The sequence below is a fragment of the Saccopteryx leptura genome, chromosome 9 (assembly GCF_036850995.1).
Source record: "Saccopteryx leptura isolate mSacLep1 chromosome 9, mSacLep1_pri_phased_curated, whole genome shotgun sequence".
In the NCBI taxonomy this organism is placed as follows: Eukaryota; Metazoa; Chordata; class Mammalia; order Chiroptera; family Emballonuridae; genus Saccopteryx; species Saccopteryx leptura.
In genome coordinates, this window is record NC_089511.1 from 86,030,455 (window position 1) to 86,165,090 (window position 134,636).

The 134,636-nt window shown below is 49.4% G+C and overlaps 5 protein-coding genes across 10 annotated transcripts; 3 read left to right on the forward strand and 2 right to left on the reverse strand.

Moving 5' to 3' along the window:
* Positions 1 to 5,142: 5,142 nt before the first annotated feature.
* On the forward strand, positions 5,143 to 12,863 carry GPR15LG (G protein-coupled receptor 15 ligand). Its single transcript, XM_066349018.1, has 3 exons — positions 5,143 to 5,435; positions 7,146 to 7,235; positions 12,530 to 12,863. Exons 1-3 carry the CDS (start codon positions 5,366 to 5,368, stop codon positions 12,607 to 12,609), a joined length of 240 nt encoding a protein of 79 aa, XP_066205115.1. The 5' UTR covers positions 5,143 to 5,365; the 3' UTR covers positions 12,610 to 12,863.
* Positions 12,864 to 21,847: 8,984 nt separating this feature from the next.
* Positions 21,848 to 46,397, forward strand: CDHR1 (cadherin related family member 1). Its single transcript, XM_066350275.1, has 17 exons — positions 21,848 to 22,007; positions 23,127 to 23,222; positions 24,385 to 24,530; positions 25,765 to 25,815; positions 27,245 to 27,334; positions 29,195 to 29,281; positions 30,463 to 30,579; positions 31,630 to 31,773; positions 33,508 to 33,586; positions 34,902 to 35,002; positions 37,685 to 37,888; positions 38,332 to 38,484; positions 40,795 to 40,959; positions 41,446 to 41,513; positions 42,060 to 42,288; positions 43,342 to 43,599; positions 44,252 to 46,397. The coding sequence occupies exons 1-17, from the start codon at positions 21,953 to 21,955 to the stop codon at positions 44,789 to 44,791; spliced, it is 2,583 nt and encodes an 860-aa protein (XP_066206372.1). The 5' UTR covers positions 21,848 to 21,952; the 3' UTR covers positions 44,792 to 46,397.
* RGR (retinal G protein coupled receptor) lies at positions 28,371 to 88,087 on the forward strand. Of its 4 annotated transcripts, XM_066350279.1 has the most exons (8): positions 28,371 to 28,381; positions 77,155 to 77,241; positions 79,416 to 79,572; positions 80,614 to 80,735; positions 83,381 to 83,534; positions 85,060 to 85,177; positions 86,914 to 87,027; positions 87,465 to 88,087. In XM_066350279.1, the coding sequence occupies exons 2-8, from the start codon at positions 77,163 to 77,165 to the stop codon at positions 87,594 to 87,596; spliced, it is 876 nt and encodes a 291-aa protein (XP_066206376.1). In that variant the 5' UTR covers positions 28,371 to 28,381; positions 77,155 to 77,162; the 3' UTR covers positions 87,597 to 88,087. The 4 variants fall into 4 exon arrangements, with proteins under 4 accessions (XP_066206376.1, XP_066206377.1, XP_066206378.1 ...); XM_066350280.1 differs by lacking the exon at positions 86,914 to 87,027; XM_066350281.1 differs by lacking the exon at positions 79,416 to 79,572 and having other exon boundaries at positions 83,341 to 83,534.
* LRIT2 (leucine rich repeat, Ig-like and transmembrane domains 2) lies at positions 48,478 to 59,033 on the reverse strand. 3 transcript variants are annotated; one of them, XM_066350277.1, is made up of 4 exons: positions 58,987 to 59,033; positions 58,041 to 58,152; positions 55,123 to 55,904; positions 48,478 to 51,934 (listed from the first exon to the last, which is right to left on the reverse strand). In XM_066350277.1, exons 2-4 carry the CDS (start codon positions 58,100 to 58,102, stop codon positions 51,177 to 51,179), a joined length of 1,602 nt encoding a protein of 533 aa, XP_066206374.1. In that variant the 5' UTR covers positions 58,103 to 58,152; positions 58,987 to 59,033; the 3' UTR covers positions 48,478 to 51,176. The 3 variants fall into 3 exon arrangements, with proteins under 3 accessions (XP_066206374.1, XP_066206375.1, XP_066206373.1); XM_066350278.1 differs by lacking the exons at positions 58,041 to 58,152; positions 58,987 to 59,033 and adding an exon at positions 56,203 to 56,338 and having other exon boundaries at positions 48,478 to 51,745; XM_066350276.1 differs by lacking the exons at positions 58,041 to 58,152; positions 58,987 to 59,033 and adding an exon at positions 56,203 to 56,338.
* LRIT1 (leucine rich repeat, Ig-like and transmembrane domains 1) lies at positions 63,124 to 73,651 on the reverse strand. Its single transcript, XM_066349356.1, is given in 5 exon segments — positions 63,124 to 64,681; positions 65,888 to 66,193; positions 69,220 to 69,686; positions 73,417 to 73,499; positions 73,501 to 73,651. Coding segments are annotated over 5 exon segments (1,869 nt in total). The 5' UTR covers positions 73,540 to 73,651; the 3' UTR covers positions 63,124 to 63,707.
* Positions 88,088 to 134,636: the final 46,549 nt, after the last annotated feature.

A 134,636-nucleotide genomic window follows, 5' to 3' on the forward strand; every position in this document is an offset into this window, starting at 1 on the left:
ACCTACTTTGGAGAAGGTGCAGCTTTCTCTACCTGCAAGCAAAGATTGTGACTGTGTTCCCAAATGATGTCACCCTCCCCATGCTGGGTACCTCAGAAAAGATGAGCATACGATTACCTGCCTCATTTAAGTAGAAGAGTCATTTAAAAAGAAGTTTGAGAGATTATGATAAGATCTTCACTGTTGTTGATTCTGAGTAGCAGGAAAAAATGGACATTTGGTAGGAAAATTAGGCATTTGATATCGTTTTCAATATTTTATAGCAGTCTAATTTTTTACAAAGGATAGTACATGTGGAAAGAAAGTACATTGAAACTCACATCAGATTATAGGAGCTAAGTAGAAGCACACAGGAAAGCAGAACCCCTCCCCACCCTGTGGCCTTTGGCATGTCTCCTCTGAGTGGAACTGGACCCAGAGCCTTCAGTGTCCTTGTAGCCCGGATCTGTTTCTGCTCTGACGCCAGTGTTGGAGTTTCCCCCAGGACGGCAGGCGCTGACTGCACCTCACACATCCACCCTGTCCTGGTGGTGCTAGGTGTGAGGGTGAGGAGAAGGAAAGGTGATACCTCTTTTCTGGGAAGCCTGCTGTCACACCTGCAAGGCATAGATAGCACAGACGCTGACAAACAGGATTCATCCAGTCCTCCCTATGGTCCTCCAGCTCTAACGGCTGGCGAAAGCCGGACACCTGGCTTTCCTTCGGCACTGCCAAGTCACTCCTACCTGCTCTCCTGGTCTTCCCACCCTTCTTCAAACCCCGGGTTTATGAATAGGTCTAGTGTCAGTCATTCAGACCTGAATTTTAGTGTGGTTTTGTTTTGTTTCTGCCCTGAATTGTGGCAAGAACATATATTGTTCCACATCAAAACACCATACATCCTTGAACACCTGTGGAAATAGCTATTTTTTGGAGAAAGGTTGCTGTTGAAAAGATGGAAAGCTATGCACCCACCTTCCAACAAATGGCCCCTAATATAACAAATGATCTTCAGCTAGCAGAACGCTTTAGCATGACACTCATCAAAGGATCTGTTCCTCTCCAACTTCAGCTACTGTTTTAATAAGAAACAGAGAAGCTGAGCAACTTTCCCAGGTCACACAGCTAAAACATGGCAGAGCTCTGGTTAGAGCCTGGGTCATGTGGCTCTAGAACATGTGATTTTTAGAACTGTAGGGGAAATAGGGAGACAAACCAAAGACCAGGGTCCTGAGCCCCCTACTCTAGGCTAAAGTGAGGGATGGGTGCAAAGGTGTGCAGGTGAAAGGCCAGAAGCCCCACAGAGAGAAAGCTGAAAGCCAAGGGACTCGGTGGTGGCTTTACAGATGCTCCAGTACCAACCTCGCACAGGCTAGAAAAGATAGCACCTTTTTGTCTCCCCTGGGCGCCTTTGTGTCATGGAAAAGAAGGTGATATTCTAGCATGAGCCCCAGGAGGAGCCCACAGTTCTGGCAGTCACCATGATGAGGCTGGTGGCCCACAGTCAGGACTGTGTATGGGCCGCCCCCGCCAGAGGTAGAGAGACATGAGTAACAGTGGGAGGGAGCACAGCCCCAGTGAGAGCAAGGGGGCCAGCAAGGGCATGCGTGGAGGGAACCGACCTGGGATTTACCAACCGTGACCCCAGCAGCAGGACATCCAGCAGAGGCAGGTTAGACACTTATGAGGAAGTTCAGTTTAGTTGTAAAAAATAAAGAAAGCTATCTGTTCTTTGTACAATTCGGTGGTAGCAAGTAAACTAAACATCAACGTTGTAGGTTATTTTCAATCTCATGAGCTCCCATGGAACCAGTGTCAGGAAACAACCTCAGCTTTGGAGCCAGGCAGACTTGGTTCTAAGGAACAGTTGCCACAACAGGTTTTGTGAGGTGAAGAAAGTTCACTCTCCCTTGTTACAAGATGAAGATTAAGTGCCTGTGTCTCTGAGGTTGAAGAAGAGTCCACTGAGAAAAGAATTGGAAGAATCTCTGGAGTGATCAGCAGGGTCTGACTCCTCCTCCTATACATTGACCTGCAGTTTGCTAAGCAAATAAAAATAAAGGAGGCAGAGTCATTTCTGATCAATTAACAGGTCCGTGAAATACTCTCAGAAGAAGAGTGTGGTGGCCAAGAGTCAAGGGAGGGACGCAGCCCTATAAAAATACTCTGATTTTAAAGTGTGGGAATGCTTTAGGCGTTCTCCTAATTGACCTTAGAAGTCACAAATTTGACTTGAAAATTTTTTCTTCCGTTGTGTGCTAGGTGGGAGGATTGCCAAAAGTCAAAATCATCTTATTTTTGTACCCAAACTGATTAGGCTTAAAACTAATGGGTGTTCATGTCTTTTTTAAAAAAAAAAAAAAAAAAAAAAAAAAAAAAAAAAGAGCCTGACCTGTGGTGGCGCAGTGGATAAAGCGTGGACCTGGGATGCTGAGGTCGCTGGTTCAAAACCCTGGGCTTGCCTGGTCAAGGCACATATGAGAGTTGATGCGTCCTGCTCCTCCCCCCTTTCTCTCTCTCCCTCTCTCTCTCTCTCTCTCTCTCTCTCTCCTCTAAAATAAAAAAAAGAAGAAGAAAAGCTGCTCATTTTCACCTCTCTCAGCTCAACATGAGATTTCTAATATTTTGAAGAGCCAGAGGTGTTTCTTCCTTCCTTAAAGTAAGATGTTGACAACTATCTCTCTTTGAAATGTTTAAAAAAAAATTTTTTTTTAAAGCAGGTGAGGCCCTGGCCGGCTGTCTCACTGGTAGAGAGCATCAGCCTGGCGTGTGGAAGTCCTGGGTTCAATTCCCGGCCAGGGCACACAGGAGAAGCGCCCATCTGCTTCTCCACCCCTCCCCCCTCTTCTTTCTCTCTGTCTCTCACTTCCCCTCCCACAGCCAAGGCTCTATTGGAGCAAAGTTGGCCCCGGCACTAAGGACGGCTCCCTGGCCTCCGCCTCAGGCGCTAGAATGGCTCTGGCTGCAACGGAACAATGTCCCAGATGGGCAGAGCATCGCCCCCTGGTGGGCATGCCGGGTGGATCCCGGTCGCGCGCATGCAGAAGTCTGTCTGCCTCCCCACTTCTAACTTCGGAAAATACAAAAATACAAAAAAAAAAAATAGGTGAAAATCTGAACAGAAAAGTTTGGGGAGTAGGGTTTTGGGGAGAACTTGCGCTTTACACTTAGTACTGTTAAATTAATACAGGCAGAAATTACTTCAATAATTTTTTATAAGCATTTAAAAAGCAGGTGGAGTTCTGACACCGGAATCTATCCTTCCCGTCAAACATATGGTCCCAGGAACATCTGCGTATCTGTGAATGGTCCATGTGATTATGTAAGGAAGAGAGGCGCTGAGATAGCCAGGTCTTCCTGCCCTTAGCTGTTCAGTGCCCTCATGGCTCTATTCTGTGGAGACGGAAAAGCTATGGTAAAACCTGACAGCTATTTCTGACTCCATGGCTGAGTGGCTGAGGGGGGCCCTGCAAAATGACCCAGGTCCTCGCTTAGTCGAACAGTGGATGCAGGACTATTTCTCCTCACTCGCCAGAGACCCTCTCCTAATTTCTATACCATTGCAAAGCAATTAGATTTCAACTTTAAGATTTGACCTAATTCCTGCCCCCTCTGATGATGATTTCCCCAAAGCAAAAGGGACTATGCCAATGCAAAGAGTACCTGTTAAAACAAGTAATAGGTGAGCGGCAGCCAAAGGTATGCTCTCCCCTGAGAACTCTGGTGGCATGCCAAACTACCCCAGGTAAAAATGAGCGAAATAGAAGTAATAGTTCTTGACATGAGCCATAGGTAAAATTCTAACCCTCGGAAGCACCATTAGGAAACTTAGCTGAATGTATGGGCCTATGACCTGCAATTTAAGAATTGCCTACTGACAGATGTACCCTCTTCCTGAAGTCTTCAACAGTGGCACCCCCAAGTCTCTCCTGGGCACCAACTCTGGCGTTGCGCCTGTGAGACTACCCCCACCCCCTGCATCCTCCTGACCACACCCTCTGCTGTGACCTTGCCCACTCGCACAGCCGAGATTGAGAACACAGCTTGGAAAGGGACACAGACTGGGTCTGGGTGGATGACTAACAGCGTGAAGTTCTCTCCTTAAGCCCAGCAGCTCCAACCAGTTTCTCCATGCAAATTGGTTTTAAAAGTTTTACAAACACACAAAAGCATACAGGCCAATACCCCTGGCCCCCCATGTGTACACCGAGCTGCCTAAGAATGTCTAAATTGTTTCTCTAACATCCAGCAGCAGAAGAGGCCCAGTGAAGGGCACCACTGGCCAGTCTTGGGCAGCAGGGGATTTCTGAACTGGCTGCCAGGAACCATGGAGAGCCTGGAGAATTGAACCAGCTACGGCCATCTTCCCACATGCCCTTGGAGGCTTGGGACAGAGCCTGTTCTTTGTTAGAAGGGCACTCTTACCAGGGTAAAGGAGAGAAGGACATGATATCACAAGGGAAAATGCAAATTATGTATATCTGCATGGCTGCCTCCACTAACAAAAGCCCCCTGAGGCCAGGCACAGTGTCTTCGGTGTCGCTGGAGCCAAACACACAGCCTAGTCCATGGTCAGTGTCCAGTGAATAGGTGACAACTGAGCCTCCTGCATCCATCACCAGACTCTGCCCCATGCTTGCCCTTGGAGGACGTTCTCTTCCTCCCTGCCTTTGCTAGGGCTTACCCTCTACCTGAAGTCCCTTTCACTTTATCTTAAATATCCACCAAGTCCAGCTGCAGCCATGTGAGAGGCTGCTTTGTTGCAGATAGCTTCTCACTCAGACTTCTGAGAGAGGCAGCACTGTACCCATTTCACAGATGGGAAGCAGACTCAGACATTCAATGGGAAGTTCGAGGTCATACTGCTAAGTGGCCGAGCAAGGACTCAAACCCCGGTCATCTGATTCCTGGCCCTTGGCTCCCTGTATGTATTTCACTCGTTGCTCAAGATCCTTCTCCGAGGCTTTGCAAAGGGTTTTATGGCCCTCCTCCTGCCACATCTAAGGAATGAGCAGGAAGATCTGTATTTGATGGAATTATTACTGACACTAAAAGTTAACATTCAACCCTGGGAAGTGGTTCTTCCCTGGCAAGCGTTTCCTGCTCTAACCACTGAGGCCGGCACTGGTTGCTGGGTTGTTTGCTGGGCTGGGGCCTTTACAGCTCTATTTACAGTTCACTAAATGATCTCAACTTCTCGAAAAGCTGGTTTTTTCTTCTTGGGAGGGGCTGACACTACCCTATATGAGAATTCCAAGGTTGCTACTGCCCTGCCTATCTGGAAACACTTCTCCCCTGTCCGTCACTATATAAAGGTCTGGATGTCTTCAGTGAAGGGCTTTGTGGCACAGCTGCCTCCCCAGGACGTGTGATTCGAACCCCTACCATGAGGTTTCTCGTCCTCTCCAGCCTGCTCTGCATCCTGCTTCTCTGCTTCACCATCTTCTCCACGGAAGGTACCTCTATCCCTGGGGTGCTTGGCCCCGAGCGAGAATTTCAGTGTCTGGGAAGGTTGGAGTCAGGAAATGTTGGAGGGCTGGCCCCTGGCAGGCAGTCCTGGGATCTTACTCCTGAACCGATTTCCACCTCTACCCCCAGTGGTAGCACCAAGGGTGGTTTGGGAGCTTTAGACCCACAATCTCCATCCAAAGCTCCAGCTCCCCCAGACGCACAGACAAGCTATGTAAGAACAGTGTGCTTGCCATGAAACACGTAGCCTCCCAGCTGGATGGCTTTATGCACCAAGTCTTCCTTAGCTAGAAATTCTAGAGCCACTTTGATGTGTTGTATGATCCTTGGAGCACAGTAAATTTGTGTTGCATGAATGAATTAATTCATCAGTAAGCTCTCTGCGTCTGAACACCCCAAAACTCATGCACAATAGACACCTGTGGTAGGTTGGATGTGGGGCATGTCTGTGTGTGTTTAGAAGTGGGGGAGATAATCCACGAGCCTCTGTGGATACAAATATTTATTTATCTCTCCTTCCCTTTTTGATCATATAGCTGAGTATTTCTCTTGCCCAACCCTCTAGAAACTGCCTGCTTTTATTCTTGTTTTAACAGTTATGGTTATTTTAACATTTACTGGAGTTGGGGGATAAGAAAATAAAGGGGTGTAAACACCCATCATTTCACGACGTAAGAACAGCCATGGCTGACATTTTCCAGTATTGCACAAAAGCATTTTTTGTAATTGATAAATCTCTGCGCATTCGATGTCATATCTCTCTTATTTATCACCGTTTTATTGTATAATCACCAGAAATAACTTACGACTTATGATTGGAGTTCTTGTGGAAGCATTTATACCAGAATGTCAACAGCAGTTATCTCAGAACAAAAGATTATAGGAAGTGTTCATTTTCTAAAGTTTCTGCAATGAATATTGCTGCTTATATAATATGGAAAACAGTGGTTAGAGTTCCTTATAAACATAGTCCATAGCAATGCATATCAGACTGCTATTTCAGACTTGTTAGAGGTGAGCAGCATTCCTTTAATGACAACTCAGTGAAAGGGAATATAGAGTTTCCTGTCCATTTAGGAGTATCTCCGGCAGGTTTTCCCAGGTGGTGCTATTTAATATTTTTTAGGTATAACTTGCCATCAAGTGAATGTGCCATGGTGAATTTATATGCTTAGACCTTCAGCTGGTTCATAACCTAGACTAGATTGCTAAAGGGAGATTCAGTGTGTCAAAAGGCAGAGATGCTTTTTAAAAATATATATGTAGTGGTTGATTTGAGAGAGATTTGTTCCACTTGTTTATGCATTCATTAGTTAATTTTTGTATGTGTCCTGACTGGGGATCGAACCCGCATCTTTGGTGTATCAGGATGATGCTCTAACCCATTGAGCTACTCTGCCAGGGCTCAGAGACACTTTTGAATGAACTGTTTCTCAGACAAGAGCATGAAGAAGGCATATTCTGGGGACGGAGTATCTCTTCACACTGACTGTTATTTCTGAAAACCAAATCCCCAGATCTGTCCTTTTCCTGGGCCCTCCTGTAGCCTGGCCTATGCTCGGTTTTCTGGAATTAATATTTCTGAGCCCTGAGCCCTGACCCGTGACAACTGAAGCTTACGTCAGCCACTCCTGCCCAAATCCCATGTGCCCCCAAACATGCTGAGAAAGGGTCTCTGCCTCTCTGTGCCCCTACAGGAAAAAGGCGTCCTCGGCAGCCTGCTAAGGCCTGGAAAGGCAAGCCCTGCTGTCCCCAAATCCCTAATCCTGTCCTGGGGACCCGGAAAGGTAAGCGCCTCACCCTATGCAAATGAAGGGAGGTTCCCAGGAGGCCCTGCGTCAGCCTCCCCACCCCCATGCCTGGCGGCATCAGGCACTGGTCTGGAGGGACCATAGCAGACACGGCCTCGGTCTCCCGGAGCTTCCAGTCCAGTGAGGCAAATTGACCACCCCCAAAGTCAACAGATAATCATTTTGAATTGAGTATATTCTGTCAAAAGAAAGGACAGGATGCAATTAGGAAATGGGAAGCAAAGAGGGCAGAGGGGTAGGGTTCAGGCAGGGGAAGGTGCAGAAATGGGGCCTGAGAGGGGCCAGAGGAAGCTGCAGAAGATGAAGGGTGGGGTGTCTGAGGTGCTCATGGAAGCTAGGAGCCAAGGCAGGGCGGTCTTGTGAACTGGCACGAGGTACGGTAGACAAGGCATGCAGTCTGGAGAGTCCCAGCGTACAGGCAGGCAGCAGAGCCGAGCTCCGTTCCTGGGTGAGGTTCAGCAGAGCAGGGCTGCCTCTCTCACAAGGCCTGGGGGCCACTGGGTGGTGATGAGGCCAGGCCCATTAAGAGGCTGCAGGCACCAAGCTTCCAGCACTGGGGCTCCAGGCCAGGGGGTTGACTGATACCTGGCTGGACCAGGGTGTGAGGGCAGTAGTGCTGGACTTCAGCTGGCCTTGGGTAGGAGGGTCCTAGACCTGGGACAAGCACAGTCCTTAGTTAGGGAAAGCTGCAGTGCCTGGAGCCAGCAGGGCTGGACACAAAGCCGGGGCTCCTGCCCCCACTCGCTGCAGCATAGGACCGACTAGGATCTGAGAAAGCCCCCAGGGGACGTGGTCATGCTCCTCGGGGGTGTGGCCTTGACCAAAACTGGAGTTTCTGACCCCTCCCAGCCACCTAGAGTCCTGTGCACCAAGGGGAAGCTCGGGTGTCAAGGAGAGAATGGGAAGGAGGCTGCATGGCTGCCTCAGGCCACTTCTCTGGAGAAGGTGACAACCTGCCATCACATCCAGCAGGAACTGGGTAAAAATAACCGGATCTCACACGCAGAGGGACAGTGTGAGGCACCTGCACTCCCGGGCTGGGCGGAGGGCGAGCGCGCTGATGGCTGCCTGCCCTACAGCTCTGCTCCTGCTGGAGGCCCCAGCCTAGCGGAGGAGGAGGCGCGTTGTGAAATAATAAGGCAAATGTCTAGGGAAGAGGGGAGCAGAGTCCATCCCCAGAAGGAGAACAGGGGTGCTCCAACCCTCCCCTCCCCAGACCACTCCCCAGGGTGAACTTGCTCAGAGCAGGAAGGAAAAGAGACGGTCAGGACCTGCGCCCAGGCGCGTGCGCACATGCAGGCCACAGGAAAAAGGCAGGTTAGCTCCCGTGCGCCGTGTTCTGTTCAAGGGCAGGGTTCTGTAGTTTCAACACTTTAAAATAATCCAGATCCATGGCTCGCAGGTTGGATTTGGATTTCTTTTAGTGTATATACTATTTTAAATTCCACTGCAGAAATTTGCAAACAACTTAGAACAAGAAGAGCAAGACGAACCTTTTTATTGGGACTTTATCGTGCAATCTCAGTTAAGTCCTTGGAACCACCCTATGGAAGCATTGTCAGCATTCTAAAGATTGGGAAACTGAAGCTCAGAGAGAATCTGAGGCAGAGCCAGAAACCTGCTGTATCCACCTCTTCCCACTATGAGGAATGACCTCCTCCTGACCAGGGCAGGCTCCAGCCACACAGTCACCACGGCGTGTGGGCATGCACATGCTCCCCGGACGGGGACTTCCAGGGAAGAAAGCACCCTCTTGGTTGGAATATCTGCTCCACCCCGTGCTGAGCCTCAGTCTCCTCGCCTGGGAGAGGGTGTGATAATAGACTCTACCTCACTGGGCTATGGAGGGGAGTCTGTGGGGCCACATCCACGAAGCCTGGCACCAGCCTGGCCCCTGGTGACCTGGAACACGCCCTGCTGTTTTGGAAGGAGGAAGTGTGAACTGGGCCAGGACGGCTGAGTCAGGAGAGCAGCGGATCCCCACACTGAAAACTGAAGCCTGTGTGTTCTTGTCCAGGATTGCTGGCCCCACTGGCCATCGTCCTTGGCGGAGCCGACACTGGGGCTCCCTCAGCGCCGTGTAACCAACAGTGGGGGTGCTGGGGTTCCAGGTTCTGAAATCCAGCCTCGGGCCTTCAGGTCACTGACATACGAGAGTCTTTGGAAAGAGAAAATAACCCAGGGTTGGTTGCTGGGAAGATGTCCCTGGGCTGACACCAGCAGCGACACATACATGGTGGGGATCAAGCTCAGGTGTCTTTCCTGAGCATTGCTTGTATGTAAGCACTGTGCTAGGCCCATGGGTGTGACAGGAAGTGCAGGCATAGGGTGCTGGGCCAGTTCAAGAAAACCATCTTCAAAAATCAGTGTGCTGAGTGGCCAATGGCTGAATTTATATATATTTACCAAATTACCAGGGGGAAAAAAGCCTTTTCTCTTTGAAAAGTTTATAGAAATCTGTGTAACAGCATTGTCACGGAGGCAATTTTTCTTCAAAGAAATGTTCCATCTGTGAATTCTGTTAGCACTTGGGCATCAGGCTTAGGCTGGGTCAGACTGACAGCTATGTAGGCCCCACTGGCCAGACGGTCTGTCAGGCCCCCACGTCCAGGTGCCCAGAGCCTGTCTGGTAGGCCGCCCCACCCCCGTCCAGATGCCCAGAGCCTGTCGGGTAGCCCCCCCACCCTGCGTCCAGGTGCCCAGAGCCTATCGGGTAGCCCCCCCCCACCCTGCGTCCAGGTGCCCAGAGCCTATCGGGTAGGCCGCCCCACCCCCGTCCAGGTGCCCAGAGCCTGTCGGGTAGCCCCCCCACCCTGCGTCCAGGTGCCCAGAGCCTATCGGGTAGGCCGCCCCACCCCCGTCCAGGTGCCCAGAGCCTGTCGGGTAGGCCGCCCCATCCCCGTCCAGGTGCCCAGAGCCTGTCGAGGAGGGCCCCCCTCCAGGTGTCTCAAGGCTATCAGGGAGGAAGCTCCTGCAGAAAGCTGGTGAGGTCTTGTGAGGAGGCCCCTAGAGCCCCAGGGGGTGCCTGACTGCCCCACAGACTGCCACCCTCCCTGCTTTAAAGCCCAGCAAATTGACTTGACCCTCGGTGGGAGACAGGAAGTAGAGGAGCACAGGGAGATTCTTCCCCACCATGGGAGTGTCCCTGCTTTCAGGAAGGGGCCAAGACTGCAAACAAAAAGTCTACCCATTGAGGACCACAAGTGTGTCAACTTGCAGATTTTGGCAACTTTGGGTGGTAACAGGGTGAACACAAAGGCTCAGTACAATGATCCAGGAAGGGAGGAGTTGGGAAAGATGGCCAGCCCATGCTGCCTAATGGACCAATCAGAGGGGCTCAGATCAGTGGTCTTCTTCCTTGCAATTGTATCCATTAGCCATAACAGCATAACAAAACCCTCCCAACTTTTGTGGTTCCAAACAGTAAGCATTTATTATTTTCCATGAGTCTGCAGGTTAACTAGGCTGTAGGCTAGGCTCTCTCATTCTTCCAAGGGTTGGATGGCCGTTCTGCTGACCTAGGCTGGGCTGTCGCACACTTGGGTCTGTCATTCGAGGATGGTCTCAGTTGGGCAACTGGGTCTCTTCCACATGGTCTCCCATCTTCCAGGAGCCTGGCCCAGACTTGTTCACATGGGGCTGTGGAGTCCCACCTCTGTGAGTGGTAAAACCTATGGCCTCTTGAGGCCTCACAACTGGCCCAGATCCATCTCCACTGCATTCTGTTGGCCAAAGCAAGTCACCAGGCAACCCCAACTTCAAGAAGCAGGGAAACAGTCCCCACACCTTAACAGGAGAAGCTGTGAAGTCACATTGCAAAGGAAGGGTGGAGAACTGTGATTCTATTTGCAGTCAGTCCACCACAGTATTTGTTGAAGGAGATGAAGAAGAGAGCGTAGGGTCTGAGGGTGTAGACAGGAAGTAGAGAAGGAGCAGTCAGTAAACATGGTCCATCGGAAATGCTGGTGCAAAATTCTCATAATGTGACATTAGCATAAAAGAGTAGTTTGTACTGTGTATTACTGTGATTATCACACTGGGAAGGCAAAAGCTCTTTCAAAGAGGGAAAAAATATAGAAGGGAAACGATATCGATATTAGCACTTATTTATGATTAAGATACAAGACTGTGAATGAATTATGACAACTAAATGCATTTTTAATATATTCAATAGTTAGTGGTAATATAGCAATTACTGCATAGCACTTACATCTGCTAACTCATTTAGTCCTCATAATGATCCTATGAATTAGGTACTGTTACTGTGCCTGTTCTTACAGATGAGAATGCCAATGTACAGAGAGGTTAAGTAACTTGTTGAAGGTCACACAGCTAGTAAGTGGTAAAGCAGCTCTACCACATGATATGACTCTAGATTCTATGTTCTAAACTATCATACTGCCTTGTATACAGTAATAATCTGGGAACAGGAGGAGAAAAAAAGAATAACATCATTACCATAACTTAATAACCCTCTCCTTCGTGTTTCCTTTGTTGTTTCTTATGCAAAATATTTGTCTAGTTTTATTTTTATTGTACTTCATTTTTTTAATTTTTAAAATTAATATTTCAGCATCATTTTTCTTCATGTTGCTGTATAGTCTTCATAATCTCAGTGTTTTGTCACTATTGAATATTTCCATCATCAAGTTCCTTTACTAATTAACAAATTTTCTACTGTAGGGTATTCAGATTGTTTCCCAAAATTCTTTCTGCTATTAAAAGCAAAATGATGAAGAATAACATAATGCATGCAACTTTTTTGTTTCTTGTGGATCATCCCTCCCATAAATGGGACTGGTTTGTCAAAATACAGATGGGGCTTTGACACACACATTGCCTGAGAGTGCCATCTGGAAGAGGATAGCTTGAGGGGTCTGTGGGTCTACAAATGCAGGTGAGCAGACCCTTCCACCTCGGCCATCAGAAACAGGCCTCCCAGACCCCTCCACTTTACCAGACCCATCCACTTTAATGGACTCTGCTCATGACAGAGCCCACTGAGAAGGTAAGCCACCTTCTCTCCATCTTCCACTAGTAAGCCAGATTTTTCACTGAAGGAACTGAACTAGCCTCAGCTGGTCATGCTTGCCGTGAAAGGACCACCCTGAGCCCTCAGGAAGTAGTGTAAAATATGATTGTGCTTTGATATGTTTAAACATCTTTGTGTCTAGAATTGAATCTTAATTGTGTTTTCCCCTCTCTCCATCCCTGGCTCTGCCTCGCTCTCTGCCTCTTGCCTTGCCTTGTGGCCTATTGCTCCTTCCCAGGACACCGCAGGAGGAACTGCAAATCATGCACGGTGAAGCGCCTGTCCTGGGTGGTGCCAGGGGCACTCCCACAGGTGTAGTGTTTCCAGAACAAGGCTCAGCTCCGGAGTCACCCAGAAGCTTCGGTTTTCAACAGGATTCTCCCCTGGAAGTGAGACTGATGGCAAAGATTCCATCTTCCCATGGAAGCCTCTGCCCACACACCATGGGTTTCCTCTCTTAAAGAGATAGTATTTCTCACATATCATGTTGAATTGTTATTATGCTGCCTTTTAGGAGAGCCTGAACCAGAATTTAAAAACTAAATAAAATAAAAACCAGAGCTTGGAATGACTGTCTTCTTGTGTGTCCTTGAACAAGTAACTTAGCACTCTGGGCTCATGGGGGCTTCAGAGGTAAAAATTTGGTGAGCAAAAAATGTCCAGGGGAGACAGACCCCTTTCGTCACTCTCACCAACAGCCTTCATTCACCTTTCAACCTTCGTGGCAGTGAGCTGGGATGTTGGAAGGCTTCAATCTCTATCAGCAGGGGCCCTAGAAAAGTTCCAGAACTCCACATCTGGGTCCCAATTGTGCCACCAGCCATCAAATTACTGGGAACCAAGCTCAACCCCCACCTGGTTTTAGTCTCCACCTGGCCCCTCCAGTGCTAAGAGTCAAAATTATACCATTCCGCCTGACCTGTGGTGGCGCAGTGGATAAAGCGTCGACCTGGAAATGCTGAGGTCGCCGGTTCGAAACCCTGGGCTTGCCTGGTCAAGGCACATATGGGAGTTGATGCTTCCAGCTCCTCCCCCCTTCTCTCTCTCTGTCTCTCTCTCCTCTGTCTCTCTCTCTCCCTCTCTCTCTCCTTTATAAAAATGAATAAATAAAATTTAAAAAAAATTATACCATTCTACCACGACACGTAGCAGCTATACATTCAGAGACTTCTGAGCCTGCTGTGGTGCAAGGTAACAGGCACCCAGAGCCGCTGACCAGGACTGCAGAGGCCGGTCATCTAGCTACACCTAGTCCCTAAGCATTTGCATCTGATGCCCCGAAGGAATCCCTTTCTAAGAACATTCAGATAAATAAGTAAGCAAACGCAATGCACTGCACATTCTAGTTAGAAAGTCCATGATAAGACCCAAGTCAGAACTTCCTGCTGGAGGAAGCCTGCCCAGAAGCTTCTCCTGCAGGCAACCCCTTCACCACAGCACATCCAACTATGAGAAGGGAGAATGAGAAATCATGACAATAGCAAGGATTCAAATCCCAGTCCTGCCCAGGATTTCCCTGCTCTGTGAAATGAAGAGCACAGGACTTAGAGGGTTGACATGAGGCTCCAGATCATAAATAGATCTAAAGTGTCCAAAAAGGGCCGGCTCACAGAGGGGCTGGATTCAGGAAGGTCCTTGCCTCCCTGCCCCACCTGGGGGGGGATGTTTATGCCCACAGAGAATGCAGAGCTGCAGAGCTGTGGCCAGAGGGGACAGATGGCCCAGGTCTAAGAGGCTTATCTCTCCATGAAGCTCCCTGCTAATCTGATTTTCCCAGCAAGGTGAGAACCATCCCCCCACACCACCCCCACAGCCAGGACTGAGAATGCCAGGCCCCCAGGTGCAGAGGCCTCTGGGGACATGATCCAGGGCAGCTTGCTGTCCTTACCTTGTCACAGGCCAGACTATTTCCTTTCTAAAGCTTCATTCATGGACTCACCCACGTACTCGGCCCTTCCCAGGGTGGGGGGTGGGTCAGTTTATGGCAGGTTCTGAGGCTCAGAGATGAACAAGTATGGTTTTTGAGGCTGAGAAGCAGCCATGGCTCCACAAAGTTGTTACACTGAGGTCAGAGGGCCAGGCATAAAAGAGGGAGGGAGATGGTGAGGAGCTGGCACTTCAACTAAGAAGGGGGGGGGGGTGCGCCCGTGTGAATGTGAGTGTGTGTAAGGGTGTGTGTGTGTGTGTGTGTGTGTGTGTGTGTGTGTGTCAGGGTGTGTGTGTGTGTGTGTGTGTGTGTGTGTGTTTGGGGGGCGAAGTCAGGGTGCAGCAAGGGCCAGGCAGAAAAACTCGAGTATTTGGGGGAAATATAGCAAACTGGGGAGACAAGGGGAAGTGGAGGAGTGAGTCCAAGGTGGCAGGAGCACCGAGATGCCATAGTTAGTGTCCACCCTGAGGCTGTTGAAGAGCCAGAGATGTTTGTGAGCAGGAGAGAGTGCAGGTAGGCAGGACCAGCAGGAGGAGATGGAATGTACTGGGACTGAGGCAGGGCAGTGGGCAAGGTAGAGAGGGTACTGGGACTGAGGCAGGGCAGTGGGCAAGGTAGAGAGGGTACTGGGACTGAGGCAGGGCAGTGGGCAAGGTAGAGAGGGTACTGGGACTGAGGCAGGGCAGTGGGCAAGGTAGAGAGGGTACTGGGACTGAGGCAGGGCAGTGGGCAAGGTAGAGAGGGTACTGGGACTGAGGCAGGGCAGTGGGCAAGGTAGAGAGGGTACTGGGACTGAGGCAGAGCAGTGGGCAAGGTAGAGAGGGTAGGATTAGAGGGGTTTCTGGAAACCTTGTCAACTTGGCAGCTGTGTGGGCTGTGGGACAAGTCCGCAGTGACTGTTCCTGTGCTGAGTAGGACTCCCACCAAGAATTCCCTTGGCAAGGTGACCCCCTCGCCTTCTAGCAATGGGAATGAGCTGGCCCTTCCAAATTCTGTCCCTCATCTGTCTCCTCTACTCTCCACCTGCTCCCCACCCTTCAAAAAGAGGTAAAGAAAAAAATCTCACACAAAAACTAAACTCCTGTACTCAAGCTTCAACCAGGAAGAACAATGCAAAGGCCATGTGCCCGGCCATGGCATCGAGTCCCCCTGTACAGTCAGGAAGCACCAGCCCCAGAAGCCTCAGTCTCTTTAAGGGGTGCAGCAGGGAGGTCAGACAGACATGTGAGGCACACAAACAGAAGGGGGACACAGCCTGGCTGGTGAGGACGGGAGGAGGGGCAGGAACGCAGTGCTCACAGTTCTGAGCCACTGTTTTGGGGAGATGGTGCCCCGAAAAGACTGGCCCTGGGTAGGATGGGCAGTGAGCTGGAGGGGCCTTCCCGGGACACAAGCTGCTCAGAGCAGCCCAGGCCGAAGGTCCCAGAAGGATGCTGAGGACCCTTCCCCTGCCTGCCTGACCTGCCCCATGTGTCCTTCCTCCCCTCTGAGGGGTGAGAGAAAGCTTGAGGCTGATTCCCCAGCAAAGAGAGGTGCCCCTGTGGAACTGGAAGCCAAATACCAGGAACATTCCTTCCCTCTTACCTCTGGGATGCACCTCTCGAACTTGCCATATGGGTTTTTAATCTCGGGGGGAGAAGGTCGCCCTAGAGGTAGATTGAGGCTATAGGGGCAATCTTGTGCATAAGGCTGTTCAAGGCTACTGGGGACCCTAGGAGATTACAAGGAAACCCCAAACATCTGGAACTGACTTGAAGTTAGAAAACCGGGATTCTTATGTTGCCCTAATTGACTCCTTGAAGAATCTAGACATGTTCACAGATTACAGTAGTGTCATTAGAGAAAGTGCACCATCTTCATGGCAACTAAAGGGAGCCCATGACACCCTGACTGTGTGGGACACCTGTGTTGTTGACAGCTGCAAGCTTCACAGACAGAATTGGGTGAAGTGAGGGCTCTGACCTGTGCCCATTGTGTGATGTCAGGGAGGTCAGGTGACCTCTCAGAGCCTCAGGGTCTTCATCTGTAAAAGGAGACTAGCTTCAGAAAAATGAGGAAAAAAAAAAAAAAAAAAAAAGGAGACTAGACTGCCTATCCCAGAGGGCTGTCAGGAGAGGAAATGAGGAAAGGAGAAATCTTCCGCTCAGACCCAAAAACCAAATCGCCATCACAGATCTGCTTCCACCAACTAAAGGGATCAAGGCTTCGCCCCTTCCCCACCCCCATTCAGGATGATCCTGCACCCTTTCATACTGAGCTATTACAGAGCCTCCCACTGGGCACCATGTGCACTTTACAGCCCTCTGTGCCCACCCACTACGCTGATTCCTCTCCGAGCTGACATCTGGGCAAACTGTTTAGAGTAGACCTTTCTGGAGCCCTTCAGTGGCCATATCCTGGCTGGTTAATGTTCATAAAGGACCCTGCACGTGACTCTCCTGATTGGCTATGCAGCCATTTTCCCCTACCTTGGAAACATCAAAAATCTTCTGGGATCCCGGTGTGTTTGGCAGTGGCTGGTCTTTGGCTGCTTAGTGGCAGCCTGGTATCACGTGGACAGCTCCAAGGCAACAGCGGACTTGCTATCAACAGCTCCATCCCTGGAAAAGATCTGGGCTGTCGAATTGCACTGCCTTTCCAGGGACTCACGAAGTGTGAGCCAGAGGGTGGGATGTGTCAAGTTATAAGATGTCAGAACCGAAAAGGTCCTTTTCAACATCGAAATGCAACCGTTTTGCATGTTGGATCCGAACACTGGCCGGGTGCCGCCGTCTCCAGTACTCACCATCGACTTTCACCGAGCCGTTTCCATTTCTGGGCATTTTAGTTCATGCCATTGGCCTGGCTACTTCAGCCTTTCAATGGACAAAAGAATGAATGTGGGAGGAGCCTGTCAAAGGCTGCCAAAAGCCAGTTATTGACTAGGCCCTGGTACCAAGACTAAGCATCAGGTGCCTTTGATTCATTCATTTATTCAGCCATTCATTCAGCCAGTCGACAGCTAGCCAGGGACGCCCTGCTCTGGGACAGGCCCTGCACTGATACTGACACAGCCCATGCATGAAACATGGTCTTTTTCCTAAATGGTTCACAGCACCCTGGGGAGACACCAAAACAGGCAGATTATAGCACTAAAGTCTCTCCAGAGCCCTGTGAAGGTCCTAAGTAGGGACTGGTTCTGCTTGGTGTGGCTCCTACCCAGGTTCAGCCATGTGGCAGACTGAGATGGCACAGGAGACTACTGTAGGGTAAAAACAGGCAATGTCGGGGCTCAAGCTTCTGCCTACCTGTGTGAATGCCAAAGTGACCAAGAGACAGTAGTACAAGCAGGAGACTGAGCGAGCAGGAGACTGAGCGAGCAGGTGTCTGAGCGAGCAGGAGTCTGAGCGAGCAGGTATATGAGCGAGCAGGTGTCTGAGTGAGCAGGAGTCTGAGCGAGCAGGAGACTGAGCGAGCAGGAGACTGAGCGAGCAGGCGTCTGAGCGAGCAGGAGTCTGAGCGAGCAGGTGTCTGAGCGAGCAGGTGTCTGAGCGAGCAGGAGTCTGAGCGAGCAGGAGACTGAGCGAGCAGGAGTCTGAGCGAGCAGGTGTCTGAGCGAGCAGGCGTCTGAGCGAGCAGGAGACTGAGCGAGCAGGTGTCTGAGCGAGCAGGAGACTGAGCGAGCAGGCGTCTGAGCGAGCAGGAGACTGAGCGAGCAGGAGTCTGAGCGAGCAGGTGTCTGAGCGAGCAGGTATATGAGCGAGCAGGAGTCTGAGCGAGCAGGAGTCTGAGCGAGCAGGCGTCTGAGCGAGCAGGAGTCTGAGCGAGCAGGAGTCTGAGCGAGCAGGTGTCTGAGCGAGCAGGTATATGAGCGAGCAGGAGTCTGAGCGAGCAGGAGTCTGAGCGAGCAGGTATATGAGCGAGCAGGAGACTGAGCGAGCAGGAGACTGAGCGAGCAGGAGACTGAGCAAGCAGGAGACTGAGCGAGCAGGAGTCTGAGCGAGGAGACTGAGCAAGCAGGAGACTGAGTGAGCAGGAGTCTGAGCGAGCAGGAGTCTGAGCGAGGAGACTGAGCAAGCAGGAGACTGAGCGAGCAGGAGACTGAGCGAGCAGGAGTCTGAGCGAGGAGACTGAGCAAGCAGGAGACTGAGCGAGCAGGAGACTGAGTGAGCAGGAGACTGAGCGAGCAGGAGTCTGAGCGAGGAGACTGAGCAAGCAGGAGACTGAGCGAGCAGGAGACTGAGCGAGCAGGAGACTGAGCGAGCAGGAGTCTGAGCGAGGAGACTGAGCAAGCAGGAGACTGAGCGAGCAGGCGTCTGAGCGAGCAGGAGACTGAGCGAGCAGGAGTCTGAGCGAGCAGACTGAGCGAGCAGGCGTCTGAGCGAGCAGGAGACTGAGCGAGCAGGTACTAGCACCAGCTATGAGGGGACAGGGAAACAGGTGGCACCCCAGACTCCTGCAGAGTCCCTCAGTTAGGGAAACAGGCAGAGCCTTAGACAGATAGGGGAGGGAATCCCATCCCCATGTCAGAGGAAACTGAGGCAGCCGGCTCACACCTGGCCTGGACACAGCAAGGGCAAGGGGAGACCACATTGCAGGGTAGCTGAGCAACATAACCCCAGAGCCCACCGCTGTGAGGAAGTTCTCCGGGCTTCCAGCCAGGTGGGTATACCCTGGCCCAGGCCTGTAGAGGACAGTCCTCAGGACCTCACCTGAGCTGGGACGGAGGAAGCCTCCCAGTCATGTTCAGAGAGGGTTCGTCCAGGCCCACCGGGATGCCCTGACTTAACCCTTCATGCTCAGTACCAAATCCCACTCTGGACCAGGGCTTCCTTATCATAAGCAGTAATTTTTTTGGAACTCAGCAACCAGACAAAACAGCTCAGGATGCCAAGTACTGGAGCACAGGTCAACCTGCTGGATGGTCTCATCCCAGAGAGCTGGGGCAGAGCAGCATGCTAGAGACCTGCCCTTCTGCCCCTATGTCAGGGTCAATAGGAAGATGAGCCTGAATAGCAGGCACTGGCTACTCCCCATGTCCTGAGCACAAGAAGGAGCCTGGAGAACACCTGGCCCACACTCTCTTGGTGCAGGTACATGCATGTGCTGGGCACGTATGTTACATGAGGGGATGTGAGCAGACTCACGTGCACGTGGGTACACAGTTATGTGTGTGTTCAAATGGATCTACAAATGGAACTGGAGCTTGTGTATGTTAGCGGGCAGCTGTGTAAATATGTGTGTGTGAATATAAGCAAGGCACTGTGGGTTAGCACACTCAGGTAGATCAAATATGGGCAAAGAGGTCACAAGCGGTCACATTGGCAGATGGAGCTAGATCACACATGCATGCCCAGCCCAGCAGCTGGACCAGCTGTTGTAAATCTACCTGAGGAAGAGCTGTCAGACCTGACCTAGAGATGACCTGAATTGGTGTTTATCCACAGGTGCCAGGGTGAGGAGACCCTAGAAGAGAGGGGTATGTTGCTCTGCAGAGGTGATGGGCAGGGGTGAGTCAAGGTGACAGGTGTGCCTGAGGCTCTGCAGTGTCTGTGAGGGAGGGCTAAGCCACCCAGTCCCTCCATACTGCGAGATCAAGATCAGGGTCCATGGTGGATTACCATGAAGACCTGCTGTTTTCCCAGGTTCTCAGGTGTTTTGAAGACAGGGGCCTGTCTAGGATGACCAGCTCCTCCCAATTTACCCCAGACCCTCCTGTTTTTAGCATTGAAAGTCCCACATCACAGGACACACTCTCAGTCCCAGGCAAACCAAGATGGCTAATCTGTGTAGCAGTTGTGATCCTGTACAATAGAAGGGAAACAATCTCTTTAAGAAAAAAATAACAAATACAGAATTAGTGCTGTGGATGAGACGTGCATGTGAACAAGGGGCTCAGAGCTGAAAATTCAGTAGCTTTGGTCTTCTTCTACCACGAAAAGAGTTCCAGCCTTCTTTAGCATCCAGCCCAAACTGAATGGGAATCCAGGCTCTGTTCCTCCCTGACTGTGTGAGTTTAGGCAAGTGACTTACCCTTTATGTGCTTATGTGCTTTAACTTCTTTCTAAAGCAGGGACAATCATCCCAGGAGAGGCTGTGTGGTGACATGAGATAGCAGGAATGACAGTGCACATACTACGTGCACACATGCATGCTGTGTGGGGCACCCATTCTCCATCCCTCTCCAGTGCAAGGCTATTGACTGAGTACACTGAGGACAGAGAAATCAAAGACCTCAGAACCAACCGATGAGATGGGCAGACTGGCTCTTCTCAGCACACTGACATTTGTCTCGGAGATGCTGGCTCTGCTTCCAGGACCCTGGATGACCCGTGGAAGGCCTCAGAGTCCTCATCTCTATATAGGACTTGTGGAATACTTGTCTTGGCTTGGTCCCAGAATTTTGTGACACAAAGATGCAGATATGTTTGTGCAATTTAACATGCTCTTTCCAGCCAAAGGGCCAAGCCAGAGAGGTTCAACAAGAGCAGTTTTGATTGTGTGAAAATTGTCAAACACTCCGGGACCACAGATTCATCTTTTCCTTGTCCCTAATCTTAACTCTTGCTAATACAAGGCTTAGTCCTGGGGCTGCTGCACCTCTGCCTGGGTGAGTGCCCACTGGGCCCCGCGGCAAGGGTGGGCGCCAGCGCTGCCCTGAGGACACAGAGGAATAGGTCTGGCCCTTTCACTTGGAGAGTGGCAGTCGGGCTGGGGGCTAGGGACATTGTGGAAGGAAGGGAGAAGGGACCCAGGAAGCTTGGGTAGAGAGCTCCTGAGGCACTTGACCAGAGGCCCAGAGGTAGCTGCTTCTCTATGGTCACTGACTGGGCCCTGGGAGTCGAGAGGGAGGCCAGCCTGCTGCCTGGCAGTTTCTGCTTCCCACCTTTGTGGAGACTGGAAGGCTCTCCCTGCTGTCCACCACATGTGTGGACCCCGTACTGGTGACTCCACCAGAGACGGAACCCTAGGAGACCTGGCCTGGACTGGGGGCAGGGCAGCGGGCTGAGATCCTAGAGAGGAGGTCCTGACCACCGTCTGTTCTTCTCTGACCACAACCCTCCTCTTTGTCCTTTGATCTCACCTCCACAGCCTTCAAGGACACTGTCCCTGGAATCTATTTGCCCTGGAGAAGCCCATCCACTCCCTTTTTCTCCCCGGCTCCCCTCCCGCTCTCATTTCTCATTCAGGGAGGGACCCCTCCAATGTGAGGCTGGGCTACAGTCTGGAAGGTTCAGGCTCATGAAGAGCAGCCAACACCTTGAAAGTCACCGAGGAAGTTCCTTAAAAAAAAAGGGAAAACTGCAGCGCAGCTCAGCCCACAGGGACTCGGGAACTCAGAGAAGCCCCAATTTCCCAGCGCCTTGCTCGGGGCACCCTCGGGGAAGTCATCTGGCCCCCTCACGGCGCCTCTGCCTGGTACCCAGGGCCCCTTGGCGCCTGCTCCAGGCCTGAGCAATGAGGGCGCGCCGGGGAAGAGGGGTGCCCTTGCCCCCCGACCCGCCCCCAGCCCTCCGCCGGCGGTGGAGCAGCCACTCGGCTCCCCGCGCACTGATTGGTCCCACTGGGCGGCCCCGAGCGCCCCCCGCGCAGACACGAGCCGCGTTAGCGGCTTAGCGCCCTTGCACCACCCAGCGCCCACGCCCGCTCTGCCACCCGCACTGTCACCTCTGCTCCTCGGGGGCCGGGCATGCTCGCGGCTCCTGCGCCCGGCCTCGTTGGCGGCGGCGAGCCGCGCTCTCCGCCCGCGGGGACATGAGGCGTGGCCCGCAGGCCGCCCTGGTCCTGGGGCTGCTGCACCTCTGCCTGGGTGAGTGCCCACTGGGCCCCGCGGCAAGGGTGGGTGCCAGCGCTGCCCCGGGGACACAGGCATAGGTCTGGCCCTTTCACTTCGAGAGTGGCACTCGGGCTAGGGGCTGAAGCCTGGGAACAGGGCGGGAGGAAGAGAGAAGGGGCCGCGGAAGCTCAGCGGGTAGAGAGCTTCCGCCGCACTTGCCCAGAGGCCAGTGTGCTGGAAACCCTGGATTTGGGGCCAGGACCTCCACTGCCCTCGCTTCTTCAGAAGCGGAATGAGCGGTCGAGCGGCTGCTCTGCCCGCTGCATGGGGCAGAGGAGGGCGCCCTGTTGTAGACTGCAAATGGCAAAAATCCTCTGTAGATTCCAGGCTTAGCAAAAGGCTAAGTTCTCCCCCACCACGTCCATATTGGCTATGATGCTGAGTATTTGCACCCACTTCACTTGCTTAAGTTGCTGGAAGCAATTTACATGCCCTTCCTCTCACTCTTTGTTTGTTCAGATGCAGGTTGATTTCACTTTATGCATGGTGGGGGATTCCTGTTTATGCCTTGGGAGAGTTCTTGTGTTTTAGCCTCAGATGTGTAACTTTGTTTCAAGGACTTCCTTGATTTACATATGGCTATATAATAAAGCAAACTGGGGGCTCTGGGGCACTCGGATATTGCCATCAGCATTGAAGAGGCCTCCCACCCCATCCTTTTTTCTTAATGGGTCTGTTTTCTTAATTCCACACCGTTCTCCCTCAAGACCCAGAATTATGAGCCGCGCTGCTCCGAGGCAGGCCCGCACCTGGTGTGACCTTGGCCAGAGCACTTACCCTTCCTGGTGTGACCTTGGCCAGAGCACTTACCCTTCCTGGCTCGGGTTCCCCATTTGCCCATTGATGGGTTTCCTTTGGCTGCCACCTGGATTCTAATCGCCTCAGGTTGTCCATGTGCCCTGACAAACACAAGCCCACGGAAGGTGGCTGCGAAGGGACCCTTGGCAAAGGCGCCCCAACCAAGTCCGGAGATGTGCTAGGGCTGGAGAGGGGAGTGCCAGCCTGCCCAGGACTGGGGCCTGACTCAGGACCACGCCAGTGGAAGTTTTCCCTTGTGTTCCTGGGTATCCATCTGTTCTGTTTTCTTCCTAGCCCAGGCCAACTTCGCCCCCCACTTCTTCGACAACGGGGTCGGCAGCACTAATGGAAACATGGCCTTATTCAGCCTCCCAGAGGACACCCCAGTTGGTGAGGAGCCCTGGCACCACCCCCCATAGGTCTCCTTCCCCCTGGACATGGCACCGAACCATGAATCAGTCCTCTGAGCCTATGGCCACGCGGAGGGCCAGGCCTGGTGCCTTCTTGAAACACCCCATCATGCTCTAAATACCCTAGGGCTGTTCCTGGGTAGGCCAAGGTTGCATGGAAACAACTGGCCCAGTTGAGGCAGATTTAAGGGTGAGCGCACCGGGTGCCTGCCCTGGGCCCCGACTTCTGAAGAGCTCCGCAAAACCTCAACTTTATGCTTTTTTCTAATGACACCAAGTTTGCTTTTACATGTGCAATTTTAACATTAACAGTACATAATATTTTTTATTTATTTAAAAATATGGTTAACATGTATTTTTATTTTCCCTGTCTCTCTCTTTTTTTAAAGGGGCTCAATATTTTCTGCGCCCGGGGCCTCAACCGACCTTAATTCGCCTCTGCAACTGGGCCAGTCCAGAGACTGGAGCCTGGGCTGGGGGCACAGACAGAACTGGCTCTAGGCAGCAGGCAGAACTCTGCAGCATGATGGTTACTGCTGCTCAGCACCCCGTGTTGTGACTTTAAGCAAATGTGCTAACTACCAGAGTCCCAGATCTTTTCTGCTTTAAAACAGCCCAAGAACACCCAACCCAGGATACAGAGAGAGATAAAGAAGGAGAAAGAGGAGAGATTATATTTCCTCTCCCTCACCCTGTCTGGGTAGGGAAAGTGTAAAAGAAACACCTGCTCAGAAGTCCCCAAGGAACTAATCTGGGCATGGAGACAGTGCTGCCCCAATGGCCACTCCTCCAGCTTTAATGATCGTCCCTTTTCTCTACCCCCATCCTCAGGGAGCCCACTCCTGGCTCCTGGAAAAGGAGGCATTACCCGACTGAGGCCCCAGTCAGGCACAGCAGACCTATTAGAAATGAGGATCTGTGAAGTGACTGACACTAACCCTCATTGACAGCTGAGAAGAATAGAGGGGTGGAGGGAAGCCCGCAGGGGTGAGGCCCGCAGCAGTGCCCGCTCAGGGCTGTACTTTTGGCACTGACTTGCATAGTCACTGTATGAACAGCTGACTCCTTGGTTCTGAGCGGTAGCCATTTTCAGGAGAAGCAGGGTCCCCGAGTCTCAGTCTCCCCTCTGTGTCTCCTTCCAGGCTCTCATGTGTACACCCTGAATGGAACAGACCCGGAGGGAGACCCTGTCTCCTACCACATCAGCTTTGACCCCAGCACTAGAAGCATCTTTTCCGTTGACCCCAATTTTGGAAACATCACCCTGGTTGAAGAGCTGGACAGAGAGGTAGGGGGAGGTGTGACATGGGGAGGGGGTCAGCCTGCTGCCATGAAGCCAACATCTGTGGGTGAAAGGTCCCTTCAAGGTTGTCCTTGGAGAGGTCCCGTGAGCCACAGAAAACTCACAAGGCAGATCAGGGCTGGAAAGTATGGCTTAGAGTGGATCCGAGTTTGATAAAACTTGACCCTTCTGGGCCCTGGCCGGTTGGCTCAGCAGTAGAGCGTCAGCCTGGCGTGCGGGGGACCCGGGTTCGATTCCCAGCCAGGGCACATAGGAGAAGCGCCCATTTGCTTCTCCACCCCCCCCTCCTTCCTCTCTGTCTCTCTCTTCCCCTCCCGCAGCCAAGGCTCCATTGGAGCAAAGATGGCCCGGGCGCTGGGGATGGCTCCTTGGCCTCTGCCCCAGGCGCTAGAGAGGCTCTGGTTGCGGCAGAGCGACGCCCTGGAGGGGCAGAGCATTGCCCCCTGGTGGGCAGAGCGTGGCCCCTGGTGGGCGTGCCGGGTGGATCCCGGTCGGGCGCATGCGGGAGTCTGTCTGACTGTCTCTCCCCGTTTCCAGCTTCAGAAAAATACAAAAAAAAACCTTGACCCTTCTGCACCCTTGAAACTACAGGTGGCAGGTCACAGGCTATATGTTTCCCTTTAAGCCCCACACCAGCCGGTGGGCCTCACTGTCCATAAAACTGGACCTCACTGCAGGCAGCTGCCAGCTCTGGTCCGAGAGCAGACTCACGGGCCACAGGCCAGGGCACAGGAAGGAGAGGGTAGGCCTCAGAGTTCGCAGGGGAAGTCTGACTGTGCTGTCCCTCCCTACCTGGGGACCTGGGGACCTTGACACCCATCCTCATCAAGGCACCGCTGTGTCCTGGCGAGTGACTGAGACACCACAGACCTGGACCTCTGCAGAATTCTAGAATATGGAGAGGAATGGGAGAGAGAAAGGGGAGAAAAAAAGAAAAGGAATAAAAGGAAGTAAAACCCTTTTTCTAGCTCCTCAGCACACTAGCGCCTGTCCTTGTACAAGCCAGGGGCATTTTCCATTGGCTCCTGAACAAACCCTCTGTGTGTGAGAACCCCTGATGTGCAGAGCCCTGAAAAAAAGCATGGCGAGCGGCAGCTTCTGGCCACCACCCTACTCCAGCCTCCTCTCCTGGGCCAGTGGAGCAGGGAGAGCTCCCCTAGCCTCGGGGGTCTTTGGGGCATGTCACTCCTGACACTCACTCAGTCCCTGTGCTTCACAGAGGGAGGATGAGATTGAAGCCATCATCAGCATTTCTGATGGCCTGAATCTGGTGAGTGCACCCCACCCCCACCCCCAGCCTGTCCCCTGGTGGCACACAGCTCCCTGGCCTCAGCACAGTTCCCTCCAAGGAGCTCCTGGGGGGGGGGGGCTCACCGTCAAACCCAAGCTCAGGCCCAGCAACACCTGTCCCAGTGTGCCAGGGGATTGCCCATGGGAGTGAGCACAGGAGAGGGCTGCAGGCCTGGAGGCCAGTGGGGGAGGGAGCAGGGAGCTGGAGGCTCTCCTGCAGAGCTCGCCCACATTCCACAGCATCTCCTCACAGCTGCTCTCCCTCCTGCCTCCTCCACCTGACTCTGCCTTCTCAGTCACCAGAGCTGGACACTGGGCACCCAGACCCCAGCTTCTTCCTGTCCTCCTCACCCACAGCCCCCACTTCTCCCGTCCTCACCAGCGCTTCGCTGAGCCTCACGGGGGCTCTGGGGGTTCCTCGCCTGTGGGCTCCTCGACCCAGTCCACCTCCTAATTGGGGTGGATCCGTCACTGTGAAGCACAGGCCTGGCCACATCTGGCTCAGAGAACACTAACAGTTGGCCCCCGCTACCCTCAAGAACCCGAGCTTTTGTCAGGAGTTTGAGGTCTCCCCATTGGGCACCACAGCCTCGCCTACCTTTTCTCCCACATTCAGCCGCAGACCATCTAGCCATAAATCTACCCTGTTCTCTGAACTCACTCTGTGTCGCACTCCTCTGCTTTGCACATGCTGCCCCTCACCTCTCTCCCTCGCACCTTACCGCTACTGCTACTGACCTTCATTCTCACACCTCTGCGAAGCCTCCCTGCTGTCCACCCCTGTGGCTGCTCAGATGCCTCTGCTGGGGCCTCTGCATGCAGCCTTCTGCACTGTGCACCCACAGCCCCAGGGCAGGCATTGATCTAGGCCATGGTGTGCATGGTGTGCATGGTGCTAGGCAGTGCAGGGGCCTGCCTGCAGTGCCCAGCATGCCACTGTCACCCGCTGGGTGGGACCACTGCCCTTCTTTCACATGCTGGTCTTCGCCTTGCCATCTTATCCTGCACGGTACGCACATCAGACCATGTCTTCTCTCTCTGGGGCGGAACACAGTGCTTAGCACCAAGTAGTCACTTAATATTTGTTGCATGAATGAATAAAAGAAGGAAGGAAGGAAGGAAGGAAGGAAGGAAGGAAGGAAGGAAGGAAGGAAGGAAGGAAGGAAGGAGGGAGGGAGGGAGGGAGGGAGGGAGGGAGGGAGGGAGGGAGGGAGGGAGGGAGGGAGGGAGGGAGGGAGGGAGGGAGAATAAAGGGAGGAAAAGAAAGAGAGAAAAAGGGAGAAAGGGAAGGATGGAGATAAAGAAAGAGAATGGGTGCAGACATATACCTGGGATATTAGGGGCCACTGTCCTTTTATCACCCAGAAGGTCTCACTGCCCCAACTCCTGTCTCCTTTGCCCCTTCTCAGGTGGCAGAAAAAGTTGTGGTCCTGGTGACGGATGCCAATGATGAGGCGCCCAAGTTCATCCAGGAGCCTTACGTTGTCCTGGTTCCAGAGGTGAGTGAGGGGCCAGTGGGCAAAGCCCATGCATTCCCACCCTAGACCCATGGCCTGCCCTCTGGGGCTGCCCTGTGTCCTGGCCAAGGGGGCTGGGCATCAGAGTACAGAGCCCCCGTCCACCTCACTGCCCTCCAGAGAGCCCCCCTCGTGTCCTCCCCTCCTTTACCATCCATCCCCTTACGCTGTCATTTTTCTTCCAAAGAAGTGTTCAATTACCATTTTCCAAATCATAATGTGTGCTTATTTTGGAGCTGTGAAATATATAGAAAAGTCGGGGGGAAAAAGAGTTTAAGACCATCCAAAATGGCCTGACTGGGCGGTGGTGCAGTGGATAGAGCGTTGGACTGGGATGCGGAGGAACCAGGTTGGAGACCCTGAGGTCGCCAGCTTGAGCACGGGCTCATCTGGTTTGAGCAAAGCTCACCAGCTTGGACCCAAGGTCGCTGGCTCCAGCAAGAGGTTACTCAGTCTGCTGAAGGCCCACAGTCAAGGCACATATGAGAAAGCAATCAATGAAACAACTAAGGTGTCACAATGAAAAACCAATGATTGATGCTTCTCATCTCTCTCTGTTCCTGTCTGCCTGTCCCTATCTACCCCTTTCTCTGACTCTCTCTGTCTCTGTAAAAAACAAACAAAGAAAAGACCATCCAAAATGCCTCCAGGTTGAGACAGCACTGTTAAATGTTGGTGTATTTCTTTCTAGTCATCACTGTGATGATTGGATTTATTTTGTTTGTTTTACGTAGTTGAGACTATAAACTTGCTTCTGTATACCTTTTTCACTTAATTTATAATATCAGCATTTCCCCCATTAACTTTAAAATTTGCATAATTATCTTTTTAATAGTTTCCGTTAAATAAATATTCTATCATGGAAGTGTTCCCTTATGTTTGGATATTTAAGATACTTTAAAATTTTTGCTGTCATAGGGAACATCAAATTCTGAACATAAAAGTTTCTTTTCTCTAATTGGAATTATTTTCTTAAGATACTGTACAAGCTTGAAATTACTAGGTCAAGAGTATGAATGTCTGGGAGGTGTTACTGCTTTTCCAGAATAACATGGATTTGTTCTTTCTCCCAGGATGGAGGGATGGTTGGTCTCCCTCTTTCCCTGCCAACATGGGGGGTGGGGTTCGGATATTTGAGTGTTTGTTAACTCAGTAGGAGAAAGACATTTCATTCTAGTTCTAAATTGTCTGTATTTGATTCCTGGTGATGTTGAACATGTCTGTGTTGGTTAGCCCTTGTCTTAGTTCATATTTAAACAATTTATCCTTGGAGTCTTAGTCTTTCTCTCCTTGTGAGACCATCTTCTGGTGAGGGGGTCTGTTCCTCCCTTTCTCTTCCTTCTTTCCCACACCCACTCTGATAGGTCTCCTCGGTTGCCGCTCCTCCTTCTGTTGGGCAGTGGTCCCCAACCCCCTGGCCACGGTCTGGTACCGGTCCGTGGGCCATTTGGTACCGGTCCACAGAGAAAGAATAAATAACTTACATTATTTCTGTTTTATTTATATTTAAGTCTGAATGATGTTTTATTTTTTAAAAATGACCAGATTCCCTCTGTTACATCCGTCTAAGACTCACTCTTGACGCTTGTCTCGATCACGTGATACATTTATCCGTCCCAGCCTAAAGGCCAGTCCGTGAAAATATTTTCTAACATTAGACCAGTCCATGGCCCAAAAAAGGTTGGGGACCACTGCTATTGGGGGTTCCCTGTGTTAATCACCTTTTTACTTCTTTTTAACCCTTCACTCTCCTGACCCCCATTTTCCATGGCCCTCCATAACCCTAACTTCCTGAGCATTCCTCACTGCCCCAGGACTGACCCTGTGGCTATAACCCCTCAGGACACACCTGCTGGGAGCAGTGTCTTTAAGGTTCATGCCGTGGACAAGGACACAGGTTCTGGAGGGAGTGTCACCTACTTCCTACAGGTAAGGCAGTGCACATGAGACATAACCAGACGTGTGGGCTAGAAGGGTCGCCTCGTTGACCCCTACCTCCATCATCAAGACCCTTAGGTCAGTGCCTCTGTTATTCCCAAAGATTGTCCGAGAAGGTAGGACAGACAGGTGAGGATAGGAGAGGAGCCTGGGTGGAGGCTGTCTTCCCACGACTGGCCCGCCCTGGCTCCCTCTGAGTTGGTCTGCCTCCCTCCCGCCAGATCTCTGGGATTCTCAGCCTCCACCTCCAAACCTTCTCTGGGAGAGGCCTGAACACTTGGTATCCACCCAGGCCAGAAGAAAGTTGTCTGCACCTAGAAAGGTCAATAGGAAAAAGGACAGAAAGGGCAGCTCTCAGGGACAGAGCTGTGATGCCTCTACCCCACTGTCCATCCATCGGCCCCATCAAGGGTGATGCCCTCCTTGAACTTCCTGCCTCTCCCTGGGCTCCTCGAAAACCAGCCGCCCTCCTGCCCACAGCTGCTGCTTCTAGAACATTTCTTCTTCTCTTCACACCCACTTGCTCTCACAGTTTTCAAGGCAGGACCACTTGGAGGTTAAAAACACAGATTGCAGAGAAATCTCCTGGGGTCCCCAGCTTCTGAGAAATCTGATCACTCTCACCTGTGGGGCCTTCAAATGTCATCTACCATTCCCAGCTCAGTTCCCTCGTGCGTAAAATGGGACACATAAAGCTCCTCCTCGCTGGGTTGCTGTGATAGTTGTCTCCATATAAATCTCCAGTGACAGCTGCTGACCCATGGGACCTCTTTCTTGCAGATCATCTCCTGTTCCCCCCATCCCACCCCAGCTGCTGCCTAGGAATGGTCTGAAGTCACTTTCTTGGTGGGGTTTGAAGATTCCACCCCTTCTAGGTTAGAGCACTGTGCTGACACCTCTACCTGCTGGAACCTGCAGGCCAGAGCTTAGTCCAAAGCTGAACCCAACTGCTTCCTTGATGAGCAAAGAGGAGAGCTAAGGACCTCTGGAAGGGAGTAGGAGGAGCACCCTGTAGGCCAGAAAGGCAGAGTGCCCTGAAATTTGAACTTCAGTGCCAAGGCCAGAGTTCCTGTGGCCGAAGAGAGTGAAGGTCCCTTTCAGTAAACTGAGCAGGCATTCTGGGGTTGGCCAGGGTCCCTCCCCAAGGCCAAGCTTGTCCCTCATTCTTACAGAACATGCAGTCCAGCAAATTTGCTGTAGACCACCACAGTGGTGTGCTGCGCCTCCGGCCCGGGACCACCCTGGACTACGAGAAGGCCCGGTCTCATTTTGTCACCGTGGTTGCCAAGGTAACGGAGAAGAATGGAGAGCATCCCGTCTCTCTTCAGCCTTTGTCAGGGGATCCTGGCCTTGGATGGGAACAAAGTTAGGTTCCGCAGTGGATCGGGGGCAGTTTGGAGAGCAGGTGATCAGAATGGGGGAGTATGGAGAGGGATGCAGCTGCAATGTCTGTTGGGTGGACCCTGCCTACACATGGACATATTCTCCAGGATGGCTGGCGTCTGTGGGCTGCTAAAGCCATGTTCCCTCCTGGGGACTGACAGGCCAGGTCCCCCTCTATAGGACCAGGTGGCCATAGCTTAGAGACTCATGTCCCATTTCATCCTCCACAACCTGGTCTCTGCATACCTCCCCATCTTGCTCTCCCACCTTTTCCTCACTGTGTGACCAGGTTACCCTCCCTGAGCCTCAGTTTCTTCAGCAGCCCACCCCTGAGGCTTCACTAAGTTCCTCCATCCCTAAAATGTATGGTGTGGGACCTGCCACTGAGCAAGGTCTAAGCCAAGCGGCTGCTCTTCCCCCAAGGGAAGGGAGTCCACGATATCCAGGCCTCGTGTTTAATTTTTCAGGAAGGCTCTTACTGGTCCCATGTTGGCTATTGGACATCCTGATCCAGCCTGTGCCCGGACACTTGAGCTGGCCCCTCCCGTGGTTACTCTCAGGCTGGGCTTGGCACACAGCTCCGGTCTACACTCGGACATGGCCCAGTCACATTACAGGAGGTCCTCGAGAGGTGGAGGTTTTGTTTCTGGCCAGGAGGGGAATAGGCTTGGACCCCCACCTCTGCCTTTCGTCCGACATGATTTCCCTGGAGAGAGAACTAGCTGTTTTCCAAAAATCATTTTCAAGTGTCTACTGCACACCAGACACTGGCCAAAGGCCTCATGCCTCATCTGTTTCATGTTCCCAGCACTCCTGTGAAGGGAGAACTAGCTCAGTTGACATGGAAGCAAAGAGAACTCGGGGCAGCCCCTCATAGAAGTGTCAGGAGCCAGATTCCACCCAAGTCTGTGCAACGCCAGAGCCCAACCTCTCTTTCCGGCCCAATTCTTCCCCAGGATGGTGGAGGGAGGCTGCAAGGAGCTGACGTGGTGTTCTCGACCACCACCACGGTCACAGTCAATGTGGAGGACGTGCAGGACACGGCCCCCATCTTCGTGGGCACACCCTACTATGGCTATGTGTATGAGGACACCATTCCGGTGGGTGACTGCCCCTCTCCGCCCAGTGTCCCCTCCTCGTGCTTCCTGCCCGGTCGTTCAAGCTGCCCGGGTTACCCCTGCTGGAGATGGCTGAGCTCAGCCCTGGGTCACCCTCCTCACACGGAAGCTTGCTCGGGACTCGCTCAGGCTCAGTCAAGAGGTCTTTTGCCTCTGGAAGCATAAAGGAAAGGCAGCCTTCTGGGTGCCCAGGCTGTGCCAGGCATTTCTCCCCTCACTCAAACCCAACCCAGACCGACTGCAAAGGGCAGCTCTTCAGAAGGGCTGAGCAGAGAGGCTGGAGGTCATTGACAGCCTTGGGCTGGGTGAGGGCCTTTCCTACACCGGGATAGGTGTAGGCCTCTGTGCCTCCCCACCCTACGGCTCAATCTGGGGCCCCTCAGGCCGCAGGGTCTCCCACAATTGCTGCCAAACCACCAGGACCCTTGTTGGACATCACCCACGGGCCCCAGCTCAAAGGCAGACCTCAGTGGTCTCCCTTCCAATGCAGCCTCTGCCCCCACTGCTTGGGCAATTGCACTTGATTTTTGGCCTCTCAGGGAAGGTCCCACTCCTCAGCCTGGCATCCAAGGGCCAGCTGCCCCTCCACCCATGAGCCCGCACAGTCCTCTACCCACCCCAGCCCACGTCAGCACTCCACCCTTAGCCCTCTGCCTGCAACGTGCCCACGGGCCCGATGCCCCTTGCCCTTCTCAATTCAGCCCTGGCACCACTTCCCCTGATACCTGGTTGAGATGGGAGCTCCCCCTCTCTGATTGCACACTACATACACCCCCATGAGCACGTCCCTTGGTATCACCCGTAGAGTTCCAGCCAGACTGTGAGCTCCTTGCAGGGAGAGATGTGGTCAGAGCCAGACTTCACTCGGCCATGGCTCAGGAACACTCAGGGATTGAATTGCGTGCTCAATTTTCACTTCCCCAGTTTCTGATTATTTCTAACTTTGTAAAAGATGGAAAACACTTTCTGAGGCCCATTCGTATGCTGGACTCAAACTAGAATACCACTTTCCCAGAAGCTGGCAGCTGATGGTGGAGTGGGCACAGAGCGAGGGACAGAGACACTGGCTACCCTGGGCGGGGGCGGGCTGCAAGGCTGGACTGGGGGAGCCCACTGTCCTGCTGCGGAGCCGAGGGAGGAGAGAGTGCTGAGGGGAGAGGCCGTCAGTCCAGAGGCAGCCTGAAGTACAGACAGGCCAGGGAGTAGGGCCTGAGCAGGCAGCTTAGAAGGGGGTGGCGGGCCAGGGTCGAGCAGGACTTGTCTAGTTGTGGCACCCCTGCCAAACCCTTCAAATGGCACTCTGTGGCCAGAGGGTACAATCCTCATGCCTGGACTTTGCATTAGATCCGCTCCGTGCTGGCCCCCCTTCCACCAGCCCCTCGCCCCTCTCCCTCTGCGCAGTGATGAAGCTGGAAGGCAGGGCCAGCAGAGGGGGGCTAATCGTGGTGTGTGGGAAAGGAGGCAAAGGAAGCATCCCTGGGCGACCCAGTGTGTCCCTATGTGCATGAGAAAGCCGGCGGGCGCAGGCTGACCCTCCATCCCTGGGAAGCCAGGGGGCTCTGGGGCTCCCTGAAGAGGGTGGTGGGGCCACACGGAGGCCTGCCTCTTTTCCTGGGTGGGAGCAGCACCTCCCCTCAGTGACAGGGTGATATCTGGGGAGGGAAGAGCCCTAGCATCACCCATGAGCCTCAGGCAGCTGCTCCTGTTCCCCTTAAGGGCTCGGACGTGCTGACAGTGGTCGCCATGGACGGAGATCGGGGCAAACCCAACCGCATTCTCTATAGTCTGATGAACGGTGAGTCGGGGCAGGTTTGGGGACAGGCTCTCAGTGGGCAGTAGCTCTGTCTCCCTGGGCGACCAGCGCAAGGTTCCCTAGACTCTTTGAGTCCCAGTCCCTCACCTGTAGGGTCAGAAATGCAATGTATGAAGGGAAGAGCCGGGTCCCCCCGGCAGGCAGCAAGTCTCCACGGGCATGTCCTCTCACTTGTCATTAGGTCCACTCATCGGGAGAGAAGCACTGGGTAGGGGCACTGAGAACAAAATAGGTGGGTAGATTCATGTTCCCTTTATCTTGGGCATACGCTCATTGACAGAACATTTCTTATGCTCTTTAAATTGCAATGTTTTTTTCTAGTTCTTCTAAAATGTTTGGCCTAGACCATATATTTGGATTAATAAATGAAGTGCAATGATGATATGGTATTTCCCTAGTACTAGCTCTGTATATGGATGAGAAGACTGAGGCTCAGCAAAGCTAAGTAGGCATCCCAAGTTCCCACTGGGTTTCAACTTAAGTCTGGTGGCTCTGAGTCTGTGCTCTTTTTACAACTGGGCAGCAATGGAGCAGGTGGGACCAGCCCTGGGGTGGGCTCTGCAGCCCTCGGAGGAGCCCCTACAGGGACAGGCCCCTCAGGAGAGCCATCACACCCAATGCCTGGCATCCATATGTCTACATGCTCTCAGATACCATCTCCTCCTTCAGCCCTGTCTCCCAGCATCACAAACATGCTCCTTCCCCAAGCACGAGGCCCCTCTGCTGCCTTCTCGCCCCACCTCCACTTCAAATCTTTACAAATCGCCAAGCACCACCCCCTCCACATCCTTCCCTCTTCTCTCTTCTTGACTCTTCCTCTCCCTCTAATCCTCCTCTCTCTTACAGTCTCTTTTCTTTCACTCTCCTTTTTTTCTGTTTGCCCTTCGTTCCTTTTTCTCCTCTTTCTCCCTTTTTGTATCTTCCTTCCTCTGTGTCTCTTCCTTCCTATCGTCTCTCCACCACACACACACACACACGCACGCACACACGCACACACGCACACACACACACACGCACACACACACACACACACCCCATACATAAGAGAAGCACAGTACTGTGGAAACTGGGAGCCAGATGGAAGTGAGTTCAAGTCCCAGCTCTTCGTGGGCAGAGTTACATAGCCCTTTCTGAGACTTAGTTTCCTCATCGGCAAGACACAGATGATAGAGTTTCATTCTATAGAGGAGACGTCAAAGAAATAATGCATGAGGACCATCTGATACCTCACCTCGCATGATTCCCCTGAGCCCCTCTGTGTCACTGGTCAGAACTACAGGGCTCATCTCTCTGACAGGGAGCGATGGAGCCTTTGAAATCAATGAGACTTCTGGAGCCATCTTGGTCACACAGAGCTCTGCCCAGCTTCAGAGAGAAGTGTATGAGCTGCATGTGCAGGTAACACCCCTCTAGGTGGCCTTCCCTGCCCTCTGTCCCTGGGAGGCGCCAGAGGTAATGAGACCAGCCTGGGATTTGAGAACACTCATTCTGACTTGGGTTTGGAGGGAAATGGATGAGAAACGGAGCCATCAGCCAAGGGGGTAAATGAAGAGGGCCCCAGGGTATGAGGGAGGATAAATGGCAGAAATGGACAAGCTGCAAAATATGAAGGAGGCAGACTTCACAGAACATGGCAGCTGACGGGCCATGAGAGGAGAGGGATGAGTGAGCACAGGTGGTACCACGCCATCGGAAACAGAGGTGAGGAGGCAAGTTGAATAGGACAGGCATGATGAATTTTGTGGCTTCCGGGACACTTAAGTTGAAACATTCAAACCTGGATATGCAGACTTGACTGGTGGTGGCGCAGTGGATAGAGCGTTGACCTGAGACACTGAGGTCCCAGGTTCGAAACTTCAAGGTTGTCAGCTTGAGCATGGGCTTAGTTGGCTTGAGCACGGGCTCACCAGCTTGAGTGCAGGATCACCAGCTGGAGCATAGGATCATTGACACGGTCCCAAGGTCGCTGGTTTGAGCCCAAAGGTCACTAGCTTGAGCAAGGGGTCACTGGTTCATCTGGAGTCCCCCCGCCCCTGGTCAAGGCACATATGAGAAAGCAATCAGTGAACAACTCAGGCACCACAACTATGAATTGATGCTTTTCATCTCTCTCCCTTCCTATCTATCTATCTATCTATCTATCTATCTATCTATCTATCTATCTATCATCTATCTATCTCTCTACCCCCCCCCAAAAAAAAACCCAAAACACCTGGGTATGTAGGTTGAGAATTTAAGGGAGAGATGCAAACATGAGGTAGCTGTAATGGGATAAGAGGGAGTGAGATCAACCAGAGGATGGCTGTGGAAGGAGGAGCCATGGGCAAAGGAAACAGCTGTGGGAGCTTCCAAAGCTGAGTGGGGTGCAGGGGGAGCAAGCACAGGAGTCACCAGAGAGGTCGAGGAAACTGCAGAGAGCAGTCCCATTAGCTGAGGGCATAAAGCATGTGGAAGAGGAGAGTAGCAGTGTGAAGTGTCTGAGCTGGGGACAGGCCAAGCTGGAAGCAGGAAATGGAGAAGTGCAGGCTTCTGAGAAGGAGAGCTGGCAGTGGCGTAGTAGCAAACATAACTGGTGCCCCTCCCCCCTAACCACTTCTACTAGCTTTTCTTATTTGTCTTGGAGACCATTTGGCGCCCCTCTGTGAGTGGCGCCCAGGGCATGATAGACCCCTTACCCCCCCCCCGCCTTGCTACGCCACTGAGAGCTGGGGAGCAGCTATGGGTGGCAGAGTAGGGTCCAGGGAGGGACATTTTTAAGATAGGCAAGACCATAGTCTATTAGACCTTGCTAATAGGACAAGGGAAAAAGGAGGTCCTTGAAGGGTCTCAGATGGTGTTTGCCACATGGTTCATGAGGAGCCTGTGGACTCTTAGCCCTGGCTCTGCAGCCTGAAGTAGGTATCTATTGCTGCGTCTCCACACCTCCCCTTCCTCAGCCTCCCCCTGGCGAAGAGATACACGGACAGAATGTGGTAGAGCTGAGGTTTGAGCCCTTGTCTGGTTGCAAAGAGGGAGTAATACAGTGAGGTAGAGAGAATACCAACTAAGGAACAACACACCTGCTACTCACTAGCTGTGACTCCAGGTGATTACCTCGCCCCTCTGAGCCTCATCCAGTAAGTGGGGTTAGTAAAGCACTCAGTTTCCTATGGCTGTTGTAATGCGCTATATTATCACAAACTTAGTGGCTTTAAAAACACACCCCCAGTTTCTGTGGGTCAGGAGTCCAGGCTCAGCTTGACTGGGGCCTCAGTTTCAAAGTCTCTCATGTGGCTGCCATTTCTTCGTCAGCTTGGGCTGCATTCTCACTGAAGGCTCAACTGAGAAAGGTCACCTTCTGAGCTCACATGGCTATTGGCAGGATTTCATCCCTTGTAGGCTGATGGACTCAGAGCCTCAGTTCCTTGCTGTTGACGGTGGTCACCATTAGTTCCTTGAAACATAGCTGCTTGCTTCATTGAAGCTAGCAAGACAGTCTGCTGGAAGATGGTAGTTGTAATCTCTTGTCATCGAATCAGTTAGAAGCATGTCACTAGGCTAGGCCACACAAGAGGAGAGGGGATTACTCAAGATTGAATTCCAGGCCCTGGCCAGTTGGCTCAGTGGTAGAGCGTCAGCCTGGCGTGCAAGAGTCCTGGGTTTGATTCCCGGCCAGGGCACACAGGAGAAGCGCCCATCTGCTTTTCCACCCCTCCCCCTCTCCTTTCTCTCTGTCTCTCTCTTCCTCTCCTGCAGCCAAGGCTCCATTGGAGCAAAACTTGGCCCGGGTGCTGAGGATGGTTCTATGGCCTCTGCCTCAGGCGCTAGAATGGCTCTGGTTGCAACAGAGCAACGCCCCAGATGGGCAGAGCATCGCCCCCTGGTGGGCGTGCCGGGTGGATCCTGGCTGGGTGCATGCGGGAGTCTGTCTGATTGCCTCCCTGTTTCCAACTTCAGAAAAATACAAAAACTAAATAAATAAGTAATAAATAAATAAATAAATAAAATAAAAAAAAGATTGAATTCCAGGGGGTGGGGATCATTGGAGCTATCTTGGAGTCAGTCTGTCATTCAACCACAGCCACTTATCCCCATCCTAAGGTGACTGAGGTCAGCTCTGCAGGGAGCCCAGCTGCCCAGGCCATGGTCCCTGTCACCATCAGGATTGTGGACCTCAACAACCATCCACCTACATTCTATGGAGAGAGTGGACCCCAGAACAGGTTCGAGCTGTCCATGTATGAGCACCCGCCCCAGGGGGAAATCCTGCGGGGCCTCAAGATCACCGTCAATGACTCAGACCAGGTATGTGGCTCTGCCCCCCACCCTGTCTTCCTGAAAACCATGTGGGGCCAAGGTCCCAAAGCTGAGTGTTCACCAGCTTTCACTGCCTCTGTGACAGGGGCCTGGTGGGTCATCCAAAAAATGAAATAAGAGATTGTAATTGAGAGAGAGATGGGAGAGAAGCTAATCCAAGATTGCTTGGCCTAAAACCAATCAAACAAAAGCATCTCTGCATCTGACCCACCAGACAGACATGTGGGAGTGTGTCCTGTTGCCTTCTATTCTCTTGTGTTGTCCTCCTAGTCTGTTCAAACTTTCTGATAGTCAATGGCCTCACCTACAGAAAGAGGCAAATACTTAACCCTCCAAGGTTAAGAGCATATGAAGGCTCCTTGCTTAACACTACTATATGAGTTTCTATTCTTATTCATCTTTCTTGTTTACTCTCTTCAAACATTGCTCAGGGAGCCAATGCCAAATTCAACCTGCGGCTGGTGGGACCCGGGGGCATCTTCCGAGTGGTCCCACAAACGGTCCTGAATGAAGCCCAGGTCACTATTATTGTGGAGAATTCAGCTGCCATTGATTTTGAAAAGTTCAAAGTGTTAACCTTCAAGGTATGTGATGCTTTGCACTGCCCTGAAGTGTATGTGTGTTTTGGGGGGAGGGCATCCAGGCACTCAGACCAGCACCTGAATTCATTCCTGAGGGGCCACTTATGACCCCTCCCCCTCATAGCCCCACTCTCCTTCTCTCAGTCCCTCCGCCCCTGCTGCTGTTTTGGGGAGAAAAAGAGTGATATAAGACTTCTCCTATTGCTCACACAGCCTCTCTGAGCTCTAGCATCTAAGCCACAAGCTATCCCCAGGATCAAAAGGAGGACTCAGAGGGAAACTACCAATATAATAATGTGCCATGTTAATAGGCAGAGAAAGAAAAACTATTTGATTATCAAGACAAATGTTTTTGTCATCTGTCATCTATTCTGATAAAAAAATCAGCAGAACATAAAAATAGTATTCCTTTGTATTTGTAATTACAGTGGTACCTTGAGATACGAATTTAATTTGTTCTGTAACCGAGCTTGTAAGTCAGTCAACTTGTATATCAAACTGCCGATACTGGACCTGTGCGCCAATGTGTCAACTAGCTGCAGCTTCCCGAATCACGACTCGTATCTCGGAATTTCGCTCGGATTTCAAACAAAAATACAGACCGAGTCACAGCTCGTATCTTTAAAAAAAAAATCGTATGTTGGTCTGTTTGTATCTCAAGGTATTTAAAATTAAAAACACAAACAATGCCTACTATACATAAACATAAATAATGTATATTAATAAAAAGGAAAGTACATTGTTGATAGTATTTAAATTGTTATAATTATGAGTGCATACACACATAGCCAGCGTCATTCTTAAAAGTGAAATTCTAAAAGCATTTTATTTTTTTATTTTTATTTTTTTAAAGGAACATTTTTTTGTTTCAGAGACAGAGAGAGTCAGAGAGAGGGATAGACAGGGACAGACAGACAGGAACGGTGAGATGAGAAGCATCAATCATTAGTTTTTCGTTGCGCATTGCAACACCTTAGTTCATTGATTGCTCTAAAAGCATTTTATGATGTCAGAAACAGCATGTACACCTGCTATGACCACTATTACTTAACACTATTCCTGGAATAATATTATTCCTGGATAAAGGAAATAAGAGATATAAACATTAGAAAGGAAAAGTCGAATTTATCATTACTTTTAGATGATGTGATTGTTTGCTTAGAAAAACCAAAGAGGAATCAAAAAACTGTTGGAAACACAGAAAAGTTGTTCAAATGATTGATTACAAAGTTAATACACAAAATTCAATAGTTTTCCTGCATACAAAAAAATAGCAATGAGAAGAGCAGAATAAAATATTTTCTCTTACAATAACAACTAACAGATAAAATTTCTAAGAATTACTATAACAAAAAATAGGCAACATCTAAATGACAAAGAAAAAAGCAAAAATTTAACAGAGATATAAAAAAAGAACCCCTGTTAAAAGTTCAAATTCTCATTTACAAAAAATCTAGTGTTGGCCCTGGCCGGTTGGCTCAGTGGTAGAGCGTCGGCCTGGCTTGCGGGGGACCCGGGTTCGATTCCCGGCCAGGGCACACAGGAGAAGCGCCCATTTGCTTCTCCACCCCTCCCCCTCTCCTTCCTCCCTGTCTCTCTCTTCCCCTCCCGCAGCCAAGGCTTCATTGGAGCAAAGATGGCCCAGGCACTGGGGATGGCTCCTTGGCCTCTGCCTCAGGCGCTAGAGTGGCTCTGGTCGCGGCAGAGCGATGCCCCGGAGGGGCAGAGCATCGCCCCCTGGTGGGCAGAGCGTGGCCCCTGGTGGGCGTGCCCGGTGGATCCCGGTCGGGCGCATGCGGGAGTCTGTCTGACTGTCTCTCCCCGTTTCCAGCTTCAGAAAAATACAAAAAAAAAAAAAAAATCCAGTGCCCCCTCAGTTAAGTCTTACCTAGAATTTCCTTCAGAGAGGTGGTGAGTGAGGGAACTTGACATAATTATACACTGGATTTTATCTGGGGAAATAAGTCTACGAATAGTCAGGAAATTTCAGGAAAAAAAAAAAAGAGTGAGGCAGTAACTTGCTCTAATAAATATTAAATTACATCATAAAGCATAATAAGTTTCTAAATTGGACCTAAAAAGGAATATAAGATCAGTGGAACATAAGAAATGGCCAAAGTGCAGGTGGGAACTGTAAGAAAGGGCAGCGGTGTGTGTGTGGAGGCGGGTGATGCGCGCCTTACAGGTGCCCCTGCAGGCAGTGTCAGGAATAGCAGCTGGGAGTAAGAACAGAAAGGCAGGTGGTCCCCCGCCAGGGCCGAGACAGGAAGTGACTGCCACCCAGACAAGCGCTTGCTTTCCTTCCTTCCTCAGCTCCTGGCCATTGAAGTGCACACCCCGGAGAAGTTCAGCTCCACGGCAGATGTAGTGATCCAGCTCTTGGACACCAATGACAACGTCCCCAAGTTCACTTCTCACTACTATATTGCCAGGATCCCTGAGAATGCTCCGGGGGGCTCCAATGTGGTGGCTGTCACAGTGGGTTGGGGACTGGCCCAGGGACTGAGGGTCAGGTTGGGAGTCCTACCAAAGGGGACCTATGAAGTCAGACAAAGCTGGGTTCTAGTCTGAATTGCCCATACTCATTAGCTTGTACTTGGACAAGCTACCTGCCCTCGGGAGCCTCCGTTTATTCTTCTTTACACTGGGGACAACACCTCCCAGGACTGTAAGGAGGCCAGAAGTGTTCATCCAAGCTCAGGGCACAGGACTACCAACTTTTGCTTTCTCATTTACAGAGGAGGAATAGAAGGCATGCCTTCTATACTTTTTGGTACCTCTAATGTTTGAGACCTCCTGGGCAGAAAACTAAGGCTCTAGGGCAGGCCTCCAGATCAGTTTCTACCAGAATTGGGCAAACCCCCAAATCCCTTGTTTTGCCATTGAAAGCAATCCTCAGACACATGAGCTGCCAATGTGCCTAAACAAAGGAGCGGATGCCACCAGGAACTTTCTCTCTTCCAGGCTGTGGATCCAGATACAGGTCCCTGGGGTGAAGTCAAATACACCATCTATGGGTCTGGGGCAGACCTGTAAGTAGATCCAATTCCAGACAGGGCTTTGGGCAAGGAACTTAGGAGGCTGAGAGTGGGTGGGGTGTCTGCCAAAAGCAGAAGGAACCCAGAAAGGACAAGACCTAAGTCATAAAGGTAAGCATGGGGCAAGAAGTGGAGGGAATCAGTGGAGAGCTTGAGGCAGAGTGGGGACACACCTGGTGAGGTACTGGGAATCTGAGACAGGAAGGGTCATCATGATGGCCTGGAGCTAGGGCTCAGGACTCCAGGAGCCAGGCAAGCAGTGCTGGGCTAGGAGGACCATGGTAAGAGACGGAAGGTCTGTGACTCAAGCCATCAAGTTCAGTGTTGATGGATGGGTGAGTAGTTGGGTGGACCTGCCTTCCTCAGTCAGACTGCCAGGATGGAGAAAGGGACATGTGGGATATCTTAGAGGAGCTGCATAATGTGTGACTGCCACTTCCGAGAGGTAGCTTATTACTGCCAGTGCGTGTGTGTCCATGTGTATGCGCACACGTGCATGTCCTTGTGCACAACCCTGCCTATGCTTTCTGTGCCTGGTAGCTTCCTGATCCACCCATCCACTGGGGCCATCTACACCCAGCCCTGGGCCAGCCTGGACGCTGAGGCCACTGCCAGGTACAACTTCTATGTGAAGGCAGAGGACATGGAAGGCAGGTACAGCTTGGCAGAGGTGTTTGTCACTCTACTGGATGTCAATGACCACTACCCCCAGTTTGGAAAGAGCAACCAGGAGACGACAATGGTGCTGGGGACCCCAGTGAAAATTCAGGTGAGCTTCAAAGACAGCTGAGCTCCCCCAAAAACCTTTTTCTAGCAGGTGCAAGAGACACATGGCAAAAGAGCTTACAGTTGTCCCTTGCCATATGGTGGCTCACTTTTCGCGGTCTCACTGTATCACAGATTTTAAAAATGTATATATCTAATTTTGTATCGCGGCTTTTTTGCTATATTGCTGGATTTTGCAGTATATAGGTATTTTTATATATTTATTATTTTAATTATTTTTGTGGTAAAATAAGCATTTTCTAGCCTAAAAATTGAAAACAATATAAAAATATATAAAAATATTAATTAAAACATATTAAAAGAATATTAAATCAAAATAAAATACTTAGAACGTGTTTAAGAGCATAGGAAGTGTTTATAACAGTGTGGGAAAGGTTTATAAGAGTGTGAGGAGGGTTTATAAAGCCTTAAAATAGATATAAATAATAAAATAAATACAAGGCTGCTATTTTGTGGATTTTCACTTATTTCAGGGGATTCTAGAACCTAACCCCTCTGATAGATGAGGGACCACTGTGTTTTAAAATAAAATGTATTGGATTCTCACTCGGGAGGAGGGTATTTAAAATACTTTATATCCCCATTCTCGACTCAACCCAGAACTAATCTCTGAAAAGAAGACATTATTGCCATTTTACACAATAAAGAGTTCAATCTTACTTTACAAAACACAGGGTCCAGTCTTAGCTTGGCTACATGTTGATTTAAACTGGTTCACATAGCTGATCATCCTGCATTTAAAGCATTGCTTTTCCCAGGCGCTGCACTGGCTTCCCAGTGTGGGAAATCATGGACTCTGAAACCCAGCAGACTTGACTTTTAGCTCCCCTCCTTCCATGTCTCTAGGACAACTCACTGGTATCCAGGCTTTTGTTTCTCAACAATACTACTGCCCAGATTGCTCTGAGAACACAATGGCAAAGCACACAGAGGGCCGGGCATGGACCCTGGCTCATAGCAGGGCACACATTCAATTTCTCCTCCAGCACCTCTGCTCAGTAGGATCAGGACCATGTCTGTCCCTCCTTGTGCACAGGCCACAGACCACGATGCAGAAGAGCCCAACAACCTGGTGGACTATTCCATCACCCGCGCAGAGCCAGTCAATGTGTTTGACATCGATGCACACACAGGGGAGATCCGGCTGAAGAACTCCATCCGCTCCCTGGATGCCCTGCATAATATCACACCCAACGGGGACTACACGTGGTCCCTGGAGGTGCAGGCTAAGGACCGTGGCTCCCCATCCTTCAGCTCCACGGCCTTCCTCAAAATTGACATCACAGACACTGAGGTAGGTATGAAGCTCGAGTGGGGAAGAGGGCCAGAGGGCCAGCTCAGGCCTTGCTGCAACGTGGCCAGAGGGAGAGAGACCAGCCTTCCAAAAGACGTGTGATGCTGACAAAGGCTCCTGCGCCATCAAACCCACAGGCTTTGGCATCAGGTTGAAATCCTAGTTTCAATACTCATTAGTGGTGTGACTTCGGCCCTTGCCAAGCCTCCACTTCCTTTTCTGTAAAATTGGAATAATAGTGTTGATAGGCAGAAGTGAAATTATGTGTAGTTTTCAGATCGGTGTCAGGAAGAAAGTCATCATTTTAGGAGTTTTTGTTATATTTGAGCAGATGTGGCCCCCCATTATCAAAGGTAAACTATATCCTACCCTCTGGAAAACAAAGTTCAGCTCATAGGAAGTCTTAATCTGAAAAAGGGCATTTGCATGATGCTTTCTCTGTGTGCACTTTTTCTAGTGAGTTGCATGCATTGTATATTTTTCTCTTTGTGCATTTTTCTGGGATGAAGCCCATAGTGCTCATCAGATTCTCAAGGGATACCTGATGCCAGGAAGTTTAAAAACCACCAGGCTTAAGGAAGCTCATGTCCCCTGCTCTGGCCGCCAGGGACCAGGCAGGAGCCACTGAATTCAGGGTGGCTTTCTCTTCCAGATGCTGTCCCGAAGCCCCGTGGATGCCTTCCTGATGCAAGCCAAACACAACCCCATGAAGGCTGCGGGTGTGCTGGCCGGCATCGTGGCCATCACTGTGGCCAGCACCGTTCTCATTTCCACCGCCACCTTCTGGCGCAACAAGAGGTCCAACAAGGTCCTGCCCGTGCGACGCGTGCTCCGCAAGCGACCCATCCCTTCACCCCGCACTGTCTACATTGAGTGGCTCAAGTTCAACAGGACCAAGGCTGCCACCAAGTTTGTGCTCAGAGAGGATCCTCCCAATGAGAACTGCAACAACAACAGCCTAGGAAGTCCCCCGCCCCCGAGCGCCCCAGCTCCCCCCCCTCCACCCAGAATGGCGCCTAGCACAGCTGCAGCCCCCTGGACTGTGCCTACAGTCTCTGGCTCTCTCACCCCTCCGCAACCTCGACGGCCACCCAAACCCAAAGCCTTGGGAAGCCCCACCCAATCGGCTCTGGTCTCTGAGCTCAGGCAAAAATTTGAGAAGAAGATTGTAGCTAACAAGTCTTACTTCTAAAGTGTGGCATGTGACCTGTCTTCCGAACCCCATTCTCCCCCTCTCTGCTCCTGTTTTGTACAATGATGTAATCCCCATATTCAGGACTCCAGACAACACCTCGGGCAAAGGATTTCTCTGGTTCTAGACACAGCTGGCAAATATGTACTTCCCCATCAGCGAGATCCTTGGCACAGCTATGATGCTCTCCATTCTGCAGAGCTTGGGCATCAACAAGGAGCCCTCTGTGTCTTCCATTCACCAACCCCAGACCTCCCAGTCCCTTGGGTTCTCCTGGGGCCTCAGAATCATTTGCTGAGGAGCAGGGAGGGCCCTGGATACAGGTGACGAGGCCGTCTAGAACCTGGACCCGGAAGCCTCCGGCTAAGAGCAGGAGCAGACAGAGGAGGTTCAGCGCTGACTTGGGCTACAGGTCTGCAAACCTTGCAGGTTGAGGGAGAGCAGAAGTCCATGAAAAACAGTGCAGGCGGCAGATGGCCGTCAGGACTGAGCTCTGCGAAGATCTCCGTTTTCATCCGGCTCTTCGGCTCACGTGCTGTAACCTTGCAAAAACTGTTTAAATCCCTGAGTGTCCCCTTCTTCATTTGTGAAATGGAGAAAGTCAGTCTCATCTGCCTGTCTCACAGGTCTGGGGTGAAGACTGAGGAAACAGTCATGGCAGGGCTTTAACCAAGTGCAAATAGACACCCATGCATTTCCCGCAGGCCGGTTCTCTGGGCTTTGGCTCTTCCAGAGCACAGCAGGAAGCCCTCAGCCACTGTGCCTCAGTGCACACTGGCACCCAGGTGGTGCCGCGCTGGGTTTGTGTGCTGCCACTGACCCACAGCCATCAGAGCTGGACAGTGGCATTGCCCTTGATTCACGCACCAGCCCTCACATACCCGCCCCCGCCCGCCATCCCCACCACCACCACCACATTCCCCGTGTGCCACCAGCCACCATCAGAGAGCCCCACAGCTGGGCAGCACATCCGATCTGAGCCTCCCTTTGCCGAGATGACATAAATGAATTCTTATGAGAGGAGTGATTACCAGAGGCCACACTGAGGTTGTTAGCAAAGACTCAGTCTGAGGGCTCTGGGCTCTTCAGTGTTGCTCTCTAGCCAGGGCCAGTCCAGCAACTTTGTGACCCTTCCACCAGGACAGAAGACATGCCAGTCTTCTGGTTAACACGAAGAGGCTCTGTCTGACTTGAAGGAAGCCTGCGGTAAGGCAGTCTAACCGTGTACACAGAGAAATGTCACAGCTCTTCACGTTTTGCTCCAGTCATGACTAACCCTCTAGACTCCATCAAGGTTACTGAAAAAGATGATATGTACATATGGTTTCCTGGATTGCTGAGTCTGTGTTTTGAAGTGTTGCTTAGATGTGCCAGTGTGCAGACTCTTTGTGGGGGCTTCTGCAGTCCCTGACCAAGAAAGCATCAAGAAGGGGGTCTGAGAAGCTGGGAGCCCAGCCTGCACAAACAGGTCCTCTGCGGTTCATGCTGCAGGAAAAGACTATATTGGATCAAGTGTGTCCTCCACAGGGAATACAGTATCCTTTCAATTTGCATGCAATCAACCTCTTTTGTAAATAGTAAATAAAATCTGTGAACCAACAGCCAAGGTGGCCTCCCGCTCCCTGCTGATGATTCCTGTTAGCTGACTCATAGAGACCAGTCCTCCCGACACGTATAAACTCATCTGGCCTCCTGGCTCCTTTGGTGGGTCAAGTCATCTGTTGGCTTTCAGATCTGCTTCTGGGTGGCTTCAGAATTTTGTCCAAATTACCATGCAGACACCTCTAACAGCAGCTCATTTGCAGGGCTTGTCTTCCTGCACGTGGGCCTGGACAGGTCTTTCTTCACGAGCAGGACTGCTTGGGGATGAATGAAATCTGGAGCTAGAACTAATCACCCCCAACCCAGCCCGGCCAGGGCAGGAACTGGGAGACCTGGTGTAGGTACGAACATCTGAGGAGCAGTGTTAGCTTTGGGACAGTGGTCTGAAGGCCTCTAGGCTGGGAACTCCAGGCCCTGGGAGAGGACAAGCCCAAGAACATGAACCAAGGCAGAGCCAACCTTGGAAACTGGGCATGCAGGCAACTCGTACACTGGAAAGTATGGGGAGAGTGCCTAGTTGATATCACCGAGCAGAGGGGTCCAGCACATGGGTTTGGCATTGGAGGAGACTCCCAGCCTGTGTGAGGCCAGGCTGATTTCACCACTATAAGGAATGGTGGAGGCCAAGGGGCTGCTTGCTCAGTCCCACTGAGAAGGGCCTAGACTACAAACTGGCACAATGTTAGGCCTCAAGGAAAGGAGCTGAGAGGCAGGGGTGACAGACTAGGCAGGCTCACTACTTCCTGGACCCTAAAGATGGAGCTTTAGGCCCATGGACAGTCAGCAGGTATGACTCAGATCGGCAGAACTATGCATGTGGCAGAGCTCAGACTTTCTCACTATATGAAATAATACGGTGCTGTATAGTCCAACAGCCCTGGGTCTGAATCCTGGTTCTGCCACTGCAGTGTGACTTTGGGCCTCACTTGACTCATCAATACCTGGTACAAAGAATCCTTGCAAGGAGGATGACAAGCTAATCTATGGAAGGCAGCTGCCACCAGCTTTGTATCTGCCCACGCAAGCTCAGGACATATTTGCTATTCTTAGTTGTACAAGAGGGCAGTTGAGGATGACTGGCGGCCCACATACTAGAGCACCACATCCTGGAGGAGAGGACCCCTCCCTCCACACATCCTCACCTCCAGGATGTTCCCATCTGCTGCTAGGCCTGAAACCCACCCTTTGTCCCTGGGGGAGAGAGGAGAGAGGCCTAGGAGCGTCGGCCCACCTAATGTGGATGTTGGCATCTGTTGGCAGACAGTGAGGCTTCCCTGAGAGTCCTCAAGGGCCCTGGCCATGGGAGGGCGATCAAGGAGAGTAGGGAAGAGGCATGTGAAGACGAAAGCTGCCAGACTGGCATGTGGACACATGTAGGGCCCCTTAGGAGATTCACAAAAATAACTTGGAGAGAGGTGGTGCTTTGAAGGAACTAGTTTCCAGAATGAGGTGGTGATGGCTTAAGTGATTATAATTTGTAATCTATAATGAAAGTGACATTATTTTGTAGCAACAGGCTGGTGATGTAGGGAACATTTGCATGACACTATGAAATACTGCCAATGCATCTCTCTGGCTGAATAAGGTCCTCCCAATAATTTGGTCAACTATTCCTTTAACAGCACAGAGTCTGTGTATATCATCTCTGCCAAGCCTTCTTCTGGGTGTTAGGGATACAGGCTCTAATAAACCAGGAAAAGAAAAGAGAAAAAAGACAAAATTATTCCCTCAGATTGCTAATAGCAGGAGCCTGGGACTAGCAGGCATCATTCTAAAAGCGAGTCACCCTGCTTACAAATATCTCCTGATTCAAAGACACTTGCCTTAAAATTGCATGGTCAAAATTCTGAATAGATAAGCTTGCCAAGAACATGACAACTGAATCTAAAGCTATAGCATCTTTACACATTAATTAGATAGAACATGTGAAGAACATTAACATAAATATCATGTCATTGCATATATATTTATGAGTGGACACACATATGTGATGCTAATAAGATTTAATGTTCCAAATGGCCCAGTTTTATATGCTGAGTCACATTCAAAACACACAGACACACACACAAACTGACACAGACACCGTAAGTAGTGACATTTATTGTGATGACATTTACTGAGGGCTTATTATGTGACAGGCATTGTTCTGAGCGCTTTACATGTAAAAACACATAATCATCCAGACAACCCTATGAGGTACCATTATTATCTGTATTTTAAAGATGAGGGAATTAAGGCACAAAACACTATAGTAACTTGTCTGGTGTTTCTAAGCACATAAGAAGCAAAGCCAACATTTAAGCCCAAGAAACTGGGTTCCAGAGTCTATGCTCTTATTCCTACTGTCATATTGCCTAATCAATCTGAATTATGTACATCTTTAGGATTTTTTAGGGGGAAGTCTAAGGGTCTGAAAGAGCCAGACTCCCAGAAATCCTCTGTAAACCTGTTCCTTCCCTAAATTTCCATGTTGACAGTAGCAGCTGAACACGCCTCAGCTCATCCACATGCTTCTGATTCTCAGAGGCCAATAGAAGTACAAGTTCTTGCCTTGCTCTGACCACTTTTCTTCAAAATTTATCCTGGGAAATTTTGCAGGAACAAATTCTGTATTACATACATTTATGGATGTGTTGTTTGTACATATATAACTATATGTAGGTACATATACTTTAACATATATGTTCTTAGGTGTGATAATGGCATTGTTTTTTAAAATTTTTATCTGTTATACATAAAACTAAAAAGCAGGTATCTGTGAAGCTTCATATGTCTTTAAATACTACAGTTTTTTTATTTTAAGTTGAGGGCAAGGACTAGAAATAAGACTGAAAAATGTTAAAAAGTTATTGAAGCTGACTGAAGGGGAGAAATGAGTCTCTCTTTTTGGTAGGACTGAAACAGTTCCATTAAAAATATTTTTTTTAAGTGAGAGAAGGGGAGATAGTGAGACAGACTCCCACATGTGCCCCAACTGGTATTCACCTGGCAACCCCATCTGGGGCTGATGCTTGAATCAACCAAGCTATCCTCAGTGCCTGGGGCCCCACTCGGACAAACTGAGCCACTGGCTGCAAGAGGGGAAGAGGGAGAGAAGGGGGAGAGGGATGGGGAGAGAAGCAGATGGTCACTTCTCCTGTGTGCCCTGACCAGGGATCAAACCTGGAATGTCCACACGCTGGCCAGCATTCTATCTGCTGAGCCAGCTAGTCAAGGCTGAAACCTATGTATTCTTATTGATCAATGTCACCCCATTAAATTAAACTTCTAAAATAAATAAATAAAAGGTGGTTTTTTTCTTCTAATGCTCAGAAGAAAATAAATGAGGAGAACTTAAAGAAATGAGGGGAAAATTAGTCTGAATATGACAGCAATCTTCAATTTTTTAAAATTTGTTTCAACTGACATTGATTTTCAACACAGTCCAGGTGGTGGATGAGCCCAGTAGCTACAGCAAGAAAGGTGGCCTTCTGCCCCAGAGGGCTCGCAACCAATGAAACACTGCACATCCTGCTCGATTCAAGATTTCATTTTATTGGACGTGTGAAATCAAGGAAGGCTAAGTGGGGGGTGTGATGCTTGAGGAAGGGCTAGAGGGGTGAGAAGGGGTTGCTAAGGAAGGTGAGAAAGAGGGAGAAAATATTTGTGGAATGTCCCAGGAGATTTCCCTGTGGGCAGGGGAGAAGCCATGGGGAGACAGATGTGGGTTTAAATCCTAGCCTTCAGAAACCAGGATTCCCAGAGGGAAGGAGAGCTGTCTCCGTAGTTTGTGGGGCCCCCTCCATGGCACATGACTCCAGATAAGTGGAAATGGGCATCTCTCTGGGATTTCGTAGGAAACATTCACTAGAGGAAGTGATTCTATCATTGTTTGTATAACAGAAATGTGTCATGCTCAGCACTGAGATGTCAGTTAGGGACACAGGGCTGAAAAAAGAAACCTAAAGCTTGCAATTTCATGGAACAAGGTGAGAATCCAGACTGTGTAGCTTACTCTTTGCAAAAAGAAAGAAAGAGTCATGTGACTTTTATAGATTCTTTTCTTCTGGGTATGGTTCTTGCAACTGCTTTCCAACACTCACTGGAGCCTGGGCCCGGGGTTGAAGCCAGAACTGTTACTCAGTGCTGGTGGCACCAGGCTATCAGGAGCACTAAGGACTGCTCATGGGGACACAGACAGCCACAATCAGAGATGCACTTCACCCACCAGGCTCTTTCCACTCTAAGGACAGCTTTTTGAAACATCAGACTTACACGGTCTCACTGGGAGTTTGCCATTAAGAAGGAGAATAACACTTTCTGAACAATAGGAGACACAAGAGTACTGCAAAGCAGACATTTAGAGGAACCAGTAGAATTAGACCTCTTTTGAGTGCTGCCTTTATCACCTGCTGAAGGGGTGATGTTGAGCAAGTCATTGTAATTCTCTGGGCTTCAGTTTCTTCACCTATGGAAAGGGGTAGAAGTCTATCTTTCTCTAAGAGGATAGCACATGTGAAATGTTACATGTGAATGTTACATGTAAACATGTCAATGTTATAGGGCTATGTACATGGAAAGAGTAACATTTATTAATTTCCAGACATTGAATACAATAAAATGATTAGTTGGACAGGACAAAGCTCCTTTGGCATCAGCTTCATAAAAATGTGTCAAGTTCAGCGCCAGGAACATAGTAGGTGCTTGATAAATACTTGAATAAGTGGATGAGGCCAAGCTGAGCTGCCAGGGAGGCTCGGCGTAAGGGCTGGAGGCACACCCTCCACGCCCCCGCCCAGGCCTGTCAGCCACTACCGCCCTGTCCTTTCTCCTCGGGCTCCTCAGTGGCTCTGTGTCCCAGGCTATCCTCACAAACAGCTACATGGTCTCTGTAGGGGTCGTCCTGGTGCTGTGGGGCTGCATGGGGACACCTGGGGCCTTTTCCATGACAAGGACAGCAGAGCAGGCCCCACTCCCTGCAGCGGCAGGGGGCCTGGACTGCCCAGACATAGGCGCCCACAGGCACTGCGAGCAGCACCACGCACAGGACCACCGTGATGTGCAGGAGGTGCGCCCGCTCATCTAGCCCACCGTGGTCTCTGCCCGTCACAAAGACCACACACTGGCCCTGGTGTGGCGGCTGGCCCCCCAGGCTGAGACATGCCTTGTATTTGGTGCCCGGTAGGAGGTCATCTACAGTGTATGTGTTGATTCCGGGGCCAATGTGGACCACCTCCCTCCTGAGGGCTACATCTGACGCAACATAGAGGGTGAACCACTTCTCCTCAGAGACGTCGGCCACCGACATCCACTCCAGCAGGATCCCACGCACTGTCTGCCTGACGACTCGCAGGTCAAAATAGGCATTGCCCCCTGAGTGGAAGGACAGAGAATGGGATGCAGGCAGGACCGGGACAGACTGGATGTGGAGGGCGATGACAATGGTGCTCCTGCCAATGGAGTTGGAAGCCACACAGGTGTAGTTGCCCCTGTCTATTAAGTGGGCAGCAGGTATGACCAGCTCCGACAGAGCAGCCTCTTCTGTGGTGGATGAGGTCAACACTGGGTGGAGAGAGAGCAAGACAGCTGTGCATTTCTCTCAGAGAAATAGACACCTGGAGTGTCCAGCAGTGCCACTTTTTGTTGTTAAGAGGTGGCAGTTACCATTATTAAGCAGGTGTTTGCCTCTAAACAATCCTGTAAGGTAAGCGCCCAATTTTTACACATGGGAAGTTGAGGGTTGGAGTAAGTGATTAAGTGATTTGCCCATAATGAGTATGGTTCAGAGGCAGCAATTGATATAAAACTTTGTTCTTCTGTCTGTGAAATTTTTCAACTGCACTGGCCACTCCCACAAAATACCTGAGCCTTGCGAAGCTAACACCATGGTTTCCAGGTGATCTGTCACAACTGTGTGACGGTGCAATGTTGTGAGCCTCAGAAAGTGCCGTCTTACCCCCAAGATGTCGAGTGATTTAGACCCTGAAACCAAATGTTTGGGTTATAACCCTTACTAGGTATATGGTTTTGAACAAATCGTTTGGATTCTCTTGGCCTCAATTTTCTCATTAAAAAAAAAAAAAAAAAAAAAAAAAAAAAAAGGCGCCCTGGCCGGTTGGTTCAGTGGTAGAGCGTCGGCCTGGCGTGCGGGGGACCCGGGTTCGATTCCCGGCCAGGGCACACAGGAGAAGCGCCCATTTGCTTCTCCACCCCCCTCTCCTTCCTCTCTGTCTCTCTCTTCCCCTCCCGCAGCCAAGGCTCCATTGGAGCAAAGATGGCCCGGGCGCTGGGGATGGCTTCTTGGCCTCTGCCCCAGGTGCTAGAGTGGCTCTGGTCACGACAGAGCGACGCCCCGAAGGGGCAGAGCATCGCCCCCTGGTGGGCAGAGCGTGGCCCCTGGTGGGCCTGCTGGGTGGATCCCGGTCGGGCGCATGCGGGAGTCTGTCTGACTGTCTCTCCCCGTTTCCAGCTTCAGAAAAATACAAAAAAAAAAAGAAAAAAATGGCCTGACCAGGCGGTGGTGCAGTGGATAGAGCATCGGACTGGGATGCAGAGGACCCAGGTTTGAGACCCCGAGGTCGCCAGCTTGAGGGCGGGCTTATCTGGTTTGAGCAAAAGCTCACCAGCTTTGACCCAAGACTGCTGGCTTGAGCAAGGGGTTTCTCAGTCTGCTGTAGCCCCACGGTCAAGGCACATATGAGAAAGCAATCAATGAACAACTAACGAAAAACTGATGATTGATGCTTCTCATCTCTCTCCATTCCTGTCTGTCCCTATCTATCCCTCTCTCTGACTCTTTCTGTCTCTGTAAAAAAAAAAAAAAAAAAGAATGATAATAGAACTCACCCATAAAGTTGATAGTAAGTGCTCTGTAAGTGTTAGCTGTTATTATTACTGAGAGAATAGATAGAACATGGTACCAAGAGGATGATTACAGAGCACCACAAAAGGTAACATCTGGATGCATTTCACTGTTCTCAAAGAGGCTACCATAATAAATCTTACATTTTTTCTTTTGTTGGTGTTTAACCTCAGGCCAGTAAAATATGATCAAAATAATAGAAAAATGTCAAAATTTTAGTTAATTTGGTACTTTTAAATATTTAGAGGTTTGTCAGCATGTATACAAATATCTGGGTGACTTGATTGTGTTTTTCAAGCTTTGCTCTGATGTTTCTATCAATAGTTGTCTTCTAAACAACTTCAAGATACTCCTTGGGAGGCCATCCTGACTTCCTGATGTGCCTCCACCCCCAGGGGGTCATTAAAGGTGATTCTAGCTGAAGTATAGAAGCAGAGCAAGCAGAGTCCCAGGAAATGAGAGGCAGGTTGGAACCCCAGTTGTGGGGCCCATGGACTCACCTCTGCCTGAGCCCTAGTATTACCACTTCAAATCGCTAAGTCTGGTCAACAAAGTGGTGGGAAGTATAAAATTCAGTCAGTATCTAGGACTTCTCAGATTTGCCTGATATTAAGAATTAGCTGGAAAGTGGGGGGAGGATAAGAGGTGGGGGAGGGGGGAAGACTTATTAAAATACATATTCTCAGGCCTTCCCCTGGACTTAATTCAAATCTCCAGGCCAGGGTTCTGGAAATCTTTTTTTTTTTTTTGGTATTTTTTCGAAGCTGGAAACAGGGAGGCAGTCAGACAGACTCCTGCATGCGGCCGACCAGGATCCACCCGGCATGCCCACCAGGAGGTGATGCTCTGCCCATCTTGGGGTGTCGCTCTGCCGCAATCAGAGCCATTCTAGCACCTGAGGCAGAGGCCACAGAGCCATCCTCAGCGCCCGGGCAAACTTTGCTCCAGTGGAGCCTTGGCTGCGGGAGGGGAAGAGAGAGACAGAGAGGAAGGAGAGGGGGAGGGGTGGAGAAGCAGATGGGTGCTTCTCCTGTGTGCCCTGGCTGGGAATCGAACCTGGGACTCCTGCACGCCAGGCCGACGCTCTACCACTGAGCCAACTGGCCAGGGCTAGTAGTGGAAATCTTATTTCTTTTTTTTTTGAAGCTGGAAGTGGGGAGGCAGTCAGACAGACTCCCGCATGTGCCCTACCAGGATCCACCCAGCACGCCCACCAGGGGGCGATGCTCTGCCCATCGGGGCGTCGCTCTGTTGCCACCAGAGCCACTCTAGCACCTGGGGTAGAGGCCATGGAGCCATCCCCAGCGCCCGGGCCATCTTTTGCTCCAATGGAGCCTCGGCTGCAGGAGGGGAAGAGAGAGACAGAGAGGAAGGAGAGGGGGAGGGGTGGAAAAACAGATGGGTGCCTCTCTTGTGTGCCCTGGCCGGAATCGAACCTGGGACTTCCGCCGCCAGGCCAACGCTCTACTACTGAGCCAACCGGCCAGGGCCTGGAAATCTTATTTCAAACAAGCATCCCAGGTGAGTCTGCTCAGGCAAGTTTAAGAAATAAGTAATGGGTAATCTCTCTAGCACTGGTCCTAGTCAGAAATTTCTATGATTTAAAAATACACAGCATAGTGTTTTATATATTTGTTCATATAATTCTCTAATATTTATACAATATGTTAAGTCAACTCCAATATATATATTTACGTATATATAAAATAGAGATCTGTATGCAACCATTTAAAAAGATGCAGATAGTGGAGCACTACCTTGTTGTGGTGTGTATCGTCAGGCCTATCCCAGTCTCACCTACACCCAGTTTAGGACCTCTCTGTTGACATTAGAGTTGCTATAGACTTCCTGTTGTCCAGGACACATTAAGAAGGTGCGTATGGCTTACCATTGAATTCCCTCCACATGCTCAGGGCATATGTCCATGTAATGGTTGGTGCAGGGCTACCCTGTGCCAGGCATCGCAGGGTTACGTTCTGTCCCACCTTGATAGTGACATTGGCATTGGGGGTTGAGATCTGAGGCCTCACGCAAGCACTGAGTTCAGTCTCATGAAAAAACTGCCCCGCCTTGGAGAGAGGGCCTCGGCACACCAGGTAGGGGTTCACCAGGATAACTGGGAGGCCGATGGACTTTACAAACTGGACCAGTCCCCGCAGGCGGCAGTCACACAGCCAGGGGTTGCTGTGCAGTGACAGCACTAGGCTAGAGAGCATCCTGGGCCCAGGGCCAGGCTGCTGGCGTTTCTGGTAGGCCGGCCAGTTCAAAAAGACAATCTTGGATACAACTGTAAGCCTATTGAAAGATAGGTCAAGGTAGGTCAGATTAACCAAGAACTGAAGAGCCAGCTCAGGGAGTACATCGATCTTGTTGTGTTTGAGATCCAAGACCCTCAGGAGAGGGGTGGCGCGGAACGCCATCCATGGCACTGAATGGAGCTTGTTCCCCTCCAGCCTCAGCTCCTTCAGTTCCGACAGGGGCACCAGGGCTCCTGGGTGGATCACAGTGACATTGTCAAAATTGAGCCATAGGTATTCTAAGGTGCTCATGTTGACGAAAGACTCTCGGGGAAGTTCAGATAAGGAGGAATGTTCAATTCTCACTTGCTTGAACTCTTCAGGAAGGTTCCCTGAGAGCTTTCCCAAAGAGACAGACATGCACTGCAGAGTCCTGTGGAGGAAACCAGAAAGACTTTACAATGCATACCAGGAAACTGGGAAGTGGGGTGGCATCAGGCTTATACTGGCATTAGACTTATGAATTAGAAGAAAAATATTATTCCCTTGAAATAAAAGAGTTAGACTTGTTTTGGTAAAAGTTTACAGTTCACCAAAGTTTAGTACCAGCTAGAATGAGTCTCATAGAGAGATTTCTGATTCCCTGCACATTCTAGGCCTACTCCCTCCAAATCATCCCCAAAGAAAGCCCAACCCCTACATCCCTCTGGCACCTTGCCAGTACAGCGCACCTGCCAAAACTCTCCTCTGAGCAAGTGCATCCTGGCAGGCAGGATGGATGAGCTGCAGGTGAAGCCAGAAAGACCAGAAATAGCAGGAAATAGTGAGAAACTGAAGCCATAGTCCTCTGTGAGAAACTCCTTTGGGAATTTTGAATAGGATAGTCCCAGCTTCTGAGTGACAAATCTTATTATTGGTAATCCACGGTGATGTTAAGTCAGCGCAGCAGCGGAAAAGGCCCTGGACACTCTGCGGCTGTTGTGGCCCAGATCACAAGCTCAGTAAGAGCCCATGGTGAGGGAGCCATGTCTCTCAACTAAGGTCAGAAAAGTCACCCTCTTTCTCGTTCTGGAGTTCAGAAAGCAAACGCTAAGCCTGGTGTCTAATTCGGTTCTGATACTGTCTTCCCTCCATTTCTTGCTAAAAGGTCTGAGACACCAGCAGTAATGCTATTCTGGGTGATGTGGTTCAGGTGACTTGGTTGAAACTCATCTAATACTTCATCAACCACAACTGGCTCCTGAAACCTAGAATTTCCCACCATGCTCTAAGAGCGAGTGCAGATGATGAGTGATGATTCATCCTGTGACCACGCCTCTCTGAATGGTTCTCTCCCCAACCCCTCATGTGGCACAGTCATGCCTCTACTGCATGAAGACAGCTGCCTCTGCCACTTAGACGATTGGGGTCAGAGAATCATTACGGTGCGGAAGGTAAACCACGAGACTGTGTTTTCTGATTAAGCAAGCACTTTTTTATTCTTGGATTTCATAGCTTTTCCTGAATGCTGTTTATTTCCCATGATAAAAAAAGAAAGGCCTAACTTGTATTATGAATTTACCTTTGCCACCCAGCTTAGTGTATCCCAAGGTTCTCTTTACCATGCCACAGTCACAGAGCTCCAGGGAAAAGCAACCTGGTCTCAACTCTCCAGGCAGAGGAGAACAGAAGCTCCATATCCACGCATGCTGCAAATGGCTTTTTCCAGTCTACCTGAATCATTACCAGCTAGAAGCAGCGGTCATTGGGACTTGGACATGAGCTGCAAAGTATAGAATGGTGACAACAATTCCAGTGCCATGTGGACTTTTCCTGTGTGGAACTTTCCTGGACTCCTGCTCCCTGTGACAGCTCCTAACAGACTGAACTGTGGTTGGGTTGCATTTTTCAGGGATTTGGCATGGTGATGGGGCCAACTTGGACTTGGTGAACATGTTAAGGACACTACTCTTTTATGGATTCTTGCTGTATTGGCCAAGAGTTTGCTTAAAGGCTTTTAATCACTGTAAAAAAAAATAGAGGACTGGATGAAGAAGATGGGGCACATATACATCATGGTATACTATTCATCCAGGAGAAATGATGACATCGGATCACTTACAGCAGAATGGTGGAGTCTTGGTAGCATTGTGCGGGGTGAAATAAGCGAATCAGAAAAAAACAGGAACTGCAGGATTCCATACATTGGTGGGACATAAAAACGAGACTAAGAGGCATGGACAGGAGTGTGGTGGTTACGGGGGGTGGGGGGAAGGAAGGAGGGAAAGGGGGAGGGGGAGGGGGTACAGAGAGAACTGGATGGAGGGTGGTGAAGGACGATCTCTCTTCGGGTGATGGGTATGCAACAGAACTAAATGACAAGATAACCTGGAAATGTTTTCTTTGAATGTATGTACCCTGATTTATTGATGTCACCCCATTAAAATAAAAATTTATTTATAAAAAAAAAAAAGAAAAGAAAGGCCTACTTTTTAAAGTGACATGGATGTGATTTTTGGATACTTGCTCTGCTACTCATCATTCAGTCAACAAATTGTTATTGGTCATCTGCTCAAAGTTACGCACTTACCAGGAGCAAAACTGTTTTAAACCCTGTTCCATGAGTCTTCTCTCTCGTTTGTGCTCCCTCATCTTGACATCTTTAGAACGTCATTTCTCTTCTATGAGCATCAAACTCTCCTCTGCAAAGTGAGGACATTAATACAGACTTCATCGTGCTTTTAGGTAATTTTGAGATTATGTAAAACAAAATACCTAACCTACAGTAAGTGTTCAATAAATTTTAATTCACTTCCTACACCAACAGACTCTTGAAGAGCAACAAAGTCTACTTCCTTATTATTTGGGGTACTTCCTGATGAATATTGAAATTCCATGGGTTTGCCTGAGACTCATGACACACATTATTCCCTGCAAAAGGCCTCAGGGAAGAAAAGCCTCTTAGTAGCTACCCAGTGAGAGGAGAAGTGGGTCACATCTAAGCTGATTAAACTTCAGGCTTTCCAGACAAGCCAGATATATTTGTTGGAGTTTTCAGACAGTCTAACTCCACAATCTGCCTAGATCTCTGCAGTTCTTTTCAAGATAAAAATCAAAACAAGGAGAGTGCTAGGGGCACACAGCTTGTGGTAGACATGGAGATCTTCTCCCTAGACCCCTGTCAAGGAACCAGTCGATGCTGACCTGTAAGGACTGTCTGCAATAGGCCATCCCCTTCCTAATGCAGCCCACACGCAGGGACTGAGGTGGTGAGGGCACAAAGGCTCAGCCAGTTCGGCCTGATGGGAGCAACGCTGATGGGTGATTCTTATTCTGGAGTCCCCTGCCCAGTTGGCCAAGATTTTTCCAGGTTTGCTTTATGGAAAAAATGGGTTCTAATCCATGGGTATCACAAACCATTAGTGAATTCTGTTCACACCCCAAATTATAAGGACCTAAAAGACACTCCACCCCGCACAATATCTTCTCCATACAGCCCATATTAGCTTTTTCAAATGAATCTAGCCCAACCCAACCTGCCAGTGTCTGATGAAAGCTTGGGAACGCCCGCCAGCGGGTCGTCCTGGAAACACACAGCACCCCCACTCTGCTCCTTCTCCTCTCCGGACCCTCTCATCCTCTGGGTTCTGTGTGTGGCATGTGGGCACGGAGAGCAGCTGTGCTGTCAGTTAAGGCAGGAGACTAGGACAATTAAAATTGCTTGGGTTATATCATTTTTCTTAAAGAACTAGTGGTTAAGCGGTGTCCCTCAACTCAAGAGATTTAACAACAAAGGGAAGGGGTCTGAGTATATTCCACCCCATCTCTCTTCCTGCAGGACACTTTTAGGAATTGGGCTCTTGGAGTGGCAGAGACAGTCATAGGAGAGAACTTACTCTGTGTTTATGAAGTAATTAGGTATAAATAGCTTCTGGGTGGCAGCTCTCTGGCTTGTCTTTTTGTTTGTTTGTTTTTCTATTTAGTTCATGAGATTCCATATATAAGTGAAATCATACAGTACTTGTCTTTCTCTGACTGATTTATTTCACTTAGCACAATAATCTCCAGGTCCATCCATGCTGTTGCAAAAGGTAAGATTTCCTTTATTTTTTTACAGCTGAGTAGTGTTTCACTGTGTAAATGTACCACAGCTTTTTTATCTATTCATCTACTAATGGCACTTGGGTTGCTTCCAGATCTTGGCTATTGTAAATAACACTGCAATGAATATAGGGATGCATATATATTCTTTCAAATTAGTGTTTTGGTTTTCTTTGGGTATATTCACAGAAGAACTGCTAGGTCATAAGGAAAATCCATACTGTTTTCCACTGTAGCTGTACCAATTTGCTTTCCCACCGACAGTGCACGAGGGTTCCTTTTGGAGGGAAGACTCCCAAGCTCACTTTAGGGGCCAGCATTATCCTAATTCCAAAACCAGATAAAAGCACTACAAAGAAAGAAAATTATAGGCCAATATCCCTGATGAACATAGATGCTAAAATCCTCAGCAAAATACTAACAAACCGAATCCAGCAGTATATTAAAAAGGTCATATGCCATGATCAACTGGCTTGTCTTAATAGTATAGTAATCAGAGTTTCTTATCTAATCCATTGGCAGAGCTTTGGGATGGCTCCGATAGGGAACTAGGCAACCTGTCGAAAAGCAGACACGCTGCCCTTCCTCTTTCTCAAGCTGGTGCTCTTCTCTCACTCTTCCATCTGCTGCCAGTCATGTCTGAGATGTTCCCTTAGTTTCCCAACTGGAGGAAATAATGTTTCATAAACCCTACATGGTTCTTCAGCTTCTCTTTTTTCTTGTTGCAGCAACTGTTGACATTCCATGTGGTGGCATCTTCCTCAGCCTGGGTCCCTGAGTGAATAAGTAAAGCAGAGCCCCCCCTTCATCCACATTTCCCATTGACTCATGTAGACTCTGTGAGATCAAAAATAAATTTTGCCAGACTTGTGGTGGCACAGTGGATAAAGCGTTGACCTGAAATGCTGAGGTCACCAGTTTGAAACCCTGGGCTTGCCCGGCCGGTCAAGGCACATATGACAAGCAATTGATGAACAACTAAAGTGAAGCAATTCTAAGTTGATACTTCTTCTCACTCCACCCCCGCCCCATCCTCTCTCTAAAAACAATAAGTAAAATCTTAAAAATAAATTTTTCTATGTTAAGCCACTGCAATTTGGGAATTGTTAGCACAACATAAGTGAAACCTTTCCTGACTAAAAATTCCCTTGTAATCAAATAAAATACACTCAAGTACTTGTAAATTGATTTTTGTCTCTGCTAGCTTATATGACAGTTAAAATAAAAATTTCCAGCTCTAGTACTTGAAACACACTTTTCTCTGACTTCCTTAATTGATAGTCTAGTTTTCATAGCCTGCATCTACTTCCTACGATATAATGTCTGTTACCTGCCATTTTTATACTCAGTAACTAGATATGCAATTACAGATAAGTAGTAGCTCTGTGTAATGAGGAATACAACCATGTAGCAGTCAGGAAGGACATGATGGCGAGGCCACGATACCAGCCACCTTCCAAATAAGACTTCCAAAGGCAGCATGTCATCAGGTCACCAAGTGTAAGCAGGTCTTCAGCATTGGGCGACCAGAAATTCTTTGCCCCATACTCTAAGGTAACATTAGGCTTTCAGGGACTGACTCATACTAACCAGACTCATATGCTGAAAGACTAATATATAAACAAGACATCATTTTATTTTACAACAGGAATTTGTTTCTTCCAATGATCTTGAATTTTTATGAGCATAATCCAGCTCCATTTTTCTCTATACAAGCAAACTAAAGACAGAATACACAAAGGAAAAATGATGGCATGGGTATTAGGAGGCCAACCATCTGGGGGTTATATTATCCAGCCCACCAAGGTAGGTCTCAATGAATCATTGGAAAGTTTGCATCCTCTCTCTCTCTCTCTCTCTCTCTCTCTCTCTCTCTCTCTCTCTCTCTCACACACACACACACACACACACACACACAAATAGTGGATAAATATTAACATACTAACAAGTTATTGCTTTCAAATTCCAGGCGATAGGCAAACAGTATCCACGTATGGAAACTCTGTGCTCACGTGCAGTGCTGCTCTCGTGGTTCTGATCCCAGGTTTCAGTGACACAAAATCCATTTCTGCAGTGAACCTGCTGTGTATCTCATTGCAGCAATAAACCCTGAATATGGACCCTTAGCCCAGCCAGAAGACTGTCACAGACTTGGATCTTCCAAGAAAATCTATCACTATAACCTTCTATAAATTGTTCCTCTCTCTACGCTTCAGCTTTTAGTTTGTAAAATCAAGTAACCCAGCCTCTATACTGGGTTATTGTGAAGGTCAAATGAGAGAAAACAGGACAATATATTTCAAGGTCATATGTTATAAGGTCTTTTGAAAATGCAAGAGGGAACACAGTCACTTTAGAAATCATTGCATCACGCTGGCTTATATCTAGCAAGTGTTCAACACGATATGGAGTCTCTTAGGTGACACTAGCCAAATAGTTTCCTTGGATCATTTGCTGTCCCAAAATATTTCAGTTGTTACCTAAAGGTTTTGGCACCAAATACCCTGGATGCTTCTCCATAGAGCTCAGTCCTGCAGACAAGATAGCACATGGGCCCTTCTGCAAGAACATGTTGCCACTCTACACTCAGAGACATCCCAGGGGGTTCCTGGCTCTAAGCAAACTGAATGGAATCCTCCTTGTACATGGCTCATTGAGTAACTGGGAAGACTTTGAGACACCCTCAGGAACAGAGGCAAGGTTCAATAAGAATCACAAAGACTGCTCCCTGGGGATAGACCTGAGCTGTGTGCTAGACAGCACTGGGCATACTTTGCCATGCACCACAGAGGGTCTCTCTGGTCCCTTGGAGTAAATGAGAAGCAGTCTCTTGGGCATCATCCAAACCTCTAGAATTTATTGAAAATCAAATTATTATCTCTGGGAAGAATGGCACCCTGTGGGGGGAAAATACTGTAATCAGTGAGTGTGCATAGTGAGGGCGTGCTGTGTCTGTGTGTGTCTGTGTGCGACTGTACAGAAGTGGCCGTTGCACAAAGAGGCCGTGTATGTGGCTATGAGTGAGCATACATGTGATCAAGCCACAGTGTACGAGTGTGGTAAGGGCTCTCAACCGGGAACTGATCACCTGGTCCAACTTCCAGAGCTGCCACTTCCTGGCTGTGTAGTTGTGGGCAATATAGTAGATTAGATCACTGCTCAGTGAAACAGTTCCTGCCCACCATCACCTGCAGGGGAGAACCGTCCTTCTAAGCCCTTTTAACCTTGGGTTTGGCCATGGTGTTGCCGGAAATAGCAGAGCGCCAGTTCTAAGTCAGGTGTTTGAGAGGCATCACATATTTTTGCTAGTTCCTCTGACCTCTCCATGAAAATAGCTTACTTTGGTAGGCACTGACTCTCATCCTGGGCCCCAAATAAGACACACAGAGCTGAGCCACCTCAGCCAACACATGGACCTGTTGGTTGTGTAAAAATAAATGCTTGTTGCTCTATACCAGTGGTAGTCAACCTGGTTGTTCCCTACCGCCCACTAGTGGGCGTTCCAGCTTTCATGGTGGGCGGTAGTGGAGCAACCAAAGTATAAATAAAAAGATAGATTTAACTATAGTAAGTTGTTTTATAAAGATTTATTCTGCCAAACTTAGTGAAAATCTGACAAAATACTTGGTAAGCAATTATTATATGCTTTAACTTGCTGTAACTCTGCTTTATAAATTTTATAAAGTAAAGTTACTTCCCTACTTTATAAATCACCATTACTGTGGAACTGGTGGGCAGTTAGAAAATTTTACTACTAACAGAGATACAAAAGTGGGCAGTAGGTATAAAATGGTTGACTACCCCTGCTCTATACCATAGAGATTTTGTTATGCAGCACAAACTGACGGATACAGGCAAGTTACTTAACACCCCTGTTTCTTCTCCAGGAAAATGGGGAGAAGTATGTGGTGTGCTGCAAAAGATTATTAAAAGAATTAAATGAGTTAATACACATAACACATGTAGAACACTTCCTGGCCCATAGTAAGTGTTTAATAAGTGTTAGCTGTTGTCACTGTGGTAAGAACATGGATGAGCAAGCAGGTACCCCAGTGGGTAAGTGTGGGTGAGCATGACTTGGGTGTCAGACTCAGCGTGTGGGAGCAGGAGGTGGAGCAGGTGCACGGGCATCTGTGTGCCTGGGGATTGCAGGTCCTCAGCATAAGTACTCATTGACCCGTCTGCCTGCCCTGGCCCCCAAGAGCTGGGAGTCCAGGCTGGAACGGGCTGAGAGGAGCCTGTCGGCTTCGCTGAGGCTGTTCCGGGACAGCTCCTCCGAGCCATCCTCACTGTGGCCCAGCCTTTCTAGGTTGACATAAGCACCCGTGGCCTCAGCAGAGCCCCCGGAGCGGCACTTGCGGCAGCGCCTGTGGAGGGCCCCGCAGCAAACCAGCAGCGTGAGGGGCAGGGCAATGACGGCAGCCACACTGATCACCACAACGTTGATGAGCCGCTGAGTGGCTTCGGCGTCCACCACCTCATTGGTGGAGAAGATGACACACTGTTCTTTCCGGGGCACCTGGCCCTGCACACAGACACATGCCACATACTTGGTCTTGGGCACCAGCCCGTGGATGGTGACCCTCGTCTTCCTGGGCTGCACCAACACCCGCCGCATGTCTCGCTGCCCAAAGACCGTGTAGAGGACACTGAAGGCGGTTGTGTTCCCAGCCTGGGAAGTCTTCCAAACCAAGGTCACACTCTGGTAAGTGTCCCCCACCACCTTGAGAGACCTCACCATTCGGGCTTCCTGGGCTCCCACCCACCCGTCCGAGCGTTCTCCTGGGACACCCATCTGGGGGTGCTGCAGCATCAGCCCCTCCTGCATGTTGGGCACCGGGGGGCCCGTGGCCAGGACAGCAGGATCAGGGATGTGGGGGACATGCCTGGCCACCAGCTTGTTGTATGCAGCAGCTTTTGCCCCCGCGTTTGTCCTTGCCCACGGTGCCTCGGATCTCCCATTGTGTTCTGTGGAAGTCTGGGGCTCAGTGACAACAAGGGACATAAGAGTCTCTGAGGCTCCCAGGAAGTTCTTGGCCTGGCAGATATAGTCCCCAGAGTCAAGATGGGACACAGCAGGCAGGCCCAGTAGAGTCCAGCTGGTGCCATCACTGGAAACTTCCTGGTGCACTGTGGGAAAAAGGTGTGTGTGAGAATGAATAGACCATCAACCCCACACTTCCTTCCGGGGCTAAATTCACCGCCCCTAGACTGTGCACATTCTACTAAGGACCCTGTCATTCCAAGAAAACACTGGGACTCATTCAACTTTTCTTAGTCTAGCCTACGAGATTAAGATCATAAGGCTTAAGTTTGGGGAGACCCAGGCTGTCAGAGCCTAAGAATGATCTGCCTTCTGAATCTGAGATGTTCTGTGTTTTTCAGGGCCCTGGAGTTATGCAGAGCTGACCCCTCAGGGGCGGCAGTAAGGGGCTTTGGGGGTAAGGTGGGTTGGGGTCAGCACGAGGCAGAGACCCATCTGGAAGTGCCCTGTCCAGCCTCATGGTCAATTCAATCAGAGCATCTTCATCTTTCTGTTTGATGTAGGGAAATCCTTGTATACTTTTGTTTATAAATTGACTTCAAAACTATAGTTCTAGAGCAATGCTTGCCAACCTAGTTGAAGGAGACAAAAAGGCTGGGAAGAACGCGAGTTTTTCTGGTCAGGTGCTAAGAAACTACTCCTCCTCAGCCCTATTTCTGCACGCAGTTGAGCTCTGGCTCCCGCAAGCCCACTCCCATCCCCCACCTAGTGCCAGAGTGGAACCACCTCTGTCTACATGGCAAGGAAAACACACATTGTGCAGTGGACTAGACTGCATAGACTCCCAGGTCCTCCTGTAGGAACTGGGTCACATAGGCCAAGCATTTAGTCTCTCAAAACCTCAGTTTACTTATATATAAATATAAGAAGGATATTGAGGTTGGTCTTTAAAGTTCAATGACATTATATACATATGTCATTAACAAATGAAGAGCTCCATAAATGGTAGCTCGTTAGTTCCTCCTAGTGATACTGGCTTAATATTTACAACTGGGGACTTACTATAAATGCTACATACATTAGAAGAGTACCTTCTACCAAAAGTCAGCACTTTGTTCCCCTCAGGGTGGGCCCTGAGTCCCTGGTAGAGTGGCTGGTAGAATATGATAGGACAGGCTGAGAGCCCTCAGTGAAGCCACTGTGCCCATGCCCTAACTCTGGCTGGAGCTTGCCTAGCCCCACTCAGACAGAATGGTAATCAACAGCCCTGCTTAGCCCGCCTCCCACTCCTTGGCAAACCGGACTCTGCCCACTCTGGGATCTCAACAGGGCAATCACCGCAGCTCACCCACCTGTGCCATTGAGTGGGTACCCACTGGCCCTCCTCCAGCTCATCTCGGGCCCAGGGACCCCAGTGGCCCCACAACGTAGCAGTACTGCACTGCCCAGAGGAGACCTGATGCTGGTCACCCCTGGACGGAGCTCCGGACTCTGGCACTTCCTCAGTTCCAGCTGGCTGAAGGCCACTCCGGCCAGGCTGCGTGGGCTGGCGCACCTCAGCCTGGCCTCTATGAAGGCCAGGTTTGGGGCCCAGCCTTCCAGGAAATGGACCAGGTCATAGAGTTGGCAGTCACACACCCAGGGGTTGTCCTGCAGCCCTACAGGGAGGAGAAACCACAGTCACCTAGCTATTCAGATTCCCAGGCCCCTTCCCCTTCCCCCTCAGGGAGGACAAGGCAGGTCCAGAGCTCAGAGTCAGCATTACTGGCCTCCAAGTTCAGCTCCTTGCCTCCCTAGCTATGCAACCTTAAGCCTGGTTCTTCACCTCGAATGATCACACCACTTCCCTCTCAAGGTTGCCATAGCATAAACAAAGAAAAATCATATTAAGCCCTAGATAGGCCATACCACATACCAACAAAATTAACCTCATTTTTAGACTGACCCTTTATGGCTACTGGCCAGTGAGTATTTCTGCAATAATTTCAATATGCCAAAACCCATTTTTAAAACTGCTTACAAACGCCACTTGACACTTATACTCCTGATATAAGTGACACTTTCAGCATATACCCCAGCAACGAGGGTGGCTGTTCTGAGCCATGGTGCCTTTGACACAGGCTCAAAAGGAGAGGAGAGAGGATACCAGGAAACCAAACCACATGTCATCTCCTTGTGCTCTTTACTTTAAAATTGACCATCTTTATGGAGCTAAAATCAGGTCACTGCACCCACCCTGCCAAAAAGCCTTTAACAGACAGAGGGGTATCATGCATTCCCAATCCTTCTTATATGTTTGCACCTCTGAGATACAAAAAAAATGCATTTAGTGTGATGTCCTTTTCATCCCCCCAAACTGTCATTAAATTTAATATAGTGTATCTAATACTCAGTGGCATCTTGTGCACTGACATACATATCTTTGGCTTATTTGAAAGGTGGAATATGAGAGTTGAAAAGGCTGCATTCAGGTCTGCTGTATATTCATGACTCTCAGGTACTTTTGAGCAGAAGCAGGAGGGTGTCAGCTCCTTCTACCACCCCATTCCTCATCCAACTGGTGGCTACGTACCATGTCACTGGTTAAATGCAGTAATGATACACCTGAATCCCAAGATTTATCACTGCCTGGCTCAGGTGGTGAGCTACCTAGCTTTCACCTGTCACCACAGAGTCCCCAATGAATGCAAAAGGCAAAGCTAAAGAACCATGAAACATTCGCCTGTCAGACTGCTGAAATTTAAACATTGTGACTCTTTTAATTGTTAGCTTCATGAGCAAATAGGTTTTCCTTAATTCTGCTCATTACTGTATCCCCAGCCCCAGCACAGTATCCACACATCCATAGGCACTCACATAAACTTGTAGCATAGACACACACGTGGGTGATCTCACACACAACTTGTGGGGGACAAGAATTGGCCCAGCCACTTTAGAGACTATCAGATTGATATTAAAATATGTAACGTGCACATCTGTGAGTCAGCCATTCCAGCTCCCAGTTCCTATCCTAGAGAAGCATTTGTCTGCACATACTAGGCTGCAGTGTGCAGAACATTCTCTGTGGCATCACAAGTGTTAACAAAGTAATGAAAACAACCTAAAGGTTCACTAAAGAGGAAACAGCTAAATAAACCATAGTGTACCTATACTATGAAATATTATGCACTAGTTTAAAAACATGAAGTTGATCCACTTGTAGTAACTAACAACAATCTCAAGATGCACAACTGGGTGAAAAAACTGGGGCTGGTTGATATATGCAATATGATAAATTTGTATGCAAAATACGTAGATAAAATTTCTCTGAGCACATTTATATGTATACCTATGTGTATAAGAGGCACTGTAGAGGATAGGAAACATGCAAATAAACATAATAGTGGGTGGGTACATTTTAGGATGGGAAAAGAAACTGGAATTGGAAGAGGGGACATAAGGGTCTTTAGCCTTCTCTGAAACATTTTAAATGTTTACATATATTCTTGTATGAATTGTGTCATTAAAATTAAAATTAATTTTCCAGAATGAGTTGTGTCCCCACCTGTCACCCTCTGAGCCAGGCAGGTGCTATGGCCAAAAAAGAGTATCTGGTCCACCTGTTAAGCCACTGATTTGTTCGGAACAGGACAGAATCAGAGCAAGAGAGGAGTCAGCTGGTGTAGCCCATTCAATTCTGCTTTGGGAAACTGAATCTTGGGGGGCTGTCTCTTGCCTGCATGACTTAGGTCCTTTGTCCCTAGTTATCACTAGGTTGACACTCCTTACCCTGGCTACCTGACATGGTTGTTGGAACAGAGTTCCTTTATATATATAAAGGACACTCAGTTAAACTTGATTTTCGGATAAACAACAGTGGTTTTCCATATTAAGTACTTCCCTCAACCATGAACTTTATCAGGTGAGTTCTGTAGGGAGGAGTGAGCTGGAGTGGGGCTCACTGTTCTCTGACCCGCTTCCAGATGGTGAGGCTCCCAAGAGTCCCTCCTTGAGAGACTTTCAGGCTTCAGGGCAGAAGCTGCCCTGAACCATTCTAAGATTCCCCAGGCCCCAGTGCTGGGCCCCATCTGAGCCAGGAGCCTCTCCTCTATATTTGTTTTATTTTATTTTATATTATATTTTATTTTATTTTGAGAGAGAGAGAGGAAGGGAGAGAGATGAGAAGCATCAACTTGTCGTTGTGGCATTTTAGTTGTCCATTGATTACTTCTCATACGTGCCTTGACCTGGGGGCTCCAGCTGAGCCAGTGACCTCTTGCTCAAGCCAGCAACGTTGGGCTCAAGCCAGTGACCATGGGATCATGTTGATGATCCCGTGCACAAGCCGGTGACCTCGAAGTTTGGAAGCTGGGACCTCAGTGTCCCAGGTCAACCTTCTTCCCACTGTGTCACCAGCAGTCAGGCAAGGTTAACCTTTTTGAGATAGCTCTTTTTATCATTCTCTTTTCTCAAAAGGGAACCAAGGCTCAGAGGGCACACCGCTGGGAGGGGACAGAGCTGGACTAGGACCTCAACAGGCTCAGCACTTGAGCTCCTCACCTTGCCACAGCGCTTCTCGCTCCATCTTCACTCTAACCCAGCACAGGTGAGTTCTACTTCCCAGGGAAAGAATCGAAACTCAGAGAGGTTTGCTATCCTGCACAAGACCCCCAGGTGGTTCCAAGAAAAGGATGCCATCTCTTACCTAGGACCAGCCTGGCGTGGTGGTCCAGAAAGACGGGCCTGGCCCGCAGGTGAGCCCAGGTGGCCAGGAGTTCCTGCGGGAGCTTCATCAGCTGGTTGCTGGAGAGATCGAGGAAGGTGAGGTTGCCCAGGAAGCGCGCGGCCTCCGGCGGCACGGCGGAAAGGCGGTTGGCCTGCAGGTCCAGCAGCCGCAGCTTGGGGGTGTCCCTGAGCGCCGGCCAGGGGAAGGCGGCCAGGCGGTTCCCGGGCAGGCGCAGCTCGCGGAGCCGGCGCAGGCCTCGCAGCATCAGGGCGCTGAGCTCGCTGAGGGCGTTGTAGGGCAGCCACAGCTGCTCCAGGCGGCCCAGCGGCCGGAAGGCTTCCCCGGGCACCCTGCGAATGGCTGTCCGCTCTAGGCGCAGTCTGGAGGTGTCTGCTGGGACAGACGCTGGGGGCAGGGTCATGTCGGGGTCATTGCACACCACCGTCCTGGTCACAGAAATGGGGCATATTTGAGCAAGGGTCCAGTCGGGTCGGAGGTCCGACCTTCCTGCAGAAGGTCTGCTGGCAACACCCCGGGCTCCAGGCTGTGGGAGGCACTCGAGGTGGACAGGAGCAAGCAACATCCTATTTTCTCTTGGGGGTGGGGCAGGGTGGCTTGCTTTCAGAGCCTGTCACTGGGTCCCAGAAGGCCCCCTTGGTCTCTGTCACTGCCTGAAGGACCTCAAGCTTAAACTGTGATGTCGCATTACAGCCCCTACCAGTTGCAGTGTGCTAGGAATGAACAATATTCATAAACCCTCAGATCATTGTAAGTGTTATCCCAATGCAAATGAGTTAAAAGTGTTCAATTGTGTATATTATACCTCAAGTTTTGTGATCATTTTAACTTTTCTTCACTTAAATTATATACAGTGTGTCTGTAAAGTCATGGTGCACTTTTGACCGGTCACAGGAAAGCAACAAAAGATGATAGAAATGTGAAATCTGCACCAAATAAAAGGAAAACTCTCCCAGTTTCATACCTATTCAGTGCAGTTCGATATGGGCTCATGCACAGATTTTTTAGGGCTCCTTAGGTAGCTATCCCGTATAGCCTCTACAGACTGATGGCCTACCAGAACGGGGTTTCTCCACCAAACTGCCGGTTTCCTTCAACTGCTTATCCCACTGAGTAATGTTATTCCTATGTGGTGGCGCTTCGTTATAGACGAAGGAGGAGGAGGAGAAGGAGGAGGAAGAGGAGGAGGAGGAGGAAGAGGAGGAGGAGGAGGGAGAGGAGGAGGAAGAGGAGGAGGAGGAGGAAGAAGAAGAGGAGGAGGAAGAGGAGGAGGAGGAGGGACAGGAGGAGGAGGAGGGAGAGGAGGAAGAAGAGGAAGAGGAGGAGGAAGAAGAAGAGGAGGAGGAGGAGGAGGAGGAGGAGGAGGAGGAGGAGCCATGTCTTGCTTTGTCAAGGGAGGTTGTTCTCACATACTCCAAATCGGCTGGGCTTGATTTGTTTTGTTTTGCCAACAGTGTCCACAAAAGGCACAGTTACTTTCCACCAACTCATATTCTTGAAATATACATGGAACCCCTCCTGAGTGGCAGGTGCTGTGAAGATTCAGAAGAATATCAGCCTCGCAGCCCCTGTCCCCATGCAGTACAACATAGCTAAGGAAGAAGGAGCATTGGAGGCAATGATACCTTCAAGGATGGCAGAGGTTTGGGTGTTACAAGGAGAAAGGTCTGGGTGTAGATGGGAAGAAAGGAGTTGATGGGAAAACCGGTCTTGGAAGTGGGAGAAAACGGTCAAAGGAGGGATCCAAGTAACCAAGAGAAGAGTCCCACACAGGCCGACAGCCCAAGTCCTGCTGGTGCACACTGAGCATAAAGAACAGTGACACAGGTATGCAGGTGCCCAGACTGCCCCCCTGGGAACCCCAGTACCCACAGGAACACAGCTCTGCCCTGGTTACAGGAGTGTGGAGTGTGGGCAGGTCACCCAGGCTGCTCAGACGTACGGGCTGGGGCCTCTGAGAGATCCTGGGTAGAGATGAGACTAAGGAAGGCATCTGATTACACAATATATACTTGTGGCCACTCGGGACCTCAGGCCCTCTACAGATTTTCATGGCCTCTTTCCCCTCAGAGGACCCTCTACGCACATAGGCAGGTGGACATCAGCTACAGGAACATTAGGCAGGTTGACTGATGAGAAGAGCTGTAGCTTCAGAGGAAGGAAGGCCACTGTCTGACAGTAGGGGCCCTGAGGACTGCCCTTGGGACTTCATTTTCAACCCTTTACCAGAAGTCCTCCCCCAGTCCCTGCCCATGACAGCATCACTGGTGAGAGTAATTCTGGAAGTGGAACAGGAGCCCTGGTTCAAGTACCAGGTCGCCACTGCTGTGCATGACTCAGCCCTGTGCTCTCTGTGGGTGTCGGGGAGGCTCTTCCTCACCTGGTCATACTGTCCTTGGCCACGGGCTATGTCCTGGCCTGCTCAGAGCACAGCCCGGCTTCCCTTGGGAGAGGATCCTTACCTCTGATGATCCAAATGAGTTGGAGCATCAGAGATTTGGGCCAAAAATGGAGCTCTGCCTGTTCTTCAGACCACATGGGGTACCCTTTCTCAGGGTTTCTCTCTCTTCTCGCCTCCACTCATACCCAGTCAGCTCAGCACCCATCACCAGGATCACTGACACAGTCAACACTGATAGCATTGCTGCCCTGATCATAAACTCTCAGTGGCTCCCCATTGCCCAGCTAAGACAAGGGAGAAAGGGAGGATGACATTCCAGAAGGTTGGAAAGATGGTAGGAAAGGCCCTGAGCCAGGGCTGAAATCCTTGAACAAGATGGGTAATGCGACGGTCCTTAAAGGATACACTGAAGGCATAGGAGGAAAGATGGTTTAAAGCAGGGGTCTCAAACTCAACTCAGCATGTGGGCCGCAGAGCAAGATCACAGCCCTTCGGCCGCACTAGGTCTACAAAAGGCAACTGTTATGCAACACTTTTCTCACTGCAGTTGAAAACAAAAAAAAATCAGTACAATAAGCACAATCGTACATGCAGTTTACTCAGTGTCACAAAACGACCAGAAACTGTAGTTCGCATCACAACTGCTGTTAACTAAGCTAATATCTAGCTAGGATGCTAGAGAAATGAAAAATACAAGTAGGCCCCTAGGCTTACTTAATTTTATCCAAAATATTTTGAACTTCGTGGATTAGTCTGCGGGCCGCACAAAATTGTTCGGCGGGCTGCATGCGGCCTGTGGGCCGCGAGTTTGAGACCCCTGGTTTAAAGGCACCTGAAGAGGAAGAGAATGAGCCGTGGGGGGAGGGGCAAGGGTCCAGAAGCCTCAGCGGCCTGGGAGCACCCGTGTAGGAGGAGGAGAAGGTGGAGGTGCTCTGAGAGCTCAGAGCAGATAAAGAAAGTCAAGGAGAGGCTGAGGAGGGAGGGGTGCTTGTCTGCTAAGGAGCAGGCAGTCCTGGCCTTCCAGAGAGCCCCGGGAACAGGGCCAAGGCTGAGGCTCCTGCGGGCTTTGCCAGAGGAGACCCCAAGGGGGAGAGAATGAGAAGCAGGTCGTCCATCCTGGGTGGGATGGTAAGGAATACCTGGGATGTGAATGAGTACTGCTGGGAGGTGAGGCAAGAGCAGGGGAGAGACCTGGGGAAGAAGAGGCTGGGGGATAGAGGGAGAAGGATGGCAAGAAAAGAAGGGAGGAGGGAGGGAGGGAGGGAGAGAGGGAGAGAGAGAGGGAGGGAGAGAGGGAGGGAGGGAGGAAGAAAGGAAGGAAGGGAGGGAGGGAGGGAGGGAGGGAGGGAGGGAGGGAGGGAGGGAGGGAGGGAGGAAGGGAGGGAGGAAGGAAAGAAGGAAGGGAGGAAAGAAAGGAAAAGAGCTAAGGGGGAGACTTCCTGGGCTCGTAAGGAGGTTCCTGTCCACCAGGATCCTCCAGGAGGATTCAGGAAGCATTTCCTGGGGTGGGCACACCTGTGCTGCACCCCCACCCCCAAGTGTGACGGTACCTGGTACCTCCTGGGCAGAGCCATGCCCTGCTGACTAGGCAGTAATTCAGTGCAGACCAGCCCCATAAGAGCCTAGGGCCTCGAGGGCCAAGGACACGGAGGCCTTACCTGGTCACACTCTAGGAGCCTTGCACCCTGTCTTCCCAACCCAGCCTAGCTGGTAGAGCAGTGAGGCTGGGCTACTCACCCACACACTTGGTGCCATACCTGGCCTTGCTGCCATCGCCCAGGAGGTAGAGGCTGCAGCTGCACTGAGAGGGGCAAGAGCTGCGGGCCTGGGGGGGCCCCCCCGAGGGCCAGGAGCCAGAGCATGCCCAATGCCACCCTCATGGCTCCTGGCTCCTCTGTAGCCTAGGCAGGGGCTTGTCCCTGGAATCCTCTGTCCTGCCTGCCCAGCAAGCCCAGCAGCTGCCCACTGGCTCCTCAGCCCTCACACCCCCACCCAGAGCCATCAGATAAACATGGACAGGCTGGGGATTAGGGAAGGGAGCTTGGTCAGAGCACTCAGAGGCTTATTGCTTCCTGGAATCACCCAGTCCTGAGAGTGGGGGTAGGGGACACCCTTCTGCAGCAAAGCCGCAGGCCCAGAGAGGCCAGGGTTTGGCAAGGTGGGGCCGGTGGGCAGCCACCCAGGAGGAAGCAGCTGCTGGACCGTCTGGCTGAGCTGCTCACGTGCAAAGCCACTCTGGGCCAGCCTGACTGTGGACAGTATGGACCCAGCGGGGTACCTGGGCTTAGAAGAGATAAAGACAGACCCTGGCCTCTGGTAAGGGCCATTGGAAATTCTTTTTTGTGATACTGTTTTATAGTGAAAAGGTAGTGAAGGCATTAGAAAGAGCCCAAGCCCCAGGGCAACGCTGCCTATGTTCTAATCCAGCTCTTTCATTTACAGGCTGTGACCTTTGATAAATCACAGATTCCTCTTGACCTCTGTGTCTTCATCTGTCAAAGGGAGCTAACGTTACTTTACTCAGGGTGTGTGTAAAAATTAACAACCCATGTTTTCCGGACCTCGACAGCCTGTGAAAATGGAAGCTCTCAGTAGTAAGTTTTGTTGGCACTTACAGTACCTGTTCATAGAGGAGTTGGGGATATTCAGATACTTTGGAGAACTCAGAAGGGTCTGCCATGGTCTCGTGGACCCTCCCAGCCTACCCAAACACCCCGTGGACAACCAGACTCAGAACACCGCCATCCGGGCTAAGCCTTCCGGCCATTACCACCGATGCCAAAGGCGGAGGTCTCCGTGGGAGAGCAGCGATGATGCCCCCTCCTAAAGTCATCACACTGGGAAGGGTCCCACAGCAGGATCTCAGTGTTTTTGGAAAAGGCACTTTCAGTTTTTATGGATTGTCCCCTAGCCCCAACCTCATCTTATCTTTTAGACACCAGCTTTCACTCATTCATTCTTCACATTTGGCCTCCGGGCTTTGCCCCCTGGACCAGCATTCCCTACCTAATTCCTTTGGCTTTTCCACAAGGTTCCTCAGTCTCTCATGCTCAGGGGCCTAGGCAGGCCTAGACCAGTGAGATGTGAGCAAGGCAAGAACATTGGGGCCCAGTGCACCCCTGAAGTGCCTGGCTCTGAGCCAGGCCTGTTTTGACAACATTGGCTTCCAGGAAGTGTTAGTTCCCATCCCTTCTTCTCTCCCAGTGCAGCCGATAAGATTTTCTCAGTGCTTCCCACCTCTATCTCATCCTCCAAACCAAAGCCCAGCCCGGCCCATTTCCACATCTCTGCCTTCCTCTCCTCCTGCTAGGGGTGCCTTGCATTCTGTCTTACCGGGCCAAACTCCACCGTTGATTCCCAGCCCCTGCTGCATTCTCTTCTCCCTGGTAGCCTTCTGCAATCTTGCAGGCGTGAGAAACCAACCTGGTATTAACCAGTAATGCGAGATAGAAATTGGAGAAGGGCAGAGAAGACTCTGTGGTAACTGGTTTATCAAGGAAGGCTTCTAGGAATGTGGATGTCAGCTCAGCCCTGAGGGGTGCTTAGGCTTGGATGTAAGTGTGGACCACAAGAAGGAAGGCATGGGAGCCTGACCAGGTGGTGGCGCAGTGGAGAGAGCGTCGGACTGGGATGCAGAGGACCCAGGTTCGAGACCCTGAGGTCACCAACTTAAGCGCGGGCTCATCTGGTTTGAGCAAAAGCCCACCAGCTTGAACCCAAGGTCGCTGGCTCGAGCAAGGGGTTACTCGGTCTGCTGAAGGCCCGCAGTCAAGGCACGTTTGAGAAGGCAATCAGTGAACAACTAAGGTGTTGCAACGCGCAATAAAAAGTTAATGATTGATGCTTCTCATCTCTCTCCGTTCCTGTCTATCCCTGTCTATTCCTCTCTCTGACTCACTCTCTGTCTCTGTAAAAATAAATAAATAAATAAAAATTTTTAAAAAAAAGAAGAAGAAAGGCATGGGAAAAGAACATTTATCAAATAAAATTAGCTGGTTGACCAGGAGCCCTGGGAATCAGGAGCTGGGGCTTTTGTGAATTAGGGCATAGCCTCAGGCTGATTTTTTTTTTTTCCTGAAGTTGGAAACAGGGAGGCAGTCAGACAGACTCCCGCATGTGCCAGACCAGGATCCACCTGGCACGCCCACCAGGGGACAATGCTCTGCCCATCTTGGGGCATCGCTCTGCCGCAATCAGAGCCATTCTAGCACCTGAGGCAGAGGCCACAGAGCCATCCTCAGCGCTCGGGCAAACTTTGCTCCAATGGAGCCTTGGCTGTGGGAGGGGAAGAGAGAGACAGAGAGGAAGGAGAGGGGGAGGGGTGGAGAAGCAGATGGGCACTTCTTCTGTGTGCCCTGGGCGGGAATCGAACCCGGGACTCCTGCACGCCAGGCCGACGCTCTACCACTGAGCCAACCGGCCAGGGCTCTCAGGCTGATTCTTCACTGCTTTGAGCTCAGTTCGCTCCTGAGAAATGGAAAAGGACAGTGTCTAGTCCAGGGGTTGTTGCAGGAATCCTCACAAGGTCACTTAGCACAGGGCCAGGCCCTAAGAGGGCCCTCCATAAACATTAGCTCTGTTGCACTCTGGTCCTTGGTGTCTTTATCTGAAAATGAGTTCAGCTGCTCTAGATTAGTGTTTCCTGATGCAAACTTCCCCATGAGCCAATGCATGACTTATACCAGGACCTCACTTGTAGAAGCCAAAGCTCTTTGTGGGTTGTGGACCACTTACAAGGGGACACAGGCCCTCTGTCCCAAGCCAGTGCCTCAGGAGTGTTTGTTCTTGTGTAGCTGAAGCGCTCTCTGGGAGTCAGGAAGTGCAGCCCAGGAGGGTATATCCATGATGTATTCTTCAACCACCACGTACACAGGCCTTGCAAAAAGATGCTTACATTGCAAAGGAGGAAACAGAGACCCAGAGGGTCCTACCCCAGGGCACATAGCTGTTAATGGCACATTCGGAACAAGAACCCGAGTTCTAGTCCAAGCTGGGGTTCTTTCTGTGACAACAGATGACTTTACAGCCATCATCCTTTCCCCTTCGCTTGTGAGTACACACATGCACACAGATACTCAGCTCGCTGGCACCTAGACAGGTCAGGGCCTGGCTCCCAGCCCACTCTCGGGACTGGCTGCATGCCAAGCCCCTCCTTCTGCTCTCCTTTCCTCCCTGGGTTATGCAACTCTTTTCTAATTCCGCTCTCAGCCATAGGCCCTTGGATTTCAGGCTCTTAATCCTGCCTCATGGGGCTGAAACGTAGGAGACGTGGCTCCAGCCTCCTTCACAAAGGTGGCCCTGTTCAGCTGGTGAATAGGCTCCTTCTGCTTGGGCCAGGTGATTTAGAAGGAGAGGCAGCAAGAAGGAGCCCAAGGTCCAGCATAATCCCCTGCATGTGCAAGCATGTGAGATGGCCCTTTAAAAGTGAGGGGCCTGGCTTTGGGGAGCCAGAGGAGAGGAGAGCGGGACGTCTGGGAGGAAGGCGAGGATGGCAGAGTCCAGGATGGCAGAGTCCAGGCCCCCGCCCAGAGGATTTGGGGAGCTGGAGGTGCTGGCTGTGGGGACAGTGCTGCTGGTGGAAGGTGAGCCAGGCAGGACCTGGGGTGGAGTGAGGACCCAGTGGGCCTTCAGAATCTGGAGAGGCTGCAGCTAGGAAGCTGGCGAGGAGAAGTCCCCAAACCCTGCTCCTCTGTGCCTGGATTGGTGCGGGCTTTTGATGGCTACACCTGTGAAATGCAACCTGCAAGCTGGGACCCAAGGAAGAAGAGCCAGACGGCTCGGGAGTGGGGGCACTTGGAGAGGGGGACATCTACCCAGGGCACGACCAAAACCAGAAATGTCCTAGCTTTTCCAGTGTTCCTCCAACAAGGAGAGAGTTTAATCCACTCCCTGGATATTCTGCTAAAGAGCCTGTGTAAGATCAGGCAACTGATAGGTTCTACAGACAGACAGTTCTGCCACCTGTGTGACTGTAACCAAGTCACTCGAGCTCTCCAGACCTCAGTGCCCTGACATCCCAAGTGGGTTGTGATGAAATTAGATTGGGTCATGTGTAGAAAATGCTAGCTGAAAAAATAATACTAAATAAAGTGCTAGCTGAGATAGATCCTCAGAGCTTTAGGTGCATTCACTCCTAGCCCCTCTAGCACCCTTACGCAGCCCTAAGCTTTTCTACTCTAGGGGCACCTAAGGGGTCCACGAGGTGCCTGCCTCAACCCAGATCCCTAAGAAGCTCACTGAGGCTGGAGCTGGGACTGTAGACCCAGGAACTGGACCAGCCAAAGACTATGTTGATGGGGACGCAGCCCTTGTTCACAGCAGACCCAGAGAAATAACCCACACATTCTCTCACCCAACGAGAACCGACCGTGGAGAGGAAGCGGCAGCCACAGGCTGGTCATGGTGGCCCGCCTCATTGCCTCTCTTCTGGGAACCCTACAATCTAACACCCCTCTGTTCCCAGGCATGCCTTGAAATTTTACTGCTGTATGTCTCTGCACATGCCATTTCTCTTTCTAGAATGCTCTCTCTGCACTCTGTCCTCCTAGTGAACGCTCACAGTTTGGAAGACAGGATGTTTCCCCCTCCTCACTGCAGACGGGGGAAGCCAAGACTCAGTGAGCGTGAGGCGTGACCAAGCCAAAATTCAAGGTCAGGCCGGTCTGCCCCCTGAGACCACCCTCTGCAAAGCTCACCTGCCTGCCTGGTGTTCTGGACCCCTCCCCACTCTTAGGAAGCCTCCTTCTCTTCAAGGCCCCCCCCCCCCGTCGTGGCTCCCCAGCACTCAGAGAAGGCATTCTAGAATTTGAAAGACTTGAGCTCAACCCCTAGCCCCACCACTTACTAGCTGCTGCTTAAGGCAAATTAGCTAGTGTCTCTGAGCCTCAGTTTCCCAGCCATAAACTGGGAGGGCAGTATCCAAGTGCAGACTGAGGGAGAGGATCTGTGTGCAGTGCAGAGCACCACACCTCATGCGCTGAGTGCTTAGGGGCTGTCATGCTGACCGGTGCCCTGGCGCGGCCGTGCTGACCGGTGCCCTGGCGGCCGTGCTGACCGGTGCCCTGGCGGCCGTGCTGACCGGTGCCCTGGCGGCCATGCTGACCGGTGCCCTGGCGGTCGTGCTGACGGGCGCCCTGGTGGCCGTGCTGACGGGTGCCCTGGTGAGGTCGTGCTGACCGGGCGCCCTGGCGCGGCCATGCTGACCGGTGCCCTGGCAAGGACGTGCTGACCGGTGCCCTGGCGGTCGTGCTGACCGGTGCCCTGGCGGACGTGCTGACCGGTGCCCTGGCACGGCCGTGCTGACCGGTGCCCTGGCGCGGCCGTGCTGACCGGGTGCCCTGGCGCGGCCGTGCTGACCGGTGCCCTGGCGGTCGTGCTGACCGGTGCCCTGGCGCGGCCGTGCTGACCGGTGCCCTGGCGGACGTGCTGACCGGGTGCCCTGGCGGTCGTGCTGACCGGTGCCCTGGCGGTCGTGCTGACAGGTGTTATAGTGTGCACTGCCCTGCTTGTCTGGTGTTCCTCCTTGTCTGTCTTCTCTTTGGACTGCAAGCACTGGAAAGCAGTGTGTCCCATGGCTTTCTGTCTCCGAGGGCCAGCCCTAGCCCTTCTTGTAGGTGTTTGATGAGTTGTACCGAGAGGCTTGCGGAGTGGGAAGGGGCAAGGGTACGGGTTTGTTCAGGCTCCGCCCACCCCACACTCCTGGTTCTGACCCCCAGTGGGCCTCACAAGCCCCTATGCCAGTCCCTCTTCCTTTCAGCTCTCGCCGGTCTCAGCCTCAATAGCCTGACCATCCTCTCTTTCTGCAAAAGCCCGGAGCTTCGGACCCCCAGCCACCTGCTGGTGCTGAGTTTGGCGCTGGCGGACAGTGGTGTCAGTCTGAACGCCCTCATCGCAGCCACATCCAGCCTCCTCCGGTACCGGCCCTTCCCAGTCCCCAGGCTAAGGGTCCTGCTAGGGCCTGACCTCTGGGCACCAAGAGCCAGGTCAGAGCTACTCTTCCTACCAACAGCAAGCCGACCCTAGAAGGGAGGGCAGGCAGGCTGAACCAGGCTAAATCCAAATCCCAGACTCCCCAAAGAAGCATAGCCGACTTCTGGACCACGGGAGCTGCTCAGGCCTGATGGACGGAGCTGACTGACTGATGGACCAGGTGCATTAAGAGCACAGGCCCAGCAACCAGGTCGCCTGCCTGTGACACTTGGCTCCTTTCTTTCTCCCTCTTGGCTTCTTCTCTAAATTAGGATATTATTTCCTAACTTATATGGTGGTTGGAAGTATTGACTTGTTATTATTTGCAAATAACTTAAAACAAGAATTGGTACCTGGGAAGTCCTGAATGAGTGTTCAGGAAAACAAAAAGGACTAACTGAGGCAAGGCAAGTGTCCAGGACCTCCTCACGTGCAGGCCAGGGTTTTCCGTGCGGCCCCACAGCTGTGCACGGGCCTGTTTCCCTAAGCACATGGAACACTGGCACTGCTGACAGAGGCTGGAGCCCACCTGGGTGGGAAGGGCCTGGGAGGACTCTCCTCTTGACTCTGCCCAGGGTGGGGAAGGGGCTACTGAAGCCATTACCCTTGGTTGGCCCATGACTTTGCCTCCATCTGCTCTGTGACCTTGACTGGGTACCTTGTCTTCTCTAAGCCTCAGTTTCCCCACCTATGGAATAAAGGCACGAGCTATCTTGTGTTCCATTTACTGTAAGGGAAGTACCTGGCCACACAGAGACCTTTGCTCCAGCCATGGTGCTGAGCTCAGAGTGTGCCCGGGACTCCACACCTGTGCCCCACTGACTCGAGCTCTAAGGCCCAGTTTCCACATAGGAAACACAGATAATAAAGCCCTCCTCTGAGGAGCGGAGCAAATGTTCAGGAAGGTGCCTCTATGCTACTACTAGGTGGGTGTGGGAGGGGCAGGGACTGCAGGGAGGCCTCACTGTACCCACCGTCCCCCACAGGCGCTGGCCCTACGGTTCGGACGGCTGCCAGGTCCACGGCTTCCAGGGCTTCGCAGCAGCGCTGGCCAGCATCTGCAGCAGCGCGGCCATCGCCTGGGGGCGCTATCACCACTACTGCACCCGTACGTCTGGGGGCTCCCAGGGTGGGGGGGTGAGGGTGATGAGGATGGAGATCGGCACAGGGTTTCCCAGTTCAAGGGAGTGTGGTAAGGGCAAGTATGCACCAGGGTGGGGTGTGGGCACTCGGAAGGAGCAAGGCTGGAGACTGCAAGACCAGTGTTGAAGCACATGCTGCCTGTGCCCTCACTGTAGCCTCAGACAAGTCAGGGGTCCCCTCTGAGCCTCGGTCTCCTTTGCAAGATGATTTTTGTAACCAACCTCAGTTTTATTCTGAAAATCAAAAGAGATCATTGATACAGAAAATGCCTTTGAAGACAGGCACTGTTGGGGGGGCAGAGAGGTGATGTGTATGTGTGTAAGCACGTATGTGTGTCTGTGTGTGCACTTGCACATCTCACACTTCCCTCTGCTATGCCAGAGCTTCGTGAAACTAGGCTAGCTCTAGATTCCCCATGTTGTCAAACACCAGCTGCATAATTGGCCGTATCAGTGTTCTACCTGCTCTGTTATTTACTTGATATTTCTTTCTTAGAAGTGACTCACTTTAAAAACTTTAAACACCCACTTTATTCTTGTTCTAAACAATATCTGTGACATCACAGCTTCACTATTCTTATAACTTTAATACACATTAGTATAAAACACATGTTCACCCATAGGCTTTTTAGAATCCCCCTCACCACCAGGGGGTACAAGCCTACTTTGGGGAGCTATGGCCCAGCTAACCCTCACAGCAAACCCCTAGCTTGCAGACTGGGAAGCAGAGGCTCAGAGAAGTTCAACAGCTTGTCTAAGGTCACACAGCTAACAGGGATAGAACTGGGATTGGGCATGGCCTAGGTGCCTCCAGAGCAGTCTCTCTTTTTGTCTCCTGGCTCCAAGTTTGGAGCTATGGATGTGCCTGGCTTAGAGGTTAATGTGGGGTTCGTAGTCAGCATGGCCTGAAACCCTGAGCATGGCCCCTTTGGAATCTCAGATCTGTCTTTGCCACAGACACACACACACACACACACACACACACACACACACACACACACACACACACACAGAGCTGCTGGCCCTTGGCAAAGCCACCTGCTTCTCTCCAGACCCAGAAGTGCCTGTTCTGGCAGGTTAGCCCCTCCTGTCCCGGATGACTTTGGAGCTCTTCTCCCACCACTCCCCCAGCCCTGCCCCAAACTCCCTCCGACCATCTCACGGACTCTCACATGTGCGCCCTCACACACACATCTTCTCAGACAGCAAGAGGCCCCCTCCGCCTCAACACAGAGAAGTTGCTCCCTGTCCCAGGGCCCCTGGACCAAAGCCCTTCCCGTTCTGGAGGGCATGGAGCAGGGCCAAAGCGGGAATGGGGAAGAAGGGAGCCTGAGCGCATCTACACCATTACTGGGTGGCCTTAGGTGTGTCACCTTGGTCATCTGTTTCCAAAGCCAAAAAGGTTAATGCAACACAAGTGTCAAAGTGTATATTAATTATTGTGCCCACAGCAATTAATATGGGTCTTATTCAGCTAGGGAAACACAATAAACTGGGCAGCTTAAACAACAGAAATTTGTCTTTCACAGTTCTGGAAGGTGGAAGTTCAAGATCAGGGTGTGGCAGTGGCGTTCTGATGAGGGCTCCCTGCCTGGTGTGCAGAAGGCCGTCTCCCTCTGTGTCCTCACATGGAGGAGAAAGAGCTCGTCTCTCATGTCTCTTTTATCTGGGCATTTATCCCATTGTGGAGGCTTCACTCCCATGACCTAAGCACTTCCTGAAGTCCTTCATCCCCAAATGCCATCACATGGTGATCAGGGGCATATGCATTTTGGGTCAGGGCCATAAGCATTCAGTCCACAGATGGGAGAGCCGTCCAAGCAAACTCCATCTGGGGCTGTGTCGATGGAATCCAAGTGTTGGGGTGAGGAGGTCTGTAGACCTGCTATTCCCTGCTGATCAAGCCCCACCTGGATTCCTCCTATCCCTTACCTGGAGTCTTGTCTACAAAGGAACACAGCATAAGCCACAGACAGAGCAGGCACCTGGGAAAGGCAGCCCAAAGCGAGGTCCAGGAGGAACCACTGTGTGGGAAGGGCTGGGTGAGGCTGGAAGTGGGATGGGTGGACGGATGTGAAGGAGGTCAGGTCAGGTCAAGGGGACTGGTCACACCAGAATATGCTGTCAGGACCTAGCCTCGGCCAGTGGCACTGAGATAGAGCCCCAAATCCTAAGTCAAGGGTTCTCAGCAAGTATACTGAGCTTCTGAGAAAGAGTGAGAATGGTGATGAGTCCAGACCCCACTTTGGTCTGCCGATGACCCTCACCTGACCCACTGTCCATGTTTCTAACCTAACTTAGCACAGCTGTCTCTTCACCACCTCTCCTTTCTCTGCCCTCTAAAGAAGATGGCATACGGTGTCTACTAGTAGGAGCTCTTCCCATCTGTTATCTCTTTTATTCTTCATAACAGTTCTTTAATGCAGGACCTATCACTCCCATTTTGTATAGAGAAAACTAAGGTTCAGAGATACTCTTAACTTGCCAGAGGCACTAAGCTATAAAACATCAGAGCCAGCGTTTCAGGCCATTTGGCATGACCACAAAGTCCATTCTTTTTTACTCTGATAGCTACTGCCGCCTCTCAACCATCTCCTCCCCGTCCACACAGGCTGCGGATTGGCATGGAACACAGCCGTTTCCTTGGTGATCTTCGTGTGGCTGTCTTCTGCCTTCTGGGCCACACTGCCCCTCCTGGGCTGGGGCCATTACGACTATGAGCCCCTGGGGACATGCTGCACCCTGGACTACTCCGGGGGGGACAGGTGAGGTGGAAGGCTCCCTCCCATGGGAATCTTGGCTCGAGCCCTCCTCAGCAACATCACAGCTGAAAATCTAACTGGGGGAATGTCAACATTTGCCAGACAATCTCAACTCCTTACGTATGATACCCACTCGCAGGTTGGCATTGGGACTGGGAAAGGCCCATTCAGAACACTGGCCAAGTGGTGGAAATATTGTACAAATTGAGGTGCAGAGCTGAGCCCCAGAAGAGGCATTGTCTAGTGAGCCATTGGCCTGTGTTCGTTATGACAGTTGCTGAGCCCCATGACCCCTTGACCATCTTCAGCACAGTCAGCTGTCTGAGCTCTGACTTTATTAATTTCTAGAGGGAGTCATGTCTTTGGGTTTGACAGATTCAAAGAATGTTAAGTGTTTGCATTGGGAGGGGCCTCCTTGACTTAGTGTTCAGGTCTCCGAATTCCCTGAGCATCTGCTGTGAGCCAGTCCCTGGACCAGACCCTGGAGAGACAGGAGCAATGATATCATGGAACACGTATCTAATCTATGGGGCTCTGGGAAGACCAGGCCGCAGGGAGACGGTTAGGAGAGGGGTCCCATTGCCTCCGGCTCCCCTCTCACTTCCACAGAGCCATGCTGCAGTCATCTGCTTCACATGTTTACTAACATTTACTCAGGAAGCGTCTGCCCCAAAGAATGGGTCTCCCAGGTGACACCCACGGGAGAACCCTGGGTCTGGCCCAATCGCCCCCCACCCCCCCAGAGCACTCCTTGCAGGTTTTCCCCAGACACTGTCCAGGCCTTCTGGCCTCCCTTCCTCCTACCCGGACAGCACTAAAGTTGCATGTTATCCCCTTCCCAAAGGGTCAGCCCTTCCACTTCCCATGACAACAACAATTTCTGCAGTGACACGGTACCCAGTCTCTCTCTCTTTCTCTCTCTCTCTCTCTCTCTCTCTTTAAATTTTTATTTATTGATTTTAGTGAGAGAAGAAGGGAGAGAAACAGCCAGACAGAGAGGAACATCGACCTATTCCTGTACGTGCCCTGACCAGGGATCAAACTGACAACCTCTGCACTTCAGAACGATGCTCTAACCAACTGAGCTATCCAGCCAGGGCAGTTCCCAGTCTCTTTGTCACTAGCAGGCCCTTTTCAAATCCCTGTGCCGGTAATACTCCTCGAATGCACCTTCCTCTTGGACCACTGATGTCTCCATCTGGAACACACGTTTCCCACATGAAAGTGTCCCATTCTCTGTGCTTGGGGCACATATAGTGCTGAACACTTGAACTGCCCAACAGCGCACTAAAGGAGGACCCTCCCTCATCTCAGCTTTCTGGTTCCTTAAGGCAACTTCTAGGAGGACCCAGGGGCCCCCCAACTCTGAGGGAAGCTCAGATTGGACCCAGGAGTGCCCACACTCTGAGCACCAGTCGGATGGGAGCAGCTCCTTGCATGAGACTGTGCAGAGCAAAGGGGAGCAGGCTTTTGAGGGTGGCGACCACCCATGAGAGAGAACCCTTACTCCTTCCGCCTCTGCCTGCAGGAACTTCATCAGCTTCCTCTTCACCATGGCCTTTTTCAACTTCCTCCTGCCTGTCTTCATCACACTTACATCCTATAGGCTCATGGAGCAGAAAGTGGGGAAGACGGGCCATCTCCAGGTACGGTCTAACTCCTAGAGCAGAAAAAATCTCTGTCCAGCTCAGGGACACCAGGGAACATGAATGACATGACAGAGAGCAATTAGGGGTTTTCTGTGTTTTAAACAATTAAAAGAAAATCCAGCTTTTATAGAGCGGGGAGTCAGGGCAAGAACATACCTCCCTAAGGTTGCTGGGGACCACCAAGACCCAGAGGAAGGGTCAGGACTGCTCAGACTTACTGGACAGACACTCAACCCAAGGGCCAGGTTACCCTGCCAGATACCATCCACGCTGTTATATTTTTTTCTTCCCAAGCATATGAGGGTTGGCACAAAATGACATACTTTTTAAATGCTGCTCTGAATCACTCTGAGATGTTTAGTTTAATCACAGGCACAGGCTGTTACCCACAACATAAAAATCACACCTGCAAGCACATTTGTCCAAGAAATGGAATACTTCAAAGTAAGCCCCTCTGGCCATCTCTGAATTTCGACATTATTATTCCCTAGCCACAATTTTCTTTTAACTTTGTCACCTGGATAATCTATAGCAGATGAGTCATAGCGAGTGCCAAAGATGTTTAAACCCAGATGCTAATAGTACTTTGTGAGAATTATGTCATTTCATTTTTGCAGCCGCTCTTGGAGGAGGGGGGGTTTATTATCCCGATGTCACGGACTGCAAACGGGGGCTGAAAGGGGCTAGCTAAGCCTTCGTCAAAAGCCACAACTAGGAACAGCAGAGTTGGATCAAACCAGTTCTGGGGCTCCACCACCCACGTGGTCACTCATGGTGCATAAAAGAAATAATCTTGTTGAGACACTTGCTCAGCCACATTATTACTTTTCCCCTGTGTATCGGAAAAGGGCTATACAAATCTACTTTAGCTGAAGACCAGGTTCCCCTGAGGTCACAGAATCAGAATCACATCCTAAGCTCCCCACTCGGTGGTCACTTGCTCATCGCTGCCTCCAAGCCCCGCCTGGGCGCTCAAAGCCACCACATCTATTGGAGGTTCAATCAGCCAGGGGACAAGGCTGTCACATGAATTTTCTCATTTTTCTCAGCTGACTTTAAACCATCTGTTCTGATGGCATCAGCAGAAATCGCCAAGCACAGGCCTAGGGACCTTGGCTGCAAGCTTAGGTCACCTTCTCTGTTAAAGAAAGACATAGTCAAGAAGAAATAGACACCTATGTTTAGCGTCAGAATTTGTCATCATCTGAGTGTATGTGAATATGGCAACTTCCACCCTAAAATTAGATTGCAAGTCGAGCGCCCCCATGTGGTCCCAGGGGGTACCACATGGCTTGCTCCCTAGTTGTGTCTCTCTCAGTGGAAAGCAGTCCCTTTGAACCCGGGACAGGTTGACCAGCCAGGTAACTTGTGGTTTCTGGGACTGAGATGTGAGGGCAGGTCAGCCTGGGGACCCTCAGGCACACAGCCACACTCAGAGAGCCCAGGCTTCGACCAGGAAGGAAGTTCATCATCTGCCCCAGATCATGCCTCTATCTGGTCATTTTACAGACCAGGAAACTGAGGTTGAGTAAGCTGAAATGACAGGCTTAAGGTCATGCATTTTAAATGGCAGAAAGGCCCATGTGGTTCCAAATTCCCCTGCAGGCTCAGCACCTTCCCACAGCCTGGTCACGCTGCACTGCCCCGCTGTGCCTGCATGGTCCCTGGGCTGCACGGGGCTGCCAGCCATTGGAGCAAGTCAGTGCCTCCGTCCTGTGACAATTTCTCCCCAGGTGAACACCACTCTGCCAGCCAGGACGCTGCTGCTCGGATGGGGCCCCTATGCCCTCCTGTATCTGTACGCAGCCATCGTGGATGTGGCCTCCATCTCCCCCAAGCTGCAGATGGTACAGCATCTCCAGTTCTCGAGCTAGCGCTCTCCGTTCTGTGTCTCTCTGTTTCACCCAGCCTTTCTTCCTTGCTTCACTGCCTCCATGATAGTCTCTTTTTCTCTCTTCTTTTGAATGCTCATAATTTACTGGGAATTTACCTGTCACCCAGCCACATGGGGTTGCTGCTTGACATTGCCTAAGCCTCCTGTGAGATGACAGGGACAGCCAGCCAGATGGTGAGCACGCATTCTGGGACCAGGGGCTGAGACAGCGCCTAGGGAGGCACGTGCTCCCATCCCTCATCTGACAGCTGGTCAGGAGAGACTCAGAGGCAGCAGGGCAGATGGCTGGCGACTCTGGGGGTGATGCAGGTAGGCTGGAGTCACTAGGTAAGATCAGAGAGAGAAGCAGAGGCTTTGAAACTTCTTTGCTCTGATGTTTTGCCACAACAGGTGCCCGCTCTCATTGCCAAAATGGTGCCTGCAATCAATGCTGTGAACTATGCCCTCGGCAGCGAGATGGTCCGCAGAGGAATCTGGCAGTGCCTCTCACAGCCGAGAAACGACTGGGACCGAGCACAGTGACACCTCCACGGGGCTGCTCAGACCCTAGCCTAGCCTGCCACTCGGCTGAGTCCCACACTGGGACGCTGCCCAGCAGCCTGAGAAGCCAAGCTACAGACATGCATCCTCCATTCCGAATGGCTCTGGGAGCCTAGCCGAAGGCTGGACACAGGAGACTCAGAGAGGAACCAGGCTTTATGAAAGGAGGGGCTGGGCCTTGGGAGCCAGAGAGACCCGAAGGTTAGTCAGAGCCTTCACCCAGAGGCTAGAGACCTTGGAAACGCCTTTGTTCCTGGCTGCTAACATAGGATATTAACCTGGACTTCTTCGGGGCTATTGTGAGGCTTGAACATGTACTCACCACACCCATAGAGGCTGCTTAGTACAACAGAATTGTTAGGACTCGAGTCTTAGGTAGAAAAAGATAAAAGTCTCGTGGTTGCTTGGGGGAGCTCAACCCAGGCTGTCAGCATCCAGGTGCCACTTATTAAACTGTTATCTGGTGCCAGGGACTTACTCTGCCTGTGCGTCTGCTTCCCAGCTTGTGAGATATGATGACAGTATGGTGGGTGACCTGACCGTGCAGAAAGCACCAGCACTTTACCAGGCATGTCGGCTGCACACTGAGAGTTACCCACCCCACTCACCAGTCCAAACAGCTAGCTGCACGTTGCTTAGTTGCCCACACTGAAAAACAATCTATTTAAAACTCCAGATATCTGGCGTGACCAGGTGGTGGCGCAGTGGATAGAACGTCAGACTGGGACACAGAGGACCCAGGTTCAAAACTCCAAGGTCAAAATAGAACTACCTTATGACCCAGCAATCCCTCTACTTGGTATATACCCCCAAAAACTCAGAAACATTGATACGTAAAGACACATGCAGCCCCATGTTCATTGCAGCATTGTTCACAGTGGACAGGACATGGAAACAACCAAAAAGCCATCAATAGATGACTGGATAAAGAAGATGTGGCACATATACACTATGGAATACTACTCAGCCATAAGAAATGATGACATCGGATCATTTACAGCAAAATGGTGGGATCTTGATAATATGATACGAAGTGAAATAAGTAAATCAGAAAAAACCAGGAACTGCATTATTCCATACGTAGATGGGACATAAAAGTGAGACCAAGAGACATTAATAAGAGTGTGGTGGTTACGGGGGGAGGGAGGAGAGGGAGAAGGAAGGGGGGTGGGGGAGGGGCACAAAGAGAACTAGATAGAAGGTGACAGAGGACAATCTGACTTTGGGTGATGGGTATGCAACATATTTGAACGACAAGATAAATTGGACATGTTATCTTTGAATATATGTATCCTGATTTACTGATGTCACCCCATTAAAAAAAAAACCAAAAATTAAAAAAAAAAAAAACCCTCCAAGGTCGCCGCTTGAGCGCAGGCTCATCTGGTTTGAGCAAGGCTCAGCAGCTTGAGCCCAAGGTCGCTGGCTTGAGCAAGAGGTCACTCGGTCAGCTGTAGCCCCCGGTAGAGGCACATATGAGAAAGCAATCAGTGAACAACTAAGGTGCCACAACGAAGAATTGATGCTTTTCATCTCTCTCCCTTCCTGTCTGTCTGTCCCTATCTATACACAGCTTGTCTCTGTCTCTCTGTCTCTCTGTCTCTGTCACAAAAACAAAACAAAATAAACTCCAGATAACTGAAGAGGAGATTCCACCAGCCCCTGCCATGGTGTCAGCTTGCAAGGCTCAGGACACCTCTGCCTTTTACCCAGGCACGCCCTCGGCAATAACGGCAGCTGTGCCTTCCCACAGAGCCCATGGCATCTCGTGTGTGACACTAACACTGGAGTCCCCATCCCATCCCTGATGTGCCTCTGTTCCTCCCAGAGTCAGCACTTCAGGGACAAGGTGCACAGATCTGGGTAGGACCCGTTGCCTTACAGGAAGATAGAGATGGTTGGCAGGGGACCAAGGGCTCTTCGGAAGGTCTAATCGTGGGGGGGGGGGGCAGCTGCCCCAGGTACTGCAAGGCAGGGAGGATAGAGCTGAAGTGGGAAGAGACAAGCTTCTGGGGCTGGGGTAGGGGTTGGTCATGAGGACAGCCTCTGGGGACTCTGGGCACCAGGACCCGACTCTCAGTTTTGCAGAAAATCCAGCCGCATAAACAGAACTCACAGGCATTCCTCACAAAGCAGAATGTGGTTCAGTCACTTTGTGAGACCAGAGGGTGAAAGGGGGCGGCTCTCCCACAGCGCTCTTTCTAAACCTCTGGAACGTGCCCTGGCCAGGTGCTGGGGCCACGAGATGCCCTGGCCAGGTGCTGGGGCCACGAGATGCCCTGGCCAGGTGCTGGGGCCACGAGATGCCCTGGCCAGGTGCTGGGGCCACGAGATGCCCTGGCCTCACCCCAGCACAGGCTTCTCACTGTGGGCCCTGAAGTGTGGACAGAGCTGTGCTCACTCACAGGCTGTGTGGGTGGCCAAGAAGGAGGTGGGTTGGGGGCCAGAGACCCTACCCCTGACCCCACAGCCCATGGACCCTTAAATTGTCTTTTGGGGGGAGTTTACCTTCGCTCCACCATTTGCCATAACCCACTAAGGAGGGGGTAGGAAACACAGTGAGAAGAGAAGGGAGATGAACCCAGGCTCAGAGAAAGGAGAGGCTGAAAATACCCAGGGAGAGTGGCCAGTGTCCCCAAACAGGTGATGTCCCCACCTGTGCTCAGAGGAGAGGTGGGGAGGGAGGCAGGATGGCTGGGTCTAGTCAAGGACACTTTCAACCCAAGCCCAAGTCTGTGTGGAGCTGGGAATGGTGGGCACAGAGTACCCCTGGGCTGGACTGGGCCGGCAGGAGAGGAGAAGGGCACAGAGCACCCCTGGGCTGGACTGGGCCGGCAGGAGAGGAGAAGGGCATAGAGCACCCCTGGGCTGGACTGGGCCGGCAGGAGAGGAGGGCACAGAGTACCCCTGGGCTGGACTGGGCCGGCAGGAGAGGAGAAGGGCACAGAGCACCCCTGGGCTGGACTGGGCCGGCAGGAGAGGAGAAGGGCACAGAGCACCCCTGGGCTGGACTGGGCCGGCAGGAGAGGAGGACACAGAGTACCCCTGGGCTGGACTGGGCCGGCAGGAGAGGAGAAGGGCACAGAGTATCCTGGGCTGGACTGGGCCGGCAGGAGAGGAGAAGGGCACAGAGCACCCCTGGGCTGGACTGGGCCGGCAGGAGAGGAGGAGGGCACAGAGCACCCCTGGGCTGGACTGGGCCGGCAGGAGAGGAGAAGGGCACAGAGCACCCCTGGGCTGGACTGGGCCGGCAGGAGAGGAGAAGGGCACAGAGCACCCCTGGGCTGGACTGGGCCGGCAGGAGAGGAGAAGGGCACAGAGCACCCCTGGGCTGGACTGGGCCGGCAGGAGAGAAGGGCACAGAGTATCCCGGGCTGGACTGGGCCGGCAGGAGAGGAGAAGGGCACAGAGTACCCCTGGGCTGGACTGGGCCGGCAGGAGAGGAGAAGGGCACAGAGTATCCCGGGCTGGACTGGGCCGGCAGGAGAGGAGAAGGGCACAGAGCACCCCTGGGCTGGACTGGGCCGGCAGGAGAGGAGAAGGGCACAGAGCACCCCTGGGCTGGACTGGGCCGGCAGGAGAGAAGGGCACAGAGTATCCCGGGCTGGACTGGGCCGGCAGGAGAGGAGAAGGGCACAGAGCACCCCTGGGCTGGACTGGGCCGGCAGGAGAGGAGAAGGGCACAGAGTATCCCGGGCTGGACTGGGCCGGCAGGAGAGGAGAAGGGCACAGAGTATCCCGGGCTGGACTGGGCCGGCAGGAGAGGAGAAGGGCACAGAGCACCCCTGGGCTGGACTGGGCCGGCAGGAGAGGAGAAGGGCACAGAGTATCCCGGGCTGGACTGGGCCGGCAGGAGAGGAGAAGGGCACAGAGTATCCCGGGCTGGACTGGGCCGGCAGGAGAGGAGAAGGGCACAGAGCACCCCTGGGCTGGACTGGGCCGGCAGGAGAGGAGAAGGGCACAGAGTATCCCGGGCTGGACTGGGCCGGCAGGAGAGGAGAAGGGCACAGAGCACCCCTGGGCTGGACTGGGCCGGCAGGAGAGGAGGAGGACACAGAGTATCCCGGGCTGGACTGGGCCGGCAGGAGAGAAGGGCACAGAGCACCCCTGGGCTGGACTGGGCCGGCAGGAGAGGAGAAGGACACAGAGTATCCTGGGCTGGACTGGGCCAGCAGGAGAGGAGAAGGGCACAGAGTATCCCGGGCTGGACTGGGCCAGCAGGAGAGGAGAAGGGCACAGAGTATCCCGGGCTGGACTGGGCCGGCAGGAGAGGAGAAGGACACAGAGTACCCCTGGGCTGGACTGGGCCGGCAGGAGAGGAGGAGGGCACAGAGCACCCCTGGGCTGGACTGGGCCGGCAGGAGAGGAGAAGGGCACAGAGCACCCCTGGGCTGGACTGGGCCGGCAGGAGAGGAGGAGGACACAGAGTATCCCGGGCTGGACTGGGCCGGCAGGAGAGAAGGGCACAGAGCACCCCTGGGCTGGACTGGGCCGGCAGGAGAGGAGAAGGCTGAAGCGATGCCCTGAGGCATCTGCCCCGGAAGTTCCGAGCCTGCCCACCCCTCCCCTCCCACTCACAGAGGGGACTCAGGGAGCCTGAGCACCTCTGGGTGTTCCAAAGTACTCTCAGGGTTTTGAGTCCCCTGTGGATGCCGTGTGCAGGAACTCGCCCTTGCCCTCCTGCCCTCCGGCGCCCCTGCCTCACCCTTCCATGAGGCAGCTCAGCAATTCCTGGACCAGAGGGACAAGGAGGTGGCTGAGTCCCATGTGAGGCCCATCCCTCTGGGAGCCCTTGGCACACACACTGGGTTGGGAGAGGAATCAGCCGCCAGACCCTGGGTCTGGGCCAGCCGCTGACACAGTGAGAGCGCAGTTCCCAAGGCTCCCTTTGCTCTGTGCAGCTGCCCGGGGCCACACCACAGCGCTCGGACTCTCTGCTGACTTTCTGCAGTGAACACATAGCACCGCTACAGTCAGAAAAACGCGTGTGAGGGAGTGATTACTTCTGCCTCCTCGGAGCTTTTGTTTCCCAGACACTTCTCTTGGTTTGATTTTGGCGACCCTCACTCCCCACCTCCCTCACTCTCCTGCCCACCCTCAGACTCCTGTTGAGCAAGCTCTCCTATTTCCTGGGCATTCAGGTCTCTCTCTTCCATTCATTCATGGGGCCCCTAATGCCACCAAGTAGGGATAGTGCCCTGTTCCCCCACAGATGCAATGAGCTTAGAGAGGTGCACATCAGCATGGTCCCCTGCCCATACTACCTATCACTGGGACCATGCTCTCCCCAAGTTCCCTGAATGTCAGGAGAACTGAGGCCACATGATGGGCAGGGGAACAAAACCCCGAGAAACCAGGAAAGATGGGTGAAAGCTACAGAGACCCTGGGGCCTGGCCCACAGACCCGAGAGCTCGGGGCGTCCTCACTGGGGCCTGGCCCACAGACCCGAGAGCTCGGGGCGTCCTCACTGGGGCCTGGCCCACAGACCCGAGAGCTCGGAGCGTCTTCACTGGGGCCTGGCCCACAGACCCGAGAGCTCGGGGCGTCTTCACTGGGGCCTGGCCCACAGACCCGAGAGCTCGGGGCGTCTTCACTGGGGCCTGGCCCACAGACCCGAGAGCTCGGGGCGTCTTCACTGGGGCCTGGCCCACAGACCTGAGAGCTCGGGGCGTCCTCACTGGGGCCTGGCCCACAGACCTGAGAGCTCAGAGCGTCTTCACTGGGGCCTGGCCCACAGACCCGAGAGCTCGGGCCGTCCTCACTGGGGCCTGGCCCACAGACCCGAGAGCTCGGGGCGTCCTCACTGGGGCCTGGCCCACAGACCCAAGAGCTCGGGGCGTCTTCACTGGGGCCTGGCCCACAGACCCGAGAGCTCGGGGCGTCTTCACTGGGGCCTGGCCCACAGACCCGAGAGCTCGGGGCGTCTTCACTGGGGCCTGGCCCACAGGCCCGAGAGCTCGGGGCATCTTCACTGGGGCCTGGCCCACAGACCCGAGAGCTCGGGGCGTCTTCACTGGGGCCTGGCCCACAGACCCGAGAGCTCGGGGCGTCCTCACTGGGGCCTGGCCCACAGACCCGAGAGCTCGGGGCGTCCTCACTGGGGCCTGGCTCACAGACCTGAGAGCTCGGGGTGTCTTCACTGGGGCCTGGCTCACAGACCTGAGAGCTCGGGGTGTCTTCACTGGGGCCTGGGAACCAGCCTTACCTTTGCTTGAGGCTCACCAGCGTCACAGGCCCGTGGACCCTGGCCCATGTGCCACTGAAAAACTGGGGGCAGATTAGGAAGAGGCCACCAGAAGGTAGGTGACAACCAGAGGTAGGTGCCAGAGAACAGCCCAGCCATCACTGAAGCCGTCACTCTCTCATCTTTAGGTCTGTGCACATTTGACCCCTAACCCTGCCTGGGTCACTAGGCTCACTCAGTGTGTATTTACCGAGCCACGGCTGTGTGTCGGATGCTGTGATGGTGGATGATACAGGGCGAACCTTAGAAGGCCAAAGCCTCTTCATCACCTCACGGCATTTGTGACCAAAAAACAGGTGCTACCATGGCTACAAAGTAAAAAGCAGAGATTAAGGTAGAGCTGTATCCATGTAGTGTGATCAAGATTACTCAAAAGTTTCCTTCAGAATCTCTGCAAGTTTTTACCTCCAAACTAACTCTTCCCCGTCATTCTAGACAAACCACACATGACCTCTGAGTGTCACTGAGCACTTGGTTTAATCATGTATTTCTGAAGAATTGTTTTCACTGACCTTCAATGCACATGTGTTTCAGCCCCATTCCAGGTTGTTTTTTAAGTTTCTGTGGTTTGGCGAGATACTATAAATGCCATCGTTATTTTTTAAGTTAACAGAGGAAGGCCCCACACATGCGCTCACTGTCCTGACCAGGCTGCAGCCTGCCATCGCTCCCAGTGTCCCTCAGTGAGTCAGAGCCCTTGGTGACCCAGGCTATGCCTCTCCTCCACTGGAGTGGGCTCTGACAGGTCAGAAGGTTTTCAAACTCGATCAAACGTCTCTCTCTTACCTGGCCTGTGGTGGTGCAGCAGATAAAGCGTCAACCTGGAATGCTGAAGTCATGGATTCAAAACCCTGAGCTTGCCCAGTCAAGTCACATACAAGAAGCAACTACTACTAGTTGATGCTTCCTGCTCCTTCCCTACCCGTTTCTCTCTCTCCTCTCTCTCTCTAAAATCTTTTTTTAAAAAGAAAGGATAAATAAAAGTCTAACTCTTTTTAAAACATGATGTTTCCTATGGATTGGATGTTCGAGTCCTTCCAAAGTTCCTAAGTTGAAGCCCTACCCCCCAATGTGACTGCATTTCATGATAAGGCCTTTACAGAAATGATTTCAAATAAATGAGGTCATAAGATTGGAGCCCTGATCTGATAGGATTGGTGCCCTTATAAGAAAAGACACTAGAGCGTTCTCTGTCCACTCATATACACTGAGGAGAGGCCATGTGAGGACACAGTGAGAAGGGGCCATCTGCAAGCCAGGGGAGGACCCTCTGAGGAGAGGCCCTGTGAGGACACAGTGAGAAGGCGGCCATCTGCAGGCCAGGGGAGGACCCTCTGAGGAGAGGCCCTGTGAGGACACAGTGAGAAGGCCATCTGCAAGCCAGGGGAGGACCCTCTGAGGAGAGGCCCTGTGAGGACACAGTGAGAAGGGGCCATCTGCAAGCCAGGGGAGGACCCTCTGAGGAGAGGCCCTGTGAGGACACAGTGAGAAGGCGGCCATCTGCAAGCCAGGGGAGGACCCTCTGAGGAGAGGCCCTGTGAGGACACAGTGAGAAGGCCATCTGCAGGCCAGGGGAGGACCCTCTGAGGAGAGGCCATGTGAGGGCACAGTGAGAAGGCGGCCATCTGCAGGCCAGGGGAGGACCCTCTGAGGAGAGGCCCTGTGAGGACACAGTGAGAAGGCGGCCATCTGCAAGCCAGGGGAGGACCCTCTGAGGAGAGGCCCTGTGAGGACACAGTGAGAAGGCCATCTGCAGGCCAGGGGAGGACCCTCTGAGGAGAGGCCCTGTGAGGACACAGTGAGAAGGGGCCATCTGCAGGCCAGGGGAGGACCCTCTGAGGAGAGGCCCTGTGAGGACACAGTGAGAAGGCGGCCATCTGCAGGCCAGGGGAGGACCCTCTGAGGAGAGGCCATGTGAGGACACAGTGAGAAGGCGGCCATCTGCAGGCCAGGGGAGGACCCTCTGAGGAGAGGCCCTGTGAGGACACAGTGAGAAGGCGGCCATCTGCAAGCCAGGGGAGGACCCTCTGAGGAGAGGCCCTGTGAGGACACAGTGAGAAGGCGGCCATCTGCAAGCCAGGGGAGGACCCTCTGAGGAGAGGCCCTGTGAGGACACAGTGAGAAGGCGGCCATCTGCAGGCCAGGGGAGGACCCTCTGAGGAGAGGCCCTGTGAGGACACAGTGAGAAGGCGGCCATCTGCAAGCCAGGGGAGGACCCTCTGAGGAGAGGCCCTGTGAGGACACAGTGAGAAGGCCATCTGCAGGCCAGGGGAGGACCCTCTGAGGAGAGGCCCTGTGAGGACACAGTGAGAAGGCCATCTGCAAGCCAGGAGGACCCTCTGAGGAGAGGCCATGTGAGGACACAGTGAGAAGGCCACCTGCAGGCCAGGGGAGGACCCTCTGAGGAGAGGCCATGTGAGGACACAGTGAGAAGGCCATCTGCAGGCCAGGGGAGGACCCTCTGAGGAGAGGCCATGTGAGGGCACAGTGAGAAGGCCATCTGCAGGCCAGGGGAGGACCCTCTGAGGAGAGGCCATGTGAGGACACAGTGAGAAGGCGGCCATCTGCAGGCCAGGGGAGGACCCTCTGAGGAGAGGCCCTGTGAGGACACAGTGAGAAGGCGGCCATCTGCAGGCCAGGGGAGGACCCTCTGAGGAGAGGCCCTGTGAGGACACAGTGAGAAGGCGGCCATCTGCAGGCCAGGGGAGGACCCTCTGAGGAGAGGCCCTGTGAGGACACAGTGAGAAGGCGGCCATCTGCAAGCCAGGAGGACCCTCTGAGGAGAGGCCATGTGAGGACACAGTGAGAAGGCCACCTGCAGGCCAGGGGAGGACCCTCTGAGGAGAGGCCCTGTGAGGACACAGTGAGAAGGCCATCTGCAGGCCAGGGGAGGACCCTCTGAGGAGAGGCCATGTGAGGGCACAGTGAGAAGGCCATCTGCAGGCCAGGGGAGGACCCTCTGAGGAGAGGCCATGTGAGGACACAGTGAGAAGGCCATCTGCAGGCCAGGGGAGGACCCTCTGAGGAGAGGCCATGTGAGGACACAGTGAGAAGGCCATCTGCAGGCCAGGGGAGGACCCTCTGAGGAGAGGCCATGTGAGGACACAGTGAGAAGGCCATCTGCAAGCCAGGGGAGGACCCTCTGAGGAGAGGCCCTGTGAGGACACAGTGAGAAGGCCATCTGCAGGCCAGGGGAGGACCCTCTGAGGAGAGGCCCTGTGAGGACACAGTGAGAAGGCCATCTGCAGGCCAGGGGAGGACCCTCTGAGGAGAGGCCCTGTGAGGACACAGTGAGAAGGCCATCTGCAGGCCAGGGGAGGACCCTCTGCAGACACCAGCCAGCCCTGCTGACACTTTGATCTTGGACTCTGACCTACAGGCAATACATTTCTGTTGTTTAAGGACCAAGCCTGTGGTATTTTGTTATAAGAGCCCTCAGAGACCAGTCCGATGTCACACCGAAGCTCGTGGTTTATACTAGATGACAGTGGAGGGGATAGAGAGACCAGCTGGTGCCAGTGTCCCCTTACCTCCACGGAGTACTCAGTGTCACTTTGCAGAACCCCAATATTGTGTGAAACCCAATTTAAAAGGCACAAAATTTATTTTCCACGATTGCCTTCCATTCTGATCATTGATTTCAGAGTTTATTTAAGATCTTTAGCAAAGCCTGACCAGGCAGTGGCTCAGTGGATAGAGCATTGAACTGGAATGCAAAGGACTCAGGTTCAAAACCCTGAGGTCACTGGCTTGAGCACACGCTCACCAGCTTGAGTGAGGGGTTGCTGGCTTGAGTCCAAGGTCGCTGGCTTGAGCAAGGGGTCATTTGCTCTGCTGTAGCCCCCCGATCAAGGCACATATGAGAAAGCAATCAATGAACAACTAAAGTGCCGCAACAAAGAATTGATGCTTCTCATCTCTCTCCCTTCCTGTCTGTCTGTCCCTATCTGACCTTCTCACTGTCTCTCTCTCTTTCTCTGTCAAAAAGGAAGAAAGAAAGAAAGAAAGAAAGAAAGAAAGAAAGAAAGAAAGAAAGAAAGAAAGAAAGAAAGAAAGAAAGAAAGAAAGAAAATATCTTTAGCAAAGGAATATAAGTGCAATAGAATAATACCCCACCCCACCACAATTTTTTGCTGGGAAGGATGACCCTTCCTACTGACAAATGGACTTGAATTAAAGTCACAGATAAAGTAGCACATTGTTTCTGAGGTAAAGGAGTAGATAATCCCTGTCCTCCCCCCCACCCCCCACCAGATCTCCACTGCGACAATTTTCCCAGAAAAGAGGCTAGTTTTGTGCCTGACTGATGAGCAAAAAAGAAAATATAAATTACTTATTACCTGAACTTAAAGGTTAATATATATTTATCCGCTCTTAAAGGTAAAAAAATCTTGCAAAGTTTTCACATAGGTAAATAAACTCAGCATCAGGATAGAATGCCTAGTTTACTTATACCTTCATCCTCTCCATGAACTTGATAGCATTTCTGCTGTTTTCCATCAGAGACACTCCTACTTCAGTTGGCTCAAGCACAAGCTCACTCTCCCTCCTACCAAACTGTCTCCCACCTTACATTCTCCATATCAGTGACTATCACCCCTCTGTGCCCTGTCATATGAGTGAAGAGAAGAAAAGCAGGAAGGGGGAAGAAACCAAGCTCTAAGATGCATGTGTTTACCTGTCAGTGCTTAGCTTTTGACCACAAGGTGGCAGTGCTGCCTCAATGATAGATTCTGCGTGGGCCTTCAGCCCCAGAAGGTGTGCTTCTTAAGAGCCTGGGAGTTAGTTGCCTGGCAAGGCAGATGAGTGAAATTTTTATTCCTTGCAGGACCTCAGACAAGTTGTCTTTCCTGCTCTTGCTATAGAAGCCTGAGGTCTAGCTATTTTCTACCTCAAAGGATGCCATGATCCCACATCTCTCCTTGAAGGGAACAGAATTGCATACCCCTTGGCCAGAGGACTCCAAGATAGCCCCACTCCCTTTTTGCTGCTGCATGTAAATTTCCAAAGCCCTCTGCACATCGAATTTGACTAGAAGGGCTGGATCTGCGGTCTGCCTTCTAATTGCAAGAAGCTGCGGTAGTCCCTGAATTTTCTCGCTTGGATTGTTCACCTAGAAAGTGGAGTGACAGCACCTTTTGCTGGTATTATATGTGGGAGCACAGTGCAAACTATGGGATGCAACGCAGGAGGGCTTTCTGAGCACTGTGCCTGAAGAAGCCGCCCGAGCCTCAGCAGATGTGTGTGCGTGCGGTAAATGGCATTTGGTGATGGCAACGTTCCTGAGACGTGGGGGACAGCCCTGGGTGAAGGCCAAAATCATAATCCCCAAATCTTTCCTTTCCTTCGGGTTGAGGTAACTGGCTGCTCCTGTCCTCAGCTGTTCCCTGGCCCTGACACCACACACCTGTCCTTCCTCCAGCCCCCAGCTGCTCTCACAACGGCCTCCATTGTCTCCCTGGAAGGCGCCCAGGGAGGCGCTCCTTTGGAGGCACCCAGCCCAGCTGCCCTGCCCTTCGCAGCTGTCGAGACACATGCCAGTCCTTGGCTCTTCTGGGCGCGAGATAGACAGCATGGCGGCTGGGAGAGCACTTCAGATTGGGTTCTGGAAAGACCTGCGCATTGTGGATGAGAAGAGGCCACAAGCTGAAGCAGACAAACTCAAGTAAGCCCTGCACGGTGGCCTTGCAGACTCAGAGACTTAAGTAACCAGCCACACAGGATGGCCTAAAATGAAAACTCTCTAACTTAAAGCAGTTCATGGCGGGTAGTCATGTTATAGAGAGGTATTTTTCTCTAAACAAAGGTCAATGGCCTGACCTGTGGTGGCGCAGTGGATAAAGCGTCAACCTGGAAATGCTGAGGTCGCTGGTTCAAAACCCTGGGCTTGCCTGGTCAAGGCACATATGGGAGTTGATGCTTCCTGCTCCTCCCCCCTTCTCTCTCTCTCTTCTCTCTCTTTCTCTCCTTTCTAAAATGAATAAAAAAAAAATAAAATTAAAAAAAAAAGGTCAATGTTTATCTTTTTTTTAAATGTCATTTTAATTTTTTTTTTTTTTTTAGATTTATTGATTTTAGAGAGAGAGAGAGTGAGAAAGAAAGGGTGGGGAGGAGCATGAAGAATCAACTCATAGTAGTTGCTTCCCATACGTGCCTTGACTGGGCAAGGCCGGGGTTTGGAACCGGCAGCCTCAGCATTCCAGGTCAGTGCTCTGTCCACTGCGCCACCACAGGTCAGATGTCAATGCTTACTGTAATCGAGCCGGTCTGCGCCCTAACAGCCTCCTCCCATCTCCCCCTTTAGTTCTAATGTATAAAATAAGTGGTAAACTGCCATTTTCCCGAGCACTTTCTCAATCTGCTCAGACTTTGCTTTCCGACAAGTGTCAACAGTTTGGCTTAAATAAACTGTTAGGACATGGACTGCCACCACCATCGTGGCCCTGCACATGCAGGTTCTCATTGAATTCAGGCAGACGGTAAGGAACTGGCAGAGTCGGAGGATGGTGGACCATTCTGTTCATTGGTGTCTCACCAAGATAGGCAAACCACAAAAGAAGCCAAGGGAAAAGCAGAAAACCTGCTTCCCATGGAGGGCCAGAGATCAGGGAGGAGAGAAAAAAAGAAATCCTCCTACCCCTGTGGTGGCGGGGGGGGGGGGGGGGGGGGGGCAGAATCTCCCTTCCAGTAAACACTAGCAAGACAATGACCCCTCCTAATCAGGAAGGCAACCGCAACCTCACAGACCACTGTACCTGGCCTTGCCCAGCCCCCAATGCAAACTACAAGGGAGCAAACATATACATCATATTTACAAGCTTATTTGACCAACATAAACTCATAAAATATTCTTAAGAGTTTGGAAGTTTCTTAGCTTGACAATGTGATAAGGTGCCGAAGAATTGCAAAAATTAACAGTAGTATTTTAAAAGGAAGAGTCAGGTTCCCTTACCCTTCCTTTCTGAAAAGAAAAAAAAAAAAACAGAGAAAGAGATTAAAGGAGCAAAAGTTAGTAACTAATTATAGTTTAACTATAGTTCTCTGGAAGGACTAAGGCCACTTGCTAAACAGCAAAGTAGACAAAGGTTATCTGAAAACTTCCTCTTCCTTTTCATAAGATCCTGGAGACAATGTTTACATATCCTGCACTGATTTCAGCTCTTCCTCCCCTCCTGGAGTCCTGAGAGTGACATATACTCTAACCCAGTGGTAGTCAACCTGGTCCCTACTGCCCACTAGTGGGCGTTCCAGCTTTTCATGGTGGGCGGTAGCAGAGCAACCAAAGTATAAATATCAATAAAAAGATAGATTTAACTATAGTAAGTTGTTTTATAAAGATTTATTCTGCCAAACAGCGAAAATCTGACATAAAGTACTTGGTAAGTAATTATTATTATATGCTTTAACTTGCTGTAACTCTGCTTTATAAATTTTATAAAGTAAAGTTACTTCCCTACTTTATAAATCACCATTACTGTGGAACTGGTGGGCGGTTAGAAAATGTTACTACTAACAGAGATACAAAAGTGGGCGGTAGGTATAAAAAGGTTGACTACCCCTGTTCTAGACGAAGGGATCACGAGCCTACCCCCTTGCCTGAAAAACCTGCATTCTGGAACTATTTCCTTATTCTAAGCTAAAACTCTTCACTGTTGTGGCAACAACCCTAGAAGATTTGGGAATGTCTTTAATATGTAAAACGACGTTTACCACTATTGTGTTACCTTGTAAGTTTTAATATGTAGGAATGCTTTTTTCTTTTAATAGATCCTATAGATGAATTTTGTAAGCTTGTTAGTAATTGACTATTGTGTCATGCTCCTCCTCTTTTTCCCCCAACCTGTATGTGATCAAGTGTATATAACTAGCCTCGGAGATATATTCAAGGCTGCACGATTTGGGTTAGCTGTACCCTGTGTGTTGGCCAAATAAGTTTGTAAATATGATATATATGGTTGCTCACTTATAGTTTGCATTGGGTGTGGGGACAGGCTGTAAGCAGGCAGGGTTGTTATAGCCTAGGGCTTAGTGTTTTTTGTTGTTGTTTTTTGTTTGTTTGTTTGTTTGTTTTTGTGAAATAACAAAAGGCTTTATTGAGTACAGAGCACGCATCCCGCCCGGCAAGTTTCCCTGGCCCCAAGGAAAGATGGGAGCCAGATGGAGGCCAAGGAAGTCGCAAGGATTAAACCGCGTTGGAGATATTTAAAGGGTCCCTCTAGGGAAGTCGAGCTACTATGATGTGAAATCTCACTGGCTGGCAGATGGCCGCTTTTTTCCAAAGGGCTCCTGGGAAGTTTCTTTTGGTGCACTTGGTTGTGGGTGGTCCTAACCAAAGTTCCCGGGTCTGAGTTCCCCACGTGACCATCCCCCATTATCCACCAACCTTACACTCTGACCTTTTGTGTTAAATAGAAAAGGGGCGCCGTTTATTCGTCTGGCTACTTCCTGCTGATTAGGGGCGTTGTGGGGAGGGAGAGATCAGAAGGTGGTGGTTTTGAGGGGTGTCAGGAGGAACATCTGTTTGGCTGTGAGTTGAGAAACTTTGCGGATGCGGTCCCACTAGTTTCAGCATACCCTGGGTTCTCTGAGTCCAGGCTGTGTCCTAGGAATTTGAGCAATGCATCCACCTGGCTGGATTGGCCTCCCATTCGGGCGGCTTGTCCTCCACGTAGAGGCACTGAGGAAAAACCGCACCATGCACCGAAGTGGGTGGAAGGTCGGAGATCCTGGTTCTTTCTCGGAGGGGAAGAAAAGAGGAGTGGTCCTTGCAGACTTCAAACTCCTCCCAGGTTTTGGCACCAAAAAGTAAGGTATTTTTCCCCACCGAGAAGGAAGAAACAGGGCTTGGAGCCACCAAGTGTGGAATAACAAACGGCTTTATTGAGTACAGAGCACACATCCCGCCTGGCGAGGTTCCCTGGCCCCAAGGAAAGATAGAGGCCAGATGGAGGCCAGGGAAGTCGTTGCCTAAGGCTTAGTTTTAAGACTAAGCCTTCCAACCCTAAGTGACTTTGTATCAGAGAATTCCTTGTTTGTATATTGGATTAAAGGTTTTGATTTCTGCACTATAAAGTGGGGCAGACTGGGAGCTTGCTCTCTTAGTTCCTGAGATTAGCATTAGAGGAGAGAGCAGAGAAAGGAGAGCAGAGAAAGGCCACGTGGAGGAGAGGAGAGGCAGCCAAGATGACGGAGTGCTGAGGGAGAAGCCAGTTTGTGTAGAGTTTGTGCAGAGAGAAGGAGATGGGGAACAGAGGTGAATAAGGCTGGTGAGGTACAAACCTTTGATTCTAGGAAACTCAGATAAGTCAGTGGCTTTGGGAGCCCTGAATGGAAAGGGAAGTGTTTTCTCACTGTGTATATTTCTTGCTAGCCAGTGCAAGTTAGGATTAAAGCTGATGGCCCACCAGTCCTTGGCTCTGTTGTTTCATTACTGTCTGTCCGAATCAAATGCGAACCTGCATGGGCCAGGCAGCTATGATGGTGGCTGTGGCTACTGGTTTTACACTGTGTAAGTCATATGTAGCTGGCTTATTAATAAATCTCCTCCTAAAACTTATTCTGTATTCTGCCTTGTTGTCTCTAAGTAACCCACAGAATTAAGGTATGCTACTTTATAACAGACAACATCAATCCAGGAACTGCCTTTGATTGAATGTAAGGCCAAGTTTGAACAGGTTTCATATTTCTGAATTAGCTCTACTCACCAAAATGGACTTGTTGGGATGGCCTATTTTAAAGCACAAGGCACCTAGTGGGTGTTTAGTAATATCAGATTTCCTCAATCAGAGACTTACCTCATTTAATTCTCCACAACACCCTCAAGGGCATAATTCTCAAACTTCTCTGCACCTTTGAATCACCTGGGCCTGGTGACTAAATGTGATCCCTGGACCAGAAACACCAGCCACACCCTGGTGCTTGTCCAAAGCACAGGCATGCAGCTCTGCCCAGACCTCTTAAATTCAAATGTGCTTTCTAGCACCACCCCCACCGCCACCCCCTGGCAGGAGATTTGTGTTCACCTTAAAGCTTTACAGACCACTGATGGCTGGTTCCCTTCCCCAGGGACTGGTGTAATTGGTCTGAGGACTGTCTGGGCTTGGGACTTTGAAAAGTTCCCAAGTTACTCAAATGTGAAGCCAGATTAAGAACTACTGATTTGATGGTGGGGGTACGGTTATGAAATCTTCATTTTATGAAGAGTGATTCAGCTGAGATTCACTCTGAGTCATTCCTGAAGCCACTTCTTTGTGTTATATGACTATATAATGTACATATACACATATATTAGTGCACATACATCCCTCCCTGGAACCCCCGTCCTATCCTGTGGCTTGCTCCGGTCTTTCTCCTACTAAACCCCATTTCCAAAGATCACAAATGAGCAGGATAGCCTTAGCCCAAGGCTTTTCATTTTATCCCCATGACCCCATTTACAAGATTACAGGGTCAGGTCTTATAAGTGATGGAGAGACTACGGCATAAACACGCTCACTTAATTTAAGGTCATACAGTACATGAGGAAGCATGGCCCCTGACTTCCAGCCCAGAGATGTTCAGGGGTCAGTGTCGGCTGTGCATGGTCAGGGGATCAACAGTCAAGCTTCTCAAAAATAAGGTGACCACGGATCAGCCGGGATCTAGTTAAATGTAGGATCAGGTCTGGCTCTGCGTTTCTAACAAACTCCCAAGTGAAGCCGCTGCCGCTGACGCTGGGACCCATGGTCCCAGCCGCCAGGCTTTCACTTCCCAGCAGAGACTGGGACGCTTATTCAGTCTCTGTCACCTGCCAGATGATTCAGACCAGTGTTTCAATGTGTCATCAGCCTGTGGAGATCCCCAACCTCCAAGCCAGACCTCAGCTGACCACTGGGTGGCACCCTTAAAACACCTCCCTCTGCGATTTTGTGTGGCTGAGCCACTGTTGGGTGTTCATTCAAAAAATATTTATTGAGCCTAATTGTAAAGTCAGGGCACAGTTTAAAGAAGACAGTCAGGGTCCTCGTGTACAGCTTATGTTCTAGTAAAAATAAACAACTGCATAAAATATATCATTACAAATTGTAAAGAAGCACTCTGGAGGTGATAAGGAATAAGATAGTGTAAGGCCAGTCGTCACGGCCACCATCACAGCGCCTGCCCCGTGCAGGTTCGCATTAGATTCGGACAGACAGTAATGAAACAACAGAGCTAAGAACTGGTGGGCCATTACGCTTAATCCTAGCTTGCACCCAGCGGGCGAGAAATACACACTGTGATAAAACACTTCCCTTTCCATTCAGGGCTCCCAAAGCCACTGACTTATCCGAGTTTCCTAGAATCAGATTTCTAACCTCACCAGCCTTTTTCACCTCTGTTCCCATCTCCTTCTCTCTGCACAAACTCTACACAAACTGGCTTCTCCTTCAGCACTCCACCATTTGGCTGCCTCTCCTCTGCAATGCTGATGGCAGGATCTGAGCAAGAGTGCCCCAGTCTGCCTCATTTTATAGTGTAGAAATTAAAGCCTTTAAGCCAATATACAAATAAGGAAGTCTCTGCTACAAAGCCACTCATCTGAGGCATAAATGGGATTCCTCATGAGAGTGCACCACCCCACATCATGCAACAGTCAAGGGTGTGGGGAAAAGCTTAGTGTTGAGAAGATCTTAGTATTAAAAGGGTGGGAAAGGCTTAGTATTAAAATCAAGCCTTAGGCTATATGGACCTTGCCAGCCTACAGCCTGTCTCCCACACCCAATGCAAACTATAAGCGAGCAAACACATACATCATATTTGCAAACTTATTTGACAAACAGATAGGAAGTGCCTGGGTGAGGTGACCAGGAAAGATATCTCTGAGGAGGTGGTATTTGAGCTGAGACTTAAAAGATGAAAGTAAGGCAGCTGGGGAGAGAGCAAGGGGCGAAGCCTTCCAGACAGAGGGAACAGCAATTTGAAAGCACTTGGCCTTTCAAGAATCATAAAGATTCATGAGGCTAGAGCAGATGGAGTCAAGAGGGAGCCACAGAAGATGCGGGGACATATCCAGCAGGGATGGTGTAAGGCCAGGAGCCGCCATCGTGGCCATTCACATGCAGGTTCCCATTGGATTCGGGCAGACGATAAAGAAATGGCGGAGTCAGAGGATGGGGGGCCATCCTATTTATTGGTGTCTCACCAAGACAGGCAAACCACAAAAGAAGACAAGGGAAAAGCAGAAAACCAGCTCTTCCCATGAAGGGCAAGGGATCAGGGAAGCCCCTGCAATTGTGATAGCAGGAACTGTGTGTCCAAGCTCCTGGTCTGTCCCACTTTATAGTGTAGAAAACCAAAATCCCTTAATCCAATATACAAACAAGGAAGTCTCCGATACAAAGTCACCCATCCAAGGCATAATTGGATTCCTCATGAGAGTGCACCACCCAGATAATACAATCATTCAAGGGTGTGGGGAAAAGCTTAGTCCCAAAACCAAACCCCAGGCTACAACGACCTGGCCTGCTTATAGCCTGTCCCCCACACCCAATATAAGTCACAAGCGAGCAAACATATATATCACATTTACAAACTTATTTGACCAACAGATGGGGAGCAGGAGATGGGTTGGATATGGAAGAGGAATTAGGTTTTATTTTAAGAATAAGTAAGCCCTGGCTGAATAGCTTGGTTAGTTAGGGCAGTGGTTCTCAAAGTGTACACCAGGGTGTACTGGTGCACCCTAGAAGATTTCCAGGTGTGCCCTATGGTATTCCAGAGAAATATGTGCCTGTTGGGGACCAAAAAACCAACAGTGTTTTTGGAGTTCAGATTTTTGGGGGACAGAGGTGTGGGGAATTGGCTGTAAGCTGAAAGTCTGCCCAACACCCCACCTCACTTGCCTGATTAGGTTGCAAAAGGCTGTTAAGCTATGGTGCTGGATTGTTTACACTACCCCCCATGTTCCCCGGAAGACTGGAAGCAAGTTTCTTCTATCCTTTGTTTGGTGTAAAGTTAAGATGATATGTATGGTGGGGGTTTTGGATTGATGATTAAATATGTTTAATTGTCTCTTGAAGCCTTTTGGAATTCTATAAAAGAAGAATATGTGGCAATATCTAAAAAAGCTTTGAACATTTTACTACAATTTTCAAAAAAGAGAGGAATTCTTCAATGTATTGATGAAGAAATGAGAGTTTGTCTTTCAAATATATGCCCAAACATTGAAGAAATTGCTAAGACACATCAGGCTCATGTTTCTCATAAACACAAGAATGAAAAAACTTAACACATTCGCACCAGGACCTGCCAAATTAACTAAATCTTACTAATGTATCTGTATATGTAAAACTAGAAAGCCTGGCGGTCATACGAAATGACCGCTGTTCTAGATATTATAAATTGTAATTAAAATTATTTGTGCAAAGGTGTCTGCTAATTCAAACTGAATTACCCAGGGCAGGCGGTGAGGATGCCCCTTTGCTTACTGCCCCACGGGGTTTCCCCCTTCTACTTGCTTAATTGCTTAAAAGTAGAGTGCAATGAAGGAACCACTGGTGGTACATTTCTTAAGAGCCACCGCTAGCTCAATAAATAAAGGTGATTTAAATAATAAAATGTTAATTCACATGTCAAAGCTCTCTTTGTACACAACATTTCTTGTGTAGATCTTTCCATCATTTTTAAGCTCGCCTTGCAGAGGACCATCAATTATTTTTAATTTTACGTCCGTTCTTTCACGAACTCTTGAACAGGCAACATAAAGTTGACCGTGTCCAAATGCAGGCTCAGTTAAAAAAATGCCAACACGCTTAAGCGTTTGGCCCTGAGACTTATTGATGGTCATAGCAAAGGCAAGTTTTATAGGAAATTGTCTACGTCTCAATTGAAACGGCAACCCTGTTTGAGATGGAGCCAAATCAATTCTTGGAATGACATGTATTTCACCTTTAGAGGAGCCAGTCAAAGACTTAGCTATTATGACATTATTTTTCAATTGGAGAACCTCTAGTCTTGTACCATTGCAAAGACCCCTTCTGGTGTTCAGATTTCTTAACAGCATAATAATTGCTCCAATCTTTAACCTCAATTTGTGAGGTGACATGCCAGAAGGCGGGACTATTTGAATGCCATGGCAACTTTATCCCACTGGCTAGTACAGTTACGCAAGCAACCAATAAGCTATCGGCGACAGACACTTAAGCCACATATAATAAAGAAGATAGCTTTTTTGTCATTTTCTTTATTTTTAACCCCTCTTTTTTACAAATTCTAAAAAGCATAACTAAAAAAATGTATCATAAATATGTTTTTTAATGTCAGAATAAATTTAATTTTGTCATATTTATTTTGTTTAATTACCATAAAAGCACGCTTGAACTTTATATTATTTTCTTTAATATTTGACTTAATTATTATAACATGTTTCTCAGAAATTTGTATATAGTGTGCCTACAGTTATCTGTAGGATTTTAAATGTGCCCCAACTTCAAAAAGTTTGAGAACCACTGGGTTAGAGCATCATCAAAAAGTACAGAGATTGCTGATTCGATCCCTGGTCAGGGCACATACAGGAACAGATTGATATTTATCTCTCTCTCTCCCTTCCTTTCTCTCTAAAATCAATAAAATAAACATTTAAAAAAACAGAGTAAATGAAAGCCTTTGAAAGGTTTTTATTAGGGAAATAACAAAATCTGATTTTTATTTTTAACTTATCACTCTGGCTGCTGGGTGGAGACTACATTGCAGGGGTCAACAGTGGAGGTAGGAAGGTGAAACAGGGACAGCTCCAATAGTCCAGACTAGAGTATCATTGCTTTCAGCTAGGATAGTCATGGTGATGGTGGTAATGGTGAGAAGTAAACAGATATGGTATGTGGTTTGGCAGCAGATACGACAGAATTTCCTAGTGGGTTCAATAAATTCATAAGTTTGGATGCTTTTGATTTCAGAAAACAGAAAATATAATGTTAACTGTCTAGAAAATAAGGGCAATTTACAGACTTACACAAATGTAAAGTGTGATATATGTAGACTTCAGACAAGGTTTGATCAGGGCTCTGGCCTTATTTTTCTATGATTCTCAGTCCTGCCCCTTCTACCTCACACCCCCTACATATCCATGTTTCTTATGCTGACTTCATACATGGTTGCAAGATGGCTCTATTCACATAGAGGAGGAGCAAGCATCATTTCCAAAAATTCTTGATCTTGGGATTGATTAAGCCATCTAGGGACAAATCCTATTGCGAGGAAAATCGGTCAGATAATTGGCTTATTACCCCCATTGTACCTCTGTTGCCAATGGACTGATGAGCTTAGTTGGGAGTTACTAGAAACAAACACTATAGGTAAGGGGATGAGATTACCTTAGTTGGCTTGGACCAATGAAGGTCTTGGTGTGATCAGTCACACCCAAATGGTGTAGGTGCTACATAGTGGGAGATGTTGAGAAAATTACAATTTCCATTACCTGAACCGTAAGAAGTTTGAAGGCATGAGAAAACATGAGGATGACAGTGAGGTGGTTGGAGGTCCCATATGCTAAGATTAGGAAGACAAACAGGCTTAGAGGGGAATAAACGCAGTTGCTCTTAGATATGTAGTGTTTGAGTCTAGTGAACATTCAGAAATATGAGCAGGAGCTAAAGGGAGTTATCCTGGGTGGAGTCACCCACTTACATGGCTTCCTCTAGGTGTGGGCCAAAGTGACCAACTTCCATCCACTAGCACAGCTCTCCTTGATAGTCCAAGAATCAGCCAGAGGATGGGAGTGGCCTAGGATTCTGATGGGAGGTTCAGAGTTAGGATTCTCCAAGACAAATAATGCCATGAACATCAGTGTCTTGCTATGAAGGGAGGATCTTAGTGAAAGTGTAATTGAAGAAAACTGGGATTAAAAGTGACATTCACATCTCTTCTTTCTTTGATTCTTAGAACAACAGAAAAAGGAAAGTGGAAAAGTGATTTGGAGCCCCATTTTTTTTTTAATGATAAAACTAAGATTGACACAAGTTAACTGAGGAGAAACTGTGTTTGAGCCCTATCCTACTGGTTCCAAATCTATCCTCCAAACCCTGCAGATTCAAGCATATATGATGAGATAAACTATTCTCAGAGATGAGATATATACATGACAAAAGCCACCACAGGCTCAGGTGTTTTTCTCCTGTGGAAGGGGACTTGGGGTGGCAGCAGGTAAGATGGGAAGGAATCCTAGACTCCCAATAGGAACAACGCCCACTTTGAAGTTTCAGCTTTGCTGCCCCCCCCCCCCCACCAGGTAGCTCCTCTGACCAGGTGGTTTCTCTCTGACTAGGAGGTCAATGACTTTTTCTGCTCTGCCTTTTTCATCTATCTAGTAAAGGGCTTGGATTAGATTAGTTGTTCTCAAAATTAAAAAAAAGAAAACCAAAGTTTTCTTTTTCTTTATTTTGATTAAAAACCATACCAAGCCTGACCAGGCAGTGGCGCAGTGGATAGAGTGTCAGACTGGGATGCAGAGGACCCGGGTTCAAGACCCCGAGATTGCCAGCTTGAGTGCGGGCTCATCTGGTTTGAGGAAAAGCCCACCAGCTTGAACCCAAGGTCGTTGGCTCCAGCAAGGGGTTACTCGGTCTGCTGAAGGCCCGTGGTCAAGGAACATATGAGAAAGCAATCAATGAACAACTAAGATGTTGCAATATGCAATGAAAAACTAATGATTGATGCCTCTCATCTCTCTCCGTTCCTGTCTGTCTGTCCCTGTCTATCCCTCTCTCTGACTCACTCTCTGTCTCTGCAAAAAATAAATAAATAAATAAATAAAAATTAAAAAAAAAACATACCAAGAAGCATAAATAAGTTAGAGAGATCCCGCATAATTTGTCCTCCATCCTTCTTCCCTAGGCCCATCATCCTGAGAGGCATGAGGATCCCTGCACTTTGCTCTCTAGGAGTCTGTGGGTTGCTTCCCTTTCTAGATGACTCGGGTTGCCAACCTTTCCTCAGCATGAAAGCCTCCAGCCCTCCAGGAAAGCTGATTTGTAGTCCTTGTGTCCATACCTGGCCAGCACCATATGGGAGCAGGTTTCCTGTTCATAGCTCTGTCAGGGCATGAGCCCTGTCAATGTAGCAACTTGGCCATTCTGCCTGCCTGCGTTTCAAAGAAGACCTGTATAGAGAAGTTCAGGCATCAGAGAGCTAAGGCACCATTGTTCATTAGCTGTTGTTGGCAGGTACAGTTGCCAAACCCTTGTTTGAGTTAAACAAGAAATGATTAAAGAGCTCCTTGTAGTTAGAAAGGGCAAGGAGAATCAACACTCATAATTATGAGCAACATTGCTGGACACTGCTATGAGCTTTACATGTGTCATCTCATCTAATCCTCTGAAGCATTACTAGTATCACAATATTATGATCTTAACTATTATTATCCATATTGTTTAGAAAACTGAGGTTCTAAATGATAATGAAAACTGCCTTAGAACACTCTTTTTTTTTTTTTTTAGAACACTCTATTAATGAGTGGCACAGTTGTGATAAGAAACCCCAGAATTCTCTAGATACAATGCAACAATAGTTTTATTAGAATTCACTAGGTTTAAGAAATAAAGGCTCTGGCCAGTAGCTCAGTGGATAGAACATCAGCCTGGCGTATGGAGGTCCCAGGTTTGATTCCTGGTCAGGGCACACAGGAGAAGTGACATCCACTTCTCCCCCCTACATCTCTGCCTTCTCTCTCTTTTACCTTCCTGTAGCCAGTGGTTCAGTTGGTTCAATCATGGCCCCAGATGCTGAGGATAGCTCAGTTGATCTGAGTGCATCAGTCTTAAGTGCTAAAAATAGTTCAGTTGATTTGAACATTGGCCTCTAATGGGGTTGCCAGGTGGATCCTGGTTAGCGTGCATGCAGGAGTCTGCCTCACTATCTCTCCCCCTTTCTCAAGAAAGAAAAAGAAAAAGAAAGAAGAAAGAGAGAAAGAAAGAAAAAAAAAGAAAGAAAGAAAGAAAGAAAGAAAGAAAGAAAGAAAGAAAGAAAGAAAGAAAGAAAGAAAAAGCGAGCATTTCAAGACAACACAGAAACACTTTATAAATGGTTGCCTTCTTTAGGGGTTCAGTCATTCATTCTTTCAATAACAGTCAACTACTGCACTTCACTTTGTTCTGGAAGAGTAAGATAAAGAGTCTATTAGGGAGCCTGACCAGGTGGTGGTGCAGTGGATAGAGCATCAGACTGGGATGCGGAGGACCCAGGTTTGAGACCTCGAGGTCGCCAGCTTGAACGCAGGTTCATCTGGCTTGAGCAAAAAGCTCGCCAGCTTGGACCCAAGGTCGCTGGCTCGAGCAAGGGGTCACTCGGTCTGCTGTAGCCCCATGGTCAAGGCACATATGAGAGAGCAATCGGTGAACAACTAAGGTGTCGCAACGTGCAACAGAAAACTAGTGATTGGCCTGACCTGTGGTGGCACAGTGGATAAAGCGTTGACCTGGAAATGCTGAGGTCACCGGTTTGAAACCCTGGGCTTGCCTGGTCAAGGCACATATGGGAGTTGATGCTTCCAGCTCCTCCCCCCTTCTCTCTTTCTCTCTGTCTCTTTCTTTCCTCTCTCTCTCTCTCTCCTCTCCAAAAATGAATAAAAAACAAACAAACAAAAAAAACTAATGATTGATGCTTTTCATCTCTCCATTTCTGTCTGTCCCTGTCTATCCCTCTCTCTGACTCTCTGTCTCCAAAAAAAAAAAGAAAAAAGTCCTATAAAGAGATTGACTCAAAGTGCTTTAGACCAGGGGTCCCCAAACTTTTTACACAGGGGCCCAGTTCACTGTCCCTCAGACCGTTGGAGGGCTGGACTATAAAAAAAAAAAAACAACTATGAACAAATCCCTATGCATACTGCATATATCTTACTTTAAAGTAAAAAAACAAAACGAGAACAAATACAATATTTAAAATAAAGAACAAGTAAATTTAAATCAACAAACTGACCAGTATTTCAATGGGAACTATGCTCCTTTCACTGACCGCCAATGAAAGAGGTGCCCCTTCCAGAAGTGCGGTGGGGGCCGGATAATGGCCTCAGGGGGCCATAGTTTGGGGACCTCTGCTTTAGACTGACAGCAGAAATGATGGAATAAGAGTCTCTGAAAATCTTAACCTTCATAAAAGCAATGAGAACACTGTCAAAATCATCTCACAATGAATGATTTCATAGCCCTGGAAATTAATCAAAAGCTTACAACAACCTGAGAAGCACTTATTAAGGAAAATATGCTGAATCTCATTTTCAACAACAACAACAACAATATATATATATATAAAACATGCAAAGGAACAAGAAAATATGTCAATAGAAATGATGCCTGAGAAAGCTCACATGCTGGACTTGCTTGACAAAGACCTTAGATTGGATATTTTAAACCTGGTCAAAGTACTAAGGAAACCATCTAAAGAACTAAAACTATGAGGCCGATCTCTGACCACATATAGAATATTTATTAATAGAAAAATTTATAGCCCTGGTCAGACAGCGTGGTTGGTTGGATCATTGCCCAGAAGCAGAGATTGCCACCAATCAGGGCAAATACAGGAACAGATTGATGTTACTGTCTCTCTCTCTCCCTCTCCCTCTCCCTACCTCTTTCAAAATAAATAAATAAATAAACTTTATTAAAGAAAAATTATAGCCTGAAATAAAAATTCTTGATTTAAAAAACACAATAACTGACATTAAAAAATTTACTAAAGATTAGGCTCAATATCTTTTGTGTAGTCAGAAAAAAGAATCTGTGACCTTGAAGACAGACATGATCCCATGGTTTCTGGCTTGAGCCCAAAGCTCACTGGCTTGAAGTCTAAGGTCACTGGCTTGAGCCAAAGGTCACTGGTTTGAGCAAGGGTCTCTGGCTCAGCTGGAGCCCCTTGGTCAAGGCATGTATGAGAAGCAGTCAAGGAACAACTAAAGTGACACAACTACAACTTGATGCTTTTCATCTTTCTCCCTTTCTGTCTCTCAGTTGATCTGTCTGTCTGTTTCTCTCTCTCTCTCTCTCTCTCAAAAGAAAAAAAAAGAAGAAGAAGCAGGAGGAGGAAGAGAGGAGAAGGAGAAGAAGAATTTGGTGTTATGTAATAGTCATGGGGATATAAAATACAACATAGTGAATATAGTCAATAATATTGTAATAACTATGTATGTTGTTGGATGGGTGTGAGATTTCTCGGAATGATCACTTAGTAAGTTATGTAATGTATAATCACTGGGGTGTATACCTGAAACTAATAAAATAATGTATGTCAATTACAATTGAAAAACAAAAATGATTTTAAAATCAAAGAAGAAAAAATGAAGTGCTACAGAAGCTCAGATGAAAGTTAAAAATTTTAGGGGAGCGTGTGGATGTCCTGAGTTTGATTCCCAGCCAGGGCACACAGGAGAAGCACCTATCTGCTTCTCCACCCTTCTCCATCTCCTTTCTCTCTGTCTCTCTCTTCCCCTCCCACAGCCAAGGCTTCATTGAAGCTAAGTTGGCCCGGTCATTACGAATGGTTCCATGACCTCCACCTTAGGCACTAGAATGGCTCCAGTTGGAATGGAACAATGCCCCAGATGGGCAGAGCATCGCCCCCTGGTGGGCATGCTGAGTGGATCCTGATTGGGTGCATGTGGGAGTCTGTCTTTCTGCCTCCCTGCTTCTCACTTTAGAAAATTAAAAAAAAAAAAATTTAAGGGAGATCCAGAAAGGCTGAGGAGATGACACAAGTTCAAGTCTCTGAGCTATACCTGGCTTATAGTCATTTCTCAAAGCAATGCCCTACCATAACTCCATAACTGAAATATGCCAGCCACTTCCCACTCTGATACTGCTTCCTAGTACCTTCCTTTTCTCAGTGTAAGCTTCCTATCACATTGACAAAACCTCCAAGTCCCATTTGTCCGTATGTTGTAGAAGTTTCTTCTGCATCTGAATACATTTTTTCATAATCATTTTAAAGTCAATATCTAATAGACATCTTAATGAGAATTTCCACAGTTTCCCTATGTTCAAGGCTGGAGTGGGATGGGAGAGATTCTGCACACGGAGACGTTAGGGAAGGTGATGCTAGGGACTGAATGTCAGGGTGTAAGTGTTATTATTCTGAGACTGTAGTGTGGTTTTGCCTACAACATAGTTGTATACCATAGAAGCAATGCTGGTATGGAAACCATGGCCCAACACCAGGATCCATTAGGTTGCGTATTGATCTGAATGGAAGGCAGAGTACAGAGACAGAAACAGCAAACAGTGCTGGAAGCATCCAAGAGCGTCATAGATGAAGGATAATTTTTTTTTTTGTATTTTTCTGAAGCTAGAAATGGGGAGAGATAGTCAGACAGACTCCCGCATGCGCCCGACCAGGATCCACCCGGCACGCCCACCAGGGGGCGACGCTCTGCCCCTCCGGGGCGTCGCTCTGCCGCGACCAGAGCCACTCTAGCGCCTGGGGCAGAGGCCAAGGAGCCATCCCCAGCGCCCGGGCCATCTTTGCTCCAATGGAGCCTCGGCTGCAGGAGGGGAAGAGAGAGACAGAGAGGAAGGAGAGGGGGAGGGGTGGAGAGCAGATGGGTGCTTCTCCTGTGTGCCCTGGCCGGGAATCGAACCCGGGACCTCTGCACGCCAGGCCGACGCTCTACCACTGAGCCAACCTGCCAGGGCACATGAAGGATAAATTTGCAGATGGGCTGGGAGGTGAATATTCCTAACTCTAGGTCCTAGAGCAGGAAGCATTCATCTTTAGAATAAGAAGTGGCCTCCCTTGTGACTCTGTGGACCTTGACACTGCTGAGATTTGAGAAAGGTATGCCCTTTTTATTGTGGTGTTTTTGAGAGGAGAGAGAAATATTAATCTAAGGCTGTTTAGGCTGAAGTAACAAATGAAAGGGTTCAATTCTTTAAGAAGCATAACCAACCACAATTTACCCAATGTGAAACAGAAGTCAAATATCTCTGCAATTATTAAGAAAATTGAATTTATAATTTAAAAACTCCCAGAAAAGTAATCTCTATACTCAAAGAATACTATCAGATGTTTAAAGAAGAAATAACACCAATTGTATGCTATTTCTCCTAAAGAACTGAAGAGGTGAGAACATGGCTCAGCTTATTTGATAAAGCTATCACTACCCCGACACCAGAACCAGGCAAAGACAAGACAAGAAAACTACAGACCAATATACCTTATGCTTATAGGTACAAAAGCCTTTAACAGAATTATCAGCAAATAGAAATCGATAATAATTAAAAACAGTTATACAATATGATCAAGAGTGTTTATTTCCATGGATATGAAACTGGTTTAATATGGAAAATCTACCAATGTAATTCACCATGTTAACCGGTGAAAAAATAAAAATCACATGACCATATCAATAAATGTAGAAAAAATCATTTGATAAAGTTTCATTTCCCTTCATAATAAAAACTTCCAGAAAAATAAGAATAGAGGAGAACTTCCTTAACTTGATATAGAGCATCTATAAAAACTGACATTATACTTAAAGGTAAAAAACTGAATGCTTTCTAAGATCAGGAGCAAAACAAAAATATATACTTTCATAACCTTTATTTAGTACATTATTGGACATTCTAGCCAGGGTAATAAAGGCAAGAAAAGAAAATAGACAGCATACATATTGGAAAGGAATAAATAAAACTGTCTTTACTTACAGATAACAAGATATAGAAACAAATATATACAAACAAACCCCAACTGGTGAGTGAGATCAGCAGGTCACAGGATAAAAAAATATATATATAAAAAATCAATTATATTTCTATATATTAGCACCTAACATGTAGGAAATTAAAATATATTGCCAGCTTGGCCTGTGGTGGCACAGTGGGTAAAAGCATTGACCTAGAACACTGAGGTCGCCGGTTCGAAGCCCCGAGCTTTCCTGGTCAAAGCACATATGGGAGTTGATACTTTCTGCTCCTCCCTCCCTTCTCTCTCTGTCTCTCTCTCTCTGTCTCCTCTCTCTAAAATGAATAAATAAAAGTCTAAAAATAAATAAAAATAATTAAAAATATATATTGCCATTTATAATTGCTCAAAGATATGACTTAAGTATAAATTCAGCAAAGCATATATGCTGAAAACTATGCAATGCTGATGGAAGGAATTAAAGACACGTTGTGTTTGTGAATTGGAAGACTCAACACAAAAAAGATGTTAATTCTACCAATTGATATACAGGTACAATGCAAGTGCTATTAAAATCCTAGCAAAGGCCCTGGCCGGTTGGCTCAGCGGTAGAGCGTCGGCCTGGCGTGCGGGGGACCCGGGTTCGATTCCCGGCCAGGGCACACAGGAGAAGCGCCCATTTGCTTCTCCACCCCCCTCCCCTCCTTCCTCTCTGTCTCTCTCTTCCCCTCCCGCAGCCAAGGCTCCATTGGAGCAAAGATGGCCCGGGCGCTGGGGATGGCTCCTTGACCTCTGCCCCAGGCACTAGAGTGGCTCTGGTCGCGGCAGAGCGACGCCCCGGAGGGGCAGAGCATCGCCCCTGGTGGGCGTGCCGGGTGGATCCCGGTCGGGCGCATGCGGGAGTCTGTCTGACTGTCTCTCCCCGTTTCCAGCTTCAGAAAAAAAAAAAAAAAAGAACCCAGAAGAAGGCCCATACTAATATGCCCAACCGATTTTTCCCCCAACTGATGTTTGATGAAGGTGCAGACGCAATTCAATAAAGCAAGGATAAAATTTCCAAGAAATGGTGTGATTGGATGTCCACAGAAACAAGCAAAAAGATGCAACTCAGCCTAGGTTTCACACTTTATACAAAAAGTGAACTCAAAACGGATTACGAACATAAAAGTAAAATGTCAAAGTATAAAAATTTTAGGAAAAAAAAAAAAGTAAGAAAAAGATCTACAGGCTATAAAGCCAGGCAAAATGTTTCTTAGACTTGACATCAAAAGGATGATTCATAAAGAAAAATATGCTAAATTAGACTTCATCAAAATAAAACCCTTTGCTCCACAAAAGATGCTATTAAGAGGGATTTTGACAAGAATGCATTCAACAGTTTCTAGGGGAAAAAAGGAACCCTCACTTCAAGTGGATAGAAATTGTCATTTGGGACCCTAAAACCAACAACCAGTTATGATGTACTCTGTGATATTGCCATCCAGACCCTAACCTTCACTTCGGTCTTCATGGTGATTCGAGGTCCTCATCGTGTGCCTTGCTGAATTCCACACACCATTGCTTTAAGAAGTTCTTTAATCTATCTGTCTAGTGGTCCCATCACAAATGCCTCAACTGAGTCTGGCATGCCCTGGGCTCGGTGTGGTTTTCTACATAGTAACGTTCATTACAGGCAGATGGGATAAATGATCTAGTTCATAATGAAAGCTACATTCAGAGCATTTTGTCCCAGGCCTCCTTATCTCCTTTAGGAGGAAAACATGTTTCCTATTTGAGAACCTTTGGATTTAAGTCTTCAATTTGGGGGTTGAGGGAATAAGGAAGGGAATCTGTGGCACCTGCTTTACCTGGATCTTTTTACAAGGTGAAGGGTTATGAAGTATATGTCGTTTTGAGCTCTTCACATTAAAGTTTTGAGAGAAAAAAAGCTCACTGTGTGATGTCGAGGCAACAGCATCATCCACTTCCTCAGAGCTCACTGTGTCATTTATATTATCAAATGTTAACAATCAAATGCTTTGTTAAAAAACTGCTTTCACCTCTCATGTCATTGTACACTGCTCTGAAAATGTTTCAAATATTTCCAAAGACCCAGGGAGCAGTCAACATTCTCCTTCAAACTGGTGTTATTAACCCAGCAAGCTGCAGCCTCAGAATTATGCACCTGGAACCTGGTCAGATGCGGTAAAAGCATCATTTACCCTTGTCCTCAGAGATAAAGAAACCCTTCTTCACACATCAGCCTCATTTTTCCATACTCTCTGCCTGAAGATACAGCCCCATTCCATGAAATGGCTATGAATTCAGAGAGACACAGACTTGGCTTATGAAAACTAAACATAACAGACACAAGAGCAATTTATTCTGGTTAATAAGCTGGGAGTAAACATATGGAGGCCAAATGTACGGTGGGTACAAGAAGGGTTTCTTCTCTGGAGAGTGGCAGACAGTAATTCATTTGCCTAACCAATAGTCACTCCCTTTTTTATTGTGTAGAAAAGCTGTTTGATATAGTCACCAGACCATAGAATTTCAGAGAGAACGATTTGCTACCAGCCCTGACAGATGAACAAATTACAATTTCTCTAGGCATTTCTCTCTCTATATAAATTTCTCTACAAATTTTGGTAGGCAGTCTTTGAGGTCCTCCATTGATTCTCGCCTCCTGGGATGCATGCCCTGTGTAGTCCTCTCCTATGGTGCATAGGGCTGATGTGTGATCAATAAACAGGATAGGCCCTGGTGGGTTGGCTCAGCGGTAGAGCGTCGGCCTAGCGTGCGGAGGACCCGGGTTCGATTCCCGGCCAGGGCACACAGGAGAAGCGCCCATTTGCTTCTCCACCCCTCCGCCGCGCTTTCCTCTCTGTCTCTCTCTTCCCCTCCCGCAGCCAGGGCTCCATTGGAGCAAAGATGGCCCGGGCGCTGGGGATGGCTCTGTGGCCTCTGCCTCAGGTGCTAGAGTGGCTCTGGTCGCAACGTGGCGACGCCCAGGATGGGCAGATTATCGCCCCTTGGTGGGCAGAGCGTCACCCCATGGTGGGCGTGCTGGGTGGATCCCGGTCGGGCGCATGCGGGAGTCTGTCTGTCTCTCCCCGTTTCCAGCTTCAGAAAAATGAAAACAAAACAAAACAAAACAAAAAAACCCAGGATATTGTGGAAATGGAAAAATTTGAACTTGACTTTCACAGTTAAGTCATAAAAGACATTGTAGCCCTTACCTTGCTCCCTTGGGTTATTCATTTAGGAGGAAGTCAGTTCTCACATCATGAAAACACTTGAGCATCCCTATGGTAAAGTCCCTGTGACAGGAGTAAGGCCTCCTGCTGACTGCCAGCATACATTTGCTGGTGTGAGTGATTCATCTTTGCTCAGACCCTCCAGCTCTAGAATCAGGGAACTGGAACCCCAGCTACATCTTGCCCAAAATTTTACAAGAGACTCCAAGCTGGAGCCATTCAACTGAGTCTCCCCAAATCCCTGGCCCACAGGAAATATGAAAGAGAAAGCATATTTACTTTTTGTTTTAAGGCACTAAATTTCAGGGTAATTTGTTACACAGCAATAGATAACTAATACACTAATCATGGTAGTTCTCACATTTCTTGTGCAGTCAGAAAACTACAGACTAAAAACAGCCATAAATGATGGCACTTGGCATTACCTATGTCTTGTTCTAACAGACTGGCCCAGTGGTGTGCTGATAGCTGAATCTCTAAGAAAATTTAGAAACTCTGAATTCTAGCGTTACCTTCATTCTGTGGTATAAACATTCCCATCATGGTGAATCTCCTGTTAACAACACAGTTGGGAAGAGTGCACACAGTCAGCTCCTGAGAGCCCCTGTGACCAGCTCCACCCAGCGCACTGCTGGGTTGAACTCAGTAGAAGGAGATGGAATGAAGTACTCCCACTAACTTCTGCCCATGTTGCAAGGGACATCTTAAGAAGTAACATAATGTTTTGACAATAGATTTAGGAGCCAATGACCTGAGATCTAACTTTGTCTCTGCTAATTTCTGGCTGAGTGGCTTCAGTACATACTACTTACTTCTTAGAGTCAGATTCCTCATCTGTAAAATGAAGGGGATAATATCTACTCAGTAGGTTTCTGAGAGGACTAAATGACAATAAACAACAATAAAAGCAACAGTTATTGAATGCTCGGGGTTTAATTTTTTCTTGATTTTAATTATATAGGTAAAGCACTGAGGATAGTGTCTAAAATGTAGTTGAGGGTCAATAAATGATAAATGCTAGCTATCAGAATTGTTATTCTTATGACATTGCTGAGCAGGGAGTTGGTTATTAGGGTGAATGCTGAATCAGAAATTGTGGGAATTGGCGGTCTTCTCACTGTCACCCTGATTCAGCAGCATCTTCCCCCGTTGGGCAAATGATGTCAGTGAAGATCTGTGCAGCTTAACTGCAGGGACAGACTCGAAGCCAGACAGAAGCTGACCACGGACCCGTGAACCACGCTTCAACCCCAGCATGCGGAAAGAGGGGAGAGGAGCCAGGAGAGCAGAAAGTGTCTTTCAGCACCACGGCCAGAACTTCTGTTCCCAGGACGCTGGGAAGGGAACGCAGGATGCAAGTGCTGTCACTGACTTCATCGCTGACTGATCTCATCGGTCCCACATCTGCCCAGTGCAGCATATGGACTCAGCGCCCTCACAGGGGCCATGGGGAACACAGCCTCGCAGAGCTGGGCATGCCAGGGAACAAAACGTCTCTTAAAATGAAGTAAAACAAAACCAGAACTATCCAAGGCCTTCTGGCCGGAGGTGAGCTGCCTTTGCACCCACATACTTTTTTAATAAGTAGGAAGAAGATAGTGGACATTGGTAAAATTTATACTGTATGTCAGGGGTCAGGAACCTATGGCTCACAAGCCAGATGTGGCTCTTTTGATAGCTGCATCTGGCTCACAGACAAATCTTTAATAAAAAAATAATAATGTTAAAAATATAAAACATTCTCTTGTATTAAAATCCATTCATTTCCTACCGCTCATATTCATGGTTGCGGGTGGCTGGAGCCAATCACAGCTGTCCTCCGGGACAACACCAGATTTTTATTGGATAATGCATAATGTACATGGGTCCTTGTATAGCTCTCACAGAATTACATTTTAAAATATGTGGCGTTCATGACTCTCTCAGCCAAAAAGTTTCCCAACCCCTGATCTATGTTCATCACTGAGTTAATACTTCATAAGCATTTTATTCGATCCTCACAACATTGTATTTGTTTCCCTTCAGAGAAAGAAATGGAGGCACAGAGAAGGTAAGTAACTTGCTGAAGATCCCCTAGCTCAGGGATCCCCAAACTACAGCAGCCTGCGGGCCACATGTGGCCCCTTGAGGCTATTTATCCAACCCCTGCCGCACTTCCAGAAGGGGCACCTCTTTCATTGGTGGTCAGTGAGAGGAGCACATTGACCATCTCATTAGCCAAAAGCAGGTCTATAGTTTCCATTGAAATACTGGTCAGTTTGTTGATTTAAATTTACTTGTTCTTTATTTTAAATATTATATTTGTTCCCATTTTGTTTTTTTACTTTAAAATAAGATATGTGCAGTGTGCATAGGGATTTGTTCATAGTTGTTTTTTTATAGTCCGGCCCTCCAACAGTCTGAGAGACAGTGAACTGGCCCCCTGTGTAAAACGTTTGGGGACCCCTGTCCTAGCTTGCCAGCAGTGGGGAAAGAATTTAACTCCAGGTCTATCTCAGTCCAAAGCCCTAGCTCAACTCTGAATGCTGCTATTTTCAAAAACTCAACAATACTGCAGACCCTTGACCTATCAAAGAAGAACTAAAGAGCATTTGGATCAGGTACTAGATAGTGCCGATTATGTATTACAGCACACTGCTTGAAGCCAGGGGATACTGCTTCCTTTATACCCCCTTGTTCAACTTTCAGAGGCGCTCCTTTTGATGTAAAGAGCTTGCAAATAGCAGCATTCTTATTCAGTGAGGGAAAGTGAGGCCACCCTTGCAGACTTGGACTGGAAAGGCCTGAAGAAAAGGACATCAGCCAAAGAGAGTCATGCTTGACAGCAACCTAGGAATTTCCTGGTGTGTAGTTAGGTCCCCAGTGAACAGAATTAATCTTCAACACTAAGATCAGGAGATTATATTGAAGCCCTGCCTGGAGTTATAGGCAGTTCAACAATAACCATCCTTTAGGATAAATGGTTTTTTGTTTTTTTTTTTCATTTTAGAGAGGAGAGGGAGAGAGAGAGAGAGATAGAGAGAGAAAGAGAGGGAGAGAGAAAGAGAGAGAGAGAGAGGAGAGACAGAGAGAGAGAAGGGGGGAGGAGCTAGAAGCATCAACTCCCATATATGCCTTGACCAGGCAAGCCCAGGGTTTCGAACCGGCGACCTCAGCATTTCCAGGTCGATGCTTTATCCACTCCATCACCACAGGTCAGGCAGGATAAACATTTTCTACCAAGATAGCATAGTGGTTAAGTATCAACTCAGATTGTCTGCATTCAGTTTCCATTAGCTGTGTAACCAGGAGGCTTTTGCTTAACTCTATAAGCCTAAATTTTCCCACATATTAAATGAGGATAATAGGGTTAATTGTATGCAATTATATATGTTGTGTGCTTGGCCTGTGGAAAGTATTCAGTAAACATTAGGTGTATTTATTATTATTATTATTATCATTATGCAGGTCACTGAAGGAAAAGTTGCAGATTCTCGACAATAAAGGGGAGACATTCCTTAGCGTGTCTCCACATTCCCCAAAGCAGAGCTGGAAAGACAGGATGGACTTGGTCTCACTGCCCCAGGCCCTCCCTGGTAGAGTGTCAGTGACATTCCTCTGCAGAGGTAACCCCACCCATTTTCAGTCAGGACAGGACAGCATGGCCTGAAGCCACCAACTGAGCCTCTTGTCAAATGCCCACTGAATCCCAGACCAGGCCCTCTCTTTTCTTGCCCGTCTGACCTGGTCTGCTTGACACCTGTCTGGAGCTGGACCCCCACTTGAACCGTGTGGTCTTTCCCCCAGAGTTTGGGGGGAGGAAGCTCACAGGCCCTAACACCAGAAAACTGATGGCACTTCGTTTAATGTGCCAGCTATCAGTGACTATGTCACCCAGATGAGCACTCGCCATATCTCTGTGGAGCGCCAGCTGCTTTCTAGAAAGGGTCTCCAGTCCCGTGATGACATCATCTGGCTTCCCAATCTTCCCTGCAATTTGATATTGCTAAAGTCCCTGTGGGTCTGGAAGATAATTCACAAAGCACATCCTATACACATGAGAAGCTGTTTGTAACTAAACAGCCCTGCTCTTCAGTTTCAGGACCCTACTTCATACCAGACTGCAGCCAGATGGCTGGTTTACCCACTCAGGCCAAAAGGATTCAGATTTCCTGTCGTTAGTGCTACCACCTTCCATTCTGGTTCACACTCCTTAGTGAACACAATAAACTACAGCTTCTCCCCTCCTCCCTTGCTGTAGCCCAGGGAAGCTAATGTGCTATTCTTGATTTCAGTATTTCTAACTGCTATAGGAACATGGGAAACTGCAGCCATATAAGACACTGAGCCTGACCAGGCAGTGGCACAGTGGATAGAGCGTCGGACTGGGATGTGGAAGACCCAGGTTTGAGACCCTGAGGTCGCCAGCTTGAGCGTGGGCTCATCTGGTTTGAGCAAAAGCTCACCAGCTTGGACCCAAGGTCGCTGGCTCGAGCAAGGGGTTACTTGGTCTGCTGGAGGCCCGCGGTCAAGGCACATATGAGAAAGCAATCAATGAACAACTAAGGTGTTGCAACGCACAACAAAAAACTAATGATTGATGCTTCTCATCTCTCTCCATTCCTGTCTGTCCCTGTCTATCCCTCTCTCTGACTCTCTGTCTCTGTAAAAAAAAAAAAAAAAAGACACTGAGCCTGACTCTGGAATATTCTTAAATTCTTATAAATAGCCTGACCTGTGGTGGCGCAGTGGATAAAGCATCAACCTGGAAATGCTGAGGTCGCCGGTTCAAAACCCTGGGCTTGCCTGCCTGGTCAAGGCACATATGGGAGGTGATGCTTCCAGCTCCTCCCCTCTTTCTCTCTTTCTCTGTCTCTCTCTCTCCTCTCTAAAATGAATAAATAAAAAAATAAAAATAAAAAAAAATTCTTATAAATGGCCTCAGGTTTAGAGTCTGTACTGTGAAAGAAGAATTACTCAGTGGATACTTGTTTTAAAATGGCATGACCAGGTTTATTTGATACTATTGCAATAGGAGAGACTAAACTCCAAATACAAAGAGGGACAAGTAAATTTATAGCTAGGGTGTTATAAAGTATAATACCTTAATCCACAGGTTACATAGAGACACCAAGGCAAGATACAGAAGAAATTTTAGGAGGAGACTTATTAATAAGCCAGCTACATATGTCTTACATGGGGTATAGCTAACCCAAATCCTGCAGCCTTGAATATAGCCATGAGGCTAATTATATAGACTTGATCACATACAGGTTTGGGGGGAAAAGGACGGGGAGCATGAAACAGTCATTTACTGATAAGTTTACAACATTTATCTATAGGATCTATTAAAAGGAAAAAACAGCCTGACCCATGGTAGCACCGTGGATAAAGCATCTACCAGGAATGCTGAGGTCGCCAGTTCAAAACCCCAGGCTTACCAGGTCAAGGCACATATGGGAGTTGATACTTCCTGCTCCTCTCCCTTCTCTCTCTCCCTTTCTGTTGCTCTCTCCTTCTCACCTCTCTAAAAGGAATAAATAAAATTTTTAAAAAAGGCCCTGGCCAGTTGGCTCAGTGGTAGAGCGTCAGCCTGGCGTGCAGAAGTCCCGGGTTCGATTCCCGGCCAGGGCACACAGGAGAAGCGTCCATCTGCTTCTCCACCCCTCCCCCTCTCCTTCCGCTCTGTCTCTCTCTTCCCCTCCCGCAGCGAGGCTCCATTGGAGCAAAGATGGCTGGGACGCTGGGGATGGCTCCTTGGCCTCTTCCCCAGGCGCTGGAGTGGCTCTGGTCGCAAAAGAGCAACGCCTCGGAGGGGCAGAGCATCGCCCCCTGGTGGGCAGAGCCTCGCCCTCTGGTGGGCGTGCCGGGTGGATCCCGGTAGGGCGCATGCAGGAGTCTGTCTGACTGTCTCTCCCCATTTCCAGCTTCAGAAAAATACAAATAAATAAATAAATAAATAAAAATTAAAAAAAAATAAAAATAAAAAAATAAAAGGAAAAAACATTCCTACACATTAACTACAAGATAACACAGTAGTGATAAATGTTTTACATACCCAACACTGTATCTGGTAAATGTCATTTTACATATCAAAGACATTCCTAAATCCTCCATGGTTTACATTTATTTATCCTTGTTGCCACAACAGTGCAAAGTTTTAGCTTAGGATAACGAGAGAGGCTAAATGAAATTACCTTTGCTAAAAGTGTTTGGATTAGCTATAGTTTATAAGTTTTATACATATAAAAAATTTCAAAAGAGATGATTATTAGAAAGCATATAAAATGTTACAGAATGCAGAGTTTTCAAGCAAGGGGAGTGGGCTCGTGATCCCTTTGTCTAGAGCAGTGGTCCCCAACCTTTTTTGGGCCATGGACCGGTTTAATGTTAGAAAATATTTTCACGGACCGGCCTTTAGGGTGGGACAGATAAATGTATTACGTGACCTAGACAAGCGTCAAGAATGAGTCTTAGATGTAACAGAGAGAATCTGGTCATTTTTAAAAATAAAACATCATTCAGACTTAAATATAAATAAAATGGAAATAATGTAAGTTATTTATTCTTTCTCTGTGGACCAGTACCAAATGGCCCACTAACCGGTAGTGGTCCATGGCCCGGGGGTTGGGGACCACTGCTCTAGAGCATATGTCACTCTCAGGGCTCCAGGAGGGGAGGAAGAGTTAGAATCAGTGCAGGATATGTAAACATGTCTCCTAAAGGATATTATTGAAGGGGAAGAGGAAGTTTTCAGATACTAACTTTTGCCCCTTTAATCTCTTTCTCTGTGTTTTTTTTTTTTTTCTTTTCAGAAAGGAGGGATAAGGGGGCTTGATTCTTCCTTTTAAATACTAGTGTTAACAGCTTTTGTAATTCTTAGGTACCTTATCACAAGGGCAGGGTGAAGAAATGACAGAAATTTACTAAGAGGAACTGATTAGGCATCAAGGGTTAGAAGAGAACCTTGATCAACTACCAAGGGTAGAGGAGGAGGAGTTAGATTGAATATCAATGCTGTGTGTGTGGGTTGGGGGGAGAGAATTTTTCATAAACTGGCTTAGTAGGATTCTTTGGTAATACTTGACTCAGCAGACCAACGATGAGACCTAGTCAAGAAGGCTTACATAAACATATCTAGCATTTGGTCAAGGAGGGAGTCTTTGTCAGTATCAGTCAGAATTCTCTAGAGAAACTGAACCAATGGGAAATAGAAATAAAATAATTAATTAATAACCATGGAAATGAAGAGAAGAGGGGTAGATAGAGAGGGAGGGAGAGATAGAAGGAAGAGAAAAAGAGAATGTGAAAGTGATTTATTTTCAGGAACTGACTCCTCTAGCTGTGGAGGTTGACCAGTCTGCATCCACAGGGCAGGCCAGCAACTGAAAGCCCAAGCTGAATGTCTATGCGATGGTCTTGAGGCAGAACCTCTTTTCTGGGAAACATCAGTTTTTGCTCCTTATGGCATTCAATGGATGGGATGAGGCCCACCCACATTATGGAAGGTAATCTGCTTTTCTTAAAGTCACTAAATGCCTTCACAGCAACATCTAGATTAGCATATGACCAGACAACTGGCACCAGGGCTTAGCTACTTTGACATAAAATTAACCATCACAGGGTCCAAAGAAAGTATGAGGAAGGCCAGCTGGACATTTCAGTTAGTTCACTTTGACTTATTTTTAGAGGGGGCGGACAGACAGGAAGGGAGAGAGATGAGAAGCATCAACTCATAGTTGCAGCTCTTTAGTTGTTCATTGATTGCTTCTCATATGTGCCTTGATGTGTGTGTGTGTGGGGGGGGCTTCAGCTGAACCAGTGACCCCTTGCTCAAACCAGCGACCTCGGGCTCGATCCAGAGACCATGGGGTCATATCTATGATCCCATGCTCAAGCTGGTGACCCTGAGCTCAAGCCAGCAACCTCAGGGTTTTGAACCTGGGTCTCAGTGTCCCAGGTCAACGCTCTATCCACTGCACCACCACCTGGTCCTGGGCAGGCTCAGTTTGACTTCTGAAGTCTGCTTACCAGTCTCCTGATCCCATGTTGAGAGAAGACAATGCAGTCAACACCTTCCTTTATAACCTAGGGATAAAAATAAGGCAGAGAATAATAATAATAATAATAATAATATAATAATAAAAACATGTGTTCCTTTATCTTAAGTGGTCATTTTATATCCCGGAGACACACAGGTCTAGAAAAATCTGCCTCCCTTGGACTCTATTGAGCAATGATATTTTGGGGACACTTCATACAGGTGCATTGCCAGGAAGAAGGAATAAAATAGTCACCTGAACCTGAAAGTAAGGCCTTAGTCCCAGAGAAGCTGGAGTTTGGCAAAAATGCTAACACCAGTATGGGTGTTATGACCTTATTTGGTGATAAGAAGAAGGAAGTATTAGACCTAATAAACAGGGATGACTGAGGTGGGAAGTCCCACTTCCCATTGCGCCTTTGTCTCTTGACTTTCAAAAATGAGCTTTTAGACTTGGTGATATGGGGGAAAATACACAGATATGAACCAGCACTACCCTCCCCCTAACAGGAAATTGTGAGAGGGCATGTTCCTGCTCTGTCGAATTTAACAGCAGTAATTCATGTGGCGAAAGCTACGCTCTCAAAGCCCTGCTCACACTGCTGGATGCCATTGCTGCTTCCCCAAGCTCCTCTGCTCCCCTGTGCCTCGCTTTCACAGGGAAGTCCCCCTTGCCGGAGATTTTGGGTGGTCTTCAAAGAGGCAGGGGAGTCAATATAGTGTCACTACCTTCTGTGATGCATTTTCTTGGTGCAGGTATAAAGCAGAGTGTTTGTCTTTATCTAGAAGGACAGCGCCCTCAGTTTCATTTACTATATCCTGTGCCACTGGGACCTGAACATTAAAAGCTGGGCTGAGAGGCTCCACGTCCGGCCTCCTCCCTGGTGACCAAGATCCTGAGTGGATCAGCTCCACCTTTGGGAACCCCTCCCCTCTCATTCACTCACGACTATAAGTTAAAAACTGTACATGCCTGGCCTGACCTGTGGTGGCGCAGTGGATCAGGCATCAACCTGGAATGCTGAGGTCACTGGTTCAAAACCCCGGGCTTGCCCAGTCAAGGCACATATGGAAGTTGGTGCTTCCTGCTCCTCCCCCCTTCTCTCTCTCTCTCTCTCTCTCTCTCTTCTCTAAAATGAATAAATAAATAAAAATAATTTAAAAAAAAACTGTACATGCCTGGCCCTGGCTAGGTAACCCATTTGGTTGGAACATTGTCCTGATGCGCCAGGGTTGTGAGTTCAATCCCTGGTTAGGACACATTTAAGAATCAACAATGAATGCATAAATAAGTGGAACAACAAATCGACCTCTCTTTCTCAAATCAAAAACAATTTTTTAAAATTTTTAATTAAAAATCTCTATATGCCCGTTAAACACCAGGCACTGCACTAGGACCTGGGGATTCAGCAGTGCCATTGCCCCCATCACCCCAGTGGTCAGACGTGTCCAAATAAGTCTGCTTCCAGGGAGGTCTGCTCAAGGTGGGCTCACTTCCCCTGTATGTTATAGATACTTTTAAATATTTTTAAGCACTTGTTAATAGCATCTCATGGTAGATATAGTTTTTTAAAAACAGGAAAATGGTACAAAAGTATAAAAAAAGATGATCACTTCTGAGTCCACACCCAGAGACAACACCTGTCACATACTGGTGTATTTCCCTCCTGTATATTTTTCCCCAGTAGATGTAATATTGGAAATATACCACATGCTCTTATAATGGGGAGAATTGGGCATTATTTCCTTCAGAAGGATTTGGGGAACAGGGGCTCCTGGCTGAGAGTGAAATGAAGTCATTGTTAGAAGGGCCATTTTACGGGCCCTCTTGAGATAACCAAGAAGGCTCCTCTGAGCATAATGTGGCTCCTTTATTTTTCAGGTCAGCCCCAAGGAGAGGCAGGAAATAAGGTAAACGTGACAGCATCAAAATGCAGCGTGCCAACTCCCAGGAAAAGGAGGTGTGCCCCTAATTATGAGGCTGTTCAGGGAAGAGCGCCTTGCTCATTGTGGGTTTGGGCACTGTCCCTGGCAACTAGCAATGCTGTTTGTCCTCAGGACATGGCAGTGTTGGGGCTGGATTTAACATGTACATGATTTGAGGAAGTGGAAGAACCTGAAGTCACACTTGTGGAGGTGTGGCAAGAGAGAGCTGACCCAATGGCAGTCTCCACCTGATCCGAGGAGGTGTGGCAGGAGAGAGCTGACCCAATCAATGGCAGTCTCCACCTGACCCGTGGAGGCCGAAGCCCCTCCCGGCCCTGGGTGCTCTGGTGACTGGGTTATAATTTTGGCATTCCCCATCATTGTTCAGAAGCCTAGGAGACTATATAGAATGAAAGATCAGGCTTGGGGAAAGATACTGGAGCTGTATGAAGAAATAGAGGAGTGGGAAGCAAGATTTTGCTCCTCAGATGGTGGGGGGTTTTGTTGATCAAATGGAGGTTTATGTCACCACAGCAGAGAAGGTGTGAGCAGGAGGCCCAGAGCAGGACTGGTATCCCCTCTGTGAGCGGTTCATCTCCTTGCTGTCCCTTCAGATTCTGGGGAGAAGCACGATAACCACCTTCTGCACTGCTAACTTCCTTCCTCTCCTGTGCTCATCAAAGCCCCAGACCAACATCAGGCACCAGTCTCGGCTCAGAGTAGGCAGACAGATGCCACTGGAAAGGGTCTTTGCCTCCTCGGTAAAAGGTAGGGGGGGAAACCATTCCTAACACCACAAAGGACTTGTTTTGTGGTTATGATTTAATGGAAGAAAAGAAAGAATGTTAGGATTCCAGGAAAGAAAGACACAAAGGTATAAAAGAAAGGTAATGTCATCAAAACACACCCACTACCTCTACAAAAAACACTGTCCTGCCTGACCAGGCGGTGGCGCAGTGGATAGAGCATCGGACTGGGATGCGGAGGACCCAGGTTCTCGAGACCCTGAGGTTGCCAGCTTGAGTGCGGGCTCATCTGGTTTGAGCAAAGCTCACCAGCTTGGACCCAAGGTCGCTGGTTCGAGCAAGGGGTTGCTCAGTCTGCTGAAGGCCCGCAGTCAAGGCACATATGAGAAAGCAATCAATGAACAACTAAGATGTCGCAATGAAAAACTGATGATTGATGCTTTTCATCTCTCTCTGTTCCTGTCTGTCCCTCTTTCTGACTCTCTCTCTGTATCTGTAAAAAAAAAAAAAAAAAAAAAAAAAAAAAATGAACACTGTCAACATAGATATTGCCTTTGTGTATTGATTTAAACGAAAATAGTAATAAAACTATACTGGGAGAACGAAAGGAGGAGAAGGTGACACAAGGCAGTTAAATCATGAAAGTAAAGAGAGAATGTCTAGAATTAACAAATGATGCCTTGAAGTAGTTGTCTAGGGAGAGCTGGGTGTGGTAGGGGTGGTGCAAGGTGTGCTTTATCATACTCGTCCTCAGATCATCCTCTTGGTCGTCTTAGTCATGTCTGTGGATAAAAATGTTTAAGTTATGCAATCATTTGGGAAATGGAAGTGTGCCTGCTGATATGGCTAGTGTTGGGAGAGGGATTCATGCGGACCACCAAGGGTGAGGGTAGAGAACAGAGACCTCCTGCACATCCCACCATATCTGTGCTGTTTTGGAAGACCACCAGCAACCAGGACGTGGGTGACCTGGCAGTGACCCATCATCCAGCAGATCATGGTCAGGAAAGAGCCCCTGATGCTGATGGCCCTGCCTGAAACTCATAGGTCAGAATCTTCTCTCTTCCCTGTCTGTGAGGGGAAACTGCCCTTGACAGGGAAAGGGGAGGTAGACATTCAATTCTGTACTTGCTTTTTTCTCACTTAACATTATCTTATGGGCATTTTTTTTCATGCACTATATATCTTTTAGAAATTTGGTCTCAATGATATTTGGAATCATTGTGTGGATGTACCTTGTTAGTGGCAAATCAGCAAACACCGGTTAAGAGTGCAGGTGGCCCTGGCTGGGTAGCTCAGTTGGTTAGAGCACTGTTCTGAAGCACAGGGGTTGCTGACGATCCCCAGTCAGGGCACACACAGGAAAGGATTGATGTTCCTGTCTCTCTTGCTCTCTCTCCCTTCTTCTCTCACTAAAATAAATAAATAAACTTTGAAAAATATATTTTAAAAAGAGTGCACATGTACCAGTCCCAGTGTCTGGGCCGAAACCCTGACTCTGCATTCACCAGCTATGTGACGTTGGGGACAGACAGCATCAGCTTCTGCCTCTGTAAAATGACCTAACCACTATTTTAATGAATCATCCTTATTTTAAACTAGGGTTTCTGTTTTCTTAAAGCTTACTTTAATAAACACCCTTAATACATGTTTTTGTAAAATTTAATTACACAAATAATTTATATTCATTGTAGAAAAAAATAGATAATGTAGATAAGTGTAAAAATACCTATTTGTAAGATTACACCCTAAAGATAACCACAATATAGTCAGTATGAATATATTTAGTGTATATATTTCAAATCTTTTTTCCTGTGTGTACACATACATACACATGCCACTTTACAAAATGAATCTTGTCATACTGTTTTTATAATATTTTTTTTAACCAGTTAAGAATAAGTCATGAACGGTTGACCATATAATTTTTAGTGGCTGCTTGGTATTTCTTTAAATGTTTATATCATTCTTTATTAGTACCCATGGTCAATTACAAGCAACATTTTATTATTTTAAATTGCATATTTGTGTTAGGGTGAAAAGTTTGCACAGGCTACTCAGGTACAAAAGAGTACAGCTTTTAAATTCCTCTGTCATTACCCATCATAAGGTAGTCTCTACAGTGTGCATTCTGTCGTGTCTGCCCATGGGGTCCAACTGGCACCTGAAGAGCATACCCCCCCCCCCCCACGCTCACACAAACCTTGACCATCTGGACACTTTCCCCATCACTCTTCTCACCAGGCTATCTCCAAAGTGCTTTTCAAACTTCAGCACACAGAGGGATCCCCAGAGAGCTTGTCAAAACAGACTCCTGACCGCCACACCCAGAGATTCTGATTAATAGGTCTGGGCAGGTCCAAAGGCCACACTTTGCAGAGGAGCCTTATTCCATGTCTCCACCACAGCCTCTGCTTAGAAGTCATCTTGCTCTCACCAAAGTGTCCTCTGGCTGCCTCACAGGTTCTCAACTCAACTGCCCACCCCAAATGTTACTGGGAGCTGAAGGGCACTTGTGGATTCCTTGCATTCCCCAGAGAAACAGGGGTGGTGGGTGGGGGTGTGCTTCTCATTCTCCCCCTGATGAATGTTCCATGTGCTTCCTCTCCCCTAAGAAGGTGTGGGAGCTCCTTGTAAGAAACATTCTCCCAAAGTACTGACAGGGAAGAGAACACAAGCGTCATTTGCTTTAGGCTTTTGATCTGAAAGTGCAGTTTTTCTCTGTCATTTTAACATTGGAACCCAAAGGTAGAGAGAGGTAAACTCAAGGTCGCTGGAATCTGACACCATTATGTATCTCTCTCTCTTTCTTTCCCTCCCAGAACCAGAAAGGCTTTCTTTTACTTCCACTTATGCCAGGAAATCGCTTATCCATTGTTAATGCCTCCTTCTTCCCATGGTGGACATTTGGCCACCTGCCCTGGGGCCATAATGGCAAAATGGATTTTAGGGAACATGATTGAGAGAATATTACAAAACCCATAGTTTAATGTTTACAGACCATTGTTCACAATACATGTAGTAATTGCATTATCTTTTTTCTATATTACATCTGCCAGGTATTTGACTACTTATTTATGCTTCTTTATTAGATTTTATTTGTTAATTGTATTTTTTTCCTATTTTCAGATTTAATAATTTTGTTATATTTATGATGTTCTTTACTTTTTTTTTAGGGAGACAGAGACAAATAGAGACAGACAGACAGGAAGGGAGAGAGATGAGAAGCATCAACTCATAGTTGTGGCACCTTAGTTTGTTCATTGATAGCTTTCTCATATGTGCCTTGACCGGAGCAGGGGGGGGGTGGCTCTAGCTGAGCCAGTGACCCCTTCTCAAGCCAGCAACCTTTCGGCTGAAGCCAGTGACCATGGGGTCATGTCTATGATCCCACATTGAAGCCAGCGACCCCATGCTCAAGCTGGTGACCTTGGGGTTTCAAACCTGGGTCCCCTGGATCCCAGGCTGACTCTCTACCTACTGTGCCACTGCCTGGTTAGGCTGTTCTTTATTTTTTAAGATTAAAAAAAAATTTTGGTAACATCTTGAATGGGAAGTTTAGTTTGTTTTCATCATCTTAAACTTTACATATACATTTCATATTCACATGTAAATATGTAATTTTACATGCATTGGATCATAAGTGCTGTCTTTAAACTGGACACCTTCTCTGCCTGCCCTCAGTTACATAATCCCTTTACAGTATCAGCACTTCCCTTTGCATTTTTTCATCTTACATAAAACGTTAAGGCTGGAAGTTTATCTTTTTATATAGTTTGTCTATACCCATAAGTTCAACATGGAACATTCCCACTTTCTTTAATTTCTATAGACATTAAAATCCTGTCATTGTTTGCCCCATAAATAGTGTGAATTTGGACCTAATGCAAATGTTGATCTATTAAGAGTGGTGCTTCCTATCTTCCTCCTTCTCGACCCTCTTCTTCCTTTTCAGATGGGCCAAGCTAAAATTCTGATTTCCCTCAGTGGGAGAGGGATGGCAGATGTGAGATTAGTTAGAATAGAATGTAAAGAACATGACCTCCAACTTCCTGGTATTCTCTGACGAATTGTCTCAAGTCAACTGGATATGAAGCAGCTAAGAGATCATTACAAACTCCCATGCTAGATTTCTGAACCAGCCACTGAACCCAGAATGAATCCTGTGAGTATTTAGGTTGGGCAGCCATCTGCCAGCAGGTAACAGCACCAAGTGCAGACAGGACCTA

Excerpts from the sequence above, each read along its gene's own strand:
- CDHR1 (XM_066350275.1), top strand. The coding sequence starts at position 21,953 with ATGAGGCGTGGCCCGCAGGCCGCCCTGGTCCTGGGGCTGCTGCACCTC. Across the intron at positions 22,008-23,126 it reads GCTGCTGCACCTCTGCCTGG|CCCAGGCCAACTTCGCCCCC; the intron begins GTGAGTGCCCAC and ends TTTTCTTCCTAG. Across the intron at positions 23,223-24,384 it reads CCCAGAGGACACCCCAGTTG|GCTCTCATGTGTACACCCTG; the intron begins GTGAGGAGCCCT and ends GTCTCCTTCCAG.
- LRIT2 (XM_066350276.1), bottom strand. The coding sequence starts at position 56,312 with ATGGCTTCAGTTTCTCACTATTTCCTGCTATTTCTGGTCTTTCTGGCT. Across the intron at positions 55,905-56,202 it reads TCAGAGGAGAGTTTTGGCAG|GACTCTGCAGTGCATGTCTG; the intron begins GTGCGCTGTACT and ends TTTCCTCCACAG. Across the intron at positions 51,935-55,122 it reads CATGTGGAGGGAATTCAATG|TGTTGACCTCATCCACCACA; the intron begins GTAAGCCATACG and ends CTCTCCACCCAG.
- RGR (XM_066350279.1), top strand. The coding sequence starts at position 77,163 with ATGGCAGAGTCCAGGCCCCCGCCCAGAGGATTTGGGGAGCTGGAGGTG. Across the intron at positions 77,242-79,415 it reads GACAGTGCTGCTGGTGGAAG|CTCTCGCCGGTCTCAGCCTC; the intron begins GTGAGCCAGGCA and ends TCTTCCTTTCAG. Across the intron at positions 80,736-83,380 it reads CTATCACCACTACTGCACCC|GCTGCGGATTGGCATGGAAC; the intron begins GTACGTCTGGGG and ends CCGTCCACACAG.
- GPR15LG (XM_066349018.1), top strand. The coding sequence starts at position 5,366 with ATGAGGTTTCTCGTCCTCTCCAGCCTGCTCTGCATCCTGCTTCTCTGC. Across the intron at positions 5,436-7,145 it reads CACCATCTTCTCCACGGAAG|GAAAAAGGCGTCCTCGGCAG; the intron begins GTACCTCTATCC and ends GTGCCCCTACAG. Across the intron at positions 7,236-12,529 it reads TGTCCTGGGGACCCGGAAAG|GACACCGCAGGAGGAACTGC; the intron begins GTAAGCGCCTCA and ends GCTCCTTCCCAG.